The sequence below is a fragment of the Lipophrys pholis genome (assembly GCF_963383615.2).
Source record: "Lipophrys pholis genome assembly, chromosome: 4".
In the NCBI taxonomy this organism is placed as follows: domain Eukaryota; kingdom Metazoa; phylum Chordata; class Actinopteri; order Blenniiformes; family Blenniidae; genus Lipophrys; species Lipophrys pholis.
Window position 1 is genome coordinate 11009402 of NC_137637.1, and position 144179 is coordinate 11153580.

At 42.3% G+C, this 144179-nt stretch overlaps 1 protein-coding gene across 1 annotated transcript; it reads right to left on the reverse strand.

The window, feature by feature from the left end:
- Positions 1–7588: 7588 nt before the first annotated feature.
- Positions 7589–111110, reverse strand: chl1b (cell adhesion molecule L1-like b). The gene is made up of 26 exons (XM_080461682.1): positions 110989–111110; positions 55489–55680; positions 50699–50807; positions 50406–50596; positions 49734–49856; positions 48399–48569; positions 48169–48192; positions 47973–48084; positions 47629–47810; positions 45536–45667; positions 42800–42940; positions 41723–41834; positions 39357–39523; positions 39094–39259; positions 38850–38974; positions 38253–38354; positions 37721–37918; positions 37440–37510; positions 36397–36619; positions 33866–33981; positions 33489–33693; positions 33246–33368; positions 24288–24467; positions 11888–12019; positions 10727–10799; positions 7589–9281 (listed from the first exon to the last, which is right to left on the reverse strand). Exons 2-26 carry the CDS (start codon positions 55580–55582, stop codon positions 9077–9079), a joined length of 3477 nt encoding a protein of 1158 aa, XP_080317808.1. The 5' UTR covers positions 55583–55680; positions 110989–111110; the 3' UTR covers positions 7589–9076.
- Positions 111111–144179: the final 33069 nt, after the last annotated feature.

Genomic DNA, 144179 nt, shown 5'->3' on the forward strand with positions numbered 1-144179 from the left:
TTGTAGATTCAAACTCGGTTAACTTTAACCGGGTGTTATCTTGACATTAAAGTTAATGCACCTGCGGACCGCCGCTAACTTTTTAACTGTGTGGTTAACTCTCACCATGGTGTTCACTGGTAACGCTGCGTTCATGATATAAATTCAGAAAAAGAAGACTAGCTCTCCAGAGTGAAGAAGAAGGAGGTAGGTGCGTCCCTGTCCCTCAGTGTTCTGAGCCTGACTCGGACCAAGGCTCCTTTTGCCCTCTCCTGAAGAAAAGACTTCATTTGTTGCTGCTTAGACAGCAGCAAACCAGTGTCAGAATCAGAAACATTCTGTACTCCACTAATTTCTGCTTCCAACTCTTCAACAGCCCTCCGAATCCTGGCTGTGGAAAATGAGGTGTTCTGCTGGCAGAAACTTCTGGTCTGACCCTTCCCCACCTCCCACCACTGACTGAGAGAAGTAAAACACTCTTTTTTTGATGGTCCAGTATCTCCAGAAACAGTTAAAAAGATCACAAAAATTTAAATCATTTAAAAGCTTAAATGCCAAAAAGAGCCTGGTTTTCTATTGCCGGATAAAAACAGCTCTGCTTAAACTAAGTGGTGATGTGTAAAAGCAACAGGGACAATGTGGCAGTTTACAACACGAGTGATGAAAGAGGCAGACACATAATCTATCCAGCCTGGCTGCGCTGATTTGACCATCCACCACTTTGACCCATGTCAACTGTACATCAGAGGAGGGTTTTTTTCCTCCACACATCCACCAGGTCAGCCTCCATCACCATCTGAGAGAGTAAACATGAGGACTGAGGGTGGGGTTCTGCTCCTGTCCTGTCCACACCATCATCTGGACAACAGTTCCAGGTTCCTCCTGTCGTGGATATTTTGCTGTTGTTGTCGGTGCTGTTTGGAATAAAGTGTTAAAACAAGGTTTTTCTGCCAGGAGAAGTTTATTGGGGTCCCTAAGACACAGGATCATGCAGAATGCATTCAGCTGTCTGCAGGATAGAGTGTGCGTCTCACAAGTTGCGCCTGTGAGTCTAAACCGGTGGGTTGGAAAAGGAGCGGTTTGAAGCAGAACAATTGAACTGTTGAGTTTTAGCAATAGCAGAGCGTTGACCTTGGTTCCCAGGCGGATAAGGCCTTGCTGGAGAAGGGAGTGAGGGAATCTTTGCCAGTTGAAAGCCAGCTGGAAAAGGGAGTGAACCAAGAGTTGCTAGCTTAAAGCCAGGAAGGTAGGAAGCCTGTGATAATCAAATATAATAAGTATAAGGCCAAGATATCATTTTGCCACGGCACTCCCATTACCACAATCTCACCATGACCAATGTTAGTCACTACGGCCTTAATTTTTTCAAAAAGAGACAAACGCTCTGCACCACCATTTGGCACACCATTTTTTCCTCATCCAGCACTTCTGTGCTGACCGATTTTTGAAGAGTGCTCACAGTCCGGATGAACTTTTCTGCATTGGGAAAATAACTCCTCACGTCAAACGGGACACGGAAGAGCACACAAAAAACACCAACAAACTAAGTATTAAACTACACTAACAACAGATAAAAGGAACATACAAAAACACACAGTAGGAAAAAGAAAACACAGTCAAGCAAAGACTTTTATTTTCAATGATAATTGGCTCTCAACTCCGCTCTCTATCAAACACACATCCACACGTGAAAGAAAGAACGAGAGAAAGAAAGAAAAAAGGAAGAAAGAATGAATCGAGGACGACACCGGCCCTCCCCGACGACTAGTGATCTTTCTCTGTTCTGGATGGGGGTGTGGCTTGAATCTGGTATGATGTCATGGGGCATGGCATACACTTTAACAAATTGCTGCAAATTTACGGGGGATTTCCAACAGTATCCTTCTGTATTTTATAATAATTGTAAAATACAGTTAAATATTCATCCCTCACATGTAAATTAACAGTTAAATCAGTCATTTCACAATAACAATAAATAACTGTAATTTAACAGGGCGAAACAGTATTTTCTCTCAACCACCCACTGAGCAGAAAGAGGTCCAAAGCACATCTAGAAAACATCATCTCGATACATCCAGAAGACGTCCTCAGAGGGGTCTGAATGAAAGTTTTTTAGATGTCTTTCTTGGACGTTGTCTGTATGTCTTGTCTGAACGTCATATGGATGTCAATGAAAATACGTTTCAAAAGAAAAAGGACAGGTCATCAGTCTTACACAGGACAAACACAGACAGGCAATTTAGCATTGCCATTTCTTTTTGGGCTGTGGGAGGAAACCAGAGAACCCATGTACACACAATTAAATTCCACTAACACCACCAAATGGGTTTGAACCTACGATCTTCTGTCTGTAAAGCAAGAGCGCCGACCAGATTGCCATTGAAACAACAGCCAATGGAAATTCACAGTGCCAATAAAACATTGACTCATGTACATAGTTGTCGTCACAAGATGAAAGGTTCTCAAAGTGGTGAGTTTCTCTTTGGAGGCTTAAAAAAGGTCAATGCCTTGCGACCAAAACAATAAATGGTCATAATGCAGGCACTGTGCATTAAACTTCACATGTTGACTCCTTGCCTGTCATGTTTTGTCTGCATGATTATTGAACTGTTGACATTTCAGATGTTTCATGAGGACTGTTTCAGTAGTTCAGGTTGCTAACTAGGGATAAGTGAATCAAGCTATGTTGCCAGCTTGAGCTCAATTAGTCTCAGGTGTTGCTAACCTTCATAAGGTTTTTTTAATTGGAAAATGTATGTGTCATTATCTCATCATGTATTAATGAAGAGTATTTCCAATTTCTGTTACATGAGTCAGAGAACAAACAGTAAGGCAAACAGTAGTTCAAAAGCAGTATTTTGTTTACGTCATGCTTAATGCTAAACAAACTCAGAACAACAATTAAAGCTGCAAGCAGCCTTGGTCGGGACCACGCACCCTGGACTCTGGCCCGTTGGGGTCGGCCCAATCATGGTCTCTGGCTCAATCATGGCCTCTGGCTCCTTTGAATATTGATCAAATATAAACTTTGAAGGTTTTAACAAAAAGGGACTTTTATTTTGAAACATGTGGGGGGCTTTTATTTTGAAAGCAAACTAAACTCTAATGTAGCTCGTGGCAAATAGGCCACCACCTAACCCCAACCCTAACCTTAATTTTTCTGGTTTTTAGAGATAAGGATCTACTATAGTGGGCATGAATGGTGGGGGTGCTGTTTCGATAAAGCAAAGCAAGCCACGTTCAGCTAGGGTTGATCCTGTAACCCTAGGCTTAGGGTGGGGTCAAAAGTGAGTGGGACCCAGATAATTAGCTAGTGCCCGTAACCCTGGCCCCCACTTTAGGCCACCCCCCAAATATCAGCTCAATCGAACAAACTTTGTTAGCATGCTAACTAGCATGCTTGGCTAGTACCTGTTATCTACCTGAAAATCACACAGGTTACTCCCCAGGTGTCCCTGACCTGGAGTCTGGTCTTATCTCACATGCTAATATGCTGAGCTAACTAGCCAAGCATTAGCATTAAAAAGCATTGAAAGCTAATCATTAAACTAACCCACTAACCTCTAATCTAGCTAATCCCTCAATACCCATTTTTTTAGGGTTGTGTTTTACTAGCCCACAAATCACACATTAGCATGTTAGCTTGTTAATGTCAGAGTGCACATTAACATGTTAGCTAGTCCTCAAACCGCACATTAGCATTTTAGCTAGTCCTCAAACTACATATCAGCATGTTAGCTAGTCCAGAAACCACATATTAGCATATTAGCGTCTCTGTGTAGCACAATATAGCATGTTAGCTAGTTATGTCGATCAGAGTCACAGTTTAGCCACAGTCCGAACTTTGCTATATGTGACTGTAGGGCTTTGCTGGTGGTAAGCCCTGACAACCAGGATGGAGCGAGCAGGACTGAATAGTTAAAGCATGGAGGGAAAATGAAGAAGGTTTCCAGAGGTCAGTGCAACAGAGCATGACTGTGGTTTGCAGATTCTTTCATATTCATTAGAATGACAAATGCAAAGCAGACTGTAAACTATGTTCTGCCGAAAGATTAAGAGGAGGCGAAAGTTAATCACCAGAGACATTTGGACCAGCAGAGTTCGCTGGAGTTTCAGGGCTGTGAGCCCTGAAACTCCAGCAAAGCTACATGCTAAACATGATTGAAGTATGACTGGCTACACTCATTAACAGCGAGCTGGAACGTGTGGCGGCACATGGCAGTGTGTAGATAGATGCTTCACACTGCCCTGTGTGTGATGTAGGCTGTAAAGCCTGTTTTATGCTTGACGTGTTCACGAGCTCCGCATGGTTCCATGTGGCCCAATTACATCATCTCAGCCGCCACGCCCCCCCCACCGGCCTTGTTCACACGGACGTCACCGCTCTGTGCGCCTCCAATCTTTTCTGACTACATAGATGGAGACGCCCGGAAAAAAAGGCGGAGCTGAAGAGGAGGAGGACTGAAGACTTGATTCTAAAGACACTAAAAGCATAAAGCTGCACATCCACACTGAAAAAACACAAGATATGATTCAGTGTCACACTTCAACAGAGCTAAAATTTAATTTGAAAGAATAGTTGCATGCTCCGGTCTGCTCTCCACTTGCAGGATCACCTGCTGGTGTCGAAGAGAAGAAGTCTACTTCTTCTGCTCTAATTTAATACTGCGGTGCAAGTGCAGTTGCGATGCACTGCCCCCTGCAGTTTGGGAGCGGGAGCCGGGTGTAGTATTAATGGTACACACGTTCTCTCATGCTGATTCTGCACGTCTAAGTTCTGCACGTCACGCCTGTGCGTCAAGCATAAAACAGCCTTAAAACGGTTGGAGGTGTGCGTAGCATCGACGCAGAGGCTGTGTGGAAGTAGTCCGCGGCAACCTATAGCCTTCGCATAGTTTTTTTTACGTATGGAGTATGAAGAAGCTTTTATGGCATTTAGTAAGTAGTTGTATCGGTACTCGATGTTGGCAAGTAGCTAAAGGTGAGTACATGTAATTGTATTACTCCCCTAAAAACGTGGTAATGGTGCATCTCTAATGAAAACTAACTATCCAAGGCTGGGCAGTGATGGCCTGGAGAGGGCCGGACCAGTTAAATAGTCCTATAATAACCATGAAATTTAAATTCAGATTTTTTTTTTCTTTGTTGTGGTGCACAATATACATGGAGGAAATGTCTATATTTGGTGCAAAATACAGTGAAAGGTCAAAAAAAGAAGCTACTCTCATGGCTGCTTCATTCTGTATGTTTTCCCAAAGTCACCCTGACAGCATGGGTTTGAGGCTAATGCTAGTTTGCTAGCATTCATGGCAGCGTCACTGATATCTCAGCTCAGGTTTCAGTGTTGTGTTGTGTCGGCAAATAAATTTGCAAAAATAAAGGCCATGGGCCCTATGTGTGACACACCTGCACTAGAAGTTAGAAAAACATACTTTCAGAAGTCATCAGAAGTTTGCAGGTTTGAATCCCACTTCTGACAGAGCCATGGCAGCCCACTCCTCTTAGCATGTATAGTTAAGGTCCAAGGGGTTTGATAACGTATGTTGACTTTCCTTCATTCTGTAGTCTTTTATTAACTTCGTCTGAATACAGAATAATGTGGAAAACAAAGAGTTGGCTGCGGCTGTGAACCGAACAAAAGCACAATGACACCAAGAAAGTGCTCTTTCAGTGTAGGTGTACATATGTGTGTTCTATAAGCCAGATATGTGTGTCGGTTCTCAGATGTTTGTGTCTGCTGTATGTTTTTGGAGCATTTTGTCTAAGAGGCTTTAGCCCTCCCAACTGTTTTTCTCTCTGGCTGTGATGTAATTCAGTTTCTCTCCAGAGAGCAGTAATTGTCATGTCGCACAATTAAGCTCTGTAAGTAGCTTCCCCGGGCCTGATTGCATGTGCTGAGACGCGTCCAGCTGTTCACATTGTTGCCAGGAGAGCCGAGGACCTTCAGCGCTGCTACCAGAGGGTCCATTATGGGCACCTGAAGGTCGTACGAGGGGGCGCCAGAGCCTCTCAGCGCCGCCAGCGGAGGCCAAACCTGGCAAGAAGTGATGAGAGAGCAATGGAGGCAGATGTGACCCGCACAGTGAGAACCCTCACGCTGACACTCTCCACTCCCTACTATCAACCATCAGACATGATTACAGCTCTCGCGCCTTGATCCAGGGCCTGCCTGAGCCCACCACTTTGATTTCTCGCTGTTCTCTCCAGCAGCTAAAGTAATCAAACACGGCGCCGGGCTCAGACAGAGCCTGAGACTTGACTCTGCTGCGACATTTCTAGAAGTCATACAGTAAATGGGGACAATCCGTCAAACATCTTTGAGAATGAGGACATTTCACCAGACACTGCTTTCTCCCAGCTTGTTGTCAAAACACTTTCGACACATCACTGTTGAGCCAGTAGGACCATGACCACGAGGTAGGAAAGTAAAGCAATTTAATGACATCGAAAAAACACCAATTAACATTCGTAACATGCAATGGCTGAAGTCTTACAAAACATTGCAGTGTTTCTGATCGTGACCCTACAATGTTATATTATAATGATGGCCGTGATTCAAATGGCAACGTAAGGCTTGTTAAGACCAATGCAAGGCTTCACTGTAGCATACTGAATCAGCAGGACGGGTGAAGAGGTGACCAGATTGAGCAATGTGTTTCCAGAAAGAAAAGATGCGTAATCCATTACAGGTGCTCCACTCCAAGATCAAATCTTAGAAAGTAAACTCACTTTGAGGTCATCACAACCTGGAACGAGAGACTACTTTAAGAAATAAGTTTTTTTAGTTTTTTTTTTTTGAGAGATCTCATATTTTTCTGTCAGTTGACGTTATCAGGTTGGATTGTGGTTTGAAATCTCGTAGAAAAGTTGTATAAGTCTTTCAACATTTTGAAAGTTTCGTGATTTAACCTGAGAGTGAATCCCTTTATTATTGTTTTCATTATATATGTGTCTCTCTGTTATCTACCGTAGACTTACTTGATCCAAAGTTCTGTGCATGTTATAAGAGGGTCCAAATATCACTTTCATGTTCAATAACATGATTTTCTCATGGAAATATTGGGCAAATTCAAGAAAGACGATGGCACATTATGGAGTGTTTGCTAGCCGCTGGCAAACTTATCTTCAAAATGGAGGGAAACATCCGGCCTAACTGTTTGGCACAAGGAAAACCCATTACCAATCTCATTTTTCAAAAGTACTTTTGTCTCTTTTCTTTTTGACAATTCCGAGTGATCTATCTACAAATTTCCCATTACCTCATTTTCTTTGTTCATGAAACACCACAAACTAATTAGCGCCAAAATATTTCACAGGATTGACTGAAATTTACCTACAATACTCAACTATCAGTCTGATTAGCTGATACTTGATGCCTGATTTTTAGATTATGGTTAAATCTACAGAGGAAGAGAAACAACTTGCGGGCAGAGTTGAGGGTATCTACAAAATACCCACATTGTTTTGATCAAACGAACTATGGATGACATAGCAAAATGATAAGCTAAAACCCCGCTTTATATTTAGGAAACGTGATAAAGTCACAAAGTAATTGTTAAAGTTGGAGCGTTCTATTAAAAACCATTTCTGCCTCTTTTTTCTTTTTTCTCCTGGGAATGAATGAGAACCTACGGGTGGCCACAAAACACACTCGATCACATCCTGACGAACAGGGTCCAAAAGCTGATATTTTCTTTAAGTAACTTTACATGAAAAGGGTTGAATTTCCATTTTGATGACACATCCCTCTCAACGGGGTGTCAAACACATTCAGGCCAATTTAATGGGAAAATAGAAGAATTATGACCTTTAAATTTAAAGTCATACGTGATGAAAATTTTTAGATTTTCACAAAACCAAATAATTGCTACAGAAACTTACTGCTATCTCAACATAAAGCCAATTTTAAGGAAACCTTCTGGCGCAAAGATACAGTGAAATGTCTCAAAAACTTCAACTCCTATAACCGTTGCATTACGCATGTTTTTTACAAACTCGCCCTCACGGCATGACTCTGAGGTTCACGCTCGTTTCCCAGCTTTAATGGCAGCATCACTGATATCCTGGCTCGGGTCTCAGTTTTGTGTTTTTCAGCTCTTAAGAAATGTGTTTCTTTGAAGTGTGTACAGTTTGCTTGGTGGTTTGGCCGGATGAGAGCCACTTGAGGGCCGGTTTTGGCCCACGGGCCTCGTTTGACACCATGGAAATCTTAAACAGGATCTTTAAAGACAACTTTAGCTAAACCTAAAAGTGTAGGTTATAACCACTGTATATAACACCAGATATTAGCCACTACTGTGTGTAAAAGCCTGTAATGGATTATATTTCTGCTCCCATCTTTGATGCGGTAAATATTTTTTCTTTTGGGACTGTTACATTAAATACACAACGGCGCTTGCGGTTTCAACTCCCCATCAGACCTAAATGCTCATAAAACAAGATGAAAACTCTAAATAACATTTTCTTCTAAACAATCACAGGGACATTGGCGACTCTGGTGATATGTGACAATCTGTGAATATCCTTGTTACTTTGTCAGGTAGAAAACCACTGGAAAAAGAAAATAAGTTAATAGGCAAAAAAAACAAAAACAACCTTTATACACATCTTACATCATATTTCATGAATCCATCTCAAATATAAAAGGTCAGTAATATTTTTTTCCAATTGAAAAATAGCAACTCAAACCGCCCCCGACCGGCAAAGCTGCTTATGGGGGTACGTGATGGAGGGGGGTACAAATAGGACTGCAGCTGAAGTAAAAAAAAAGAATAAACAAGCCCTCTAAATTTTTATAGAATAATAATTATTAAAAAACAAAAAGACACTCCGCACGTACAATATACACTATATATACACAGTATTTAGTCATGGTCATTCTGTTGCATCTCAACAGAGCTTTATAAATTGAAGGAATGGCAGTGTGCAGTTGGCAATGATGCATTACATTTCTTGTTTGTTGGTTTTTACATTTGACACAAAAACCTGCACTCAAAATGGCGAATGTCTGTTTCTCTTTCATTTCTTCCTCCCGACAGGTTTAATGAAAACGGTGTCCGGTGGGGCAGGGAGGTTGTTAGGTGGGTACCGGCGGTCCTCACGCCGGGGTCTGAATGGTGGCTTTGACCTCGGCGGACGCCCTCTTCTCCTTCCGCCCGGCGTACTCGCCGATGAAGGAGCCGTCCTCGTTGAACTGAGCGTCCTCGTCGCCGTAGTCCACCAGGCTGTCCCCGCTGTCCCCCGCTTTGATCTCCCTGCTCAGCGAGCGCTGGCTGCCCTTCAGTGGCTTCTCGTCGTTGTCACTGCGAGAGAGGGGCACGGCGGATTTACAATCACCTCATTTCACTCATGGCTTCACTCCGTGGCTTACTGGAGAGAAGGAGGAAGATGAGGAAGAGGAGGAGGGTGCTGCTATCACTGCCTCTACAGCCAGCGACTGTGACTGGCATTGGCTTTTTACCTTTGGCTGACCAATGGAAATATAGAACGCGGATACACACACACGTTGGAGGCTAAATTCGGAGCCGGGAGAATACGTGCACCAATGCATTTGACAAAGTGACAACTGGAAGACGAATGATACATTAAGCTGGTGCTGATGCTCGGGCTGCACATGCCGTGGTGTTGCAGCTGTGGGACTATTACATAGGATGTACTATGTAACATCCCGGTGACAGCTAACATGAGGAGCCAGTCATTCAGGAGCCGGCTGCTCAAGCCGGCCAGTTAAAACAAGTCGTTCGCACAAGTTTAAAAGCACTGCATGTTTGTTTTTCTGATAAAAGACTCAAGTAAAAATGCATTTTGTATTTTCGTTTCAGAGACATGTGTTTACATGGCGTTATGAAAACACTGAAAGACACACTGAGAACTATCTATTATTCTTGTTGTCCCACGAATGTCGGTTGTTTTTGTAATCAAACCACACACACACACACGTGTGTAAATGGACATTGTTTTCAGAACGTTGTTGTGTAAATGCTCACTTTTTTCTGAAACGAAAATGCAGTGTTGTATAAACGGGGTCTCAGGTCATTATTTGGAAATGCCACACACAATCGAATCTCTAGTTTGCTTGCAGTTTCCAGAAAACTTGTGGGGTTGTAGTGGAAAAAGCGGGCGGCTCCTGAATTGAAGGAGTACGTCACAACAAGCTGCTTGCTGGCTTCACCACATCAGCGTCTGTTGTGCTGCGCTGATCCCACTGATTGGAGAATTACACTGGGACTCGTACTGCGGTGGGCTGTTATGAATAGGACCACTGAAGGATTAATGAAACGTGTTCAGATATTACTGCCCTGGAGATGAGCTGCTTTCAATTTACTCTGATTGGAATGAGCCTCTAGTCGTGAGAAGTTTGTCTCCCTTTATGAAGCAGCGTCATTCACAGCGCAGCAACATGACATGAAACCACAGTGGCCTATAACGGTGTGTGTGGGGGAGGGGGTGGTGGTGGTGGTGGGGGGGGGGATGCTACTACTGCTCCAGGTAGGAGGGTGGGAGTGGGAGGGGTGGGATGCCAACGCTGGTCGTCACATACTTCCCAGTTCCCCGCTCCATCACATGTCCTCAGCAGAAGGGGAGCGAGGCTCGGCGTGAACCTCGCGCGTGCTGAGTTGGCTTTTTCCAGCGAGAGAGGAGATGCAAAGAGAGTTAAGTTCACAAAAGAGAGGCGGCGGAGTTGGCGGCAGCGGTGGTGGGTGGGTGGGAAGGGGGGTTTTGGTGGCACTCGGAGGGTGATTCTTACCTGTATTCGCAAAATGTGTCATCATTCATGCCCTGGGACTCCACGTCTGGGTGAAGGTCTTCTTTTTCTTTCACTGCTCCGCAAGACAGAGAGAAGATATCAGCGATTTCCTTAAGAGGGGAGATCAGTGTGTCTCCTGACTGCCAACGCTGGGGGGTGGGGGGGGGGGGGGGGACTATCCCTTATTCCCTGTTCTTACTCAATGTATGAACAATCAATGCAAGTGTGGAAGGAGATTGCGAAAGAGTGGAAAGAAATGAAACATTTTTTTTGCACATAAATCTAATTTTAGGTGAGAATAAAACATTTTTTCTTGTCGCCTTATACATACTGAGTACATTTAAACATATGGTCCTATATGTAGTGGAAGGGGGGATAAAAAAAAAAAAAAAAAAAAACCAGCAGGGCAAATGAAAGAAAGGCTTGTCAGAACTGCAGGCGATAATGAGAACTTAATGAGGAAACAAAGGACAGAGCTGCGTGGCGCTCCCCCTTTTTTTTTTTTTTTTTTTCTGCTGACGAGCGAAGCGATCACCGCCCAGACGACAACCTGATGGCCATTAGCCGTGAATAATAAAGCCGATAAGAGCTCCCGCGTTCCCGATAGGAGGAATAACATTGAGATACAAGAGGAGCTTGTGTCATCAGTCCCGTGCGCAGCCGCCTCATGTGCAGCATTTGCATTTTGTCGGGCTTTGTTTAGAGAGAGAGAGAGGGAAGACAAGGAAAGCCACCTCTCACAGTAATGCAACATTCAAATGTACAGTATGAATGCTAATTTGTGTATCAGTGCAGCAGCCCGTCTCATGTAGACATTTGCATTAAAGTGGTTTTGAGGCCTGGAACTGAAAAAATAAGAAAAGAAAAAAAAAAAACATATATCACCTGAGGTATCAGAGTAATGGCTTCTGGGATGATTGATCATTTCTTTCATCCCAACAAACAGCGAAATGGAAACATAATGAAGCTCAGAGCAGCAATTAGCATTCAAGGAAGTGTGTGGAGGGGTGTGACATTTCGCATGTGTGTGCAGGTCTGTGGACGTATGTGTGTTTTTATGAGTTTGTGTGTGTGTGTGTGTGTGTGTGTGTGTGTGTGTGTGTGTGTGTGTGTGTGTGTGTGTGTGTGTGTGTGTGTGTGTGTGTGTGTGTGAGCACCAACCTGAATATTTTCCACCCTTGTTCCTGTTAACGAAGCATGCGATGAGCACGATGAGCGTGAGCAGGGCGATGGCGCACATGAGGCCGATGAACCAGCCCTGTGTGGAGATTCCTCCGTGGACGCTGGCCAGACCTGCACACAACAAAACCCCGATGACTTTCACCCGCCTCCGCCCTTCCCCACCACCCCCCCACCCCCGTCAGCACGCCTGACTGAGCGTTCACATTGACGACAGGGGCTGATCAGAGGCGCGGGGTGGCGGCAGGGGCGCCACTCGCCGATGGAGACGGTCCGGTATTAATATTAAACAGCTAATCCTCCTTGTCTAATTAATCAAGTAAGCAACGCTGTACAAATGTAATTTTCTCTTAGGGAGCCAAATTAAATCCCGGCGAAGGCGACGAGGACCACACGCCGTGGCTCCAGTCAGCGCTCAAGGACGCGGCAGGTGCACCGGGGCTGATTTTCAACAGGAGGTCAATTAGTTCTACAACCCCAATCCCAGAAAGTTGGGACATTGTGCAAAATAACTAATAAAGAAGAATAAAAACCACCAGGCAATGGTGCGCGGATCATTTACATCTTATTTCAGCTGAAAGTAGGACAAAGGCTACAGATCACCGGCTGGAGATTTTTACAAACTTTTTAAAGCATGAGTGCATTCCGAGTTTTTAGGCCAGCAATACATTTTAATTAAGAGGGTACAGCAGCAAGACGAATGGTCAAATCTTCATGATGCTCAAAAGAAAAAGAAAAAATGAACATTGGTGTTGCAGTACTTTAGAGTGCTCTTAGTCTTGAGACCAGATTTGAGATATTTTCAATGTCTTCTTGATTTGGTCTTGGCCCCTTAATGTCTTGGTCTTGACTTAGTCTCTGACCCTTAAAGTTTTCGTCTTGTCTTGGTCTTGGGATGTTCTGGTCTTGGTCTTGACCTTCTCTTGGCCCCCTTCATGCCTTGATCTTGTCTTGGCTTTGGTATACACTGGTCTTGGTCATGACTAGGTCCTATTCCCTTAAATTCTTTTTCTCGTCTTGGTCGTGGCTCAGTTTCAGCCAACTTAAAGTCTTTATGATCTCTGCTGACCTCTCACATTTTTTAATGTGTTGATATGGATAGTAAATCATCCCCCCAACAGTAAGTAAGCTGCAAGACTGAACTGGACAGATCGTGCATTTAAAGTCATTGCATGGGCGAAGGAATGCTTCTGAAAACAACCTGATGTCGAGATATTTACAAATATTCAATCACTACGGTTCTGTCGTCAAAGCTGTTTCATGTTGTTGGATGTAGTTGCATTTTCTTGCATTGTTATGCTCTCATTTTACCGTTACAGCCCCTTTGAGGTCAAATTAGACGGTGTGTTGTCCAAACCTGTCACTCTGTAGACATCTGGTCATTTGAAACCTAAAAGAGTTCCTCAAAAGTGCAAAATCTGCCATTTTCTGTTCCCAAGTTTTGTTATATTTAAAAAAGAGTGGAAGCATGAGCCAGTGTCCCAAGTTTAAAAAAAAATGGCCTGAATTGAAGGGTTCGCTCACCATTAAAACTCTCCTCTGTTTACTTTTGACACAATATCTTGGCATCTCAGGCTTTATGTTTGCATTCTTTTGGTTCCCGCCTCACCTGTGGATTCGGTCTTGATAACGTCTTCGTATATGCTAGAATTATCGAGCCAGCTGTTAGGGATAAGGCGCACAGTGTACTCAGTCTCAGGATCGAGCCCGTCAATGAGGTGGAAAGTCTGAGAGGTGTTTATGGCATGTGATATCGTCCAGTGACCCTCACCTGTGCAGAGGGGCGAATGATCAGGTAATGAGCCAGAACTCATGACAACTAGGGCTGCACAATAGACTGTGGATTTATCGTGATATACGACACTCATGATGTACATATTGCATGATACATATTGAATGTTAATACATTATTCCCATGTTTTGATGCCCTGCATCAAACCATGGGAAAACCATAAGGTGGAAGTGTGAGGTCACAAAGGGTGTCCGACCCCACCCCCACCAATCATATTAGTAGAGTAAGAGAAAGAGCACTGCCTAAAGACCCAAGGAACAACAATAAAATCTGTACAATAGTTTGTTTACGTTCATTAAGCCTTTTGTTTGTTCAGAAGTACTCTTGCTTTCTTCTTTTCAGGCAAGTTGGTTTTTGAAATGTTAATTTGACATGTTTTCGATGGTGTTCTTCCGTCTTCATCAAGTACGTCATTGAAGGATAACATTTTTAATGAAGACGGATGAACATCGTCAAAACTTGTTAAAGCCATGTTTCAACAACCAACTTGCCTGAATAGAAGAAAGGCAAATACTTGGTAGTAATTGTATCTTTTGCATATCAGAATTATAGCGAAATTTGACAGGATTACCGCATGTTTGCCTGATATTGTGCAGCCCTAACGAAAACACATGGCTACGTCATGCTAATGTGGGAAACGACTGAGGATTCACGACACACAGGGTTCCTGATGCTATGCTAACATATAGCTTATAAAGGGCAAAGAAGGTTTATTAAAGCTTACGGTTGTTCATATATGCAATATAGAATTCTGCATGCTCGCCTCCGGACACCCAGCTGATATTTGCAAAGCTGTCGCTAACAGACGAGCTAACAGCTAACAGGCCCGGTGCTGAAGACATGAGAGGGAGAAAGAGAGGGAAAGAGATGGTAAGAAGAAGAGTTAGCAAAGGACAAAAGCAGAGTCTTTAGGAGTGTTGTCATGGCGTGATGAAGGATGCCCGCCTGTCAGTCGGCGTCGAGGAGGCGAGGGCGCGCTTCCCCAACTCTATTGTGAGGAGGCATCAATTACGTGGGACAGAAGGGGACGCTGGGTCGTGCTCGCGACAGCACGAGTGACAAGAGTAATGTGGATATGGAAATGGAACCGCAGGTGGAGTCTGTGAAGCTAAATGAATATCTACTAAGACCTTAAGGGACATTTAACTCCAAAGACCTCTGGATAATAGACATTTCACACCACAACACTTGGTTAGAAGTTGAAACACAGCCCAAATACAATTTTGGACAAGCCAAAACATCTGCAAAGCTTGATTTTCGATTAATCAATCCTTTCAATATGGAAGTAATTATCTCTCAATGGGATGATCTGAATGTCATCGCCACATCAAGTGGCACCATGAAAGTAATATTTTCAGTGAGAAACAGCAGCATTCGCGGCCCCTAGTCAATTTTTCATTTCTTTCCTGCTAGTTTTAAGCTATAAAAAAGCACTAAAAGCAACAAATCTTCACATTTGAGAAGCTGAAGACGAATAATGAGCCTCATGCAGCAACATATTTTCAATTTTTTTTTTGTTTTTTTATTCTCTCTCTCTGTTGAAAGCAAACATAAGTGAAGTCAACTCCAGATGCACAAAAGGTGCTTTTACCCCGCTGTGCTGGATGATGAATCCCACGTGAGGGAAAATTGGAGCCACGTTAGGTAACGCTCGGAAGTTTGATAATTTTAGCTATTTCAGCTATTTTGGGTGATTCGACTGTTATAGCCTGTATAGAGCAATTCTAGCATTTCTTTTATCCACATAGTTAATTTAGCAGCTTGAAGCATTTGTATGTTATTCCCACTGCAGCTATTTGGATTGTACTTATTCTCCTACAAAGTACTACAGAAATAAAGAAATAAAGATATACCAATCAATATATATATATATATATATATATATATATATGCTAAAACAATATTAATACTTTGATCATTCCAAATATATGAACAACCTGGACTAAGATTAGCATTAGCAAATAAAATGTGTTTTGTTGCTTCCTCTTTAGAAGAAGTTATGCATAAATATCATGTGATGCATCTTTTGAAATTCAAAGCATTGGAGGCGACAGGAGCTCCTCCTGTGGTGACTGATGTGCATCATTAGCATGGGGAACGTGCGACTTTGACGGCAGCTGCCACCGTCGGTCAACAAAGCCAGCAGCCACTTCATCTCGCCGCGGCAAACATGCAAATCTTCTGCTGGCTCTCCAGCTCAGGTGCATTGTTTGCTCAGGTGATGATTTCGGCGCAAGGACGCCCTGCGTGCACGCCGTCCATCCCGGCCTGCTGCTGGTGACACTCGCCGGCTAATGTTGATGGATTAGTCCACAACTACGGTCATTGTAGTAATGTGGACTTCCACATTACGTAGGCTTCCTGGCTTAAAACAACAACAACAAACTGGCTATTTTCTGTGTGTGTGTGTGTGTGTGTGTGTGTGTGTGTGTGTGTGTGTGTGTGTGTGTGTGTGTGTGTGTGTGTGTGTGTGTGTGTGTGTGTGTGTGTGTGTGTGTGTGTGTGCGTATTTTGCTTATTATTTTTCTCCCAGCCCCCCTCAGTTTGCTATTAAATGCTGCAGAAAACAGCTGCTCACCCAGCAGGGAGGTGAAGCCCTGGAAGATGCCCCTTCAAAGTCAGGAGGCTTTTTTTTTTCTCGGTTTTCATAAAGAGAGGCGAGAACATATTCTGATAAAGGAGCTTTCGACAGCTTCCACTTATCCACTTATCTCACTGTACTGCAAATATCACGCTCCCGGCGTGAGCCCACACCTCCGAGGCGATGCGAGGACGTTTCTCCTTGCAGATTTTTCTCCTGGTTCAGACGCCCGAGGACGAGCTTTCTCAGCCGTGCTACTGTTTACCCGACTGAAGATTACATGGAAATGTCAGGTGGCGGTTGGGTCGATAATCTGCCGTGTGAACAGGGGAGAGGAGGGGCCCAACAGATCAATCACTCCCAATTAGACATATTTGTCCCCTTCAAGTGACTGCAGTCCACAGCCACACCGTCGGATCGAGGGTATGGATCTGGGTAATCTAGATTTCCCAGCGGCGCGGCAGGGAAATGAAACCTGGCTAACGTTAGCACGCAGCCGTTCCTTCACATTATAGGCCTCTTGGCTTTGATTTGACCCTCCGTGTGTGTGTGTGTGTGTGTGTGTGTGTGTGTGTGTGTGTGTGTGTGTGTGTGTCTTTGTGTGTGTGGTGAGAGAACGTGCTGCAGCTCTACCTATGGTGGAACGAGTGGGTTTGGTCACTGGGGACTTTGGAGTGCTTGGAGGTGAGGGGGAAGCTGACTTGCCTGAAAAGAAAAGACAGACCTTGTGGTTATCGTCTGAGGGGGAGAGCGTGAAGAGGAGGGGGGGGAGGGATATGCTACGTATTACTGTTAGCATACATGCTACCGTCAGTTAAGCTCCCTGTTTACACGACAATGTTTCAAGTAAAAAAAACGCACTTTGTTTCAGAAAGGTTTCACGTTTACCCGGCAACATATTGAGAACGATGCACATTTACGCGGAAATGCCAGAACGACTGTTGGTTGTTTTTGTAATGAAGATAGTGAGTACGCGGACATTCGTATGGCCAGACAGCAAATTTGGATCGCTTTTCCGGCTGTCAACTATAAAACTACAATGTCCCAGGAGGCGACGGACTGGGATAGGGCTGGGTGATATGGCCTCAAATCAGTATCACGATATATTGAGCAGCTCACCTCGATAACGATCAATGGACGATAACTACTCCACTGCGCCCCCTGCACAAAAAAGAAATGTTTGGCCACTAGATGTGGCACTTATATTGATAGTATCACTCTCCCGGACCTATTCATTGCCACTTTAAAGGACTGTAAAACTACACTGTCTGAAAATAAATGAAGAAAATACAAATTAAGTACTTTTGATCTATTAAGATCTATTGAAGAGCTGATAAGCACAGATTACTTGAATTGAGAAAGACTGAATACATTTAAAAGTATATAAAATAACTTAAATTTCCTAGTAACACAAAGTATTAGAAATACAATCTCTTATGAAGAAATTCTAAATATGGATATTACAAAGCTTACTCGAAAAATGGCCATATATTCAATTTGTCAAGAGACCGGCGCATGAAGTATTTAGCAGCGGAGGCACAGGTATGTACTGCACCTGAAAACACGGCATTTCACCACAGTTATATGAAAATAGGCCTATCGAACCCAATTCTTGTGAAAAGATTTACATATTTTGAGTGTGAAATTTGTTTTCACATCGAGTTCCGGCGGACAGTGGGTTGCTATGCGTCGCTTGTGACTCTGCCCGCTGATTACAAGTATGGATAATTTGTACGACGAAAGAGGAGTTGCTTCGATCGCTTCTAAAGCCGTTATCTGCTTCATAATATTTATCATCTGAAATACTCAGTCCGTGAATAAAACATTATTTCCTGATATGCCCTGTCATTTTCTTTTTTTGGATTGGCTGGTTGTGGGCGCCATGTGATTCAGCAAGGGAGGGGGGGAGCATAGAGCTACATTGAAGATATAGATCTACGCATTTAGAATGCATAGAAACTGTGGTTGATCATAAATCGTGCACAAATAGAAAAAAACGTTTTTTAACGGCTCCAACCGCTCACCGAGTGCGGCCGACAACATCACGTTTAGTTTTTCATCATAAATCTGGTTTTGCTCGGCCTATGAACACGATTTAACGACTGGTATGAAGCTAACGTGCTCTGACCAGATCTGGTGAAAGTGAGTCTCAGCGCACAAGCACCGTCCCGCTACGTCATCGTAAACGAGGCATGTGAAACATTTGCTGCACAGCGTATGTGCTGCCACAGGGGTTTTTTAAACACTGAATATACCGAAATGGGCAAAAAGACGTTGGTAATTTTTGTAAATTTCGGTATCGGTAAATTTTCGGTTTATCGCCCAGGCCTGGGAGTCATGACACTCAGGAGGCAAACACTGATCTTATTGTTCATCTGCTCACGCTTGCATTTCTGCTGTCTACGCGGAGCCCTCGCATTGTCAAAAATATTTGCGTGTTCAGTTGCTCGGAGCAACATTTGAACATGTAAACGGTCACCTGGAATGCAACAAAAGTTTTGCGTTTTCACTTGAAACCAGTGTTGTTCAAACGGGGTCTAAAAGTTAGTGTCTACAGTGAAAAACTACTGGACGTATCTGTTGAAGACCAAAAAGAAATCAGTTTAAACATGTCAACGTGTAAACATATTTTAAAAATCAACTTGCCTGAAAAGAAGAAAGCTAAATTCATGTGAAAATCAACCCTTTCAAGGTTTGGTTAAAGTCAAGGTGAAATGTGATTTTGGAATCAAAAAAACTAATCTATGTTCTTTGTGAATCATTGGTGGGAGAGTTAAAAAAAAGAAGAAAAAAAAAAAGCTGGTCGCACGGCGTCTGATGCTCCACCCTCTGTTTGGCTGTAAAGCATCATTTATCATCCCGGCTTGAGTTAGACACGTCTTCTGTTGCTACGATAAAAGTCAATATTCGTTTACAGTCGCTAATGAGCCCAGATTAATATGAATTTATAATTAGGCTACTCATTATCATCGCTATCAGAGAGGAAGCCACAAACTTTATCCGAGCAGAAGTTGACATTTTCCTAATGAGCGGAGGCGTCAGCCAGAGCAAACTGCCACGGGGGTCAATCATGTGCAGAGGAGCCGCAAAATTCACAAAATCAGGTGACTATTTACTTATTGAGGCCTCAACACCTGTCCAAGTTTCTAAGCTCAGCTCTAATGCATGCAGCCACTAACTACCATGGTAACGCTTCCTTTTACAGTCCATTCATTATCAAGTATTTCTTATACACTTATTCGATAATGTATCAAGCAGGTACCAACTGACCAAACAAGTACAATACAAAGGTGATCTGCCATTTTTGGATTTGACCTGATATCAATGTCAAAATCAGTTTAGATGAGATAAAATGATCGCTCCCCTGGGATGAAAACTAATGCTCCTAATTATAAAAACAAGTCGTACATCAGCTATATTTAACAATGTTTTCTGATAAATACCACCGTCAGTGTAAGTCAGGGGTGTCATACACATTTTGGTTCATGGGCTTTATACGGCACAATTTCATCCTGAGTGGGACGGACCAGTAAAGTAGTGCTATAATAGTCTTGAAATCTTTATATTTGTTATATAATTATGAATCAATCTGACTCTTGCAGGCCAGTTTTGGCCCATGGGCCTTATGTTTGACACCCCTGGTTTAAGCGTTTCTACAGAGAAGTTGATGTTGTGACTGTTTTTATGTAATTTCTTGACGATGTTAATGAGAGGAAGCAGGGTGCACATTACTCGGGTGTTTCCAGGCATTATAGTAATGGAAATGCACAAATTGATACGTTTTACTTTAATTTTGCACTTTTTTTTTCTGAAAACGAATGTAAAATTGGTTCAAACAGAAGGGCAACTATAGCTATATCTTGGATTTCTTTTGGAATATGGTCGCATGTATTCTCTATAATGATAAAGAATCTGTATTTTATTTTACATTGGAAACAAACTTATTTCATTTATTGATTCATCCCCTCATGGTTCAAGGTATTGTAATGTTTTTATTGTCTTGTCCATAATTTAACAGGATGTTGGTCCTCAGTTTGTTCTTTTAGGAGTTTAAACATTTGGTTTTACATGTTTCTCAATAATAATAATAATAATAATAATTGTTTTTAGACTATTGATTTACCCAACATTCATTCATAATCATATGGGATTAGCTCCAAGACAAAGTGGTATCGATTGAGAGATAATACACAGTGCTGCTTGACCTCAATGTTAACAATTGATTTTTTAAGTATCAGCATTTCTTAAACTTTAATCATATACCTATATGTTACATTTTTTTTTTTTGTATCTTTTGCAGTCCTTGCAGTAGTCCTTAATACCTACATTTATTTTTTTTCCCTATATAAAGCTACTTGTTTTAAGTATAGAAATACAGCCAATTCACTGAGAAAAAAAGTGTAACTAATATAATGAGATGTGATTAGTTTAGTTCAATTCACACGCACTTGATCATAAATCTGTTGAAGTTGTGTAAGGTTCATGTCAGTACTATCTAGTTCGTGCTTCGAGTTTCTAAGAGTTAAATTATACTTAGATTCACACAACTTCTTCAGGGAACATTTTTCTTGTGTTCAATAGAGATTAATAAATCCAATCAGTGAGTCTGGTGTGTTTCTATGGCATTACAGGGGTTTTTAATGCCATCTTTTGAAACAAATTCGGTCTTTCCTGTACATTAAACCCCACGCTGTGCCTCAAATTGAACACTCCTACACCTCCACTTGGAACTCGGGAGTGTGTAAGTGGCGTCACGCTGTCCGGCGAGCTGATTACCAGCATGAGGTCTGAGAGATGAGCGTGACGTGACGGGCAATCCCTTAACTCGACGGTTGCCGTTTCAGCTCTGGAAAATGTGCTGGCAGAAATACAACTTCATGTAAATGTTAATTAGAAGTAATTGTAAGGTAATGCCAGAGTCCAACACTCATGACATTGCATCTGATGCATCTGATGCATCCTATGTATTGTTAAAAAAATCCTAATTTTAAATCTAAATGTGTAGACTTTTGGAGGGTATTAAGATAGTTTTTTTTTGACATTTGGACCATCAAATATTTGATTCTCTCCTAACGACATACATTATAAAGATTTGTCTATTTTTGTTAGATAGCAAAGGTGTTTTTCCATCATGTCTTTCTGGCAATTTTGTGAATCATTAAAATGTATCAATCTAATGGGTTTCCTTTACTTTTTCCTTTACTTTCCATCAGAAGTTTTAATTTGCTGTCGTTTTCCGTTCTTATCACGTCTTAGGCAATCAGAGCTTCAAGTTTTTTCAGAAAAATGCTTGAATACACCAGAGTTTACTTCACACTTAAAGTGCTCTCCTCCTTTTCTAAATCTTTCACGCTGTAAACATAATTAACAAGAGAAATAAATGGTAACGAAGTTAAAGAAGTTCTATCTATTTTTGTAGAAAGTTAGGATGTAAACTGAAACTTCACCATTAAAATCATTATAGTTTAGTGATTTCGGAGAAATTTGCTTAACGTAAATATCGTTTGGACAATGGTTGAGTTTTACAAAACAATATACATTTTTCAATTGAAAGTTTGAAATTTTTAGTTCCTGTTCTATTGACTTGTTATAAAAAAAAGTGGCGAACACTGCCCCCTATACAATACTGTTGGGTGTTGGAGTGAGACGTTGAATTATAAAAGAGAAACCCACTGTATCACCCTGCTTACAGTATCGCGCTGAATAAAATTGCAACATCCATAATGTGATAATCATCTGCAGATTCTTCACAGGTACCGAAAGTAACGCAGATCTGAAATACACAGAACTTCATTTAGTCGGTAATAGATGGCATTTTTACACACTGCTCTGTATCCATTTATTTAGCGTTCAGTAATCAGTGGACTGTAAATGCAGAGGCTACTTAAAGTAATTCTCATGTATCAGTGTGAGTGTGTTGCTACGACATGCAGACACACACTCTCTGCAGAAACAGATGCTACATACTGAGACCAACAGTAGAACCCAATATGGAAGCTGTGGGGAGGGGGGGGGGGGGGGGGGGGGGTAGAAAGAAAGAAAGAAAGAAAGGAAGAGGCAGAGGGGACAAACAATGCATGGCTAAGCGGATGTAAGCAGTTGCACATTCATAAACACATACCATATGATAAGACGCGAGCCTTGAGTGCGAGGCGAGGACCACTAAGAGTACCAACAACGACACGGCGATAGCGGAGTTACCACAAATAGCTTTCCGGCTCGCATCTCCACTTTCCAATTCAACACATACGGAATGAGTCATTCTCCCTGTAATCATTTACTACCACTTTCTCCAGAATGCAAATAAACAACCTCTAAGAGTCAATTAAGTTTCCTTCTGTGGTGGTGAGGCCGCCTGCAGTAAACACTGAGTAATCGCCCACATATTCAGCACCTGCAGTAGGTTCCAGCGTTAACATTAAAGCCAGTTTGACATTATGATTCAACATCTTACATATATGTTATATAGAAGTGCGTGCCAGTTAAAAAAGCACCTCACGGGTCAATTATCAGCTGCTTTTTTCTACAAACACAGGCAAACCACATCCATTACACACTCACACTCAGGGACATTGAACTGCCTATTTCCTGATACTGTGCATCCAGAGAAACAAATATAATGCTGTCATGTTAATGCTGGGAAACTTTTCAAAGAAGTAGACATTTGGAGGACAAAAGAAGCCAACAAATTTGAATTAATGTCATGAATTTTGAACCCAGAATTTGAACTTGAATAAACAAGTGACATTTGTAGTAGATTTTTTTTTCTTGTGAGGACTCTTGTTTTTTTTTGTTTTTATGACTTACTTTACACAGGTAAGATGTCAAATGTCATAAACAAAATTGCGATCCGCCTATGTAAATAATTTTAGATAAAGCAAAAGTTGAAAATAGCTTATCGATATGTAAAGAAATAAAGTTAATTTACAAAGAAATTTAACTCCCAAAATTAGTTATTTCTTTGCATAAACTTGGAGAAACCTCAAAAAAACCTAAATCTCAATTTCAAGAAATAGTTTTATTATCTGGTATATAAATAAAAATGCAAATTGAATTGACTTATTTTCTGTAGTTGGGACGTGTTCTCGTCTAAGCAAATGATGTGAAGCTATTTTAAAGCAAAAGTAAACAGGTCGCCTGCAGCAATATCATTTAAAAAACAAAACACTTTATTATGCAGATGATCGTGCATCGTCACTAGTTTTTTGAAAACTTCTCAATTTCCCACGTGGATTTACAACATTTTTCCCACTCCAAGTTCCCAGTGACTCAAGAAAGCCCAATTACCAGACTTTAATATCACTACTCATCGAATGCCTCGTCAAAATAACTTCTTTCAAACCAAGCTGCTAAATAAAGTATAACAACTATTTACTGTGTTGAGACAAACACATGTTGACCTATAATTACAATGAAAAGTCTGAATAGCAATCTTATACTCCAATAACGAGCCCATTTGGAAGTATCGATAATCCCGTATTGGCCCAGACGTCAGTCACTTGCACAGCCGGCCCAAATCAGGGACACTTGACTCGAGTTTGAGGCCGGCTGAAGTCGGACGCGGCGTGCAGTCCACGGCAAATGATATGTAATCAAAAAGAAGAGATTACACGCTCGGAGCTGGCTCATTGATGACTTACCTAGCCCCGGTCTCTTTCATGATTACACAATACAGTCTGAAAAGCTTCACTTTCCCCTCCTGCTCAAAGCAATTTTCTTTCTTAGCTGATTGTTTCATAGCCAGCACTCTCCATCCAATCAATAAGAGCTTGCTCTCTCATGACAGTGACAAATGAAAACCTCCACTGCGGCCATATGAAATTGTTTATCCACAGAAATTACTTACATGGAGATATGAAAACCTTGTTCGGGCATACGCTGTGTTTTGCCAGTTTAATGCGATTCTGAAAGACTTTCTTTTTTTTTTTTTGGGTCACCCGCTCGACCTCGGCTCGGAGGTTATTCATCGCCGAGTCCAAACATGGGAATGGGGATGTGCTGGTACTCACTAGTTTCGAGGGTCGTGGTGCATTCCTCGCTGACCACGGGCCCGCAGCCCACCGCGGTGCAGGAGCGCAGGTACAGCTTGTATTTGCTCACAGGCTCCAGCTCCCGCAGGATCCACTTGGTGGTGTCGGGCTTGCTGATGTCCACAGTCTGCAACGGGCCCACTTCCTCTGTGTCGTTGACTAGAAGGTTTTTGAAAAAAAAGAAGAATATTCGTTGGAAGGCGGCAAGAAATAAAGTGAGATTTTGTGTGGGATGTTCTTGTGTCGGTGTAGAAGCTTTCTGGATCACACACAGATCAGAAAACAGGAGGTCCCCACTGCATCACTCTATGTATATACACTCCCAAACTGCATTAACTAAATGGAGATATTACATTAACAGGTCTTAGGTTCCCACCTCCGACCCCCCCAACCAACCCTTTCTGGGGCAATAGAGATCACAGATCAAAGAAAACAAAAAAAAAAATACCCGTTTAGATGAGGTTTCAAATGAAAACACATTTGTTTCGTGAAAGTTTCACATTTACGCTGCAACATTTTGAAAACGACGTCTGTTTCCATGGAAATAGCAGAAATGCAGAACATAATGTTGTTTAGCTTAGAAGCACACACATGTGCACAGAGAACAATATGCTATAAACATTAACAACGGTAGGTATGTGGTAAAGGAGTCAAAGTTTGAGAACCCCTGTAGGATATGTTGATTCATATAGACTGTACCCGGCAACTACAAAGCTTTTATGACACAAACACATTAAAGCAGGGATAGGATGCCTACATGTGACAACGTCTTTTCAATATAAAAATATTATATAGACATCTTATTCTCACGTGGTTGAACTTGTTCATGCTGTTTTCCTCTACAGATAATGCAGCATCACGTCATAGTTTGAGATTGTCTTCCTAAACTAACCCGTCCTTACTGCGTAGCGTCCTCACCGGTGAGGAGAGGTGAATCGTGAGGCCGTGACCCCCCCTCAGATTAAACATCAGTCCCTGAAGTGGAAGAGTAACCACTCTCCAACGGAAGTTGGGAGGGCAAACCAGAGCATGTTCATCGATTTCCCCCCGTCATTCACGGGGTTGTGCACCCTGGATTTGTCCCTGAAGGCGAGCTGTACGAGAAGGTCCTGAGAGCGTCTTGAGGCAGAATGATTAAACTCTCATGTCGTGGCACGTGGGCACTCCATCAAAACAATACACAACATACAAGCCGTTCCCTCCTGGCCAACACTCCTGCGCCTTCACCCTGTCCCTCGGCTGTAGTTCAGGCCGATGTGTCACTGTCCTACACGAGGGAGGGGAGATCCAGCACGCGCTGCAGATGGTGCTGGACTTGATAGAAGATGGGGACTGACAATGGTCACATGGCTGCACAAGGTAATTGCTTTATGGAAGCCAACCAAATTCAAATCCCGCCGTGTCTTTGCTTCCGATTGGCACAGTCACGCAAAGTGTGGGCTTTCAAATCAAAAGCTATTATATTGAAAAGCTTTCTCACATTTTTCTCATTTTCTTTTCGATGCTATTGTACCTTCAGCTAAGTACAGCCACTGTGTAATCACAGTCGAGAAGAAGTGAACGAGTCTTCCACTTAATTTTCAGCTCCCATCATTTGTACCTTGACTGTTTCCTTTTGTTCGATGCTGATGGGAAAATGTACAGAAAGTACATGTTGTGACTGAATTATTGTTTCTGATGCAACGATTTAAATATTAAAAGGTGTGATTGGACATAAAAAAAAGAAAATCAATCTAAATAATTAAAGAATGTGTAATAATCAATTGCAGTTATTTACATTTCAATCTGTTCTCAATATTTGACACAAAAGGTATATCTTTTTAAGTAAATCTCCTTTTGGAAGATGACTGAATCAAATAATCTTACATGTGTTTATATATGAAATATATATTTTTTAGCGTTTACTATTGTTAGATTAGGTCATACAAAAGCACAGAACTCTTATCAGCACTTCCAATATTTTTCCAACAGTTTTTTGAATAGTGAAACTGCATTTTACACAAGCGGGTTTGAGCCGGTGTGTCTGGTACATTGGTATTATAGCATCTACCAGCAAAATGTTGCTTTACTTGAGTAGACAAACTGTTACTGACAGCAATAACCAGGGCGAAACAAAACAAGGCTGCCTAGATGCTGACTCTCAATGCGTTTTGGGAACTGAAAGGAACTTTCCAGGGTGCACTGACAAAAGTGTTAAAAACACATATTTTGCTGTAATGAGCTAACCAAAATGAATGCACTAAAGTCCCACCTGTAATTACAACTCATTTCGGACACACATGTAACAGTTGTGCTCAACTTAATGCCGACGACTCTATCAAGCAAACCTAATCTTGCTCAAATTCAAATTTCTCTTCAACGTGCTCTCAATGTTTGTCAAAAATGGCTGTTACAGACTAAACTACTACTTAAAAAAATCTAAATCCTACATAATGATACTCGGTTGCAAGACTCAAATACAATTCAGTCCTTTTCAGAAAAGCATGCAGGAATGAGACTTCAAGGTAAGTTTGGTAATTCTATTGAGACTCTACCTAAAATATATTATACCAATTACAATCTTTACCCAAATTTGACCTGAAGAACCTGGGCACCGAAATGTTATCACCATGTTTTATGTAATTGAAACTTGCCTTGTTTTACTTTACACTGCATGTAGGACTTGCTCTTTCATCCTTCCTCATTCTTTTCTGCATAATGTCTAATGAACTTAAATTGACAATCTAGACCTTATTGGAACTTTAAAGTGAAGGACTTTGCTCAGCTAGAGTAAATGTAGTCACTCATATGACATACATTTCCCTTTGTAGTAAAATCAAACATGCTCTGTGCCCTTACTGAGAGATTAATCACTCTTGTTACCAACTTGGCTGTCAGTATTAATAGACATTATTCATTAATTTTGCTATTTAAGTCGTTCCCTCTTCTATTCATTTGTCCTTTTTTCTTTTAGAATAAGACTCAATGGGGTTATTCTGATAATGCAATTTTAAACGCACACTGGCTTTTCCAGGTATGGAGGCATTGCCAATAATAGTTATTCAATCCATATTCCCACATTCTCCATCAAACTTTTATTCTTGTGTAACCCACATGAAATATATGGTGACAACCCAATACACCTGTGACTGTAATTCCTTGGCCGACCAGAAGGGGCAAACTCATCCTGTATGGCTGAAATGCGGGGTTCTTCTATCACTTCCTCTTCTGGGTGAAGATGTTAACACACAGAACGAGTGAGAAGCCACCCGGAACTGAACGTTGGGTTTTATACCGTGATTGAGGAGCCGCTTTTATCTTACGAGCCATACATTTCAAACTCTGACATGCGTGGAGAGATTTAAATATGAAGGGTAGGATCAGTGGTGAGTCAGCTCAAGAGACGATGACGACTGAAACATCTCGGAACCATGGTGTGGCTCGCTGTGGATCTGACCCAAAGGATAAACACTTCATTCCCCTCAACAAATTCCAAAAAGCATAAGATCAGCAAAGAATGTACACCGGTAGTGTTAGATCTCCTTTGAAAGACACACACCCACCACAGTACAAAGCGAAGAAGAACATTTCTACTTTCATTAATGCACTTTGAAGGAACAGGAATAGGAAATGACTTTGCCCCTTTCATCTCAAAAAAGGATTCCTCAAAAAAAAAAAAAAAAAGTTTTATTTAGCATCTTTTGGGTATCCAATAACGACCCTAACTTTGTGCCTACTGACTTTCACCGTTGAGTTATACAACTGAGGCTCTACACCTGCTTTACCCAAACTATGTTCGTAGAGAGCTCCAACTAAAGCGAGTTGGTTTGAAGGGCAGAACACACCACTGACAGGTTGCCAATCTCTTACAATGGTTAACACATTGGCACATGGGTCTTTACACGACATTGTTTCAAGTCAAAACGCATCATCTTCGTGTTTCAGAAAAGTTTTGTGTTTACATGGCAATGCCCATCCATTTTCTCCCGCTTATCCGTTTCCGGGGGTGACAGTCTGAGCACTGTCACCCAGATCACATTGCACCAATTAAGAACCTCTCCTGCGGGTGGTGAGCCCACGGGAAGGTGGCGCCCGGCGTGGGATATGAACCCTCTACCTTGAGATTATGAGTCTCAAGCTCTACCAACTGAGCTAGCCGGGGGCTTACATGGCAATGTTTTAAAAAATGATGTCCGTTTTCACAGGAACAGCAGAAATTCTGAAAAGGTGCAGTTTTCATGTGAGCCGCTTGTGGGTGCTGTTTGTTTTTTGTAATGAAACCACACACACACGCGTGCAGAGAACAAAGTGCTATAAACATTAACAATGGGAGTACAAAGACCATCGTATGGACAGACAAGAAAGTTGGATTGCTATTACAGTAATTCTCAAATCTAAAACTACCAAGCCCCAGGAGAATACGGACTGGGAGTCATGACACTCTGGAGGAAACATTGTTGTTACTATCCATCTGCTTGTGCACGTGCTGAAGAACTATTTACTACGGGCGTGGGGAGCATACGCAGTAGCAACATTTCCACCATCTACACGGAGACAGAACTCAGCGTTTCCACAAAGTTGCGTTTTGCCCTGGTTACAGGACGACAGGGTTGCAGTGTTTTTAAAAAGCTCCACTTTGGAAGCCGTTTTCAAAAAGTTGCATTTTCAGCGGCTCAGAGCAGTGTTGTCATGTACACAGACACCCAGAACGCACTGAAAGTTTTGGACTTTCACATAAAACTTTAAAATGTGGTCACAATCACCCAAATACACATTGACACCAATGGACGTGATAAACCCTGAAAAGCCAGCACAACAAACGAAAAACCGCAACTACCCTGTCCAGAAGATCAAACGCTAAAAACTAACTCCCTGTGCTGGCATATTGTCACTGGTACACTTTTACTCTATGAAATAGTTTGATTGTTACCCGTGGCTGTCTGGGCCGACATGCTGGGATCTCTGTCTTATTTTGGAGGAAGACAAACTCTCCAGTCGCTGGCCTTTCCAAATACTTCCGGCTGACAATCACAAGACATTTCAACGATGCCAAAGAAAGCAAATGTCACTTGTCAATTTGGCTTCCCTTTTTTGAGCTTTATACAGAAAAAAAAAGAAAAGAAAAGAAAAGAAAAAACAACTTGTCACTGCCTGTTTAAAATATTATTTCCATTTAACAAGGGAGAAGATTATGTCCTGCTAATTTACATGCGGAATTTATTTGTGTTCCCGGTGTCTGCAATCTGTCTGCACCGTGACGGGATCTCATTTCTCACTACGTAAAGTAGCGCAGTAGGTAGCGAGGTGGCATTTATGTTGTTTGTAACAAAAACAAACACAGCAGGTGGCGAGGTGACCTTTGCTGTGAAAGAGGTCCTACGTCTCTCTGGTAGGAGGCAGCAGAAACAATGACAAGAAAGTATCGGTCTGCTTCTCTTGTGGCCCCGACACCACCCGCTGATATCACACATCCATTTTTTTTATAATTTTTTTTTTTTCCTTGAGTTTTGTTTTGTTTTGGACACTTGAGTTTCGGGTAAGTTTTGCCGGTACAGAGAAGAGACCAGGAGCCGTCATCCTCCCGCCTGTAGGAGGCATTACTTTCTCGCTCCTCTGAAAGCGTCAGAGAGTGACAGCTGGTGTGCATGATCTTATAGGATGAACTGGCTCAGAGGCTGCAGATTTTGGCGCTTCCCCTCGCGACTGACAATAATATTTCCAAATGTCCAACAGCCTGGTGGGCCAAATTTAGCTGGCCTCGTGCAGCGTGAGACGGCACAGAGACACTCCAGAGCTGGAGTCTGAGTGTGACCCAAGAGGGAAGTGGAAGCCAAGGTCATTTTCACTTGCGTACTCGAGTCGCTATTTCAATTCAGGGCGGCACAAACTTCCCTTGAACAGCTTTTAAAAGTTGAAAAACGTGCCTCATACAATCTGTTTGTCTTCATTGTTTCTCCTAAAATGTGATTTGGAGGCGCTGCGATTATAAAGGACAACACATTGACCCATTTTGACTTTCAACAGCAGTTAAATTGTCATGAATAAAAGTTTTTTTACCCTGATCTTGGATAACTTTACATAAACCAGCTTTAAAATATCTACATTGTTCCATAGTTTTGTAAAAATGTAAAGTAATTTGGTTAAAATGGATCTTAGGCCCCATTTAAACAGAAACACTTTCCAGTGGTTACGGAAAACCTTTGTTGCGTTTTGCGTATCCAGTTCCATGACAATGGTGCTTGAAACCTTTTGAAAGTGGCTGCTAAGGTGGAACTTTTTGAAAATAATGCACTGAGACCCAGTTCACACGACATTTCAAGTGAAAATGCATAATTTTTTGTATTTTCATTGGAAAAAAATTGTTCACGTTTTACACGGCAACAGAATGCTGAAACACTGAGAACGATGTTGTTCGTGTTTTCCTCCGTCGACACAGAGACAGAATCAGAGTGTATTCTAAAAAGTTCCACCTTGAGAGTCTTTGCGTTTCCAGTGGCTCCAAACAACGTTGTCGTGTAAACGGACACTTGGAACGCAACAGGAGTTTTCCACTTTCCCTTGAAAACATTGTTGTGTAAACGGGGTCTTCGATTCAAGGAAACCTGTTAAAACTGCTCCAGCAGTGCACAGATTTGACAATCGACATTCAGGTTTCTCATCTTTCACACCACAACATGATATTGTTTATAACAGATGTTTGCATCAAAAATAAGTGCAGTAAAATCAATAAAGTGGCTTGGATCTACTTGAAAACATTTAGAGGATAAGCCACCTCATATTGTGAAGGCATGAAAAATGAAGTGCATGTCAGGGTTAACTGCGGTTAACAGCAAACTGCTCTGAATACACAAAGAAAGAATAGATTTAAAATGACGGGGTGCTCTCATTCTCACTTTTTGTGACGCACTTGTGTTTGACTTTTTCGGGCTCCTGGAGAGGCGGCCTGCCGAGCTGTTTCGTCGGTGCTGGCACGCTGCGCTCGGGGCTTATTAGAGGGTTAACAGCTCTCGGAGGCGGCGTGACTGTGCCACCCACTCCACGGCGAGGGCAACTTTAGGATGCATTTAGTTAAGAATACTGACTTGTATTGTGCACACTTGACTTCGGTGTAGAGTGAACCATGATCATTACCACTACAAAGTGCAGTGCAGGGAGAGAGAGCCGATAACTGCATCTAGTGTAGAGATGTGTCGAGAACACAATTTACTGAAGAAGAAAATGCAGTTGTTCCAATTGCCCAAGCTGATATAGCATACTACACACTGAGTACTGTAACCACAAGCTACTGTGAACTGCAAGTGTCTTTTCCTGCTGAAATACATTGGTATAAACACAAACTTATACATTCACTGTGGAATAGCAGCTAAACTTCCTTTGTTATTTCATTTATTGGTCTATAATAGAAAAAAACGCAGCTATGTTGAGGACCAACGTTTCCAAGTGAAAACGGAAAACTTGTGTCTACATGACTATGCTGCTCGGAGCCACTGAAAACACAGCTTTCTGAAAACTGTCATCTAACCATGCTACCAACCAAGGATTGATGATTGATGTGTATTCAAAAAGTTGTCATATCTTACAAGAATTTAGATTTTAAAGTGAGGTATTACAGTAAATCTATTTCAACAGATCATTACCTTCTCATTTAGCTGCGAGGCACAATAAAAAAAAGTGATTCTCTGCTACTGTTCTGTCAATAAACAAAATGTGTACTTTTGGCTCTTTAACTGTTTTTACCTCCGCAGACGTGATGCTATTTTAGGAGCTAAAGAAAATGAAGAAAATGGTCTGTGATTACTGTAATTTGGGATTGCGTGTCGGCACTAATAAAGCCTTTTATTGCCTCAGAAAGCAAGGTTTTATCCAGAAATTGAGTCATATTAAAGCAGGTTACAGGCACGATTTAAACCCAGTGGTAATCCCACATGTTCAGTGTGTTAAACAACAAAATAAACCCTGCGAGACGGGAGGCTATTGGAGGCTGCTGTGAAGATAGGCGTCGCCCTCAAACAGCTGCACTGGAGCTTGAGATTCCACTTGTGTCGCTGATGATACGCTGACAGCTGGCTGCATTATCCTCAACACTTCACACATGACTTCCATCAAGGGGATAAAAAAAAAAAAAAAAAAAAAAAAAAGTCACACATCAAAGAATCTATCAACTTTATTGCCGTGGCACAATGAAAACGTCCTCTGCTGAGATATAACGCGTGACACTCGGCCCTCTCGTGCGGCTGCGAAATCAAAGTCAATTACCCGGGAAATGCGGTACTAAGACGCTGTTTGGACTTAGTCATTAGCTCCGTTATGACTTTTAGTTTAAGGACAACGACATATGTGCACGATGTGTTTGGAGACAACGTCCCCGGGAGAAACCGTGACGCCGAGGTTCCGTCCCCCTGGAGGACAGGATGGGGTCAGTAGAAACCCAGCCTTAATAGGCTGTGACACGGCGCACTTGGTCAGCACTGTCTGGGTCTCGATGCTGACGTACGGGCCAACAGACATCACCCTGACATCTTTCCTCTACATACACTCTCTGACCCCGGCCTTATTAGAGCGGCACTGAGTTTTCTTTTTTCTTTTCTTTGGATCATGGGTTAGAGAATCACCAGCAGGGCTAAAGATACACCTCTCTTCTTTTGTTTCTTTCATTCTTTCCCAGGACACTCTTGAAATAGTGCACATCCTTGTCTGCATCGGGGTGGAATAAAGAATAGAGATGGAGTATTGTGCATTTTCAAACAGCCCAGCTATTCGGGGCACTGCTTCTAAAGTGAAATATATCGTCCATGTGTTTTTTTTGTATATACTAGATTTCTTTAGAGGGTGCAAAACATAAAAAAAGTGGGATGTAAACACTATTAAACACAAGGACAAAAAAACAAACATTATCTGCTTCAGGCAATGCAGGGCTTCGCTATTAAATGTGACTTGATTAAGTGTAAGGATACGTACTGAGCTGATACTCCAGGAGGTATCCGGTCAGAATCCCATTCGGCTCCAGCGGAGGTGCCCAGACCAGCGAGACAGTGTGCCTCTGTACATCTGTGACCCTGAAAACAGGATTTTTCTCCGGGACTGTGGGTGCAACCAAGGTAAAGCACAGTAAGAAGTCGAATTCTGCAACCCAGTTTCCTCGGCTATTATTAGATTTTCTCTGAATCGATACACTCCATGCCGCTTCTTCCACAATCCTACCTCCCTCTGGGGTCTTGAAGTGGACGGGATGGCTTCCCGGGCCGCTGCCCCGTCCGTTGAAGGTCATGACGATGAGGCTGTATTCAGAGAAGGGCGTCAGTCCTGGTACCGTGGCGTGGCTCCGATCCCCCGGGTAGGTCAGCGTTTGCTTTTTGCCGTGGCTCTTCTTTGAGTCCACCAGGCTGCGCAGACGCCACCAGTTCACCTGCACCGGGGAGAAGACAACATGCCAGGGCGGCCTTCAGAAGCTTTGCACCTCAGTCATATATGTGTGTGAGAGGACGTCAAGTAGAAGGAGACAAAGTGGGGTGAGAGAAGCAAATGTTTGGAGCAAGGTCAGGGCCATTCCTTTTAAAAACATGCTTTTGAGGTATTACCCTGTAGCCTCCCAGATGTCCGTGTAACTTGTCCTTGTGTACTCGTGTCCAGCTAACCTTGACCACGGAGCTGTTCATCACCTCTACTGCTACATCATCGGGGGCAGCAGAGGGAACTGCGTAGGGAAAGAAAAGCACATAAGAGTCAACAGTGCACTGCAAAAAGTTACAAATTATTATGGAAAGATATGTAATGTGAAGCTATGTGGAGACTTCTTCGGGCTAATAGGTCAGGAAGACAAACTATTGAACTGACTTGTCGTCACCTATTCACTGGAACGAAATCTTAGACCCCGCTTACCCGACAACGTTTCAAGTGAAAACAAATAGTTTTTGTGTTTTTGTTTCAGCAAAGTTTTGCATTTACACGGGAAATGAGCGAAAAACGAAGTTGGATTGCTATTGCCGGTGACTCAGTTTAGAGTCACTTCCAAACTTCCAAGTCTCAGGACACTAGCGGCATTATGTTAAAAAGTTGTGTATTCTGTTTCCAGGAGATGGAGCATTTCTGAAAAGTTCCACCTTGGAAGCCGCTTTCAAAAAGTTGCGTTTTTAGAGGCACATAAGAAAACACCCAAAATGCAATGAAAGTTTAGCGTTTTTACTTGAAAGCTTTGTCGTGTCAACGGGGCCTAAAATTCACAAAAACTGTATATTTCTAAATCCACGTCTGGGGACACAACAATGGAGAAGTGTTAGGACCTGATGTGACCTCCTGGGGACAAATCCAGAAGAAAGCTAAACAGAGAAAATACGATCACCTTCCACACATTTGCTACAGTGAGAAACTCAATCATGTATAAAACATAACATTTGAATAAATGCCTGCACAGGTCCACTTTAATATGGAGCTGGAAAAAACTGAATCGATTTAGAAAACCTTGGCAGGTGGAAAGTTTGGGCCTCTAATGTCCAAAGGAAAGTTGCTACGGGTCCCTGAATGGAATAATAGCCTATATTTCTGTGCTGGGCTCTGGATGGATTCATTGCAAGGGCATAGCCAAAGATTTGAAGGGGATACCAAGAGTAAAACTCAAAGAAACTGATGTCTCCCCTAAACCACTGAAATCCCTCAAAGAAATGAACAAAACTCCAAACTTGGGCGATGCTTTTTTGAGGGTTTGCTTCACAAACATATTACACACAATCGCAAATACAGAAATATACAATAATAGAAGTTCAAATTAGTGATGCACCAATGCCGATACCATTGAATCCGATACTGCACATTGTACTCATACTCGTAAAAGATTCCTGATACAAACTGGGGAGTATTATATAAAGTCTTCTTCCATCAGCAGAAGGTAGACTAGAGGATGAGCGGTTTAGAAAATGTTTAATGTTAATAAGAATGACAAACATGAAGCAGACTGTTAATTACCATATTTTCCGGACTATTGAGTGCACCTGAATCTAAGTTGCACCCATCAAATTTAAAAAGAAAAAAGAAAACAAAAGAAAGTTCGGAGTTACGGGATGCACCTGAACGCATCACCCATGTATCAGTGGCATGAAGCTCGTTAACCCATCAAAATCCAGAAATTAGTTGCGTTATTGTTTATAATGTTATCGCCGCCCCCCCTGGTGGGAGCACGAGGAATGTATTATTTATTTATTATAAAATATATGGATAAACTGTAATACTATCAAAATTAGTTCATGCCAACAAACTAACAATGGGCCCTGAACTGTTTCCGCTTCATTTGCTTTAGATAATCTTCAATAAAAGAGGATTTCTTGATTTCTCTCTCTCTAGTGTGTGTGTATGTGTGTGTGAGCAGCCTGGGGTGATGAGGAAAGCCGCCCTGAGGAGGCGGGGCTTAGTAGCGATCTCACCAGTTACTGATCAACACCAGAGCGACTGACAGAAAATTAAACAAATCAGCGTCATTTCATGTCCGTGACTCAGAGCGCTTTTTAAATGGCCCCTGGCCAGACCTGTTCAGTGATTGGCTTAAAGTCCGTTCTGGTTTGTTCTCGCGTGTTTCTACAAGATGTTGAGATGAAGACAACAAGCAGTGAGTCTCTGATTATTAACTCTGTTACATCTCTTCTAATTTAATAGTTTGAAGAAGAAATGTGGCTGGAAAAGCTGCAGAACAGGTTCAACTTTCTCCAGTATAATTATTTTTTTAAAGTTTTTTTCAAGAGAGAGGAATTGATGTATTGTTTGAAAGTATACCTGATATACCTTTTGTTTTCCCTAAACTCTTTTCCAGTAAACCAGCTCCAAAACACATTCATTTTCTAAAAGGGATTAATGAAGCATCTGCTTGTATTTGTTTACTTAAATGATTCATGGGGGGAGGGGGGGGGGGGGGGGGGGGGGGGTAATAACGAAGAGCCCCACCTAAGAAATTTATCACCAGCCGCCACTGGCCTTAACGTATTGTTCGCGTATGAATTAGACTTTGATTTAATAAGTACTCAAATCACTACTGGGTATCGGGCGAGTGGCTAAAGTACTTGTGCGTGTATAATAGTGGTATTGGTGCATCCCATAGTTAAAATGAGGAGAAGTCACGACTCACAGTCCTCTCCTGAGTATCCGGTCACTATCTTGGGCTCGGGGCCCCAGCCCTGATGGTTCCTGGCTTGAATCTTGATCTCATAGGGTACGAAGGTGGGCGTGTTCTTCACCACAAACGAGTGTCTCTTCCCCGTGTGCTCCGCCCAGTTCTCCTCCAAGTCCTGCCGCCGGAAACTCACCTTGTACTCCAGGCCGGGGCCGTTGTGCTCAATGGGTAACAGCGGCTGAATGATGGGGGGAGGGGGGGGGGGGGGGGGGGGGGGGGGGGGGGGGGGTAAAGAAAGCCAACGGTGATGTGACGGTTTTCAGAGACACTTCCACAGTTGTATAAGGTGCTTCTTGTGTTCCACCGCTCAATGTCACTGTCTCTGTGGGATTAAAATGAGGAGCGAGCCCAGTGAACTGTGCCTGGAACAATGTCAGTGTTTTAACCCGCTATCTAATAAAACAATGGAACAATTGAACTGGTCTGGCAACGGGGCTTTTCTTTTGATATGAGGCTTGTTAAGACATCGGAGATGAAAAGATTTGTGTCCTCAAAGAAGCCAGCCTGTGAGAAATGGAAGGAGATACCATTATCCACAAAAGCAAATCATTAACAGTGGGAAAGCTCATGAATCCGGGACTCAGGAGCAACGTTACCATGACAGGGCGACCGGATAATAAGTGAAGGAGAGATTCATCTTCCTACAATAAAAGACGAATATATTACTACAAGTGTTCAAAGAAAATTTCCCCTTTCATAGGCCTCTTTTCTTTTTCTAATCAAAAGGAAAAGAAGAAGCTTTCAGTGGAAACTCATTCACGGTGATGCCAGAAAATGGCTTTTCTGAAGATTTGTCCTGCAGACCGAAATATCAGAAGTGGGCCATTCTTGTTTCTTAAATTCCTATTAGTACTTGTCTATGAAACGTTGATAAAAGTTTTCTCCGAGAGAAATTCTTTGACTGCCAAAAAAAAAAAAAAAACCATAGCAGGAGTGAATTATTCACTCTGTAAAGGTGCTGAAAGAGGATAATAAAAGACCAAACTGCTATTTCTTACCTCCCAGTTGATATCCATTTCATGTGGCAAATGACCTTCGATTTTGATATTTTCAGGGTTCCTGTCAGGGGCTGTGGAGAAGAGGGAATATAGATTTTGTCGGCATTGTTAGTGGTAGAACTCTCCAGCGAAAAAAAGGCTGAGGCGCAAGAAAGCAGATTTTCAACCAGAGAGGAATCAATTATGTAGCAGATCTGAGTGTTTTAAAGTTCACAGAGGAGCCTTGTTGGGAGTTCAAGTGGCCCGAAGCCAATAGTGAGAGTGCAGAGGAGGCCTCCAACCTCGGGCTGAGGTCTTGTATCTCTCCGTGGGCTCGCTGGGCGGGCCCGTCCCGATGCCGTTAACGCCGGAAACTCGAAATCTGTAGTCGACGTTGCCGTGGAGCTTGAGCGTGGCCGAGTTGTGGTTCCCGGGAACCCGGAGCAGCTCCTTCCAGTTCCCCGGCTCCCACTGACTCTCCTCGAACTCGATGATGAACTCTGTAGACAAGCATGGAGACGATCACTGCCGAGCAGCTCCTCCCCGTGGCTTGCTTATCGAACCGCCGACGGCGTGAGGAAAAGAAAAAAAAAACCTCCCGAAAACCCTGCACCAGGGGCTTGCACGTTCCTCGGGGAGACTAATCATAATTCGCGCTCAGATAAATCAATAATGGATTCACGGCGTGCTCGATGGTATCAAACAAATCTATTTACATGCAGGGCGAGGCCGCCGAGAATGCGGATGTCACATTAATGGCATTCGCTGCACGGCACCACCCATTCACGGCGTAGCATCTGCGCTGACACCTGCACACATGGATGCTTCTCTTACCTGTGGTTGAGCTGTTGTGCTCGTCCCCGGGGAGCCATTTCAGCTTCACACTTTTGCTCCTGTGTTCAGACAGAAGCAAGTTCTCCGGTGCGTCGGGGACGTCTGAAAATCATCAAAACAGCACGGTTGTGAACAGAAAAATAAAAGCAAAAATCACAGACACATCAATCTCCACAGCGAGACACACACACACACACACACACACACACACACACACACACACACACACACACACACACACACCGAGGGTAGAAAATGTTCAATCGAGTCATCCGGAGAGCCAGAGGATGTGGAACCAGCCGCGTTGTTATGTATTGTTTCTTTACCGTTTGGACGTCAACACTGTCCGGAAAATGAACAATTGACAAAACGGCTGCAGCGCTAATAAAGCCACGCTCTGCGTTTTCATGCTTTGCTTTGATTCCCTGACATTTTGATCCCTTTCGAAACGTCAGCGATACACTGAGGGTGGGCAGTGTGTGTGTGTGTGTGTGTGTGTGTGTGTGTGTGTGTGTGTGTGTGTGTGTGTGTGTGTGTGTGTGTGTGTGTGTGTGTCTGTGTGTGTGTGTGTGAGCAGGAATCGTGTGTTGTCCTCACCTAAGACCATGAGGCGAGCCGACGCTGTGTCTCGGTCCACCGGCGTTCTCGCCACACACGTGTACACGCCCTGGTCTCCGTGGCTCACGTTGATGATGTGAAGAATACCCTCCTCCACCAAGTATCTGTGGACAGAACCACCGAGGCGCAGTATTGATTGACAAAAAAGAAAAAACCCAGTTTCTCCAGCTGGGATTAGTCCACCGCTGCTTGAACAGAAAATAGCAAGAAATCGGTTCCCTACCTTGAATCCTCGGTGTAGTTGAGGCCTATCTCCATATCATCTTTTTCCCACAGGAGCTCAAAGTCATTGCTGAAGGACTTGTCGTACTCTGCCAGGCATGAGAGTTGGGCCGTGGTACCTATTAGGATCCGCTGGTCCTCCGGGGGGCCGCTTATTCTAGTGGGATCTTCCGCAGGGAGGAGCGCAGTAGTTACATTTCAAGGACTGTGAGCCACTGCAAACAAACTTTTTCTTTGGAAAAAAAGAAGAGTCAAGCTGTTTACCTTTTACATACAGAAGGGCGTTGATGGCAGACAATCCCTCCGTGTTTTTAGCCACGCATGTGTACTGGCCTGTGTCGCCTTTCTCGACTCGGTCGATCTCCAGGGACCCGTTGTCGTGAATGGTAAATCTGGGTCCCACCACAGATTCAGAGGAGTCTTCTCTGCTCCTGGAAAATATTTAGAATTTGAAGAAGCCATTAAGCTTTTGAGTAACCTTTCTTTAATGCATTGGATGGTAGAGCAAAGGCTTTATACTTGAAGTTAGAAGTTATACAGAGTTTTATCTTCTGTTACCATTTCCTCATTTTATTGAGCAAGAATGGAAGCCGTTTTTTGTGTATCTGTAAATCCGTGCGATTTCATGTTGTTTTCATACAACACAAGTACGTATCAGTACAGACAACAAGATAACCTGTTATTGCATTAGGTATTTGATTTCTTTTTTTTTTTCCACCAAAGCATGAACAGGCTCATCATAAAGTTTCAGTTTAGCTGCTGTATGGTTGAGATCACAAGTTGAAATTCAGAAAGAATCTGATCAAGTCTGAAGATACCTTATGGCAATTATGTTATAGATGTTATTACATGACAGCTGAATGCATCCAAGCAAACTATTGTGACACTACCTCTCTCTGTTGCAATGACTATTGGGTTAATTAATGATTGTCTTTGAGTTTAAGGTCTGAAGGGGTCTTCAGCCTTTCATCCAGGTCTCTCAGTATGTTTAATGGTGTCCATTACCAATAATCACTGAATGACTGTGGAAGAGGGGGTGACCTTGAACTCTGATTAGTGGCCATCAAAATGGAATCAACGCATGTTAATTCTGGAGAAAGTCCACTCAGACACTTTGGATTTATGACGCTAGAAGACCATAAGGATGAATTAGTGTGGGGCATAATGCTTCATCAGTGTTGGCATAAATAGCCAATATGTCACCACTTTGATACAATCGATACTCAGGCTAAGAGCCACTACGATGCGTTATGTGTGTCATTGTTGTCTTCTTTGTGTGTCCTCTCGCAATTGTGTTAACAAAAACTTAGCCAAACTGCATGTATAAGCACAATCCCTACGGTGTGGGTGTGTGTGAGCTGCAGGCTGATGTCAGGGCTGGCACTCTTGCCGTTGCGTTTTGCCCGTTTACATGACAACGGTGCTCGGAGCCAGTGAAAATGCAATTTTTAAAAAACAGCTCCCAAGGTGGAAGTTATTGAAAACATGAAAGTTTCCATGGAAACCGCGGGAAGTACAACTTTCCGAAAACGCTCCCTCTCTCGTGGAAACGAGGGGGGGAAAAAAAAAACTTTTCGAAAATGATTTGTCTCCATCTCCATGGAAACGGGGGAAAAATGCAACTAGTAAATAGAAGAGTATAGGTAGAAAACGGTTGTAGTAAATAGTTAAACAATAGCGGCCTCCGGGGTGGCACGTGTGTTTCACTACAAAAACACCCAACAGCACTAGTGACCCTGCATGAAAGCAACATTGTTTTCAGCATTTCTGCCATTTCCCTGTAAACAGCGAGACCCTCGGGCCCCCAGATCCCGACAAGTGCTGCTCTGTGTGGCTGCTACCGATGGGTTAAGTCGGGAAAGAATTTCCCCCTCTAAGGGATTAATGCAGTACTATCAAAAAACATTGTGGTGTAAACGGGGCCTAATTGCAGGTGTGAGCATGTGTGATTGTATGTTTCTGTGTTTGCTGTGTGATGGACTGGTGGCGTGTCCACGATGTATCCTGCCTTCACTCATAGTGATCAGCTACAGCTCCTCAGACCCGAAGCTCAATAAAAGCCAGATTAGAAGATGATGGATGGCTGTGTCCAGCAATGTGTCTCCACCCTGATGTGAAGGCTATTATGGAATGTGACACAAAATATTGCAGTAGAAAAAAAAAAAAAAAAGGCAACAATTGACATTCGTCCTCTGGCAAACAAAATCTAATCAATCAATCTAAGAGACTGAAGTTTTGAGACTAATTTTTAAGAAAGAAGTTCTTGGAGTAATGCGATATTTAGAATCGGGCGGATCGAAAAACTAAAGGAGAGGCATAAAGTTTTACAGGTTTTAGCTTTAAAGCTTCAAATACTTCCAATTAGATATTGGTAACTGTCTTAATGGATAATGTGGCAGCTGAGAAGAAATAGGTACACACTTCAATACAGAATCAGATTTTACTGACACTGTGACTTCTTTGAAACAGCATCAGGTTCGAAGCAGCAGCAGGTCAGGGATAACAGAACACGGCTGCAGTGAGGAAAAAAAAAAGTAAAAAAAAAAAAAAGAAGGACTGCACACATCCAGCAGCTGAGATCTACTGCTCTCTGCTGGTGCATCGGAGTCAGGAGGACGGCGCTCGCTCACCAAGTGATTGTGGAAGGAGGCGAGCTGAAGACCTCGCAGTGCATCGTCACTGCCTTCCCCTCCACGGCAGAGTAATTCTCCTCACCCCGGGTCAAAATCATGGGGCGCAGATCTGTGAAGACAAGCGGAAGAATCTAATCATCAATCAGAGGTCGGCAGAAGAGCACAGAAGCTGGAGGAAAGTGGGAGTGCGCTCGTGGCAGCCAGTCAAAAACAACAGAGACAGACAGAGACAGACAGGGAGAGCGAGAGAGAGAGCGAGAGAGAGAGAGAGATATTAGGTCTGCACTTTTAGACCCTGATAAAGGAGGGATGGGAGGAAGCAGATAACCGCGAGTTAAACAAGGTGACAGCGCTGTTGCCTTGCCTGTACGTTAACTGTAGGCTCCCCTCTGTACAGAAAGGAATTCGGCTGTCAGCTTGTCAGAAAAAGTTGCGAACGTGTAAATGGAATCAAAGCGGAAAACAATGGAATAATGAGTTCGCCGAGCGCGTGCGCGTTATCGGTTGGAGCCAAAGCCTCCCATTAAAATGGTCTGTCTCCTCTAATTGTTTACAAAGGCAACCGCCGGGACTCTGCATTCACAGACTGTCCTGCTTTATTAACTCCTGTGTCACCCAGAACAAACTCGCTTTGCGCCGACTGATGGAAAGCAACATTCTGTCTTCTGCTTCTATTTTTTTTATTTTTTTATCTCCACTTGTAAAGCAGCACATGTTTGTCTTATGGCACTGGAATAGAGGGAGGGGAGGAAACTTGTTAGCATATAAATGGCAGGGAACTGGGCTTGTTGCTCCACGGGGAGAAACGGCGAGCCTGGATGAAGGAGTACAGCTTGTAGACAGCACTCCTTCCCTGGGCTCCTCGCTGCTTTATGGGCATATGTCGGAGTCAGCGCCAGGCTCTCCGGCTCCACGCATCAGTCAGCCGCCTCCCGGTGACTCACCACAAAAAGTCTGACACTTCCTGGCTCAAGCACTGCCAGACAAATGCTTTGCATAGATTGTGTTTCCGTGTACATGATGGCGAGTGTGATGGGCGCCGCGGCTCGGGGTAATGAAAGCTGTCGCACTCACTCATGATCATGATGTTGGCGTTTGACAGGAGCGTTCCGTGTCTGTTGGACGCTTCGCACTGGTACACGGCGCTGTCAGAGGCCTTGGCGTTATGGAGAACCACGGTGTCGTCGAATGCCCTCTTGTGAGCTGCTGGGGACTCTGCACCGGACCAAAAGAGAAAACATGAAATAAATCACAATCATTAAAAGAGAAAAGGCTTAAATCTTCTGTTGTGTCATCCTGGCTCGTACAGGATAGAAACATCTAGAATCTCGATCATTTGGTGTTGAGCAGATTTTAGTTCAGGGGCCAATTTCAGCCCAATGTCATCTTGAGTGGGCCGGACCGGGAAAATAGTACCTTAGTAGCCTTTAAGTTTAAACATTAATGTTTTTCTTTGTCGTAGTGCAGAGTATTCGATGAATAGGATTTTCACAAAACCAAATAATTACTACCAAATGTGACTACAATCTCAACATAAAGCCATTTTTAATTAAACTCTCAGGCGCACTATCAGGTGAAATGTCCCCGAAAACGTCTCCCATTACTGTTGCATTATGCAAGTTTTTATAAACTCCCCCTGACAGCATGGCTTTGAGGCTGATGCTGATTTGCTATCTTTCATGGCAGCATCTCCGATATCTCAGCTCAGGTATCAGTGTTGTGTTTTGTCCACGACTCTCAAAATTCCCCACAAAAAATAAAAAAATGAATGGTTTCTTTGAAATGTGTTCTGGCGTCCCGGCTGGGAGCCTCTTGTGGGCCGATGGATTCCCATGAATGAGGCTGGGTAAAACTGAATTCTCCTTGGTACTAATTGATGGATAAATCTTTCTTGTGCATTCGTAAAACTATTTCATACTGCTGCAGTGCGCATGCGAAGTCGCAGTGTCGTGTCCTCCTTTTTCCATGAAGACTAAAGTCAAAGCATTTTGAAAACATAAAGTATTTCTACCTTTTGTCCTTTTAAGGAAACCCTCATAGGTAAAGGTCCACCTTTTTTGATTGACCGGGAAACTTCAAATATTGCTGTTCCTGCAGGTATGCAGGAATGTTGGCTGGTAATTTGACAACAGAGTTGTTGTTTTGCCAATTTCTGACCGTCTAAAAATAAATGTGTAATAAGACGATATCAGCTCGTACAAATCCAAGATTCACTTAAGGTTGCTGGAATATTCTACAATAAATAAGGACACTCAAAATTGCAACCCACTAGTATTTGACTGGCGTATGTGACAATAATGAAACTAATATCTCCCCTTTTGTCATTTCTGAATCATGTGTCTGCTAAGTATCTGAAGTTGACACACGACTGTCAGACTGGTGACGGACAGCTTAAAATAAAACCATCAAACTAAATGGAGCTTTTCATTCGGGGCGTTCCTCTATATCGCCAAAACTTGCCGGCGACATCACTGACAGCGCAATTTCAGCGCCGATAGTTCAACGGGAGGATTGAGCGGAACACTTGACACCGGCTGTGACAACCTCTTGCCGCCAGCTCTTCCTGATTTTCTTCATTCATCAAACGCTTCATCCTCAGCCGACACCCGTTCAGGTGACGCCGCTTCATCCGTCACTCTCGGCTCCCTTCAGAGCCAGCAAAGGCTTCATCCAACCTTTTTTTTTTCTCCATACGCGGGAGGGGTAGTCCCAGCACACGCTGGATAAAGTGGTGCTAAAAATAAGTTTCTTCTTCATCATTTTACATCAAAGAAACACTGTGAGGAGATTTAATTGGTCATCGGGGGGGGGGGGGGGGGTCTCCCTACTGGACCTCTGGCAGAATAGCCTGGATTCAACAAGCAGAGACCGTCTGCTGGCCTTTTCAAAACCATTCCCTCCAATTTAAAGAGCACCTCATACCCTTTTTTAAATGATCTGTTACTTATAAAACAAACCAGTGTTGAGTTTCTGTTGAGGAGATAAGTTCAAGCTGTTGGTCCAACTTGATGCAAAGTCATTGCTTTTCTCTTGAAGTGGTAATCTGCTGCATGCAGAAGAGCGGATAAAACGACTGAGGAGGCTTGTGTCAAATTACTTTTTTCTTAAGAGGAAGAAGCTTGAAAAAATGAAAGCGACAAATGCACGTGCAGTAAGAATAAGTTCCACAATACAAAAATGCACATTTGCCTGGAAACGGCAGAAACAATGAAAACGATGATGAAAGCTTTGGTCGAGTAGTTTAACTTCCTGCCTCACTCACTTCTTCTCTGCTCACTAGTGAGCAAAGTGGGAAGCTCTGTTTTATATCCATGAGGAGTTCTGCTGCTGATATTTCTTTGAAATAAACAAATGTGGTGTTGTTTTGATGTTTGGCAAGGCAGATCTTATATAGGGATATTTGGCGGATCTGAAAGTAGAATGTGAGGCAGAGCTTTCCACCGTCTCTTATACTACTTTATGTGGAATTGTTTGGTTCGCTCTGTAAAAGTGCCTTGATATGACTGTGTTGTATTCGGAACAATAGATATACAAAATATGGAAGGTTTAATTCATATTAATTGTAATTATTGTCCTGTGTCATAAATGTTACCAGATTGATTGGTATGTAACGCTGCCTTTAGTGGCTTTACCAGTGTCTAAATCGATGAGAAATAGTTTGAGGAGTCATTGTTCATTATCCACTAAATACTTTTCGAGCCATTTTTTTGGGGCATTTTAAAGACCATCAACACATATCTCTGTATCTTCCCGCTTCGTCCCCGGGAAGCTGTCAGCGGAGTGGAAAGGTGAGCGCGCTGAGCGACTGACCCTGCAGAGGTACGCCGTTCACCCTCCACGTGGTCACCGGCTGAGGGATCCCTCCAGCGGAGCACTTGATGTGCACGTCTGAGCCGATCATGCTGAGCTGACTCTCCGGTTCGAACTCCCACTCCGGAGGCTCTGGGAACACACAGTCAGCACGATGTTATCACACTTGGCGAGCGTCGGCGCCGGGAAGACGCTCGGCACCGACGGGGTGGGGGACGGCGGCACCTCGGGAACGCTTACGTAAACACACACATTGGGTACGGATACGAGCCGTGCGGGTGACCCATGACTTGCAGACATGGATTCCCCACAGACGCCGCGGCCGTCTGCACTTTCATCACAATCACTGCATGCACAAAACAGCCATTATGTGTCATTTTCCTTCGTGCAACACCTGGAAATGATTCTGTCCTCCACCTCCACAGCTGACATAATGCCGAGCACAGTGTGACGCTGAGACATGAAACAATCCGGAGCAGGGGAGGCGAGTGTTATTTAAACAATATTTGATGGAAGAATAACACCTACACGTGACGGTACATGAGGAGGCTGCGTCAGAGGATTTGGAAAAGCTCTGCAACTGCACCGATGTATAATTATGCTCTTCTCTTCCAACGTGCACAATGAACCTCGCACGCAGCTGAAGTGTATTGCCCTCAGTAAGCAGTGCGGGTAAAGTGGAGCTCTTAACTCAAGAACCGCACTGGAGAACCAGGGCTTTATTTGAATGTTCCCATTTTTATGCCACATTATGCATCTGCTCCCCTACAAACCACATTTATTCCCACCTGACAGCTGTGATTACAGTGATTCTCTATATGGAACTCAGGAAGTTTATAAACTGTTTAAGTGAGCTGTGTCGTTCTGCTAAAAGGTTCGCTAAGGGCAAACAAGGTGATTCCCTGAAGGGGAGACTGGAGGGGGGTGGGGGGGTGGGATGCACTTTACTGCAACCTGCAAGCATCAGTCTAATGGTTGCATTTACCTCACAGCCAGAATATTCCCAGTTCGAGTCCAGTGTAAATGACAGTTGGTCCATTTCAAAAATACAGCAAATGCAGCTAACATGTAATGTTCAGGCTGGACGGTGGCGTCGTGGTTAAACACTGTCACCTCACAAGAAGAAGGTTCAAAGTTCTAACTATGCATGTATGACCTTCCTCTATGTACACCAGTTTCCCTCCCACAGTCCACAAATATTTGTTATCTAATATGTTATAATTGTTGACTCAAACCAAATAGAGTGAATGTGTGTGTGTCGTGTTGGACTGGTGACCATGTGGACAGTGCTCTTGCCTCATGGTGAGGTCTCTTGTTGTCCAGGTATTACGGTTTTTGCTCCCCTAGATCAAAAACAGAGGTTTTTATGATGATTTTGTGTTGAAAATGCCCCTTTGCGTTTGCACCGTGATTGACTGGTGACCTGTCCAGGGTTTATACCGCCTCCATTGAGATTAGCTCAGTACCTGCAATCCAATGGATGGATAGATGGACTGTCATGGAGCACTTGTCTCTGTTGGCACATGATGTTGAGGTAAGGGGAAAGGTAAACATTCCACTCAGCATCAAATCAATTTTGATATTTGAGGTTTTCAAGTTTGTTGCATTGTATATATTCTTTTTTTTTTTTTTTTTCCCATGAACATAAAATGCAGTCAGGTTTATTTTGGGTGAAAAAAGAAAGTATGTTGCTGGAATGTTTTGATTGTTTGTGTTGTTTAACAGTTGAGTCTTCCTTCGCTTCATTGGAAGCGAGATTGAAAATCACCTGTGAGCTGATCTCAGTGTAACCTTGATGGAAATAAATCAATAGTTTTTGTCACTATAACTGAAGAATCCAGGACCAGGTCATTTTGCTCTTATTCACTCATACTGCATACTGTTGGAAGTGTAACAGGGATGGACGGCTTGACCCCTGCGACAGTACAAAAGGCGGCCTTAAACCTTCTCAAGTCACTGCGATCATAGATGAAAAACACATCAAGGATTTTAGTGAATCCTCCACATTTGAACAGATCAATACACATTATGAGGACCTTACGAGTGAAGCTGAGTCGGTTCCATGTCATAAACCGTGCTTCCCTCTCTCTTACCTTCCACTGTCACTGTGAAGTAATGGACAGCTTCTCCCAGCCTGTTCGTCGCCTTGCACATGTACTTCCCGCTGTCTTCCTGCTCCACTCTCGGCACAATCAGCAGCTTCCCGTGATTCTCCAGCTTGGCTTTTGTCGGAAGCTGATGCCCTATCTTCGTCCACTCCACCTGTGGAGTTGGACTGAGAGAGCAGATAAACGCAGCTTGTTTACAACTTAGAAAGGATCTGTTGCTGTTATTTTTGAAATAATACACTCCAATTAGTAAAAAAAAAGAGGCTTCAATACTATTCTGAAACCGTCAAACACTTTTTAGAGGTTTTAGTTGAGTTTGTGTAACTCACAGTCCCTCAGCGATGCACTCCAGCTTCAAGTCTTCTTCTTTAACCAGCAGTACCTCCGATCGTACACCAGAGGGCGTCAGAAGAGAGGGTCTTCTCTCTGGTATGGCATTAGCTGTGAAAGCATGTCAGAAAATCAATGGCCTTCATCTATATTCACAATGCCGGGCTCCGTGCACACCGAAAACTGGAAACTTACCACTTCCAGCACTGTCACTTGATTCTGAAATGCAGGTGGAAGACACCAACGGGAGGGAAAATCAAAACATCAAAGAAAAAAGTGAAAATGAGGACAAAAGGCATGCATAATGGGAGATATCACAAAAGTGCTACATAAAAGCAAATAATATGCACATGAACAAAGGGAAAGTGACGCTGGGATGGCTTTTGATCAACGTGATTGCATCAGGAAGACGAAGGGGAACCTACTCGTCTTGACGACGACAGACATGGCGGTCTTCTGAACGATGGTTCTTATCCTGGGGAAGGCGGCGAAGCAGCAGTAGTCTCTTCTGCTGTCCTTGTCCACGGCGTGGGAGAAGTAGAGGTCTCCGTTCAGACCCGTGGAAACTCTCTCATCCTGCTCGATGTGCTGCAGACCTGAAGACAGCGAGGCCACATGAGTACAAACACAATCTGTTGATTTCTACTCAATCGACATGAAAAAACACTTCTTTTTTTTCATGTTAAGCAGCGGTGAAACACATTTATTCAACCTATAATAAGAAGAAATGAATGAAAAAGTGTTGTAAAAATCAAAGAAAAGTTTTATTTTTCCTTACTGAAGAATTCTACGGTGTAATGACTCAAAAAAAGCCAAAAATAGACAAAGGTTTGGATAAATATGCAAATTTGTGTTGATTTGGTTTTCAAAAAATCTTCTTTCAAACATTGAATATGAACTGACCTTAACCTTTCAACATAGTACAAAGTAAAGAACAATCATTTCTCTTACAGCCCCACCAGAGACACAGCTAAACTTACTGGCACTTATGCTTTTTCACGATTGCTGCACGAGGAATATTCAACACTAAAACACTGCCAGTTGATTAGATTTTGCCTTTCATGCTTAATGGATGTGCAAAAAAATGATATCTTCAAGGTCTTTAAAATTAAAACGTGAGAGTAAAGCAAACACTTTAACCATCTAACTATTATGTGAATGATGAGGCAGGATAAACATCCACCTTTGAGAACTAAATAAAGTCCTATTAAGCATAATAAAATGTACTGTAATTACATTTTTGGTTCCTGTGCCATCATAAAAGGGGCCCACCTGGAAATTGAAGACCACTATTATATACTTAAGTATGAAGCGTTCGTATGCAGCTTGTAATTGTTAACAGAGTGCAGAAACCTTCTGATCAGGGCTCGTCCAGTCTTGTAATACTGTTTTTAACCACCAGATAGTGTATTGAGTAAAGACATTGAGTCTGTCCACAGTGAGGAGAAGCTGTAGATAAACAGTTCATATCAGTAATGATCTGAGTCTCTAAGCATCTGTTAACAATTAACTGCTGAAACACTGAACCTGAGGACAGATTGGACTCTATAGCGACTGAGCGTCACTAACCAACACCTAAAAGTGAACATGCTTAATTCTTATGAAGGAGCAGATAGTCAGTGAAATATCTCACATGATGCGACTCCATGACGACATTTACTGTGCAAACATTTCAAGTTGTTGCATAACACACATGTAAATAAAACCTTTCACAGAACAACACTGAGAGTTTCTCATGTTCACAGTCACACAATACTTACTGATGGTCATCCAGTAGATTTGCAGAGGTGGAATACCTTTAGGTGGATCACATTTTAAGACAAAGGGCTGGCCTTCCTCCACCACAACAGGGTCAAGAGTCTCTTTTGGGAATTTTGGGACATCTAGGAAGAAAAAAAAAAAAGAGTAAGCAATGAAGGGAAAAATAATTGAACTTAAAAAAAAAAAGGTATTGCAGTTCTTCTTTCCCCCAGAAGATGGTAGTAACATCCTGCTATGTACAGTATGAGTTTTCTGAGCTCTGTGGCTTTTTCTTTCTCAACTACTTGACCTGCAGGAAGAAAAGCAGACATCACGACTACTTTTGCGCTCTGTCATTGCTGCAGAGCCCAATGTACGTCTTTTTTTTTTTAATAGAAAGAATAGATCTGCTGGACTTGGGAAAAAAATATATTAAAAAAAAGGAAAAAGAAATTGATGGAGGGGCCAGATCACAGTCAATGCACCTTCCAGTGTGGAGCAATGGCTCAATGACTTTCTGCCACATCCAATGGAATGAAAGACTCACAATAGAGAGGTGCAGTCATTACAGAGGGGCTGCCAGCTCTGAATCACTCTGAAAGCGCTGTAACAGAGCACCCCACACACACACACACACACACACACACACACACACACACACACACACACACACACAAATGTAAGTTACTCACTGGGAACAATGAACTCAATCTCCTTCGATATGGCCGTCCCCAGCCTGTTTGAGGCGAAACAGCGATAGGTTCCCTGGTACTCGGTAAGGTTCCCATTATTGGGTATCACAAAGGTCCCAGAATCCTCTTCTTTCATCAGGCGGGGGTCGAGGAAGGGGTCGAATTCCTGGCCATTCTTCGTCCATCTGAATCTGCACAAAGAAAGTCAGTATGGAAATGTGGCTAAGACCGCCGCATTGCTCGTTTTCCAAGAGCTCCAGACTGGAGTGTCCAAATCTGTGGATGGTACTCACTCTGGCTCGGGATTCCCCTTGGCTTCACACGTCAGGGGGAAGCTCTCATCGAAGGGGAAGGCGATGAGCGAACTGGGCGACTGAGCTGTGATGGTGGGCAGCTGCTCGACTGAGAGACGGACAAACAAGCAAGAGTGAACATGACGGGCACAACATTCGACGGTACGATGTGGTTCCCAACCCTTCTGGCCTGTGACCGACCTTCGTCACAGGTTTTGAAACTTCAGGATGGATTCTTTGGATTACGGAAGGAAGGAACTACACTGAAAACTATGCAATTCTGATGAACCTGGTGGAGTTTTAAGAAGCTTCAAACTTGGGTACAAGTATGAGTACTAACCTTGAGCTGATTAGTGATGAAGAGTACCGATACAAGTGCTTCTATCGGTCGACTGCAGTACTTATTAAATGCCACAAGTATTTATTAAATGCTATAAAGCCTAATCTATACTCAAAGAATATGCAAAGGCTATGTGTTGCTGGAAACCACCTCCAGATAGCTTTTACATTGGTGCCACACACACGTCCAACAGCCTCGGAGGCTCCAGTGTACGGCTGCATGTGGTTAAAGTTCAAGGTCACCAAACCCTTCATTCAGTCTTCTAAGACTTCACGAAGAGAAAGTCTTTCAAAGGTTTCACATACACCTTTAGACCTGGAACAACATGTACCCAACTGTCTCTTACGCTCTGCTCTTCAATACTGTCGTAACAACATTCAGCCTTGAAAACTCTATTGTAATCTATCAATGAACTGCGTTGTCACTCTTCAAGCTTACTGTCTCTACTCTGCTGGTTTTGAATCAAGTAATCACCCACAACCTGCAGCTCCAACACTCGCGGTGGCAATTAAGAGGTTTAAACCCACCAGATGAGCCGTGCGCCGATAAAACTCTCTTTTATTTGACAGAAAACTAAACGCTTTTATGCTCCTACCAAGGAGGCACGTTGCACTTTATAGAACCTCATTAGGACGAGTGAGAACATTTGTTTCTTATCAATCATACATGTTGGTCTTTACAACTGGATTAGACGCGATTTCACCATTTACTTTTATCTTTGCAGATCTCAATGCATTTGACTACACTTATAGTGGTAGTCACATCTCATGACGAAGGTGGAGTTTATTACTGCACCTGATGGAAATTTACTGCAGTTCACAGAAGTTAGTGGAGGCATACAAACCCAAAATGTCAAGTAGGACCATCTAGGCTGGGAACCGCTGGATGAATATGATGAAGTATTAATGTATGTGGCTACGTCAGGAAGTGCTGGAGATCCACGGCCATGCATGTGTCTAATGTCTCTCCTCTCCAACACATCAAGAATCTCTTCAGAAAGCTTTACGGTTGAACCACTACCGAGGCTTTACAATCAAGTTTGAGAGAGTGTGGACATGTATTGAACCTGCAGGACTGTGGACCACCAAGACCAGGACTGGACACCACTAATCTAGATCCTAAGCTCTCACAAAAAGTGGGCCATATTCCAGATATCAACAACGGAATGAGAGGTGATTAATTGACAATGAATGAGTCATTCTGTTAAGTTGGTGTGTTTCAGGCATATCTAGCTTCATATGGCGATTAATGATTTCAGGCGTATAGTGAGGATGGAAAGCACACTGCTGACAAATGAAAGGCGGAACCACGAGTGAAATGGAGGCATGACTGATGACACAGGCGATCGCGATCCAACACATATGGCTGCCGCTGAGCTCAACAGCCGTGTCGGGAAATGAGGAAGAAAAACAACAAAAAAAAGAAAAAGAGCGGAGGATGTCACTAATAAGAGCTACAGGATGGCAGAGCGAACTTACTGTTTATGTGACCTAAAACTATTTAATCCAAGGCAGCAGGGGGAAAACAAACAACATAAGAAAACAGCAGTCAGCAGTTTGGGAATAATCCCTTCTTGTCTCTATTCTCTATACACCAGCCCTTTTCAATACACATGGGTAATGCAAAACACGTGAAAAAAAAACCACAACAATCTGACAGGGAGCTAAAATATGTGTTTGGCTTTTTAGTGAAAACCTGTTTGAACAGTTCTTTATCAGGCCCTTAAGAGATGTTTCTGAATAATTTAGAGGGAGAGGTTTGATATGCGTTTCCAAGGAAACTGGGATACCCACAGATCTTGATACACACAAAAAAATAAGCGATTCAAACGAGATAATGGCTGTAAATATATTCAAAAGCACACAATGCTTGACGATTGCAACACTTCTCAATGGTGTGCTTTAGTTCCCTCTAAATTATTCACCACCTTAGATAAAAGCGCTTCAAGGACAAACTCTCTGAGACAATGAACAAGCCGTTTACACTTTTAAACTTTCATGAATGATTCTGCAGGAGTATTTCTTTGTGTTGATTAAGTGTTAAGTCCGTATGCTGAACAGTGAATCAAGAGGCAATGCACTATGTAGACGAATTGCTTCTTATAGTCTGAACAGACATGTGATGGGAGGAATTGTTTATTAGTATTCTAGATAATTAGCATTAGCTCACTTTTAGACAACTTCAAGGCAGCAGCACCAGAAACTAAACGCAACTATAGTATTTTATTACTGGCTAACTATGAACAATATTAGGACCTGTTTACAAGACATTTTCAAGTGAAAAAGCAAGTTTTGGGGGTCCGTTTACATGACAATGGTGCTCAGAGCATGTGAAAACAGAACTTTTTGGAAACCTTCTGACTTTGTCTGTGTGTAAATGGAGGAAAACACAACTTTTGTGAAGCACTGCTGCTGCGCATGCGCACCACGGCCCTAGTAAACAGTCCTTCTGCTCGTGCTCAGTGGATGGACAATAACAACAATGTTTTCCTCCGGAGTGTCATGACTCCCAGTCCATATTCTCATGGGACTTGGTAGTTTTATTGAGGTTTTCATGTGACGTCAGAGGTCTTGGGGGTAAAACTGGGCCGGCCATTTTAGATGTCCTCTGACTGTAAAAAACACGCACCTTAGGCATTAGTTGATTAGATATCAGAGGAGACGGACATCTTCTATGTAGCTGTAGGCTGCAGTAACAGGCAGGAAGCCTGTCCATACCTCTTATTTGATTGTTTTCGTGCTGACCCTGAGAGAAGGCTGAGATGGATTAAAGCTGTGAGGAGGGAAGGCTGGGAGACAACTGAGTACTTCAGACTATGCAGTGGTCATTTCATATCAGGTCGGTAGTTTGTTTCTGTGGACAGTTTGTATGGTTCAATTACAGAAGTTCGGCTCTCCTGTTCCGGTCTCCACACCGTGGTCGGGAAACACTGAGGAGACTAACTTCTGCTCTGGGACGAACCTCTGCGGGAAGCGGGACTCGGTTTCGTGCTCAGCACCTGCAGCGTCTATTTTCCATTAACTCAATACATGTACAGATCTTTGTACCACACACACACGCACGCACACACACACACACGCACGCACGCACACACACACACACACACACACACACACTCTGATAACACCACGTACCTGCACACACCACCGACTGTCCATGCATACCACTGAATGACTGGCATAGCTGGCGATACTCAAAGAAGGGGACAGTAGCCAGATCACACTTCACAACATCAGTTAACAAACCAGGAGGAACAGATGTGGCTCATCTGTCCCCACGTGTGTCAGTTTGTCCACATATCTCTGCTTCCTTTCTCCGTCCAGACGACTCACAGCTGTGGGCAGCGTCACTGTGTGGCTTGGTGACATACTCAACACACTTAAAACTCTATTTATCACTCCTGCTCACTGCCGTTTTATGATCGTGTTTTTAGCTCGACCGCAGATGTCCCAAATGGCGGCACAGCGATTTATGACGTCACTTAGTGACGTGCGTGAAAAAACCTCAATAGTGGAGAGTCGGCTGGAATTGCAATCCAACTTTGCCCTCTGTTCATACAAATGTCCCAGAACTCACCATTGTTAATGTTTATAGCGTTTTCTGCATGCGTGTGTGTGTGGGGTTCCATTACAAAAGTCTAGTGGACAGGTGTGCTTGCTACTTCATTTTCAGCGTTTCTGCAGGTTACAGGTATTTTAACCTTCATTTATAACAAAAGAAGCATAATAAACAGCATTTAGTTGTAATTATAGGAGTACCGTACATGGTAGTACTCTGTCCCAAGAGATCTCCAACAAAGTCACCAGAGTTCGTTTCTGTATTTTTTACCTCATCAGTGCTTCGTTATTGAACTGATACTAAATCTGTCTTGAGCGATCTAAGGATTCTCCAATAGATTACAACAAATTGAATTTTAACGAGAGATCTGAAACTTCAGTGTGAATAGTGCGAGTTGTCAATCGGGAAATCATTCGGGTAGATTATCCGGCAGACCTGACGATATTAAAGAGTTAATATCAGACTTACAAAGAAAGACACAATCCATATTTAGACTAACAGTTAGATTTGCCCCCCCCCCCCAGCAAGTTATAGTCCATACATTACAGTACGTTTTAACTTCCTCAGATGACTCTGGACAAATTATTCAAGTTGTACTTAGACCCACTGTGCAAGACTTTAATGATTTTTACACCGATAGCCGACTTCAAACATTAGCGAATAAGCCCTGGGGGAGATCTCACTGTGAGCAGACTTTTTAAAGCCGCCGTCTGATATAATATCCCTGTGATGGTGGGATCAAAGCGCGGAGATTCAAACATAATGGAGGTGAATAGAGGAGAGTTGTTTATCTAGATGATACATGAACCACCGTTTTAACGGAAATGAATCACGCCGATGAGAGGCAGTGTCTTTAATCCTTTGTGGAGATGTGCAGAGAATCAGTGCTCACCTTCCAGCGGGATGTCGATGGCTGCAGCCGCATGAAAGGCACAAATGCAGCAGACCAGCACGGCGGCCGGTCCGGGGCTCCTCTGCGACCTCATGGCTTCTCTGTAAGATCTCGGATGTTGGCGGGGATAAACGAAGTCTCTCCTCTGCGTCCTCTCAGTTCATCTCTCGGCTGCTCTGAAGATGCCAGTACCTGCGGAGGCGGCACAGACGGAGAAGGCCCCATGAATCCACCCACGAGCTGGCAGACAGACAGGCGAACCCCAAACACAACCAAAACCATCCCCCCATGACCGGGAAGTCTCCACTCAGCCAGGCGTGGCCAGGCACATTTCTATCGGTTCTCTGGAGTTTTCAATTCTGAAGTATTATTCACAATAAAGTCTGCTATCATCCTCCTCCCCTGGGACTTTTCCCCTCTGTGGAAGTGTGCAGGAGAATCTCTCTCTCTTCCGTGCAACAATGGATATAAATAAATAAGTAAACTAATGTCTGCGGATGTATTAATGCATGGCAGATGTTCAACATTATCCAAAGAAAAGAGGCATTTATTGGAGCCAGGACTGAAATCAACATCAGAAATTACCATCAAAGTGAGGCCGATTTAAACGCTGTGCCTGTTTTGATCTGCGCCTGCATGTTTCTGATAACAATGACTCAAAGAGATTACCAATGCAGCTCCAAAATAAAGAAATATTGCAGCCTGAGGGGTGTGAGACATAAGAAAAAAAAAATAAAAAAAGTAGTTAACAGTCAGACAGAGTAAGCTGTCTGCACTCACACACTGACAGGCTGCAGAGTTCAGAGCGCGGCATCATTTTCCAGCTAACAGACCGGAGTCTGGACCTGTAATGAGCGCATGATGGGTCCGGAGTGCAGAACCACAGGAGGAGGAGGAGGAGGAGGACGAGGAGGAAGGAGGAGGAAGGAGGAGAGCGATGTATGGGAATTCTAATGTGTGGCAGCCTCTGGAGTGCCAGTTCATTAGTCTTCCTCGTGTTGGCCGTGGCCCAGCTTAGAGGGTCACGCTGGAGTAATTAGCTCAACGTAGTCCGTAATAACAAAATAGAGTAATAAGAGCAAAACATTGGCGCTTTAGGAGTTGGTGGAGTCAGTTTTGTTGGTCTACTGGGAGTCTTGATGGTGTTCATGTAGAGTAGAGATGATTTAATATGCGAGGAGCACCTCGAGCACCGGTCCAGTGATTATGAGCTCTGAGTCACAGACAATTCAGGGAACGAGACTATGAGCTTTACACTGAACAACTTTTCATGCGATTTTACTGTTGCACATGAAATTTCAACAGTGCATTCAATAATTAATGGGTGCCACTTTTCATTTTTCATTTATTTACCAGGCACCGTGCTCAGTAATCAAGAAGGAGCTGTAAAACAACAGGGGCTTGTCAAAACGCTTTCCCTAAACTAGACATACTGTCTCTATCAATACATACCAAAGAGACAGGCACAACAAGTAAAAAAACAACCATAGTCAAAAATCTACCTATGTCTATATCTATGAGACGCAAAAAACGGAAGCCTGAAAATACCAACCAAGACAAATTTAACAGAAGTATTCAACAAAGATGAAAATGACAGAAAAAGCCTGTGGAAACAACACTGTCAGTGTTCACATATTCACAGTTCACTGTTTTGTAGCCAGGTCCAATAGTTTGAAGGTTTGATGTGAACTTTAAGTTAATTGAAGGTTTAATTCAAACTTTTTTTAGGCCATTTGGGACCGTGTCACGAACAAGGTGTATAACAAGTCTCATAATTTAAAGGTTTGTTGGTTTGATCAGGTTCAGCCTCTCTGTGTCAGGTCTCGCCACGTTAACACGTACCTTTGTTTAAAAAAAAACAATATTTCCCACTCCACGGTTAAAAAAAAAAAAATTCATCTACACGGACCGCATATACATCTGGTTCAGAGCTGCTATGAGCGAGCCAAACCTGTAGGGGGCAGTGGAGTGAGAAGCATGAAGCCATGATTGCCAATCAGAATCCTGGAAAAAAACACCATGTCACGAATTCTGATGTAAATATCCGCCTACCCGCCTTTAGATGCAAACAGAGATGCAGATTTTATCCAGATCTCCACTGCGGTCAGAGTTTTCAGGAATCATCGTTTGTGGTGAGTCGTAGCTGCATTTATGTGTAAATGCGAGGCCCAAACACAGAGAAATATCACAGTTTTTCAAATACCCAGGTACATGTAAACGTGGCCTGTTTACACGTACGTCGTGGTTTTTTCCATGATTCTGATTGGCTATCATGGCTTCATGCTACACTGCCCCCTACAGGTTTGGCATGCTCATAGCAGCTCTCAACCAGCTGTATATGTGGGTATGTGTAAATTAAGATTTTTTTTTAAAAGGTAGAGGGGGAAATGTTAGTTTCTGTAAAAACCCAGGGACGTGTAAGTCTGCCCTTGTGTATCTCACCTCACATTTCCTGTTAACCAATGATCTTCTCCCTCTGTGTGCTCCCATCGTTATGAGTTCCACCTGTGTCCACCCTTTCCCTGTGTATTTAAACTCCTCTCACTTTGTTGTCTTTGTCGGTTTGTCTTGTCAAAATGTCGCGCCTCTTGTTGCTTGTCATCTTGTCACCCGTTGTTGCTGATTTCCTGTGGTTTTTTGTGTTTCCTGGACATCCTCTACAATAAACTTTGGTTTTTATGGAACTCTGAGTCTGTGCTTGAGTCCATCTGCACACCACCTGACACTCTGTCACAGCTCTATGAAGCTTTTAAAAAAGAATTCATTTTACTTTGCAAATCACACAAATTTTCAAAAATAGTCTAATCTTCAGGATTAAAACAGTTTATGAACGTAAAACAGCAAAAACTGCCTGAAATTGCTAGCTTGAATTGCTAATAATTGATAAATTAACTCAAACTACTCAAGAAAAATATTACAGAATAAATGGTCCAACAAATAATGATTAAAATAGGTAATACAGCCTTTTTTGTCAAGAAAACATTGAAAAGGAAGGAAAAGAGAAATAGAAAAAAAAGGAAAAAGTGGAAGAAAGATGAAAAAGGAGAAAAATGAATAATCAAGGAAAAGAAAAAAGAAAAAAGGATTCTAGTATATCTAAAACTTCTCTTACCATTAGGAAACTCAGAGTGGCTCTAAACAGATAATTAACTAAAGCGGCTAAAATAGCCAAGATGTATAAAAAGGCTAAAGTAGGAAAATCCATGAAAAATAAAAGAAAATCCCTCAAAAAAATGGCAACAAAAGTTAAAATGTAATAAGTTATATTCAAATTGTAGCAGACCCCTGGGCTAAAGCTGGTTAGGATTAAGTTGATGTGGTGGGAATGGATCTTCACCATGCATTCAGTTTGACTTGTTGTGTGTTCACGTTTGTGTGAATGGAGGCCGCCATTATGTTGTCATTGTCCATCTACTTTCCCATATGCAGAAGAACAATTTACCATGGCAATAGTGTGTATGTGCAGTAAAAAGTTTCATTTTCCCCCTTTTACACGGAGTTGGAGTGTTTTCAAAAAGTGGCATTTTTCCATGACTCTAGCAAACAGACACACAAAAACACTGAAGTTTTGCATTTTAACTTGAAAACACCATCCGGTGAATGGGGACTCAGATTATTACCAAAAACAAGAACATATTAGTTAAATCTTTTAACAGAGTTTATGGGTCGTAGTCTTCTCATGAATGTAAGAAGGAGACATTGGTTTTAAATCAAGGTGGCTTGGGTAAGACCAGATCTAATGGTGGGAAAATCCAGGTTATAAACACCTGAGATGGAGCACAAATCTGGGTATTTCACTCTAATGAGAATAGTGTAGTCACGATACCAACATGGTGGTATCGATACCGATACCACCATGTACTTCGATATTCCAAATAAAAAGAGAACACAGTTGTGACCTTGACCATGTAGCAGCAGCCATTGTTTCCCTTCTCTCTCTCTCTCTCTCTCTCATTCCTCTCTTTCGCCAGAATCTCTCTCTTTGCTGCTCCGTTAGTGATGCACTCTATTTCTTTTTAAGGAAAAAACGGGTCGTTGAAGTCAGTTACACATGCGCACTCTCACATGGACACAAACGCCAAGACCTTTACGCATGCGCATCCGGCATTCTTTTCAAAGTACAAGCTCGGTTAGGAGAAGATTGTTTTGAAAATCCGTTGTTTTGACTTTTATTTTGAAGTTGTGTCCAGGAATGTTGTTGTTAAATAAGGTCAAATTTGAAGCGCTTATTCAGTTGCGGATCTCGGGTCGGAGCGCGGGAGCGCACGCGCATCCTGTCTCGTCTGATTTTTTTCACACCTCTCGGAAACCAGAGCTCAAAAAAAGAAATTAAAAAAAAGACACCGGAGCGCTGTTTTCCGCACTTTCGATACCGGTACCAGCCGGGCCCAGTATAGTATTGTTTTAAAGGCGTCAGTACCGCAATACCAATACAGTACCGGTATACCGGACAACCCTATATAAGAACAAATTCAAAGATTATGGTCAATAACTTCTGTCTGTGGTTATTTTTTCCATCGTATGAATGACAGTGAACCCACAAGATGGAGATCTGAGCTATGCAGTAACTTGTTCACGCTAAACCACCTGTGAGACATCTTTAGAAGAGCTTGCTCTCCAGTGACTCCTGCTCCCTTCGCTCCATCCTCCTGCTGCCTTCCACCAACTCAATAGGCGGCACTGGGGTCAAACTCCTGTTCAAGAGATGTAATTGAATAATTGACCACAGAACAAAGGAGTCAATTTCATTCACTCCACGCGAGCCTGTTTTCAGATGAGCGTGCACTCTGAACCTTCCGACCGTGCCACACAGTAATGTCATTAACTCCGTCTGCGACTCAATACCGGCCTCACTCCGCCGGCTCCTGACCTCTGCCCCGCCCGGCTGCAGCCTCACCGGCGAGGCTCTCGAAAGTCAAACGCCCAGTATGAAATATACATGTACACGCCGCTCAGTCACAATTCACGCCTATTGACTTTATCTCTGACGGACGTCAAAGTTCTAACTCATCTGGAGAAGTGCCTCGGGCTTCTCTTTTGTTTCGCTCGTTCCCAGACAGAGAGATTTATGTTGCTAAACACAGATTAAATTCAAAAGGTAGGGGCTTTGCCTTAATTGGCTTGTGCTTTGTTGGCGAGATTGGCCTGGTTAAGAGGAGAGGGTGGGAGGGTTCCAATCTCCACAAGGGAATGTGTTCTCATTGTCTTTTTTGTGCTTGCTGAAATCCTTTACAAACCCAACACAACCTCAGATGGATTACACTTTGCTCAAACTGCGCTTGATCACTTGGCTTCTGCTTTAATTTGTGCCCCCATCGTTAAGCATTTATTGAGAAGCCATGCAGCCATCTGGCCGAGGGGAGGTCCGCCGGAGCTTAACTGCGGCGAGTGGTGATGTCTACATTGAACTCGCAGGATGAGGTGCCTATTGGGTCTATACGACGCACAGGAGAGGGAGAGAGGGGCCCCCCTCCTTAAGCTCGCCTGATTTACAGACCACAGGGCTGTACTTAATCCCCGCCCCTTTCAGGGACCATCACAGCAGCTTGAGATTGATGAAACTCGCAGGAGGTTGAAATGTTCTCGCTGTGGGAAGGTTAGTGTGAAACCGAAGAGCTTTAGGGGGCGCAGGCTCTGCAGTGAAGTGGCGGTGGTGGTGGTGGGGGCACAGCGAGGGAAATCAAACAATAAGAGCCGAGTGAAATCTGCCTCAGTGCCTTCAAGCTCTAGAAAGTGACAGATGTAGAGCACTTTTTGACAAACATCCCTCTTGTCAACAACACTAAATCAGCACAAGTGGACCAATTTCATGCAGAGACATTCTAACCTCATTTCCCTCATCATCATTAATGCTGTCGGCACAATAAAAAACTCCCCAGTTGGCTTTTGAATTAACGGAAGTTTCCCGGTATCGTCACAAAATGCATGTCGAGTTGAAATGTTCAATGTAATGAAGCAGTGTGATACTTTCTTTTATGACCATTTTCTATTATTCATTGGAGGACTGAATCATTTTAAATAAAGTTTACCTTTTGTTTGGTTACTTCATTATACAGAACATCAGTAACAGATACATAAATATCTTTCACTCGGACATAGATACAGACACGGCTAACTTTTTTTTTTTTTTTTTTAAACTACTAATAAAGAAATTCAATAACTTTCCAGAAACTTCTCACTTTGTCTGAAACTGGACTTTTTGTCATCTTTTTCTGAAGTTGCATTTGTTTTTGAGTTTGTGAGTTTTCTCACATGCTTTATTGCCGTTTTGTCTCTTTTCCAGTAGTTGATAAATGTGACTTTCTGCTGACATTTGGATGACGGAGCATTTTCCTTCAAACTATCTGATGTAGCATCAGCATTATTGTCCCTGCAAGAGTGCCCTGAACAGACTTTGTTGTGTTTGGCGCTATATGAATAAAGTTGAATTGAATTGAATGGAATTAATTGTGATGAATGACCATTTAAAAAATAAAATAAAATCCATGCAACCAGGCAAAAACACTGCATTGGTGACAAAGACTCTAAGTATATAAACATTGAAAATGATTTCAAGTGAATAATTGTGTTACATTTTGGGTGTCCGTTTACGTAACAATGACGCTCGATGCCACCGAAAACACGTTTTTGAAAACTCTCCCAATCCGTCTCAATGGAAAACACATGCACACGTACACCACTGCTGTCTGAAATAGTTCTTCTGCACACGCATGAATAGATGAACAATAACAACAATGTTCTCCTCCAGAGTGTCATGACTCCCAGTCCATGTTCTCCTGGGACTTGGTGGCTTCAGAGTTTAAAATCCAGCGGAGTAGCAATCGAAATTCGTCAGTCCATATGAATGTCCGTGTACTCGCCATTGCCAATGTTTCTAACGTATTCTTCTCTGTGTACGTGCGGTTTCATAGCGAAAACAATCAACAGCATCAACTCATGGCCAGACACACTAACTCCCTCCTGTTCAGCGTTTCTGCTGCTTCTTTGTAAACACTTTCAAAACGATGCCATGAAAAGCAAAACTTTTATGCTACAAAAATGCATGAACGATGTGTTTTCACTTGAAATATCATGTAAGCGAGGCCTGCTTGCGACATTGTCCTGTTCCCTAATAGCGACCTAGTTCCACGCATGTCTAATTATAAAAATCCCTCTGGAGACTGGGCAACAAGCAGCAACCCTCCAAACATGTGGCAATTCACAGTTCACTACTTTTCCATATTAGCTGGCAGTGCTCATCTTTCCATTATCAGACTCCTCCTGCCAAATACATGCACTCCTGTGATACTTAATTTTCTTTCTGAGAAAGCCCCTCCATGGCTTCTCTTCACGCCACAGTAGCTTCTGATTCCCTGGGCAACTTTCTGACTTTTACCTAAAGAAACAAATCTGGCGCACCTCCGCGGCGAAGCTGCCAAGCTCCGCTCGTCTGACTCCTATAGTTCAGCCATCTGGTCCAGCTTTAACACCTGAACTTTTAAACTCGCAAACAAACACAGCGATCAGAGAGGAGGAGAGGACGTATAAGCACCTCGAGGAAAAAGAATGCTTCCTGCGGCATTCCCCGCACTGGTGGATGTGTTGTTTAGTAACGGGGTGGGGTCCCAGCCCGGCCATTCACAGTTCACTACAGTACGACTGAGGAGTTTTGGCACCATCTGCTCCATTTCTCACACAAAGACAACAGCCGGAGAAGTGTGGGCCTTACTGTAGTTTAAAGTACAAGCCTGTAATAGGATTAAGCAGATCCCCGTCTTGTCAGGCCGGATTTAAATATTCTCCGCGCTAAAGACCGGCGACGTGAAGACGGCGGCCCGGCGCTCCCCTCTCACGCGCCTGATAAAGCCTCCACTCTGATTCACCCATTTGATCGTTCAAGAACAATTAAAACAAGGGCCGAGCTGATTAACACTAAGCGGCAATTGACTCGCGTTGCTTGTGATGTGTGTAATGAGTTCACAGTATTTCTTTCTTTGTGCTTCTATTCCGCCCATCAGCTCCTCATTTGGTTTGCAAATCTCACAGAGTCGAAATCTCAATGAGCTCAGCTACTCATGAATGGATCAAAAAAAAACAAATACGTATTTCTGTAGGAATTTAGGGTTTTCCATTGGAAATGACTGATTTGTGACCTTTGATGAGGCTTTCCTACACAGCTCATCTATTATTAAAACAACGGTAGGGGGAGAAGAAGGACAAAAGACAAAAGAAACAAGGGACCTAATGAGATTAGCAATATAAGATAATATGCTTGTCTAATTGAGATTTGGCTCGATTTTTACGGCCTTTCCAAAAGCCTGGCAGTTCAATTATCACAGCATTAATATTTCAGTGAGCTTACTCAGAGAGAGCAGACTGGTTGTGTCAACACCCCCAGCAAAAAGAAAATAATCATGAATACTACTGTGTGCCGCTCCTGTCGGAGAGAAATACACCGTTTACACAACAGTGTTTTCAAAGTGAAAACGTAAAACTTCTGTTGCGTTTTGGGTGTTTGTTTAGAAAACAACAACACCCGTTATTGGCCTGGCATGCTCATCGCATGGTTTTCAAATCGTCGTTGAGTAAAAACAAAACTTTTCCTAAACAAAAACACAAAAATGCAGAAATTGTTATTTTAATAACTTGAGATTCACTGTTGACTCTTATTTCCTCACTTGAACACCAACTCGGTGTTGTAGTTGATGTTTGATGTATTTTGCATGCATCTTCTTCTTACTGTTCACTTTGTTGCTCCGTTAAGGAGACAACCTTCAATACGTATCAGGTGAAGGTGAATTCATGTTGTTGACTTGTGATAAATGATCTTTTTTAAATTTTTGCTTTAGGATATGTTATTGCAAATAACGTTGCTCTTTCTCTTGCGCCTAAATTAAAGTATAGCTGCGACTTAGCATTTTAAAGTTGGAGAAGTTAGTTGACTTTGTTATTTTTGTGCTTCTTCCTTCTGCATCATGGTCAACAGATATGAAATATTATTTTTATTGAATTAATCAAGATTATTCCCCATTTCATGGTGCAGATCTAGTTTACATTGTTTCATTTCGCCTTTTACATCAATCAACTCAATCACATATTTACACTTTCCCATCGTCTTACTTTGAAATGCATCAACTTTGCTTCCTAATATATCGTACCAACAGGCGACGCGTGGCGCAGATAATCAATGCCACTCTCTTCGCTAGTCTTAATGTTATGGCTGACTGATGTATTTACTTTTAAAGGCTTAAGAATCTTAAATATTCTCTCTCTTTCTCTAATACATAATTTCCTTTATGTCTGCCAATACATTATGATCACCTAATGAAACGTATATGGACTGTTAAGACTGTTAAGGCGTTAAGACTGAGATGTATTTAATTGTCACAGATAAAGTGCATTTTCAAATATTTAAACTTTCCCATCATCCTGTTTCAAATGCATCAATCTCAGGTCAAATATATCCCACCAACAGGTGCCATGTGAAGTAGATGGTCAGTGTCATCCATGTCAGTGGTCCTAAAGTTATGGCAGACTTGTGTATTTACATTTCAAGATCTAAGAATCCAAACTATGTTGGGGTTTTTTTTCGAAAGCAAAATGAATGTTGCATGGAAAAAGGAGGGGTCTCCCCTCCCGTCAGATTTGAAATGATTAGGAGGACCCCCGCTGTGATCGGCGCATGGCTGTGGTCAATAAGTGGAAGTCTGAAAGCTGGCGTGCACCAAGCGTGCACCAAGCGTGCAGACGGAGTGTGTTTGAAAAGCAGGTTTTGGTCAACTTTCAAACAAACTGCTGCTGTTTGATGAAAACACTAAAGAGCTTTACGCAGACCAAAGAAAAGAGGTGAGAGCAAAAAAAAAAAACAGATCCTTGTAGAAGTTCGCAATTGATCTGAAGAATAGAGGAAATCCTGTTTTTGATGTTTGCGGGTATTGAGTTCTTAGCAGGTAAAAATCCCACAGGGATTTAGTTCAGCAAGCAGCATTAATGATGGTGTAAATACATCAAAACCAGTCCAGTCTGGAAATCCATCCAGTAGGCGAGTCAAACTGGAGTGCTAACCCGTTTAAAGACAAACTACCAACACAACGGTGATCGTCGCTTTAAGACAAACAACTTCCTCACATGGTAATGCACCAACTGGTGGCCGGAAGCAAAGATTCTCACTCTTCTTCAATTCCAAATCTGGCATCAACAACGTTGAAGTCAACACTTGGGGTGGTTTTTCGAATATTGCGAATATCCACCTTGTTTGAATATAATTGACAGTAAAGTGAAAGGCATGTGTTAGCAGAGCAGGAGCATGCGACAAAGAACCCCGTTTACATGACAATGTTTCACCTGAAAACAGATTGTTTTTGTGTTTTCGTTTCAAAAGTTTCGCATTTTCCCGGCAATGTTTTGAAAACGATGTCTGCGTACAGTTTGCATGTTGGGCCACTAGTGGATGCTGTTGTTAATTTTTGTAATGAATCCACACACACACACGCAGAGAGCGATACGCTATAAACATGTCACGGGTGACTCAACTCTAAAACTACCAAGTCCCAGGAGAATATAGACTGGGAGTCATGATCCTCTGGAGGCAAACATTGTTCTTATTGTTCATCTTGCGATTTAAGAAAAGCTGCATTTTCCCTGTGTTCACAGGCTTTTTGAAAAGTTCCACCTTGGTAACCATTTTCAAAAAGTTGCATTTTCAGTGTCTCTGAGCACCGTTGTGGTGTAAACAAACCCCCAAAATGTTTTTACTGTCGTGTAAACGGGTCCAAAGATCTCGATGTGATCACAAGTTAATACTCAACACCTCTTGCTTTAAGAAAGGAACATCAGTCAGCGTCACAAAACAATCTGAATTACGAAGAAAATATGAACTTTACGATGGCTATGAGTCAGTAGTTTGTTTTAAATTCATGTTTGATTAATTTACTTTACTTTCTGATATAAGAAGTCAAATATGAATCATCTACTGCCATTATAAGCTTTTTCTGATTTCAGTAAATCCTAGAATTGAGACAAACGAAAGGGAAATTTGAGAAAAGTAAAATATGACGATTAGGCTTTTATTTTGCGTATTATATATTTATAATGCATAAACTTGCTAAAACAAACTTGTTCTGGAAATGCAGCTTGTATTATTGGCCTGTTTCTGTGGTCTGCAGCTCTGATTCTGCACGCCTCTCGAGTGGTTAAAGCTTTTACAAACTGACATTAAAAACATTTGGCATTTGTATTACTTTTCTTTGCTGCTAAGCAGAACATTTGACAAACAAAAACGTTGATCTTGTGGTTTGAGGTGACAAATACAACAATGGATCAATAGTTTGTCAGTTAAAATATGTACGTCATCCCAGCATTTCTCCTGCGATGTGACAATTTACTGCAGGTGATGAATGTGCAGGTTTACCTACATGTGTGATTCATGGGGATAAATAAGTAAAACAACAACAGGTCATTTTTATAATGCTAATAAAGCAAAATGGCTCCAACAATTTCAGAACTACAAAACAAATGTTAACCATTCTTGATAGTCATTAGATTTAATCATAGCAGCATAAACCTGAAATTAGCACATCTTCAGCTGTTTTTATTTTAAAGTATTTTTTTCCTATTTTCCACAAAAAAAAAGAAGAAAAAAATGCCTTTAGGTCAAAAGTCTTGCAAGTCCTTATTCCACATGAGGACAGGCTGACAGAAGACGGACGGGATGAGAGAGGAAGGTGTGCAGGAATGAGTCTGGGCTGGAGACAGATATAAAGTGGATGCACCGATGATGAACTGAGGGCGGCGACCTTTGTGTTCTCCATGAACTAATGAAGAATGACCTCCATGACCTGGCGTGAACTCTCACCGCCAGCGGGACAGGAAGGGCCACCGACACACACACACACACACACACACAAACACACACACACACACACACACACACACACACACACACAGTACAGTGTGCTGCACACACAGGCTCCCATGTCACCAGCTGGCGGCAGGCATGGCGGCAGTGATCTAATCTGAAAGCGAGCGAGGTTTGCATCTTATTTTAGAATTTCCTTCAAAGGGCTTTCCCCTGCCTCCCATTTGCTGCTACTTTGTGAGTTTAAAAGCTGTTTGCCTCTTCTAAAGAAAAAAATTGGATTCTGCTGATAACTCGCCAAAATAACAGGACTGAAAACCGGAGGCGACAGACATACTTAAATTATTCACTTAAGCAGAGGTGGAAGTAAAAAACAATCTAGGTTTGAAGTAGAAAATATAAAGCAATAAAACAGAATTTTTCACTATAATGATACACAATACCTATAAGAAGGCACAGTGACCCATTTTTTATGAGGGCGTCATCTGTGTATATGCGAGCATGTTTATACACACACACACACACACACACACACACACACACACACACACACACACACACACAGAAATATGTTGAACTATTCTCAGTCACAAAGGGATTTATTTTCTCAATAAAATGTAATAACCCAACTGCACTGTCCATAAACCCTTAAAAACTGAAAAAGGCCTTTTATATGGCTTTGACTTTGATTCAGATTAATTATTTACAGAAAAAAACAACAACCTATCAACGCATGTAATCGTGTTTTATTGTTACCGTCAAAACACTGTTTTTCAGTGCACCTGAGAAAATTCCTTTCAGTTCCCGGCATACCGGGCATGGCGACGCAGTGCGGCAGACTAACGGATGTAATTCATGAAACCGATCATGGTTAAGTGAAACTTTATTCAATTAACCATTTAATCGAGTATTTAATCGTGTTCAGGGTCGCGCTGGAAAAAATCCCAACGAACTATGTGCAAGGGCAGGATACACCTGAAATATTAAGCTGTGAAATGGATTACAAAGCAATACATTATACAACTTATCGAATGAGGACATATGAAGCTTTAAAACAGACATTGAAGGAAGCATGAAATTTAACAGGTAAGATCAATTTTGGGATTTGAAACAGAAGCAGTGTGAGAAAGTTGCCTTGAAGGACACCATAAACCAAATATCTGATATCATCAATCACAAGACTTCTCTGTACACGTTTCTTGTCTGGCTTATTACAGCCATTACGTTAAGTCGTCACACGGCGAGCTTGAAACAAGAGACAATCCCTAAGAAATCAAGGAGTAAAAATCACAGGTACTTGAGGTCAATGTAGGGAGTGGAAGTAGAAAAGTGTCAGGGAAACGCAGTAAATACTCAAGTAAAAGACAGATACCTGAAAATCTAAAAAGTGCGCAAGACAAAACCTTGACTAGTTCATGCTCAGTGCAAGCTAACCTTTAGTTCTGCGATGGATTACGACTTTTAATTAAAGCCTGTTGCATAATTCATATGTTTAATGAAAACACTTAAACTGATTACCAGAGCATGTTACCTGATGTGGTAATAAATCATGCAGAAAACAAGCCAGCAGACGCCGTCAGAGTCCTCAATCTGGACTTCTTAATGCTAAAAGCAAAAGAAAAAGGTTTGCAAAGTGCACTGCACCTGTCTGCATCACAGCTAACACCCCCCCCCCCCCACCCCCCCACCCCCCCCCCCCCCCCCCCACCCCCGCGCTCCTTTTCCCCTCTGATCTGCTCCCTTTGAAGTCCCCACAGGAGCGCCCCCTTGCCCGGGACAATAATCACATTAACGTATGATCCTTGCTGAGTAGCCGGCAGTGAGATGAATTCGCCGGTTGGACCGCGGGGACGGCCAATATTATTCTGTGTGCGCTAACGCAGCGTGCTCCTCTCCACATTCATTCACTCCGTCTGACTGATGCTGGCAATTTCCCCAGACGAAAAACTGTGCCACGGCCAGACATGATCGATGGCTCTTATATCCCAAATCCTAACCTCCATCAGGCCCCCCCAAGCAATTTATTTCTGCCAACAACCGAGAATTTCTGATGTCCCTACAGCACCGAGGAAAGAGCAGAAGAAGGAAAGTGCTTCTTACAGGAATACCTTTGCCCCTTCATCCAGTTATTTTTAATCCCTGCAGGTCTCTCATATACATACAGTCAAGGTGATGATTTCTGCCTGTGAAATGAGAGCGGCTCTGCTCAAACCGAATTGTGGATTTATATTTCCTGTCAGGGCTGAAGCATCTGGACAGTGTTACCGCTGGTGAGTTGTTTGACACACAGCTGTCGGATCTGCGGGCCTGACTGATGCGCCGCTCAGTCGCTTCACGGGGTCGAGTCGAGGTTGTGTTGAGACAAATAGAACGGAATGGACTAAAGACCGGACGCTTCAGACAGAAAGTTATTAGAGATGACAGAACAGGATCTCAGTATCCAGATCGCATCAGCAGTTATTAATGCAACCGGGGTGGGCGACTTGGCTCCAACATGATATTCATGGACATTTCTGTGATAATGGTCGTTCTGATGATTCATCAAAATGCCAAAAAGGAAAATCCGATGACATGGGTTTTTTGGGTTTTCCAAAGCCACGTTTTTAAATCATAATTTCTTTCAAATCTTCATTTTATCCACATCTTTTTTTATCAGTTTATGTTTTCTTTTTGATTTTCTTTCTATAGCGCCAAATTTAACACAGTCATTTCACATCAACAGAGAAAAATACGACAATTCCTCATGAGCCAGCAGAGGAGAAGGTGGAAAGGAAAAACCCTCATTTAACAGGAAGAAACCTGCCGAACCAGGCTCCGAGGTGGAGACTTTCTGTTGTTCCGTTTGGGGTTGGGGTTTATAAAGAGAGGGCAGAAGAGGCGAGACAGACAGATTGTTGGGAGGGATTCAAACCCTGATTCAGGTAGGGGATATGGATTCTCTATCCAATCACATTCCAGATCAATAAGATTTCAGTATTTCCAATACGATCATGTCGAAAAGTTCAGTCATGTCAAAGAAACACCTCGAATATGCTTCAATCAAAGAAGTCATTCGGATGTCGCTAGGCTCCCCATTTTGCTGACCATATTTAATTCTTTAACTTCTTGAATGAATCTGAACACACTTCTCAGCAGTCAACAATGTGTAGGATTAAAAAAAGAGCAAACCACATGTAATAACGGAACCAATGTGAAAAATGAACAAAAAATGGGGACGTCTCAACAATTGTTGAGTCATAAAACAACAATAACTATTCGTGACAGTTGCTTGGAGAACTGCATATATAATGTATACAAGTCCTATTAGGAAGAAACAATGGGTATTTTCTTGACTTTGAGAAAACTTTGTGCTTCTCTGTTCCTCTCAAGTAAAACTAGTGAAGCGCTTTCTGCGCGCTCAACACAACACGTCTTTGACTCAGCTCTCCAAAGGATTCAAAAGTTCTTTGCTTCTTCGATTCTTCAAAGAACAATCCCTGGTCTGAATGGGTCGGCTTTGTAAATTAGACTAAAAGATTAGATTAGAAGCGGAGGTGTAAACTGCTGGTGTAAAAGTCATTTCTGTAATTGAGTGTCGGTTTGGTGTAAATTTGCTTTGGCAGGAAGTAAAAGGATGGGATGAACTGGAGTCCATGTGGATTCAGTCTGTGTTTGCCCAGTGTGAGCTCTGCAACTCTTCCTGACACTGAGTATTGTGTCCTCGCTCTGCTCTGTTTCTGCTTTCACCCCGTGGAGTTCGCCCCTCAAAGTGAACCGATAGGCCCGAAATATATCACTTGATTGCAGAGAGCCTGTTCATTACAGTAAAGGGGTTGCATGTTTTCACCCTGGCGATCTCTACATGGTCTCTTTCAACAGTGATGAGGCTCTCGCTGGCCGTTAGGAGCACGACGGGGTTCAGCTCTTGCCCAAGGACACTTTGTCACCTCGGGGGTGGGACTGAACCTTTGACCTCCAATCAAAAATCGACCTGCTCTATCACCTGCGCCACGGCTGTCCGAATCCATCATGATCATCCTGATTGATCCAGCGAGACAATACAGATCTTTGACCAGCTATTTTTGATTACATTATTCTACTATTCTTATGTACGCAGCTCATAAACAGCTGCAGCCCAGAAGGGCACAGCAAAAATAAGCCGCAGCGCGAATGCGAAAATCCATAACTGAAGTGAGGGAGCTGGCGAGTGAGTTTCATTGAATTAAGACACAGAAACTATTCTGGTTGTGGATTTTTGCTTGATATTTGTAACATTTCTACCAGACATAGCCAGGTTTTTTAACTCTGCTCTCGCCACATCTGGCCAGATGGGTGCAAGTATACTTCCTATTCAACATGTACCAACACCCTCATGTTCATGTGAGAGCACTAGATGGGAAAAAAAAATAAAGAACTCAAAACAAATCAATGTGCTAGGAGTTTGAAAGAAGGGCTTTTTTTAGGTCGATAGTCATATAATCAAAAAAAAGAGTCAAAAACTGAGAAGATTTTGTGGGAAATAATTGGATTAAGAGATTTAAGGTGTTTGACAAGAACAAACTTTACACAATTTGTGATAGACACATGTCAGCACATCCTCTAGTTATTTGTTGACAAAACTAGTACTAACAAGTGTTTGGGTTTTTGCATCGTGGTAAAATATAGAAACCATCCAAATGAAATAATTACTTTGAAAACAGCCTGAAATATTGTTATATTATTATATATATTCATGTTGCTCTTCAATAAAAAAAAAAAAAGTTCACTTTTTCTGTTGTAACACATTGACAAAAAAGAAGTCAACCACCTCTCAAAGCTGCATCAAACTCAAGTCTATGACCATTTGAAAATCTCTAGAGAAACCAGAATCATTAGCCGTAAACCAGTCATCAACCAAAACACCAACCCGATGTGCTGCAGCAGCTTTCTGCCGATCCTCAAATACCGGCGGGTACTTACAGCATCACTTTACTTCATTCTCAGCTCCTGCTCCCCAGGAGAGGCGTAACAATTCCTTTTCAGGTAATAACATCCACGATGAAAGGAAAACCAACAGTGAGCAAAGGAAAACTGCTATTTCTGGGAAAACGAAAGAAAAAAAAGGTAGCGTGCTGAGTCCGTCCGGTGTTGTGTCACACAAGCTGGGGACTGAGATGAACACAAGCGTTGCAGTCACATATGTTGCCAAAGCCTCTGGCTTGGCAAAGATGCTCATTAAGCCACTGACAATCATCCCCACAAATCCTGATCTAAAGGCCATTCAACACGTATGTACAAAGGAGAGTGGAGGAATGCAAGTTCCAAACCCGCCCCCCTCCATCGTCTCCTCCCTCCAGTGCTGTGAAAGACGTCTGCTGCACCTGAAGCCTCCCTGAAAACGGTGTATTTGCTATCATCAGCTGAGGGACAAATCTGAAGTTTGGCGGGGGGGGGGGGGGGTTGCCACAGATCACCTGCTGTGTGAAAATCTGTTGAGGTCTGCCCGTGCTCCAATCTTCCTCTGTCAGCCGCCGACAATCTACTTAATTGCTCATGCTGCTGAGGATTGTCTCCAAGCATTAGCCCGACATTCTACGATCTTTTGAGGGAAGCTTCCCTGTTTTTTTTATCGGCCCGAACAGTGGAAAGGTATCAGTGGAAAACTAGCCCACGGCCCTGAATTTATATTTCTTATTTGGTGTCTGGATTGGAGAGGTTCTTGATTGTTCCACGCCGGTGAACATGAACAATGTCTTCCCTGGTCATGCGGACGGACTCGAGTGGCGGCTGGGTGACATGAGGAGGAAGCTCAGTGAGCAGGGAGTGCTGAGAGTGTCGATAAGAGCCTTCCTCCAGCCCGACAAATAATTATTTTTTATTTTTTTTAAAAAGCAGCCTCTCTCCCACGACACACAGAGGAGGGGGAAGGGAGGAAGCCACCCCCAGTCTGGATGATGTATGGTGTGGACCCTAGTCAGAGACTTGGGGTTTTAACAGGGGGAGAAAGGCAGAAAATGAAAGGGGGGAGGAGGGTCATGGTTGAATTATGCTGATGCGGGTCATAACCGCAGTGAAAAACCTACCGGCTGCTATGTGGCAACTCGCTACCGCCAATGACAAGGTTGTTATCACTTGGGCCTCCTGACTGCTGACAGTTAGAAAAAGCTGAGATTGTGTATCTTTATGGGGCTGACAGATAGGCCCTACATTGTAAATCAGCAGCTGAGGAAGGGATATTTAAATGATGTAGTTGCTGGATCTCAATATGCAAAGTTCAAGCGATGTCACTTCTGTGCAGTGGGTGGCAGCAGTGAGTAGCTGCAGTGTCCAGTCTGCCCACAAAGTTATCCGATATCGGCTATGGTTAGATTCAGCTCAGAGATGCGGTTGTGTTTACAGAGTTTAAAAAAAGTGTTGCCACCTTCAACCTCATCCATTCTTCTACGTACACAAATGAAGTGACTCCTTCCACCACCTTGTGGTTGAACGTGGTATTGCAAGACTGAGCTATTGGTTAGCATGCTATTTCAGTATCTTTGTCGACTCTTCATGGACTGAAGGCACAACTGTTTGGAAGACACTCAAGAAACTTTTTTGTGACACTTCATGCTTCTTGTTTCTTCACATTGTTGCTGTGATGACACATTGTCTATTCAAATGTGAAAGTTTGGCTTTATTTTCATGAAATTAATTAGAGGTCCACACGAGTCATTTGTAAATGGCCTGAACAAACTTTATACTAATGAAAAAAATTAAAAAGATTGTTTCCCCAATTGTTTTGACAAAATATCTCTTAATCTTGTGTGCACCAGACCGATCCAGTCAACACTTAAAAAAACTAAAAACCTTTTCCTTCTGGCAGGCCACATTAATGGATACCCATTAGGGTAAAAGCCAGGACCACCCAACAGATTCTCACAAAATCCACTGAGAAACAAAATACAGACTTTCCATTTTATCTCAATCAAGCTTCAACATAGTGAGTTTAAAGACTGCAAGACAAGTTGAAAGAAATGCTGAGGCTGAGAGTCAGTGCTGTCCTGGGGGTAAGGGGTAGGTGGGATTGGAGAGATGGGGGTGAATGGGGGACACTGGTCTTTTCATAATGAGTTCAGTCAGCCAAAGTCAGTAACTGAGAACACTCACACGCCTTTGCAACGCCAGCGCCAGGCCCTCAGAGCCTATAAGCGCTCTTTGAGCTACAACAGGATGGAGCTTCTATTATGAGTGTGCACAAACAGAGGGAAGCCTTATGAACTTTGCACAAATGCTTAGTGCTCCGGGGCCGGACAGCTCTGGAAGCCGGGGCGAGATGGGAAGGTACCGGGGCTATCTGCCAGTTCCAAAAAGCTTAGTGTTCGCGCACTCGGCCCCAGACAAACCTGACATTGTCCCGAGAGATGGCCCCCAGGGGGGGAAAAGCCTCTTCCTCTTTTTCCCTCCACCCTGCTCCGGCTTTTTCACACTTCCAGTTCTCCAGTTGATTCACCGATTTGGAAATGACTTACGGAGGCAGGAAGGCAAACATTTATTCACACTTTGAACCAACTGTTAAAACGCCATAAAGAGGAAGCTTGGGCGGAAAGTCGGTGGGATGAGCGACCCGCTAAAACTCCCATAAATTTCCACACGACTCCTTCTCAGCTGCCACCATGCTTCACGGGCACCTGATAGGCCATTCGTAATGCGCCCCGACTTCACAAGGGTCATTTGAGAAATTCAATTTAAAATGAGATTATCCGTTGTGCTCTCGAAGGAAAATGTTTACAACAGCTTTAATTTACGACACACCTCTTATCTCCCTCAAGCAGCAATCGCTAAACGTTATCTGACCGCAACAAGGCGAGGGTCTGCAACCGTGTCGTGTGGGTGGAATTTTAAATGAAACTCTCTTGACCCGGTGCCCCTGCAGGGCAGGTTGAGGCAGAATGAAAGGGGAGCAAAAACAACACGGAAGCCTGTTGGAAAGTGGAGCCACATCAGCCCCCCCCCCCCCCCCCCCCCCACCGCCCCCGCTGGCTGCTTGGAGAGCTAAAAGACAACAAAATGCGGGCGCATGATTCCACCTGCAGTTCACAGCTCCACTAAAACCTCTAAACTCTACCTGATGCTTCCAAATGGACGAACTCTTGTGACACCGTAAAAGAAAATCTCCATCAACCTGTCAGGGTGAGAGAAGAGTTTGAGCACTGAAAGGAGTTTGAAAATAAGTCGGAGCAGACCAGACGACGGCCAGATTGCTGAGGAAGCACCAATATATGTTTCTTCACCATTTGGTGGATGTGCCCGTTGCACACAGAGTGAGGCTTTTAATTGAACTCTGGGCACACGGCCCATCACCCCGAAAACTCGTCTGTTAGTCAGTCTGTCAAAAAAAAAAAACAGTCAATAAGCTCCTCGTCTGGCAGTCACTGATAGAAGTAGGCTGGTCTGTCTTTGACTGATACCAATGTGTTGCATTTTTCACACTCAATCAATACAACTTCTGCATTTCGGTGTATGCTTTTCTCATAGGTTGCCAAGGTAACGCAAGCGCCTATCTTCATACTGATCACTTTGGCATTGAGAGTGTTCACGGGTTGATGCATTGCGGTGCTGTAAGCGTCTCTGCAGCAGGCTTTTTATGTGTACACTGATCAGCCAGAACATTATGACCACCGACACGCGGAGCAAAAATACAAACTATGTCTTCATCATATCAAAAAAATATGTTTGCAAGGAATTAGAAGTGGTAAACTGGCAAGAGTCATGGATCACTGTTCTGAACCAACAGGCAAGCTACTGTCACTCAAGCCGCTGCAGAAATTGATGCTGGTTTTGATAGAAAAGACTCAGAATACGCCGAGTGTCAAAGTTCGTGGTGTGAGGCGTTGCAAAGCCACAAACCAGTCGGGGTTCCCACACAGACTCTTGTCAACCACCAACAAGGCACCATCAATGGGCATGGAAGCAAAACTGGACCACAGAAGAAGGGAAAAAGAGGCCTGTTCTAATGCACCGGGGGAAGAAGGCGAGCCAACAGAGGCTGGACAACTAAGTGTCCGGTGATCTGTGTATGACTTACCTAAGTATTGTTGCAGACCAGACACTGAGTGTCACTCTGTCAGCATAATAATGTGCCCTGGCCTTTAAAGTCTCCAGAACATGTTCAATTGAACCAGACTCCTACTGACAACTTACACAATGTAAAGGATCTGTTATGACATCTTGGTGGGAAGTACCACAGCAAACCTTCAGAGGACTAATAGATCCAGTGTACCTGCGCATTTTTGGCTAAGTGGCCATAATGATATGACTAATCAGTGTACGGTGAGGGCTTGCAGTTTGAGGAATTGCCATCACAAAGCAGCTTATGACTTTGTCTGAACTCGGTGAGACCCAGCTCATTATTGCCAAAGCTGTTGACTGGTAACGTTTACAACCTGCGACTGCAAAATGAAAAACAGACGAAAAATCCAGCCATGAAAATTACCCACGTTTATGTGCAATTCTCCATTATCTGTGACACTTTAATAGCCCTCTCAATTATTTCCAGATCCCCCTTTTTGACGGTTGATTTACACAGCACAAAGCACTACAGAAACACTGATCAAACAACAGATATTGAAAAGCAGATGAATTCGAAAAACAAATTCACGGGAGGGTGAGTGAGTGTGTGTGTTTATGGGGTGGGGGGGTGACTGGACTGTGCTAAGTGTTTAATAGAGGTAATGGGAAATCTCTGCAAGCAAACGTTTAAGTGCTTCCTGGTCTTTGGAAGTTAAGTCAAACAACTGCACTCATTGGAGGTTGTGAATGCAAAGCTGACAGCAGCCCAGTGAAGACAGGAGAGAGAGAGAGAGAGAGAGAGAGAGAGAGAGAGAGAGAGAGAGAGAGAGAGAGAGAGAGAGAGAGAGAGAGAGAGAGAGAGAGACTGTTCCAGCTCTCTCGGCCAGGCTGCCGGCCATCAGAGCATCACAGATGGTGCGCCTGGCGATCATGGCAGTGATCGGGTAGGGGGGGGGGATCTCTGCTCCCGATTAGCACACCTACTGAACACAGTGTGCACAACAACGTCTGTTCCGTCTCTGGCTACAGCCAAGCAAGGAAAGACAACAGTGTATCAACAGTGAAAGCCTTCTCAGACAGAAACAGTAGCAAACATTAAGGATAATAGCTTTGGCTTAATTGCAACTTAATACTATTGCAGAGGTTTTGCATGACAGGACAATACTTCCACTCAAGGAACGGACTGAAACTTGTTACAAGACTGATTGGTTTGCAAAAAAAAAAAAAAAAAAAAAACGGGTATCTGCATGTTTAATAACTTCGACAGGGTAATTTCTGGAGCAGCTGAAGCGAGACTGCTGCTTAAAACAGTGCGACAGACGTGTCAGTCAAACAACACAGAGAGCGGAGGAGCTGCTCATTATCTAAAAGACCATCACCTGTATGAAGCCGGATCATTAACGTCACAGTGCTGATCAGGCCATCGCAACACTCCGTAAGTGATGGTGCATTCATCAGCTACTGCAGGGCTGGAAACTTTTGACTGCAGCCATTACCATAACCAATTACAGTTAAGTGAGTAGTAGAGGAATACTCATTTATCATTCAAAAACACTTCTTGCTAAATCCACTGATGAGGAAACATTCATTTGAGATTTTAGATCAGGGTGTCAAACATAAGTCTATTGGGCCAAAAACAGACTCCAATCAAAATGCATCATTATTTTTTTGTTTGTTTGTTTGTTTTTTACATTTCACTGAATTTTGCACCGAAAAGTTTAATCAAAATTGGCTTTATGGTGAGATTATAGTCATTTTCTGTACTGACAGTAAATCATTTTGCAAAAACACACTTTTTCAAGGCCTTCACAACAAAGGAAATTTAAAGGTTATTATGGCACTATTTCACAAGTTCGAACCACTTCAGATTATATTGATTAGACTGTATATTTGACATCCCTGTGCTAAATAGTTACCTTATAAAAAACAGAGATTTGATCATGTGAAAAAAAGATCAACTGAATGGAAAGGGGAAATAGCCTGGTATTTTCCCAGCATATCATCTTATTGATAATTTTCAAGAAGAAATCTTGGAAAATAAGTCTGATGTGCAAATGAGAACTTATGGGCATTGCATTTAAACCTAAAAGCGGCGACAACACCCCACAGACGATGATTCCTGAAAACTCCGGCCACAGTGGAGATCTGGATAAACTCTGTGTCTCCGGGTGCATCGAAAGGGGGGGGTAGGTGGATATTTATGTCATAATTCGTCACGTCATGTTTTGTTTCCAGGATTTTGATTGGCTTATCGTGGCTTCATGCTTCTCACTACACTGCCCTCTACAGGTTTGGCATATTTATAGCAGCTCTGAAACGGGTGTATATGCGGTCCGTGTAAATTAAGAAAAACTTTTTTTTTTAAACGTACAGAAGGGAATATCCAGGGTTTTTATTTTATAAACCCGGGTACGTGTAAATGTGGCCTCAGTTTATTGAAGTACATTTTTGTGAATTAAGACAGATTAATCACACTTTTTTTTCGCAATATTTAAAATGGTCTCATTTTGAATTTGCAGAGCATGAATGCATGGAAATATAAGTTATTGCACACATTCATGATGAATTTGCAATTTCAAAAGCAGGCTTAGTAGATCTAATATTCATTTTCAACTAAATATAATTTTGTTTTACAGTGTTTTGGGTGAAAATAATATACATGCACTAGATAAAGCAAGAGCTACAAACCAGGCTATGATAAATAAACTAACCATGAGTTTAATAAGTAGTTGTAGGGAATAAATACGGAATGATCATGATTTACAGTTGAAAAGCTTCCCAATAGAACCTTTTTAACTGTCAAATGTCTTGATTAAAGATTCCCTCATGTAGTTGTAAAATATTTTCATATTAAACAGAAAAGTCAGCATTCACGTAATAAATCTAGTGTGAGAAAAAGGTATTTGTGGCATTAGAATCTCATGCTCAATCACCACTTTCATAATTTAACAATATGAAAGTGGGAAGTGGCACTCAAGATGATAATATTAGTGTATCTACAGAATGGAATCCAGATTAGAGTAAGACTTCAAACCTATATTCATTCATTTCCTTCCGCTTATCCATTTCCGGGTCGCGGGGGTGACAGTCTGAGCACTGTCACCCAGATCACATCGCACCATTTAAGAGCCCACAGGAAGGTGGTGGCCGGCGTGGGACACGAACCCACTACCCTGAGATTTTGAGTCTCATGCTCTACCAACTGAGCTAGCCGGGGGACTCTTCAAACCTATATCCTGTGTGTATAGTTGAATTATCTACATAGTAATTTGTTTTGATGGCAAATATTTCTACTTATATAAGCTAAACTTGCACCAGATTGATGAATGGAAACATAATGAAATATAAGGAGCTGCACAAAATTTCAGAATTTGAATTTAGATTTATCATAAACACTATGTTCATGTTTCCACAAGAATAAGCTCATTATTTTTTGTGTCGGAAGAGCATTCCTTAGGCAAATAGTGAAATATGAGTAGAACAGAAAGCTGGTTTGGAGAGTAGTTGGAGTTAATATGAATACATCAACCTATTTCTGAAATAAAAACAAAAAAGTAAGGGGAGAAATCATTCGGTGAGGAAAGAGCAGAATCTTTTCTGCTCAAAAGCAGAATGACTCGTACTTTCTTACATTCTCTCCTGTAGACAAGTTCAGATGAAGTGTCCACTTAGAACTCAATTTAATAATGTTTTTCCCCAAGAATCAATAAGCCATTTCCCCCAGGTCAGTCCCCTGCAATGGGAAAGGCCTCCAGTCCACAACTATTTAGAGTGTGTGCACAGCTGACAAAGAATACAGAGGCAAACATGAGCTGGAAAATGAATTCATTAAGATAAACGCGGTGTCTCGCGGTGAAAACGCGTCGGCATGGTAACCAGGCTTGGCTCTGCTTTTGAGATACACCCTGGACACACACATACACACAGCCTTCCAAAAGGCTGGTGGGATCAGCACATTGGCACACACACACACACACACACACACACACACACACACACACACACACACACACACACACACACACACACACACACACACACACACACACACACACACACACACACACACACACACACACACACACACACACACACACACACACACACACAGAAGACGTGTATACGCTCATACATGCAGAGCCAGTGCGACCCCGGATTCAAATCTCCTTCTCTTGAGAGGCCGGCTCAGATGTAATTTAACAGAGAAGATGATCATCTTCATCATCATCCGCAGCAGCAGGAGCCTACCTGGCTGAAAAAGAAGCTTCCTGGGGAAACACAGACACACACACAGACACCCTGCTCTCCTTCAGTATTATTATGCCAACAAGTGGGATTAATTATTTCCAGAAAACAGGCTTTTTTTCCACCTATAGTGCCGTGACAATCAGAAGCTGGTTGGATAATATGGTCACACGCCCACTCATAATAAGCAGCGAGGACCTAATAGCCTTTTAAGGAGCGTCCTGCTGGCCACCTCGTCACGCACACACACACACACACACACACACACACACACACACACACACACACACACACACACACACACACACCTCGGGTTCAGGCCTTTGGGGAGCGCTGAGGCAGAGCAACCCGTCGCGCTACACGACTAATCCCGCGGTGGAAAATGTCGGCGGGCTCCGTCTCACATGGACGCCCAGCAAGAGATGAGGAGGCAGGACCAATATCTGAGACGAATTAAAGATGTGTGAGTGGGTGTGTGTGTGTGTGTCTGTGTGGGTGTGTTTTTTTTTTGAAGGGTGAGGCCATGACTGTGTGTGTTTTTGCGCTCGTCAATAGGACGGCTGCACAACTTTTCAAGCGCCGTCCATTGACAGAGCGCATAAGAAAGGACACCACTTCAGTGTGTGTGTGGGCTGGAAACATTGTCTGGATGTTCCTTCAGCTTAGCAACAGCAGGGAAATCCTTGGATACGTCGGTATTTACCTTAAAATGTATCAGACCACCACATAGCTGTCTTTACTTTTGACCACAGGAAGAATGCAGTGGTGGGAAATCAGCCACAAAAACCAAGAAATGACATGGAAATCTACATATTTTCTGGTACTAACTTTCTTTATTCAAATCTTAGGTTGTAGGAGGTATGAATGGCGGGAAATCAGTATAGCCATTATTACTAAAACCTTACTCAATGGTGAATTGGCTGACAAAGACTGGATCATAGTATTTAAATATTTATTTTTTTAATTTTAATGCAATTCTGTTTTGGGAAACATTACTCTATAAATATAAACAATGCTGAGTCAGATATATTTTGGGTGATTTTCAAATATAAAACTACCAAGTCCCAGGAGAATCTGGACTGGGAGTCATGACACTCTGGAGGCAAACATTGTTGTCCATCTATTCACACATGTGAAGAAGAACTATTTACAACAGCCGTGGTGCGCATGCATAGTAGCAATGTTTTAGAAAAATTGTGATTTCCCTAATTTCCCTGGAGACAGAGTCGAAGAGTTTCCAAAAAAGTCAACCCTGGGAGCCATATTCCAAAAAGTTTTGTTTTCAGTGGCTCTGAACACCGTTGTCGTGTAAACAGACACCCAAACTGCAGAAAAAAAATTGATTCTATTGTATTTGCCTTTAATTGGAATGTTGAAGAGCAACTTAATGTACAAAACTGCACCTATCAACTGTTTGAAGTTTAAAGGAAGCCAGCAGTCCTTTTTCCTCAATGTTTGTGGTTTTAATAGACAATATCTGGTTTCATTCGTGAAATATAACCAAATATCAACAAGCTGCCATCATTGTTGACCACAGGAAGCATGGAAAGCCAGTAGCTGTTAGCTTTATTTACTTTTGACCACAAAAAGCATGCGCTGGTAAACCTCTCGTGCCCACTTTATTCTCTGGCAAAAAACAAGCATTGGCAGAAAATCCTCTCCAGTTTCTGGTATCTTCCTTTAAATGTATTGCATTTGGCATCGAGCTGCATCAAGTTGTCTTTACTAGCAAGGACCTACTACATTTTAGTGGTGAAGGCAACTTAAACCAGATACCTGCACCAATTATCTATTAACTGCTTACATTTTGACCAAGAAAGCAGGCGGTGGTTTAACTTTTTGGTATAAGTCTTTGCTCTGGTTAGACAATACTCTTGAAAACTTATGAAAATCTTTGGTAGTACAACACTTTCAGGCTTCCTACCCCAGACAACTGCCATTACTGTTGACAGCAGAAAGCATGGAAATCCAGCAGCTGTTAGCTTTGTTTACTTTTGACCACAAAAAGCATGCGCTGGTAAACCTCCAGTGTCCACTTTACTCTCCGGCAAAAAACAAGCAGGAGCAGAAAATTCTCCATCTTCTCTCGTATCTGCCTTGAAATTTCTTGCGTTTGGCGACGTTCCCCGCGCCGCTGCGCCTAGTAGCTGTGAGCTGTCTTTACTTTTGACCGGAGGAAGCATGCAGTGGTGGGAAACCGATATCCACTTTATTCTCAGAGCCTCTCTTGATAACCAATTAACAGGCATCAGGTGTAGTAGCCCACAGGCACAATTCTACAAAGTACACCGGGACCATGCAAATGTCCCTCCCAGCCTGAGTTGATGGATTGCACTTATCGCCTGTCTTGTTATATTTTTCATGCAACACATGTCTCGAGAAAATGAGGCACGGCACAGGATACTCTGGGACTCGGTTGTGACTTATAAAACTTCAAATCGACATAAATTATTCAGTGGGTCTGGGGGGTGGGGGGGGGGTGGGGGGGGGGCTGTTGAGGGAGTGCAGGAACCTGACATTTGCCTACGACCCTGTGAATGACACGGGATTACAGGATACCTGAGGAATTTATAGATGTGTGTAAAGCAGCACCTGGTGACTTGGAGGTGAAAGAGGCAGCGCCATCACTCAGCATGTAAAAACTGCACCACGCACGCAGTATTTATGTGCAATATTGCTGCGGAACAATCTTTACAACGGGAAATGAAGCCGCGGGATCGAGTATCAGCCGGACATCAAACCGCGAGGACAGAATCAGAGTGTCTCTCCAAATCAGGAGCTTGAAGGTCTCGATGTCTCCAAGAGCCCACTGCCACTCGAGAGGACGCAAAATGAAACAGACGCCGGCTTCAAACTTGCAACACAAGGCACACCCGGAAAGTTATCTTTTCAGGACTTGAAAGGACAAATGGGGCGATAAATAGAGAGGAGAAATGCAGTGAAAGGGGCTTTTTGGAGTGAGTGCCTTTGTCAGGGTAACATCAAAAGCCGAGCCTGAAGACAGAATATGGCTTTGTGTTTGCAGCGTGTGGGCGGAGGTCTGCTGTTTGTTGTACTAAAAGTCACACAGAGGAGAACTCGCTCGTGTATTTCTCCATCCTAACGGGTATTTATGTTTCTGCTCATCAGCAACTTTAGCTTGACAACCAGCTATCAAGATTCGAGCAGTCGTCTGAAGAGATTTCCATGCTCATTTGAAGTCTCCACCTATTTTCAAGCCGTTTCCTGAAATCAAAGTGTATTTGTGCTACAGTACACTTTGATTCCAGGAACCTGCTTGGAGACATTTACTTCAAAGTTTTCGGAAAACTTGAACATGAACTCAAATTATAATATATATAAAAAAAAAAAAAGAAGAAGAAGGGTAAAACATGGCCAGAGGCTTATTCACCATCATTTAAAAAAAAACTCTATCTTTCTATTAACACATCAAGTTTTCCAGACAACTTTACTCAGCATGTCATCACTGACCAATTAGAAAACAATGGAGCCTGACGCACACACCCACCTTCCTCCAGAGGCATGAATGATCTTTGTGGTCATTTGGGCCTCTTTCTGACTCACTCTGTATGCAGATTTGCTATTTTTGCCTCAATTCATGGTAATTTTACACATCTTAGCACGTCTTTATGATACTTTTGTGGCGCATTGTGGCTGTTTTGCACTTATTTGTAATAGTTTTTTTTTTTATCTCTTTATGGTACATCATTTTGGTGTTCCTGCATCTCAGTGAGGTATATTTGTGTCCATGTTTTCCTTTTAACATCTACTTGAGGTAGTTCTCTTTCTTTGTGGTCGGTATACTTTAGTTTAAGATGTCCCTGTTACAGTTTTCCATCCATTTGGAGTCTTTTTTTTTTCTTGTAGTTGTAGTACTTCTATATTCAAGCTAAATATTTGAAGTAGTTCTGTATGTAGTTATGGATGTTTTGTGTCTCTTTGCATTGGTCCGTAATAGATTTACTACTATTTGAGTAATTTTTGCATTAATTTGGGAATGTTTGGTCAATTGTTGGTAGTTCTGAACCTTGTTGTGGTCGGTCTCTGTATATTCTCACTTGTCCAAGTAGGAGGCGTTATCATATCATCACATGACCAAGTCCAGTTGATCCGATTCATTTGCTTTGAGATATACTGTTTTGATAGAATTGCTTCTTCTTATTATTTTTACGGTTTTGGATCATTTTGCACAGGTTTAGCATCTGTTTTGTGGTTTTGCATGTAGTTTTAGCACACTTTCAATTGTTCTTTTGCATTAATTTTAGATCTAGCTGCACACCTGAGATTCATCTTCATCAACCTCCAGTATAAAAACCCTGACTCTTCCTCTACTTGTCGCAGGATCATTCATTGATGTCACCTAACATTTTGTGTCTCGGGCTCGAGGACGTTTTGCTCTTACTTTGACTAGAGATGCTTATCATCTGCTCATCCCCCCTCGATCATCAAACTGTCAAGCCCCTCATATACCTACTTTGTCTCTGTGTCGGCTTTTAGGTCCAACCTGCAGTAGCCCCAAGTCACATTTGTGTCAGTTTATTGTTTTTTTGTATCTTTTTGAAGAGGTTTTTCTTCACATTGCATCGTATTGTTGCATAATTATGAGGCAGTTTTGCAAGATTTGGGTATTTTTGCACCTCTTTTCAAAAACGTTGATATTTCTACCTTCATGCAGAGTCACCTGTGGACGCTTGGAACCTGTATGGCCCTGTTCCTTACCCTGGTCGATCCTTTCCATGCAGGCATGTCATGACTCTAAACTAAAGCATATGATGGGGAGAATTCTAGCCCTCTCTGTAGGCCAATCAATAGTATTTCTGTGTCCCACCCTTGACTATTCCTGTCATGTGTCCACTTACATAAATTTTGTAAGGTTCCTTATATTTGCAGGTCATGCCGACTTCAGGAAAAAATTCAAGCTGTGCAGTCCTACTAAAGCCATATAGGACGTGTCTTTAGGTTTTACAGCTACATACAGCATCAAGGTCAAAGCTCTGGGAGGCAGTAAAAAGCTCTACATTTCAAATGAGCAAAGAGGGAGTTCATTCAGGTCTCGAGAGGCGCTGAGTAGTTGGAGCAGAAAGGGGACCGGCTTCCTCAGGTTGTGAGTGTACACTGAAGTGCTGATGAAGCAGCGTCATTTAGCCGCCTTCACCGCGGTCAGCTCTGAGTGGGATCAAATCCAATTTACTCGATCATAAAATCGAACCCACAACAGGACGGGCCAGTGGAAGGAAATGGAGATGAAAATCATTAATGTTGGCACGCCATCTGTATCTATGGACTGTCTCGTAGAACTGGGCGGTGTTTTGTTGTTAGAGACGCACCGATACCACCGGTACAAATACGAGTACTAAAGTTTAGCGACTTGACAATACCGAGTACTTATCAAAGGGCATAAAGGCTCATTCGTACTCAATACGCAAACGATAAGCAAAGGTTATGTGTTGCCTCAAGCCAGCTCTGAACCGGTTGATCAGTGTGAGGACGAGCATCTGACCCCACTGGAGCTCCATGTGGTGGATAAATAATCAGGTTTTGTTGAATTGTGCAAACCACAACAGGCCATACAAAGGCAAAAAAAAGAAAAAGGTTTTCTATCGGCTGAAAGATGGCAGCAACCCTGTTTAAATATTTCTTTTGATGCTTTTGATGCTGTCAACAAGCCCACTGATGTGGTGGTGAAATTGTTGTGTACACTCGAGCTACAAGAGAAAGCCTCTGTGGAACAATGACAACAAAGGTGGATCATCAAAAAGGATGCGACATCCACCAAAAAGTGATTTTCTTTTTGTCACAATAGTAGTTAAGTTGATCGGCTGAATGTCTGTTTGTGCCGGAGCGGCGCAACACAGAGGCCAGATGCAGCTGTGGAGTTTTTTATATTTTCACCAGATGAACTGAATTTGAAATTCTAGTGTGAAACAATGAAGAAATCGTGACTGAATGGGGTGATCAAGTTGCTTGATAGCAATAAACTGAAACTAAGGAAATCTCCTTTCCTCTCATCCAAAAATAGATACTTTTAAACACATGCAATCCTTTAGTTTTATCACAGATATAAATCACATGTTTTTTTTCTCTTTTGCATTTTTTAACTCAAGTCGGAGAACATTCCAGGCCCATCTGCTCTCCAGTTGAACATACAGTGGAAACTTTACTTATTAACTGTTTGCTTTGCTTTACTTTGCAATGGTATAGGAAATATCAAGGTGCTGCAAATTGACACTGGGCTGCTTTGAGTGTAGATTTCTAGTGAGAGTGCAACAAATACGGTGATGGAATTGTTCACAGCTGTTCAAGAGTAGATAGTAAGTATGTAACTGTTGTCCACTCAAAGTTTAATTCTCAAGCACTTTTCAGAGTCAGTAGTTATGTTGAAGTAGATCTGTAAAATATACTCTGCAGCTCAGGGGTGTCAAACATAAGGCCCATGGGCCAAAACAGGCCAGCAAGAGGTTCCAATCCAGCCGAATCACCAAACAAATGACAAGTATTTCAAAGAAAACATTAATTTAAAAAATAAAAATAAAAACTCTTGAGAGCAACGACCACACAACAGAGACCCAAGCAACGATATTCCTGATGCTGCCGTGAAAACTAGCAACCTCGTTGCTATCAAACTAGCCGCAAAGCCACCCTGTCAGGATGAGTTTGTAAAAACACCCATAATGCAGCAGCTATAAGGGAAGTTTTTTTTGGACATTTCACTATATTTTGCACCGGAAGATTTCATTAAAATTGGCTTTATTTTGAGATTCTAATTATTTCAGTAATAATTGTTTAGTTTTGTGAAAATCGAGATGTTTTCATCATACACACTCTGCACCAGAGCAAAGGAAAACTTTAAAGTTTAAATTTTAAAGTTATTAAGGCACTATTTTACTGGTCCGTCTCACTTGAATATGAAATTGGGCTGTTTGTGGCAACGGAATTAAAATGTTTTGAGACCGTTGTCATTGATAGATGGACATACTGAAAGTACATGGTGTGAATGTGGACAGTAGACAGTAGAGACAGTTAAGTCCAATATATCACAAAGAGAAGAGTTATTGTAGATTTTAATGGTTTGATGAAGGACTAAATGGAGTCCTGTCCTGTTGCTTTGTGGTTGGAGAATGAGCTCTCTTGTCCCTGTAATATGTTGTGGAGAGGATGTGAAGTGTCTAGGATGGACAGCAGTTTGCTCACTGCTGAAATATCATTTGGTTATTATTAAAACATTGACTGCAACGGAATAATTTACAGCTGCGGTTCAGGTTGTGGAATTCAATACCGCTTTTTCTTCTCTTCATGTGATGCAGGTTTGTTGGGCACAACACAGAGTGTGTGCTGCATGAGACAATGCCTCTGAGCATGTAAAGTACAGCGACCAGTACCTTCTAAAACTAACGTCAATTTACCCAAACTGTATGTAAATGTTTCAGTTGGTGTACTGCAGCTTTCAAATACACTCTTCTGTGCTTCAAAATGTAGAAAAATCCCAATTGAATTGAATTACTCCTGATCACCAACATAAAGAGGGTGGAGCACATTATACCTGAGCTTCAATCTCTGCGTGTCAAAGGATCGAACTGATCTGACTTCATGTGTATGAAGTTTTGAAAGGCCTCTGGCCTGAATACATCTCACCTTTACTTGTCGAAAATGAAACATGCAGACCCCTGAGGTGTGCCCAGAGTCTGAAGAAACAAGGTGAAGCAGCTTTTAGTTCCGATGCTCCTCGTCTGTGGAACACACTTCCTGCTGAGACACTCATTTCTTTTAAATCAGGACTTAAAAACACTATTATTTGCTCAGGATTTCCAATAAACAATAGATTTCACCTATTTCACGAGCTTCATCTTAACAGTTTTTACTTTATTTATCCACCTTGTTTTAATGTATTTCCTTTGTACAGTGTCTGAATGGTGCCACAGAAACCCATTTCCCTTACCTAATAGGACGTTGTGAAAGTCTTTAAACGCACTCGCCAGTCCTGTTAAAAGTGACATGAATGACACTTTGTCAATCTGCCCCTGGACACCTGTGTTTATCATGTAGTCTCTCTACACAAACATCAATAGCACTACTGGGAGCGCAGTCTTTGTAGCCCCTTGGTCTGCTCGATAACGTCAATTCAATGTTTTCCTTGTCGGCAGGTCTGTGTTGAAGTCGCTGCATTATTTTCTGACATATTGAAAATGGAATTAAGATTCGAGAGAGACGATCGACGCACTCTGTCATCTTATCATTCCACATGGTCAGTACGAGCATCGGAACCTGTTCCACAGTTCGCTTTGCAGTGTCACTCCAGAAATAGCTTCGGAGCAGTTGACATAATATCAATCCCAAAAAAAAAAAGGAGTGGAAGTGGGAGGTGGGATGTCTGCAGCCTGCCTCCCAGCAGCACCCATACAGATAAGGAGTAATTACCTTCCCCAGAAATCACTAGAGCCCTGCCTGCCCTTCATTTATTTGCCTCCAAGAAAGTTCCTCCAATAAATAAACTTGTGCCGCCATCACTTACGAGCGAAAGCGCACAGTTAGCAGAATTCGATGGGGTTCAATGACAACACCTGGGCCATCGCTCACTTTACCGCCTCCTTTCAACCAGTCCAAGCTAATAGCTTCACTGCCGTGTGATGTCACAGCCACCGGCCGCACAAGGCTAGTTACTTTTTATAGATATTTAAAATGTCAGAGTGCGCCTTTCACCAGTCAACAGGGGGGGGGGTCTCAGTGAGTGGGAAGGAAACCTCGGCGTGACATAACATGCTTGGGCACATTTTCCACCAGGGGAATAGCTAATCCCGACGCCTTGTTCTCCCGGGAAACCGGCCTCTCTTGTTGTCATATTTTGTCATGTTTTGTAACGGGGCCGGACTTTTTCATGCTGTCCACATCCCCCCACGGCCACAGCCGCCACCATCAGGGGTGGACTATGCCATGTCGTGACATGGGAACCCTTATAAACGTGTTAAGAGCCGGAGGCATTAGCATTTTGGACGTGGCTGAATAGAGGCATTTGTTCCTCTTCCTGTGCCTCCCTGAAAGACTCTATTAAAGGGAGGTTTAGGAATTGCTCTGTTTTGGACGGAGTGAAGTTGGGACAGCAGTGAGAGAGAACTTTTGACAGCAGATTTTCCTCAAAAACATATCTTTTCTTAGTCTATGTTTACGCACAATATTTGCTATTTTTATGGAGAGATTATTTTTCAAGGATTGAATGTTGAATATTTGGTATAAAGGTTTTTTTCTTTAAAGATTGAGAGCTTGAACCACATTTGCCCAATATTTTGTTTTTCACACTGCAAAAATGTTCAATATTTGGTTGGATGCCCAAATTCCGAAAGTTTTTTCCGATTGTAGGACATGTTTAATGCTGCTTTGAATTCCTAAGCAAATAACTACATTAACTGTAATTTGTTACTATTGTAACTGTAGATTTTTTGCTCTAAATCAGAGACGTCAAACTCATTTTACTTCAGGGGCCACATACAGTGCAAAGTGATCTGAAGAGGGCCGGACCAGTAAATAATCCCATTATAATCTATAAATAACTACAACTCTCACACTATGTCTTTGTTTTAGTGAAATGAAGTCCTAATATTTCACTAAGAAATTCACATTTATGGAACTAACATTTTACAACACATGATAAACCTGATATCTGAATAAAATAACTGCAAACTCAACAATACCATGCCTCAGTTCACCACATTGCTTTACAACTTACACATCACAGTGGAGTTTTTTTTCACTATTTAAATCTTCAAAGGCCTAAAACATTTGGACATGTTTAGCTGGAACTCAAAAATATAGTCAGTTCATATTATGATCAGAAAAGCTTGTCAAATTCTACATCTGTGTAGTAGTCATCCTGATGACCTGAACTGATTCAGCACATAATACAGACAAAGGTGCACGCCTGGTGGTCAAATAAATATATTGCAGATAATGTCAGAATTTCTCACAGCTGGAAAGAGTTCATCTGAACTCTCTCGTGGGCCACATCTGGCCCAAGAGCCGTTTGTTTGCTCCTTTGCTCTGAAGCTTATTTTATTTCATCTTCATTCTAAAAAGTTTTAGTTTTAGGGCCCGTTTATACCGCAACGACGTCAAGTGAAAATGCAAAAGTTGAATTCCGCTTTGCATGTCTGTTTATACAACGGTGCTCAGAGCCACTGAAAATTCAACTTTTTGAAAAATGGCTTTCAATGTGGAACTTTTTGAAATCCCCCCAAGCTCCATCGCTGTTTAAACGGGTGAAAACAAGACTTTCCGAGAAATGCTTGGACTTAGTCCTCAGTAGACGGCAGAAGCGGTCCTACCATGCATGCGCATGACAGTGTAGTAACCTTGTGCACATGCGTGAGTAGATGAACAATAACAACAGTGTTTGCCTCCAGAGTGTCATGACTCCCAGTCCATACTCTCCTGGGACTTGGTAGTTTTATAGTTGACAGTCATCAGTTATAGGAATCCAACTTCATCTTATGTCCATGCAAATGTCTCTTTTTTTTTTAGTACTCACTAAATGTTTATAACGTATTCTTCTCTGCATGCATGTGTGTGTGGCTTCATTACAAAAACAATCAACCACACCCACTGGTGGCTCCGCATGAAAACTACATTGTTGTCAGCTTTTATGTCGTTACTGTGGACATAATTTTCAGAACGTTGCAAACGCGAAAACAATGTCTTTCCACTTGAAACGTTCACTAATGTTTTTATTTTGTGATTTTGTGTCGTGATTTTAAGTAAAACTAAATCAGAATGGGAAAAGGCCTCCCCCTGACCCCTTGAAATGAACTGCCTGGAGAACATGGTGTTTTGTACAAGTTGGTTAGTGTGTGAATCCGATAGAAGCAGTCAATGTGAGCAGACTGCACGTCGTTCATGACCTTTCCTGCTTGCATGTATGGAGCAAAACCAGCCAATTTGCTTTAACTCCTTTTGTATAAAGTTCATATTTACACTTCAAATGGCACGCTGTCTTCTCCTCACATAACTACACATCCTGTCAACAGCTTAAAAGATTCCACTGTCATTCCTATAAGAAAGCTGGTAACCCCCCCCCCCCAGAAACTCTGCCGCGGGCTCCATTAACGAAGCCTCTGATTGATCTCTGCTTCACGCCACGCTGCGGTCACAGCGGGGTCCGCGGTCGGCACGAGGCCGACCCTCGTCGCAGTCTGTCATACCGTCCTTCATCAGTGAACCTTCAAGAGTTTGTGCATTACAGGAGGGAACCTCATTCATAATGCATGGCCCCTCAGCTGGGCCCGGTGATGAACAATAGTTAGTATTCTGCTTCTTGGTCGTGTGTGTACACACCTCTCGGACACACGGTTTTGATTCTCCATCAGCGTTGGGCCGAGAGCTCAGCTGCTAATCTAAAAAAGAGGTTATTGAAAAACAGCATTGATCAAAACACGAGTGAACTAGATACTGTGGACTTCCCTCTGAGTTGACAACTACCGAACCACATCGATACAGTAGGAACAGTTGTGTTCGACCGTGATGGGATTTATACAAGTTTTCCAATAAGAAGATTAAATCCTGACACTGATAAATAATACAGTCAGCCACTTCACAGCGGGGGGTCAAAGAGGGAGTTTATGTATCACGGAGAGATAAAAAGGCTGCTGTTTATCAACTTCTTTTATCTTTTTCCAAACTCAAGGTTGTTTAAAGGTTTATACAAATTCCAGCCGTCTCACTTGTTTATTAGCTGCGACACTCTGTGACTCGGCTGTTCATAAAGATAAGTAAGTTTGACTGCACAGTGTTGCCTTTCAGTGGCGACACTAGAATGTACTTCAACATTATCCTGTCGGTCATCTTCATCCACCGCTTTAGGATACAAATAATGCTAATGGAGCATTGACAACTTGTATTTCTGTTCATTTGGTGTCTTCCTGTACTACTTTTTTTGTCCATTACCACTGTTTTTGTGTTGTTCAATGTGTCCCCTACTGATGTTTTGGTGTCTTTCTTTGTGGACATTTTCCATCTCTTCGCAGTCACTTTGGGGTCCTCAGACCTTGCGGGCCTCTGGACCCGTGCCCAGTCGTTTTGTTCAGTAATCCCTCCATGTTTGTATAATTAAACTCCCTTGGACAATTATCTGTAGGCTCCTGCCATCAAGCCAAATCCTATGTTTTTTGCATTTTCATTTCCACTGTGGATATGACTAAAGAGATTACACTTATTGGTCAGGAATCAAATGAATATGATTAAAACCCAAAAATCAGCGCCAGGCCGATCGTGGCGACAGATATTGGCTTAACAAAGACAGATTGGTATCAGAGAGCATGTGAGAAAGCAGCGCAGCGTATCACAGATAAAAACACTGAGAATATGTCGACTGTTCAGCTGTGAAACGGTCCGTTTTGGATCTTTTCTGCTTGGTTACGAAAAAAAGAAAAAGAGAAAAAAAAACTGTCTGATTTACTATCCTTAAAATATTTTTCTCCTGGAAATTATTAGGACAATTGGCTTCAGACTTCCTGCTTTGGGCAGCGTCCAACATGAGGGAGGTGTTCCCCAGTCCGTGGCCCAAATGGGGAATTGATTTCACACAATATGAGTATTGATCGTCATTGGGTAGAGACACTGCTCGGCCACCGAGCTAATCAGAATGTGGCCCAGTTCCCTTGCTGGATTTAGAAGTCACAGTTTTAAATAGCAAACTATTTGATGTAAAAATCCTGATAAATCCTGCATTACCAGCGTGCTTCTCATTTAGCTCAGGCCATAAACATTCAATACTACAGGACCAAAAAAATTTATAAAAACTCCCAAGGCCCTTTCTGTGGCAGAGACAACAGGGAAAAGTACTGATTCAATTCCTCCAATGATATAGTGAATTTGCTCTCTCTGGGGTGCACACAGCTGAATTACTGTGAAAGCTTATTGATCTGTAAAGTGTACATTTGGAGGAAGGGACAATTGTGTTTAAACCCACAGACCGGGCCTTGTGTAGGGACTGCGGGCTCTAAAGAGCTCATTTGGACGTCTGAAAATCCATACCGCCACCGCAAGACTCGGGGGAGGGGGGGTCCCCTTTGCATGTAATTGGAAAAATATGGCGGCATAAAGCTCCTCGCCGTGACCGAAACCATAAACAAACTTGACAAATGTGCCTTGTCACGACCCTGTATCGATTCTCAAATATTGCATTTAACACTTTGTCGGGAAACGCGTATAATATATCTTCGTTCTGCCGGAATATGCATGGAGGCTTATACATGGACACTTCCACACGCTCATTTAGGCCATTTGAAATCTTCAAACACAATTAGGAGTCTTGGGGACAGCGCATCTCGACAACATCCATTCTAGCAACCCCATCCCCCAGCTTAACACTACCACCACTGTGTTGTCCATCCCCCCCCGTTTCACTTCTCAATATTGAAACAAGTAAACAACAGCATCTTTTCCAGCCTTTTAAATGAAGATAAATGAGGACAATTAGCCTCCTTTGATGATTTGAAAGTGGCTGGAACAGACAGCCAGTGTACTCATGGTGGTTGTTGCCTTTCAAGGTTTCTCGGTCTTGTGGCTCGTTTTAAAGCAGGCTCTGAATTAATTCATGTGTTCACACCATCGGGTCTCGGATGAGCCCTCGAGAAGTGCCGAGGCAGCAGAACAGGGATGGCCATTAGTGTCCACAGCGGCACGGCTCTAATGATGATGGCTGTGGACTTGCTGCGCTCTGCATTCCGGCGCTTCAGAGCTTCGTTCCAACGATTCTCCTCCTGCATTCTCGTTGTGTAGGTAAGGGGCTGTGGTGCATATACCGGGTCAAGACAAGGGCAGAATTGCTTGGAAAAGCCCCTCCCTTTGATGTGCCCATACCTTTTACATCATCTCTCCTTTTTTTTTTTTTGCTTTCTGTTGCCCAGTCTAATTTGATCAAATGTAAAATGCAAAACTCCATTGAGGAAAATCAAAGCATTTCCTGGACAACCCCCACATCAGCCTTCGACCAAGGTGCTGTTTTACTGACAGTGACGGAGAACTGAGGCAATGCCATCAGTTTAACTGCCCCCCCCCCCTTTACCATAGCTGCAGGAAACTGGAGACATGCGGTCTTATAAATCAGCCGCTGTGGGAGGAGGGTGGGAAAAAAAGAATTTTTGCAGCCATTTTCCCCACTTATTGAGCAAAACAAATCCCCCCTGGTTTCCTTTGAAACCCTTTGTGGGGTCTGAGTGTCGTAATGGAATCCCCCACCAAGAGCCTTGCTCACGGTTGGCTTGATCAGTTTTGGGCGCCACCATTTCACATTTGAGAACACACTTACACACTCACGCACACACACACATCAAAATGAAGAGACAGACGTGACTCCACTGGCGATACACACACTGGCAATAACAGTATGCTCCTCCAGCTCCTTCCATGATGATTCACCGCACAGCCAGTCTTCACACAGATGATGAATACCCATTACTCACAGCGCACATCCTGTGTTTTTCCATCTCGCTCGGATAGCAAGGATGCGGTCACAGAACGACTGGGTAGAGTTCAGGCCTGCTAAATTAGTTTAGCCTTATTTTCGGACTAATTTTTGTTCAGTCACAGCTGTTGTGCCATCTGTGGTACAGTACCACGTGGAGAATTAGATTACAGCCATGATTAGTGTGTGCGCTTTTACAGACAAATATTGTGAAACGAGTCATTAACCGAGCTGAAATTAGAGGAGAGCCATTATTGCATTTCTATATTTTGCTTCTGTTACATATGTAGAGATGGGTGTTGATGCTGAACGTGAGACAATCAAATGCTGAGATTTTATTGCATTCTCTCTAGTATGGTCGTCTGCTTTAGGCAACAAATTCTTGAATTCAACATTGATAATATTACAATATCTCTTTGATGGGTTTACTGTGGTATTTCTACTGTCCAGTTACTCACCCCAACTCTTTTTTAAATCTCATTCAAATTTCACACCTTGAATGGATAAATAATTTGGCTTCTCTTTAATATCAAGCTTTAAAAAGTTCCCTGTGAATGAAGTTAATATCATTATCATCCATATCATCACCACCGTAGTGCTGGAAAGATGAGGCAGGTGTCAAATTACAATCAATGCTCTCAATGGTCAGATTCAGGTCTCAGAAATGTTCAACAAAAGCCTCTGTGAAATCTGACCACTCAAAGGGAAGCGGGTTTTCAGGGAGTGCCAACTGTAAAAGAGGGAGAATAGAACCATTTGTTTCAATCAGAGGACGAACTGATGGAGCCGGGCAGTTTCGGGACAAGATAAGTAAGGATTATCTTAAACTGCGAAATGTGAAAAACTTCTCTTTGAGTTTCAGAACCCTGAAAATGAGCATATTAGTTTCCCTTTAAGAGGAAGATGTTGAGCAATTGAGAACCACAACAAGTCTGAGTGGCACCAGATATTTGAATCGTGGATCTTAACAGTAAGATATTAATGTTGTCAGCGTCCCTCAACTTCTTTACATCCCTGTGATGCAGCAGATCAAAGAATGAGCCGACTGTGATTGTCAGTGAGTCCTCCTCTCTCCACTGAGACGTTAACGCGTCGCTGTCGACTTACCAGCCGAGCACCAGCCTCTCTTTGTGAAGCTGAGACACGCTCCCACACACACTGGAGAAGACTCATTGTTTTCACCCCACTCTGTTTGAATAGTTCCTTACACTCTGGTTGTGTAGTGAGTGAGTGAGCGGAGGGACGGTGTTTGCTTCATGACTGAGATAGTCGCACCAATCCCAGGGTGGAGCAGCTTTGGTCCAAACAAGGGATGAGAAATGAGGTTTTGGGTAAACGGGGGAGAAAAAGACCATCCAGTGCTGCAGAAATCTGCATGAAGCGTCTTTGAGAGCCAGCAAGCTATGTTGGTGCTCACGGGAGGAGGAATGCGGTCTGCTCTCTCTGAAAAGGGAGAAGAGGCTGCCAGTGGACTGCCCTTCATGCAAAAGGCACAATACACAGGGTTAATAGCAGCACTTCTGGCACACTTTCGACCTCGGCTGAAGCCCCCGCCATCTCACTGCAGGTGGTGAAGGGGAAAAAAAGAGCTCAAGTTTTAAAGAGGCCTCGTCGAGTAAGTAATGACACGGAACAACAGAAGAAGAAGAAGACCTGTCCGTAACCTTCAAACTCTCCGCGCCTCTTCCACTGGCGAACCACAGGAAGGGGCTCGGCCATCTGTAACTCGGGTTTGGCTGCGAATGGGAGAACTGGGGCGGCGCGTTGCTCAGGGATGTGATCCAAATGCTTTAACAGCAGGTGAGTTTCATGGTACAGCCAAGCCGAGGGGGCCCAACGCAGCAGCGGATCAACAATAAGGCAGGAATACACACCCTGGGGGAATCAGACCTGTCGGCTGACTTACATGAAGGCGCGTTGGTCCGTGATTCACACTCCGCACGTGGGGGGCGCAAACTGTGGCACAGCTGGGGCAAGTAGCCCTGAAGAGGAGGGATTACTGAGGTGTAAAATGGCTTGAAGGAAGCAGGAGGTGTGTAGTTGCTGTCCGTAGGGGAGACACACGTGAATTCATCAGCTGTCAGAAACCCGACAGACCTCAAGGCTAATATTGTCAATTATACTCGCTTTCTGCGGAGACGTCGAAGAACATAACGTGTCAAACTGTCACCCCGGCGCCCTGAATTATCATGACCCCCCGCAGTGCTGGCAGCCTCGAGTTCCCACTATTTTTATTTGGTGCATGAGATTAGTAAACATATTTTAGTCTGAAGCAGAAACGAAACAGGTGTTCAGAGACTGTCGGGCAAAAAACTAAAACCTGACGTAGCACAGAAAGTCATAGTTCAATAGTTTCAAAAAACTAAGTCAAACATTTTTTTTAAAGAAAAAATCATTTTTGTTTCTTTTTTGAATCTGGAAAATGAAGAAAAAACTTTTTCCCCGCGACTACAATTAATCCTTGAGAAAAGCTGCCACGCATGACTGACTTTGAGTTTTATCTACTGTTTTAACGACGACATTTTCTGAAACACGAGTGGTCGGCGGCTGGTGAGCGGCACAGCGCACTTCGAAAGAAAGTTAAGGCCCGCGATTTCACTGAATAATAATCCCACCCCGGTTATCGTACTTTAGGCAGATGCGAGAGAATTGGAGCCGTCCACCAAACTCTGCCGCTCTCTCCAGAAAATAAATCACGACGGCATGAAGTCAATTTAAATGCAAATGTCAGTGTTTAAGACAAGACCACTAACTGGCTGCAGCGCCGGGTCCCCGAGCGCCGAAGGTGAATGGTACCACTGAGGATCACCAGGATCTTCATAACTTAAAAGATGACATGCCTCCTACGGTTTGAGATACTGCTAGGGTCAGGAAAAAGCCACATCAATATCCACATAGGTGAAAAACTAAAAAAGGAAAAAGAAAAAAAGTCGTTATGAAGACTATTGGGAGCATTTCCAGGACAAATCCCAGGATATCAAGGTTGGATTTCTCCAGGATCACCTTCATTGATCTGTTTTTGTTTTTCAAAGCCACTGCTTCAGCCTTTAAGCCATTTGCAATTGGCAGGACACTCTGACTAAGATGGTGCATTTGTTTGCTCTTACACAGATCTAACTTATCTCATTAGAACAAAAAACTACAAAATTAAACGTTGCAACAGACTGATGTTTTAACCTAAACTGAACTAATTATACTTTAGTAATCCACTCGAGGAAAATCCTTTTTTCTCATTTGCTCATCTTATTTGGAGGATGCGGTGGGCAGTTACATTTAAGTGCTCCGGGTAGCTGATGGGAGTCAAGAGTCTTGCCCAGGGAGCCACAGTGGTGACCTGTCATGTCCACAGTAGGATTCAAACATGCCATGTTCCAATCCCATGCCTGCATCTCCAGCCTTCAGGCCACAACTACCCCCCCCCCCCCCCCCCCCCCCCCCCCCAACCTGCGCTGATAGTGACCCAAATCACATTCAATTGTTGGCCTTATGTGTTGGTAGAAATTCACTTATATAACACATTTATACAGCCATTGATATAATCATTCACAGACCAATGGTGAGAGCTGATAGAAAAACATTAAGAGCAACTTGGGCTACAGTGTCTTTTCTCAAAGACTCTTTAAGACTTGGTTCGTGCAAGATGGGGGATGGAACCAACAACCTTGTGATTGGATGGATGGATGGATGGATGGATGGATGGATGGATGGATGGATGGATGGATGGATGGATGGATGGATGGATGGATGGATGGATGGTTCTGAGAAACAGGTGTGTAATATCTTCAAGCTCCTTTTTAAATTGATGGTGTGAGTTCTTCCTGCACCATATATGACACGTATGTTATGAGATCAAATTTCTCTACACATTTGAAATTTGATGAATGTCGACTTATTGATATATTATCATCTTTACATTATAGTGGTAGTAGCACCGAGGGCCTCTCGTCTGCCCCCGGTCTAGTTTTGGCTGTATTGGCTATAATTTTCAAAAACACAAGAAAATTTGACTCTTTTTTTTGCTTTTTTTAAATAAAATATGGTATTTCTTTCTGTTATCATATTTCACCCAATAATTTCCAAATCCTAACTTGTTTATCAAATTATAACATCAGAAAGCTTCACAGTAAAATCGGACATCCAATTCCACATTTCATGGTATATTGTGATGCTGTGAAGTTATAAATGTTTCTTGATATATAATCATGTAATAGAAACTTAAAATGTGGTACCAATTCACCATTTTTATGACGTTTCTGTTGTGCCCATGTAATGCTTCTCTCTTTTTATCATTCTGGGCAAAAAACAAACAAAAGGAAAGACAAAAATATCCTAACAAAATGTTCTACAGAAATGTAAGTCAAATAGACGCACAACAATATGCTATTGTGGTTCTAGAGTTGTGTTTGTACATGTTGAGATCGACTTGTTTCTCGACAAGATGCCAGATGCGGACAGGTTGCGAATAGTTCCTACATACTTCGATCGCAATTTATGGACTATTTCGAATGGATCAAACATAATATATTACAAACTGCACTATAAAATTCCCCTAAAAGCGATTTGTCATGCAGAACAACACAAGTCCAAGCTGATAAAAGTCTTCAACACAGACGATTGTAGCCAAACAAGCCAAAAGATCTAATTAGTGAGCTGCGGGGCACTATTTTTATCTACGGAGCATTTGTTCCCGTGAATATCAACAAGATTAATCGGAAACAAACATCTGTTTCTTTCCAGAAGTATCTGCAATACTGCCTCATGATAAATTAGCATGTGGCTGTGAATCATTTGTTGCCTCCTGTGACAGAACAATGTCATCATAATTCCTATCTTGGTTTGTGCGTTTTCTGAAGTTTGCGAGGTATTCGGCACTTTTCTTACTCCCTCTCTTTGCTGGAAAAAAAAAAATACCCACAGTTCACACAACACTCGGTGCATAAAAATACAGTGTTTTCTCCCTCCTGGGATCAGGGCTGATAGAAAAGACCCTCCAGCTGTATTCCTGCAAAGGAACAAAGCAAAGATGCTATTTCAAGAAAAGCCTTGAAAGCATTGTGTGAAGAGTTACAGTTGTGGAAATTGCAATCTATTTGCTTATATTTGCAAGTTTAGTTGAAAAAGGTTGGTTCAATCAGTCACGAAACCTACTCGATTACATTTGGAAATCAAACAGTTGTCGATCCAAGCTGGTACGACACAGTGCCTCTGTCCTGTTTTCAAAAAGGAAAATAATTCAAATGCTAGTGGATGCTCATCTGCCTGGCATTTCTTAATGAGCACTACACTCTCACAGTTATGTCGAGGAGAATCTGCACAAACTGAATAGCTCATGCAATTTAACAAGTATTTATCCCAACCACTGCCCTCCAAAATGAGTCCATTTGTGACTAAAATGTTTAGTCATTTGGCACTGAGCCATTTTCTTTAAGCCTCGCCATCCTAATAGCTGCACCTACCCAGAACGAGACCTCGTGTCTGGTCTCATTTTGCCGGCACAAGCCATCCCCGGGTACTCATTACAAGTCTGCTGTAAACCTCCGAAAAATGTTACAAGGTGAGATTGTTTGCAACCAAATAAGTGTGGTTGTAAAATAAGTATTGGTTTTGACCCAAAAATGTCTGGAGCTGTAAAAATAATGAGGTCAAGGAGGTGTGCAGTTCATAGCTGGTGGTCGGTGGGTCACGCTTCTAAGAAATGAAGATCAGAGTTCCCCCGAGCTGATGAATTAATTTGGATTCCTACCAGCTTGGCAAGCTTCTTTCACTCAACATTTGCTCAGTCTGTGGGCGAGTACACGAAGAAATAGACATGCTGCGAGCAGGATTTTTGTAAAAGACCCTAAAGCACAACCCAGAAGACTCTGTTAAACAAACACAAGTTTAGAAAGCTGGTGAAAATTTTTGTTATGAAGTAGGCACTTAAATGGATTTCACCTGCACTGCGATTTTCTACTGCGTGAGTGGTCCCCAAAGCACGTTACACTGTTGATCACGTTCACCCATTCAACACACCTTGCTATCATGCAAGGTGTTCAATCCATCCATTAGAGGCAATTTTGGGGTTCGGTGCCTTGCTCCAGGATACTTTGACATGGGGACAGGGGGAGATTGAGAATCAAACTTGCAAACTTCCGATGACGAGAGAAACCACTCGAGCAACTATCAAATAACTGCAAAAAGCAGAACATTGCTTGGAGATCATCATATTGTTGAATGTCATGATGCTATTAGGAGGAAACGATCCGATCGGTCTCGACGACAGAGCAAGCCTTAATGACCGTGTGGGACAAATGGATCCATTCAAACACTACAACAGGAAGCAAACCGGAATTAAACTTTTTGCTGGCCCGCTTAGCAAATTGACCACTCATTCCAACCCCTTAGTCTTCACCATTCTAATCATACTTGATCTGCCCTCTAATCTTCTGTTTGGATGGTAGCGCTGTGCTTGACTCCAAGCCTCAATGGGGGGGGGGCAGTAAACAGGCTCTTAACATGTGGAGCAGACACCGGGCTCGCATGTTCGCACCAAATCAACATAGCATGGAGCTGCAACCGGCTCGAGGGAGGGGGACTCCCAACAGTCCACTTACAGTACCCAGTGGAGCCCGACACCATGTAATGAGGTCCCACGGGAAGTCTCCGGACCTGGAGCGCGGCTGCCCTGTACGACAGCCTCTGTCATATAGACACCTGCCCAAACAGACTCCTACGCCATTTAGGGGCGAAATTATCTCCTACAAATGATCAAGTGCAGTTTTTTGACAGTGATTTGCATGCAAATGCATTCCCAGTGAGAAAAAAAAAACAGAGGCTCTATTACCCAGCGACTCTCTAATTGTCCCGAGGTTTTACAAGAGTGAACGGTCTGACCTTAATTTGCCTTTTTCGTGTAAATACCAACACAATGCTGTTTTAGAATTCCTCACAGGTTTTCCCCATATGAGCAGCTTAGCTCAATGAATGACAGATGTTTGCCTGTCAGTTCAATACTTTCGGCCAGGATTAATGACTCCCAACACAACAGGATGAAATGTCCATGGAATTTTACAAGGCATTCATGCAGAGAACTGAATTGGACTGTCGTAATGCATATATTCAGATCTACCTTTAAAGGCTTTCAGCAGGACTTATCCAACAATTCAATAGAAACATCAATTATAGGTGCCAATTGAATTCTGTTAGATTCAATGAAACTCAATGCTTTAAATAAAGAAAGATTGTGAAGGTATATGAATTGCTGACCTTGATATGACATCAAGATTTGCTGCGGTGTGCAACAAGGCAGCTGTTTCAGCCCCCTTCTCTTACCATATGTTTTCACCACAAACATGCAATGGAGGGCTCCAGAGAGCCTTTCCCAATAGTGTGTTCCAACATGGCTTTGTGTACATAGACAGCAATGATCTGTCCAATAAATGGACACAAATCTTCATTATATGCTATTTGTGAAGCCACACAAAGTGTATATCAAGTGAAAATGATGAAAATCGGTTGCTGATTTCCATAAAAATAGCCTGCTTAGTCTCTATTTTTCACTTATAGTGCCTTATTTGTTCTACTGTGCTGAGCGTTGGGTAAATGTGTAAATATAGAATCAATAATCAAATTATAGAAAAGAGCTATTAGATTAATGAATGATGCCAGTTCATTTGATTCTACAAATCCTTTATTCGTACGGTCTTGCACTTGAAAGGTTTCAGACATTTAAAACATGTGAAATGTAAAGTAAGGTTCAGAATAAAAGCCTTCCTGTGAAGAGAAGGGGGAAATAATTGAAGAGGTTTGTTTAGTTCTCACTTTACACCAAATTAATGTACAATACAGAAGTGTTTTTCTTCTGGGAGTTAAACTCTCAGTGAGGAACTTAAAAGCTCATTGTTAACTTAAGAAAAAGCTCTAAAATACAAAATAATTCAAGATTACCGTTCAGACTGACGGTGAGAGAGGGGCAATATCTTTATCATGTTATTCTTATGTTAGTTTTTTTTTAAAACATTTCTTTTTTTTTCTTCCTTGTGTTGTTTTTGGTTGTTGTACATAGATAATCCACTGGCTTCAGCCTATTTAAGTTATTTGTTAGTGGTTGTATTTACTCTGCTCAACTATGACCAGAAATAAATCATTCATTCATTCATTCATTCATTCATTCATTCATTCATTCATTCATTCATTCATTCATTCATTCATTCATTCATTCACTCATCCATTCATTCAGTCATTGAGATGGCTCACAGTCTCCATCTGTGAGGATACAAACTAAATCGAGCCTGTTGTTCCAAATGATAAACGTAATGATATCTTGGGACCACGATCTCAAAAGGACAATATCAAGAAGGAAATGAGGAGAGATGTAAAAGTTGATAGGAAATGTTCCTTTTAGCCAATTTGACCAATTTCAGTTCCCTTCAGACGCCCAAATGACTCTTTTTGTGTGCATCAGAAAATCAATGTCGACATCTATTACATCGTCTTGTAATCAGTTCCTTATGTAGCTCAAGATGAAGATTCCTCATTTGAACACTGACGTCTATAAACAACAATTTCGCAACAGAGCAAACGCCCTTTAATATTTAAAGTACCCGCCATTGCCTCTCTTATATGACACGTAAATGTATACAGGAGCTTTTCCACATATAATAAATAACTGATGTGGTGCTTCCTTCATGGTTGTTGGATGAGCTGCTTTTATTGCTGGATTGGGTCTTTGTTGAGCCATTTCCTCTGTTTGCCTCAACATCTTTAGTGCTAATTAGCAAATGTTAACATGCTAATGCAATAAAGTGGGACATAAGAGGTGGTAAACCAGCATGGTGGCATTGTCACTATTGAACTCAAAGACCGGTGGTGACTTAATGCACCCTCAGAGAACTGCGAGCTCTGTTAACACTGGCGGTATTGTCTATATCGAAAGAAGCCGTTCTTTCTCCAGTCTCAGAAAGCCCCGAAGAGTTACACCGCAATCAAACATTAGGCAAGATAATGAGATATTTTAGTTTATTGGATAGCATTTCCTTTTTGACTGCTCTGTCATTTTTGGCAGGGAGCAGCAAATCATTTCTCCATTTCAGTATTCACTTGATCAAACTCTGTTTGGAGGAAACCATAAGATTTCATGCTGAAATAATGAGAATTAGGATAATTTCTAAAGCCTAAATGCCAAACAGTTGCTGCTTCACGTCTTTGAATACAATGATCTGCTGCTGTGTTTCCAATGACTGTGAACTGAGGCTTTTTTTTGTTTTTTTTGTGGTAATTTGGCGCGTGGGAGATTGCGATGAGCAATTCCAACAAATTGACTGGCAATACCGAGTGAGCAGATCGCGGCACTGTAGTCTAGGGGCGCGCTTGATTTCCGTCCTGGCACGTCCTCTCCGTGTCCTCTGCCTGTCAAACGTGTCCTCCCTCATCCTCGGTGCCCTTCACTTTCCTGTCCCAAGGGTCCCCTTGCAACCTTAACCAGGCGGCCCCACACAATACCCTTCATGGGACACAAAGCCAGTGATACCAAGGCTTCTCCTCTCCATTCTCTCCATTTGTCACTTTTATTCCGACGCTCTTTGTTCGTATTACCTCTGTATGCATGAGTTATCCCAAATTGAGTCAGCAATTCAAATGGAAATCGTTCCCGTGTCCCGGCGACTTGAGGGTAATAAGTTCTTACTCTTTGAGGCATATCCGTCATCTTTGTTGTTCCTCGGAGGATCTTACGGCTGCGCTGGCCTTTTCACCTGGGTTTTTAACATAAACATCGAATTTGGAGGATATTCGCTCCCATGATTCAGCAGCCGTGGTAGAAAATCGGAGCGGGGAAAATGCGATTGGAATATGAGTTCTGTGCAGACAGTGGGATTAGAATCCCTCTCATAAAACACTCTCTTATTGGCTCTCGTTATTGGCTATGGTTTTCATGTGCGTCGAATCTGCGTTGATTAATTAAACGTAGAACATTACAATTCTGAAGCTGGATGAGGCGGAAAAATGCCAGACTTCATTGTCTTTGTGGGTGAATGCGGGAGCAGGAAGAACAATTCCCGTGGAAAATGTGTTGTTAAACGGCCTGGAGGTAAAGGATAATGGCACGAGTGGAAGACACACGCTTGGACATAACAATAACAAGACGCTCTTTATTTTTCTTCAATGATGACACCAGGGAAGATACATAATGGTAACCAGTTTCAGGATGTGTGGCTCAAACGTTGCTGAAACAGCCTCAGATGACGGATGACGGCACGCTGGGCTGCGGGGCGAGCACGTTGCTGGTTTCAGCCACCGACCTCCTCTTCCCCCCTGCTGGGAGAGGCAGGACTGAGCACACGAGATAACACCGACCCCACTGCGGGTTTGTCCTCCAGTATTAGTTTTACTGATTAATTGTACGTGCTTCTCGACAAGCCATTGATCACTCTGAGGTCCCTGATGATGCAGTGTTACATTTAATAAGAAATACGCCTTGATGCTGAAGATCAGCTTCTATATCCTTCATCAGAGGTCACATGGGAGCAACCATTCCAAACGCTCTCATAAGAAGAAATGGAAAAAAAAAAAAAATTGGGTAAATAAATATGCTCAATGCAAGAAAGCAGGCAGGGAAATGAATATTTCATGTAACGTAACATATTTTCCACACAGTAGTGGCTGGAAAGGCGCCTTTCCGGCTGTCACCGGTGACAAACATGAAATGAAAGAGGAGGTGCTCGGGGTCCGCTGCGACGCTGCAGCACTCTCAGCTCTGCCTGCAGCGCAGGGAGCATGAGGCGTCACTGTAATTGCTTGTAGTGCCGGAGCCTGAGCTGAACCTCAATTAGGCTGCTGGGGCGTGCTCGCACGTTCCACACCTTCTTCTCCCTGCCCGCCAGCCAGCCAGCCAGCCACTCGGCTCGCCACTCACTCGGGGAGTCCTTCTCCCCACATCTCAAAACAACCGCCAGGTAGGGATCACACTGTAGATCCAGCCGATTGCAACTCCTCACCCACACTCCTCTCACTCTCTTTTTTTTTTTTTTACATCACCACTAATGGCACATTCTAGATGGAGTGATAACAGGCTCACCTAAATGGACAATTAGCCTGGTACAGCTATTCCCTCTTTCCCAGAAGCCTCTGTGTCTAATCTCCAATCACCATCTGATACTCCTGATTCCATCGGACAGGCTGCATTATAACCTGAAATTACATTCCTGATGGCGATAAGAGATGCACTCGCTATAGACCGTGCACAGATAAGATGCCGGAAAACAGTTCAGAGTGGTTTAAATACACAGCTTAACAGGTAGAGTAGCTCACAGAATGAGTAATATTTGTACAAAACCTTCGTATTACTATTGCTTGAATTGAACACGAGTGTCAAATAAGTTCGGGTGTCACATACAGCCCAATTTCATCTTGAGTGCGCCAGACTGGTAGAATAGTGCCTTTAGTTTTAAACTTTAAAGTTTTTCTTAGTTGTTGCTGAGTTTATATCATCTATATATCTGTCTATATTCTCAAGCCAATTTTAATGAAACATTGGTGCAAAATACAGTGAAATCACATATGGAGACATTTTATTGCTTACAAACAACCGATTCTGAATAGGCCAAAACAATGCAGACAGTTTAAAGGAGCTTCAAACCATACTGTTCCCTGTGCACAGACAGGTGGTTTCATTATACAAAACAGCACCCACTAGTGGCCTAACATGAACACTACATTCTTCTCAGCATTTTTTGCCATTTCCCTGTAAACGGACATCCTTTTCAAAAACGTTTCTGTGTAAATGGGAAACTTTTCTGAATGAAAATCTTAAAACAATTGCCTGTAAACGAGGCTTAAAAGCAGTAACTTTAATCACACCATAGAGATGTGTAGCATCGTTAGCAAATGTTTCACTTATTTCATCCCATAGGCTCATGACGACCACAACTTAATAACCAGCCTTGAAAGACTATGAGAAATCTCAAAATCAGATTCACTATCTCAAACAAGCTCCCTTTTGAGTTCGCCACGCAAAGAACATGGATCAAATAGAGAAACTCCAGTTTCCAGTCTCTCCTGACTCAGTTTCCATATCTGGGGTTCGGTGCCTTCAGCCGCACTGTATCCCGACACGAACACGTTTCATTCCAGCTCTGTAGTAAACGCCAGGTGGATACAGCCTGGCCACAAAGAATAGCCTCTCTGTTTTCTTTCTCTTTCTCCCTCACATCTACCCCCACATCTCTCACACTGAACACGGGACAATACAGCGGGCCAAGCAAGCACGCCAACAAGGCACAAACGTTACTGCTCCGAGGCAAACACACACCTGTATGAACAGGTACAGACATCCAAGCGAGAGAGAGAGAAAGAAAAAAAAATCACAGGCTGCCTTTCTCTTTCACATCTTCAATACACTTCCTGCCTCTTGAAAGCGCCGCCAGTCTGCGGTGCTTGAGTGGAGAGATGAAAACACAACACAGCAAGGTGGAAGCTCTTGTGGGGGTTTTTTTTCTCGCTTTCTTTCTTTTTTAAATCATTCGCACAATCGGCGTGCAGCGAGAGAAATTCTGGTATCTTACTGCGCGAGGCTTGATTGATGCGCAGGCGGGAGGTTTGACGTGCACAGTTGCGAAGTGGTAATATGAGCAGACATGTGTTGTAAACTCTCAGTCAGCTGAGTGCATGAGCCACTGTTAAGAATGAGTCCGTCTGGATCCACAAAGGATGTTCTGTTCGCCGCATTTTGTCATCTAAATGATTAAAAAGGAGGGAAGACGGCCCATGAAATGCGCCAGGTCGGAGCTGCATATTAAGTGGCTGACATGGACCTGCTGGGAGATGGTCGCCACTTTCGCTTGTCCAATTACTGGCTCTCGCTCAAATTGTTTGGTGAGAAGCATTCGACCTACTTCTGGACACAAAGCACTACTGCCCTGAATACAGAGCGGCTGTGGGGACCACGTGTGATGACAAGTGCCATTAGGGGCCCTTGTCTTTGGCCTAGAAAATTAAATCGGCTTCTTACCTGATGTGTGATCATTTTGGCTGCAAAACGCCAGAGAACCTGCAGTGCCGGGTCGGACAAGCAGGAAACATCGTGAATGGGACGTTGCAGCTTGAGATGATTAAACTCGCTAATGGCAGTCTGACCTTCACAAGGGCTTCGTGTTTAACATCAAGCAGGAGCGGCAGCGGGCCCCGAGTCACAAGTGCTGGATTGAGTGCTGCTAACATTAGCATGGCAGTGCCAAACAGTCACTTTTAGTATCAATTAATCTTGTAATTATTTTCCTCATAACTTGATTACCTGAGATGATTGAACTTGCTAATCCAAGCCTGACCTTCACAAGGTCTTTGTGTTTAACGTTATGAGGCCCCAACTGTATGTCTGTCGCTGTTCTCCACGGCTTCCTCGAAGAATTACGTGATTTCTGAAGAGTCAGAAAAGCCTGCGATGCAGCAGAACATCTCAAGGTTTGTCCTTGGGTCGTCAACATCTCTCTTAATAGTCATTTAATCATTTTCATGATTACATTTTCGGATCATTGCTTGTTATTATTAAATCATTTGCATTTGCATAGTCTCTTGTGATAATAAACTGAACAGATTTTTCTTGTAGATGTTTGTCTGGAGGACAGAAGCCAAGTTATAAGATGTTTCAATGGCATACAAGTGATCGGTTTATGTATGAAATATAAAACAATTATAACCTGAATGGACAGCCGACCAAGCTCACCAACTCGCCTCAAAGTGTTATGTCTTGTTATACCACTTTCTACCTCAAGTCGGTGTAGTGATTTCACTCACTAACTCAGCAACAAATCAGTTTTCAGTACAGTGAGAAAGAAGAAAGTGTCAGGTTCAGACAGAGGTCAGTGGGATGGAAAACGTGATGTTGTCTGAAGGTCTTGGCACACATGAACACAAGGGGAAGTATGCAGACGCCGAGAGCTGTGATTGGTACGTTCTACTACATGATGGGTCATGTTAAGAAACATGTGATCCAGATGACCATGTAAGTAAGAGTCATTGAAGAAGTGCTGTTAAATTGTTCAGAGTGAAGCGAACACACTGCCAGGGGCAGGGAAAAGAATTGTGGCGGCACTGCCGTCCCCAAATGGTAAACGGACTTCACTAATATAGCGCCTTTTCGATGAGAGCAGCCCCAAAGCGCTTTACATGATTCATCACATTCACACACCATTGGTGCATAAGGAGCTGTCACTCCAATGGGAGCAGTTTTGGGGTTTCAATGTCTTGCCCAAGGACACTTCGACATGAAGGCAGGCAGAGATGGGAATTGAACCTGCAACCTTCCAATTGTGACACAACCACTCTACCAACCGAGCCATGCCGCCACAATGCTTTGCACGCTTCAGAAAACCTGGACGACACCCTGGAGGAAGCTGGCTTGTAGCTCACTACTCCAGTCTGATGGCTTCCACCCAAAGTGGAAATTTGCAGTGTCACCTTTGTGCCAAATTGCTCATTATGACCTGAAAATAAACACGACCAATTTCATGGCGTTTCCCAACTAATCCTTCTGGCATTATGACGATTAACTACGTTGCGCCTCTTACAACCTTCACACAGAACTTCCAGAGGTGAAGAGACTGCATAGAGGTTACGTGCCGCCCTGTGCAGACTGGAGACGCAGTAGTAATATATAGACACTGAAACCCCAATATGCCAAAAGTCCTGAAACGGTGAAAAGACAAAAGAACTAAATGTGTAATGAAGGACTAAATAAAATAAGATGACTAACTTTTTAACCTTTTATCAGAGTTTTAGCTTTAAAAAGACCTATTTAATCTTCTGTCAATCTAGTAACCAGCACATTAGAAAATAGCAGTATTCCCAAACCTTCTGCACTGACAGAAACGTGCCAGAAAACCTGCACGACAAACAATATCGGCCAAGCTAAGTGTGTTGGAAACCGTACAAGAAAAGCATCAAAAGGAATACAAATACCGAATTATGGGTTAAAAAAAATAAAACATTTCTCTGTTTCCTGGGATTGTCTCAAAGGCATCATCCATAATGAGACAACACAGAGGAAACACAACATTTGAATCCAACAGCAACACTTCCTCACGCAGTGTGTGAACTATTTGCATACCTTGTAAATATTCATGGTGGGGGGGGGGGGGGGGGGGTCGTTGTGTGAACCACGTGAGATATAACTGGTTAATGAATGCAACAAACACGTCGAGTAACAACTGCTCAGTCCATGCCAGATTATTAAAACTCCAGGTAATGATCATCTGAGTGGAGCGTCACTGTAATGTGCTTTTAATCATCACACACATCTAAGTCTCATCAGTCATTCTAATCTGACAGTATGCGCGCTTTGCACTTCAAGCAACGATGGTGTGCCTGTTTTAACCATTTTTATGTCTAAACAAGAAGACTTTATAGACTTTTTCTACCTCTATGCGATACCATCATCTGTGAAAATCGCACATGTATGCCTCTTTCCACTCAAAGCATGCACTCACACCCTTGAACATAAAGCGTGCATTTTATCCAAATTGAATGACTGTATGAGGCTATTCACCACAGTGAAGTGACACAGTATGATTCACTTCTGCAGTTCAGTATTCAGAAGGATGAGCTCAGACTTGATGGGCAGCGTGATGCTACAATGACAGTGGGGATCTTCACACGGTGATCATGAGAGAAAGATAAGTTATCTCCGAGGGGCACTTGTCCACAAGCATCACCTCTACCTAACAATACCGAATCACATGGCTGATGTAAAGGGTCTGCACATCTGTAGCGGGCGACCCTGCTTATATTCAACAATCCTGACTACATTTTCCCAAATCCCACCCTTTCTGTTCGTTTTAAACGATTTTTACGCACCGTGCAGCTGCGTTTTTACGCACCATGCATGCGCGTATAAACTGCGTGCACAGCCACCTAACACCTCTGTAACAAGTGCAGCACTGATTTCCACTGTCTCTTTTAGAATGAAAAAGGAAGGAATTAAAGCCGAACTCACCTCTCAGGTGCAACTCATGTCGTGACGGCTGCTCGCAAACTTGATTTTTTTTTTCCCCCACACCGCTGGAGGAAAGACGCTCACGTACAGCGCCGCTTCGGCTCGCTGTTGGTCTCAATCGGAGCGCCTCCTCCTCCTCCTCCTCCTCCCCTTCCTCCCTGGGATGCTACTTTCCCTCCTCCTCCTCCTCCTCCTCCTCCTCCTGCGCCTCTGTAAGGGAAAAAAAGAAAAGAAAGTAATAGCAGTTTCCTCCGCCTCCTCCACAAAGACGGGCTCAAAGAAAAGAAGGGACCCGATCGCAGTCAATAGGTTTTCGCCCCCATGGCAACGCGGGAAATCCGTGCGCAACTTCCCCGCACGGTGACCGGGTTAAAGCCCCCCGAAACACTGACAGACATTATTCCCAAGCCTCGGAGGGAGCTGGGTTTTAATGGCAGGAGGCGGAGAGGATCGGAGGCAGTGAACTCCGCTGCTCAGATATTACCCAGAGGGAGAAAATAAAGCGCTTGGATCAGGTGTGTTCAAGTTCACTGTGTGGTGAGGCTCTGAGTTCCCAAAGGGTATATTATGTCGCTACAGCAGCACAAAGTGATGTTTTAACTTATTTCTTCAATACACAGTCAGATGTGTTATATATAACTTTCATTTTCACTGTAATAGAGATTGGAATTTTTCAGGAGAGTTGGATCTTTTTGCTCCGGTCACAAAAAGAAAGAAAAAAAAAAGAGTCGGTTCTTTCAGTTCCTAAGTGGCTTCTCAGATTATTGGTTCTTCAAATCAGTGATTCAATACCTTCTTATTGAGGGACCCAAATGTTTACCATTGTGAACCTCCACCACACCCTGTAGTTACCGTTACAAAAAGAAAAGGTTTAAAGTTCCTTCATAAGACACTCTATATAAAATACAGTGTTTTTGTTTTGTTTTGTTTTTGCTTTTATTCAGTGATGGTGGGGGGTGGCTAAAAAAAATAGCTGAAATGGTTAGAATAGCAAAAATGTCCAAAGAAATGTTGAGAACGACGTTAATACCTCCAAAATTGGGTAGAAAAGAACTGAAAGTGCACCATCCTATATTATAATTTAAACTTTTATTACAGTTTATGTTAATATATCAAAACTATATATGAAACTTTAAGAACTGTGTTAACCTGCTTTCAAAAGTTAAATGTGTTTTGCAGCTCCAGTTAAATTTGATTTGGTGGAACATGACAACAACGGCTCTTTTGATTCGGATAGGTGCAGATCCCTGGACGAGATGCACACAACAAAATAGAAACCTGAAACATGTGAAACCTGCAATCCAGGTAACATTAAACATTTGTTGTACAATCCCTCATTGATCGTCTTGTGTTTTACTGGGGTTCTAACCTTTGCTGTGTGACCCCCCCGCTCCTCACCCGCCTGTTGAGCGCGTACTCACAAAAGCCCATCCTATAGTTGACGAGTCACAAGCAGCTCAAAAAATTCAAAAAAAAATACGTAGAGAGAGACAAAAATACAAGACTCAGACAGAATATGCTTCTAAGAGTTATTTAATTCTCAACTTCTCGGTAACCTTTCCTGTGTCACCACTAAAAAGTCGAGTGAAAACAAACCTTTGTCAAGAGATTTACAATATGGTACTAGAGCTTAAGAAAAAGTATTAAAACTTTAAATCATCATAATATTACTATTACATAATACTACATTAGTAGTATTGATAATATTATTAGTAACGGTAGTAGTAAAAGTGGTTGTAGTAATTGCTGGTGATGTCAAGATTCATATAAAAACAAAAAATTACTTCCAATATCACAGATGTCTGCTTTTAGATTGATCCTCATGTTAAAGAAGTCCATATTTACTTTGTACTTAATGTTTTGGGGCAGCACGGCTCCGTGGGTAGAGAGGTCGTCTCCCAATCGGTATGTAGCAGGTCCGATTCTAATCTCTGCCGGTCTACATGCCAAAGTGTCCTTGGGACACTGTGGGAGTGAGTGGTCGGTGGTGGTCGGAGGGGCCGATGGTACAGTTTGGAAGCCTCGCGTCCATCAGTCTGCCCCAAGGCAGCTGTGGCTACATAAGCAGTTTACCACCATCCAGTATGGAGTGAATGAATAATGCAATGTAAAGCGTCTTTGAGTGTCCAGAAAAAGCATAATAGAAAACCTATGCAATAATATTTTGAGGTGAACTTGTTTTTCCTCATCAAAGTTGGAAGGTATGACACTTTATTCTCTGTTTTCTGCTGGAAGGCAGAACTGCTTCTTCTTCCACATGAATGTGATGCTGATACAGTTGTACATGGTAAACGCCTCACACAGTGGAACTGAATGATCCTGTCAGAGGCTGTGTTCCCAAAGATAGTGCACCACAAAACACATTTTGTGCTGTGATGAGGAAAGAGAAACAACAGTACCTTCATAATAACTATGACTTTGACCAAGTGTTGCTCTAGTATCCGTATTGCATTGGTATCGTCTATATCGTTGATGGTTTTACTTAGTATTGGATGGAAAATGAGCAGTAGTGGTGGTGGACATTAACATTTTGGGTGTCTCTTTACAAACCAGCAGTGGTCATTGCCACTAAAAATGCAGCCTTGTGAAAATTACTCCCATGGTGGAACTTTCTCTAACACGCCACCCCGAGTCGACGGAAGGAGCTCAGCTACTGCACATGCACACCACTGCCGTAGTAAATAGTTCTCCTGCTCTTGCATGACTAGATGGACAATAACAAACATGCCGGCCTCCAGAGTGCCATGACTCCCAGTCCATATTCTAGTTTTATAGTCTATATCAGGGGTCTTCAATTAGTTTCCCCCCGAGGGCCAAAATATGACAAGCATGCCAAACCAAGGGCCGGGTTTTTTACACTATGTCAGTAAAAGTTGTTTGAATTGTAGATGTTTTAGCTGATGTTACCATTATTACTATTATTATCATTGTTATTATCATTATTATTATAGTACTAGTAGTCAAGGTGGTTGTAGTAATACTTTAAGCCTGGGATTTTCTAAACTGTTGAGGGTCACACGAAAAAACTCTCTTGAAAAAATGTAAGTGTAAAACCAAATATCTAATCATTTACAGGTACACTGAGCGAGACAGAGACAGAAATACAGGGAGAGATTTACACTTTGTTACTTTTTGAATTGCATAATTGTTGTTTCAGTGCTGCATTTGTTTCTGTTCTCATTTCATCCATTTATTCTCTTTAATTGTGGTCTGTTGTATTCGAACTATAAAACTGCTATATAAATAAACTTATTTGAGCTATGTTTGTTGTAATTTTTGTTATAATACACCAGTTAGATTGCCAAATAAACGAAAATGTATGAATTCACTCACCAATCAGTGAGAAAAGTGATGGGATGTGATGAGGAAATCTCTCTGATGTATCCTATCGTCTCAGTGCTGAGGCCGAGACGTTGGATCAGAAAGTCTGTTCCTGGATTCTGCTTTCTTTAAGTCAGTGATCAGAGTTAAATAACACTTCTCCGTTGAATCCTCCACTCTTATTGTCGCAGGATGATCTGACAGCGAAACCTGCTTAAAGGTGCATTTACACATTGGCACAATGAGTTACAAATATATGATACATGACTGTGCTGCATCCAGAAGTGTACTTCCATATTAAAGCTTTTAACCAATCACATTTTAGCCATCACCTCTTACCAGGGTGAAGAAATCTGCCTGAGGCCTTCACATTCAATTCTTCAGGGGTCTGCAACCTTGAGTAAGTGTCGGTCACGCTGCTGCTTCAACCAATCAGATTTTGATATTGACGACTCAGGGGGTATGTCCGAATTGTCCCTCTTGTCTCCTTATCTATGGACTTTACCTTAACCCCCTGGATGATGTCACGGGGTTAAGGAAAGGTGTTAGGAGGCTTCCTAAAGGAGTCAGTGAAAGGAAATCACGATGGTGTGGCAGTCGGAGCACACTTTCACTTAGTGACGTCATAATTATCCGACGCCGCAACAAGTTCGTGGGATGTTGGAGGGTAGTTGGCATTAAAGATGGCGGCATGCCACAAAGTTGAAGTGCCGCTTTTCATCCACTTTGCTGACAGCTCCGGTCTGCGTGCAGATCAATCACGGGCCGGTAAGATAAAACTGAACTGACGCTTTTCCTGGTAAACTTTTTCACGCTGCAGCTCATTGTTGTTTCTTTGTTTGATTTGGACTTTCTGCTCGATGACAGGTGGTTTCGCGGGTTGTAAAATTTAAATCTGTGGACGTCCGAGTGGAGCAGCATTGACGGAATTACATAAGATGCGCTCAGACTCCGGCTCCGACTACCGGTGTGGTATGAGGTCCGAACAAGGTAGAGCTGCTCATTGTTTGCTGCCTATTGAGGACCCCTGGTCTATATTGATAGTTTTATTGTTAAAATTCTCCCCTAATAGCATCCAATTCATCCTCTGTCCATCCGAATGTTGGATACGTTCATACATACAACTTTTGTTTTTGATAACTTTATTTTTAAGTGCAAACGTTTTATAAAGGAGAACAAAGCATATGAATTGTGTACTAGAAAGAAAAGAAGAGAAGCATGTTTGTCTATGTAGCCATGGGTGAGGGGTGAAAATAATGAGGGGCATAGATAGATAGATAGATAGATAGATAGATAGATAGATAGATAGATAGATAGATAGATAGATAGATAGATAGATAGATAGATAGATAGATAGATAGATAGATAGATAGATTGATTTTCGCGATGTCCAGCAGAAAATAATAATAAAAATTCCCAATTACAACAATAACAACTAATAATTAAAATCAAATAAGAAAGGCATCCCGGGGAGCTAATATTGCTCACAATGATTCCACTGGTTATTATCCTGGCTAATGGCACAAGGAGTAAAGGGTCTGTTGAACCTCTCAGTCCTACAACACAATGAAATAGCTGCAAAACAAGTAGTAGGAGACACAAAATGACCATAAAGGGACAACAGAGGAGCCACAAAGATGTAAAATGACCCAAAGAAGTGCAAAAGGAACAACAGTGAGCAATAAAACTCTCACAGAGAGGAGGGAAAGAGAGCCAATTGTTGGTATCGTGACGCAAAATGGTGCTTAACATGTACGAGATAAAGATGAGTCGGGACTTTTGAGGCGTTATTATCTCTTTCCTTTCATGTATGAAGCGACTCCACTGCATCTGCGCCATGTGACATTATGTTTAATTCCCCTCAGACAGGATGGTGCATACGTTTAGCCACTGGCCACTGAAAAGTGCCCGCTGGCCATTCAACTGTTTCCTGTTTCCAGTTTGATGTTCAGCACCTTGCTCACGGGCACCTGAATAATGCAGTAATTACACTTCTCATTTCTCATTTCCACAGTTTTCCCACCAGCCAGCCCCGATCCTGCCTGTCACGAGAGCCATATATTCTTCTTTGCTTCCTGCTGCTTTTTTACCAGTCAAGTAGAGGAGACGGGGTTACAGCAGAAACGCACAGGCCCGTCTTACAGCGGCGGGCACTTGTACAAGGTTGCATTACTGACAAATTACCAGCAGGCAACCAATGGTTTAAACCGTTTGGTAACTTTATGTTTATTTAGCATATGGGTGAGTGTAAATGATTAATGAAGAATTTTCATTGTTTCTCTTTTCCAAGAGAATATGCACTTAATTGTATTTGTAGTGACATAATATTTACAATCCCACCTGGTGGGCGACTGATACCGTCACAGCTTCACAATCAGAGATAGCAGGTAAAAATCAAGATAAAACTCTATAAATCCATATTTACCATCCATTACATTTTATTCATTGGTTTGTGCAGCAAGATTTTTGAAAAAAAAAAAGAGCTTTTATTTTATTGTTTTATTTAAACTTTCTATACCGATTAAGATGGTTGTTTTTGATAATGATTTTTGTAACATTGATTGTCAAAGTGACACTAATTTATCCATAATACGGCATTTATATATATATATATATATATATATATATATATATATATATATATATATATAGGACTTTGATCAGTTTGAGGGACAAACTTTGGACCTGTTTACATGAAAATGGAAAACTTCTGTAGCATTTCCCAGTGCTCAGGTCTACTGGAAATGCAACTTTCTGAAAATGGCCCCCAAGGTGGAACCTTTTGAAAATGGTCACACTCCATCTCCGTGTAGACGGGTTCGGCTTAGGGTTAAAGTTTCTGAAAATGCTACTACAGTGCACGTGCGTTAAAGCTGTAGTAAATAGCTTCTCTGCATATGTATCAGTAGACGGACAATAACAATAATGGCCGCCTCCAGAGTGTCACGACTCCCAGTCTATATTCTATTACTCTCTCGGTAAGAGCCTACCCTTCATTTGGGCCAACACCATTCATCTTATAGAAGTTACTGAGCCGGATGCAACATGAAAAATCAATAAAAAAGGCTGAAATACAAAAACATCAGGTGCACTGTTGTTTCTTCTCATTAATTAAAACAGAGGCATACTTCACCACATTGAAGAAAATTCATAAAAAGACATTTATTACAATGCCATAATAAGTCAAGTAAAGCAGCAACGCAAAATAATCCCGCTTAGAAATTACCCTGAGGTTAAAAGAACCCCTTTCTGTGGTCTCATTTCATGCTTCACAAATATAGTATTCACCACTTTTATTGAATTTCATTACATGAACAGGTGTTCGCATTGTTGTGTCAACCTGCTGTATATCAAGCGCGCCGGCTCCTTTCATCATAATGCCAGAGCGGGTTTTGTGGACTAATGGCGTCTGGAGGGATCTGTGATATCACCACCTCTGACAGCACAAGATCATTAAGAACTCTTTGCATCAGCGGAGCGAGCAGCAAAGGTCAGCCAGAAATCAATTTATCCAATAACCTTAGACCCACAGAAGGAATTGGAGTGGATTCCTAACCTGAATGACAAAGTGGGAGGGGGGCTTTCTCTCTCTCCGCTGCCAGTAATGTTCAGTTTGGGTTGGTCAATGGAATAAAAAATAAGCAGATTTTTATCAGCTCGAGAATACAAGAGCAAAGACGTGTGTTTTTGTCCATCGATCTCGGGGGAGTTCCTCGTCGCAGCGTCTCATCCATCTTCTCCGTGTCGTATTTATGGCCGACTGTCAGCGTCCCCGTACTCCTGTCACTTGTGCTGTGGTCTGTGATGAGTTTCAGGATGGATCAAACATCTTGGGCCTGTCCAACAACGGGTTTTCTTTTCATTGCATGTGTAGTTGTCATTAGGTGACATGGCTGCGTGTTTCAATGTGTGTCGAGGTGTTTTCAGTTGTTTCTGTTGGCTGCTTTTTAATCGAAAGAGGTAGAGGTAGAAATTAATATTTCAGAAAGCGAGTTGTGTATTGTTTCTTTCAAGTCAGGAAAATTGTGTTTGGTAGGTTGCAGTATTTTCAAAGGCCTCTGAGAATGCCTAAATTGTTCAGTTAGACATCTGTGTTGACGAGTCAACAGCAGAATAATGTGCCTGTGCCTCATAAATGCAGCAGCTTTGAAACGGAAAATAAAAACCCTTCCCAACAGATCTGTTTCCAAAAAGCACTGTGACAATAAAGGTTTTCTTCTAACAAACATGTTTAGACATCTTAAACATCATTAGTTTTTGTATTTTGGTTGACACTCCAAGCTTTGAAACGTTAAGATGCCACGTTGAGTGGAAAAAAAGATGGGGATTTTTACTTTCAAAGAAGAAGAAAAAGAGAGAAACACCCCCACTACTAAAAAGAGACTACTTGGTCAAATGTGTAAAAAAAAAAAAAATGGCAATCCTGCTGGATTTCTTTGGTTATGTAATTGTTTGTAGAGATATTCAGAGAATATGTTTTAATTTACTTATGTACTGGGAATCATGACACTCTGGAGGCCGCCATTATTGTTATTGTCCATCTACTAACACCTGTGCAGTAGAATGTTTTACTTTGACCGTGGTGCGCATGAGCAGCAGTAGCATTTCAAAAAAGTTGCATTTCCCTCCGTTTCCATGGAGATGGAATCAAAGCATTTTCAAAAAGTTCCATTCTGGGAGCCGTATTCAAAAATGTACATCAAAAATTGCAAGGGCATTTTTCAGTTGTAACATGAAAACGTTGTTGTGCCAATGAGGTGTTATAGATGTGAGCCTATGTTTATTGAACATAATAAATCTTGCAAGGCAACAATATATACAGCCAAAGGTTAATGTTAGTCCACCATCTTTCATGCTGCTGCCATATTGAGTCAGTTCCAAGATTAATGATGGTGTGGCTCCTCCAGTGAACCAGTCAAACATTAACTCGCCGTTTCCTGAGTGGCAATCGCCAGCTTCAGCCAATGCTAACGCTAACAGATAAGTGAGCAGGTCACAGCGAGACAGCAATTGCTTACACTTAGAGAGAGAAATGATTAACAAGCAATAAAGCTGGGGTACTTGAACCTTGGTATTAACAAAAGTGCTTGCTATCCAAAATCAGCATCTGGATTACAAAAACAACCCATATATCTTGTGTGTTAGCAGAACATGTGTTTGAGTTATTTGTCAGCTCTGCCACAGGAGACAGGTTTGTCTGAGCAAAAGTTGCTCCAAAAGGCCACACTCCTGTGGAATCCAGCTTCCATAGAAAGAATGGAAACTCAGAAATAATTTGAATATGAACATAATGTGAAGATTTTTCAGGCTACTTCTCTGAGAAGCCATTCAATATGGTAGAATCCGTTTGGAACTCGAGCTATGAGAGATTGAGGTTTGAGGTTGTGGTAGATTTGACTTACTTCCTCACCTCTACATGAACCGTGGGAGAATAGTGGCTCCGGGACTTTCCTGCGGCTAACCGCTTCATATATTCACGACACCTGATCAGGGAGGAGCCACAAAAAGGCCAAATAGGCACTAAATGCATGACTCTCAGCCAGGTTGTCTGTCCTGTCTTGTCCACAGTGGATTCATCTTCATCAGGCTGGCACCAAAAAACAAAGACGGACTCCTTCTCGTTATACTCGGAAGGGAAATGAACAGATTGACTTGAATGCTAATAACGCGATTTAGGGTATCATGATCACGCTGAATGGATTACGCAATGGTTTGACTGGGCAATAAATGTAACACGATAACTTTTGTGAGGTGCTCAGCGTAACAGTGAGTGCTCTCATCAAATCAAATTCAATTTGGGGGCAACATCTGCGTCCTCTCTCCGAGCAGGAACCGCCTCGTCTGAAGGTGTTAAACCTGATACTGAAACCCATGACCAGTTCTCTGGTGAACTTCAGAAGGCATGCGGTTAAAGCTGGAAACGACACATGATGTAACGCATCCTTCATTAAAAACACCAAAACGAATGCACTGATAAGTCATTAATTAAACATCACTATATCAGTGATTGTTCATCTGTTTTCCATTCGGGGCCCCAGATTGCCTCTGAAAAAAAGGCAGCGGACCTTCACACTGATCTCCCGCCAAAACATTACGGGAAAGCCAAAAACGGATGGACACACCCACTCTCATCAACATGATTAGTTAGTTAGTTAGTTAGTTAGTTAGTTAGTTTATTTCAGTTAAATTTATACAAAGCAGCAAACAAGAACATCACTACAAAAAAAAATGAACTGTCCAGCAGCCGAAATGGAAATCGGCTGAAGCCTGTGGCTTCTTTTGCTGATCCTGTACCATCAAAGGAATGTAATGAATCAGGAACCTTAAAAAAATAAAGGCAATGGGTAGCGTTCCACGTTTGCATTAGGCCCCGTTTACACGACAACGTTTTCAAGTGAAAATGGAAAAGTTTTGTTGAGTTGCAGTTGTCCGTTTACATAATAAATGTGGTCAGAGCCACTGAAAACACAACTTCTTCAAAACAGCTCCCAAGGTGAAACTTTTCTATAATACTCAGAATCCATCTCTGTTGAAACAGGAGAAAACCCAATTGTTCTGAAACGCTACTACCGCGCACCGTGGCCAGAGTAAATAATTTGTAAGCCCTGAAGGCTATGGGTTGTTTGTTCCTGTCAGTTACATGTAATCACATCAAACTGACCTATTCAGTGTTTTCTCATTCTTGAATTACATGTTTCTAAACCACATCCTAACGATAGTGGTTAGTCGGCTACACTCTGATCTGATTTCAAAGCACAAACGATCATTTAACACTTTCACACTTCACCATCAAAGTGATCAAGAAGATGTTTGTTTATTCATGTCGGATGAATCTGATCAAATCAAACACGTTAAAATGTGTTTGTATTGAGTTACCTGTCTCTAAAAGACAATGTGATCTGCTATTATCCAATTGTCTAACGCCCACAACATTATTTTAAAAACCTTCAACTGAGATAAAAATCCACAAAGAAACCTTACTGTTGTAAACATCAGTAGAGATCACAGAAAAGACTGGAGGGTCTAAACAGGGTCCTTTAAAAACAGATAATTTCCCAGTCCGACATATCACATGAGACCCCCAGAAAATTCTGGACATGGATCAAGCTTTGTGTCCATGTGACCCAATTCCGGTTTTATGCTTTGCTTCATAGTTGAAGTTTCATGTCCAGAGTTACTTCCTGTCCTGTGTCCTGTAGTAATTGGTATTATCTGTTCTGAGCTCTGCTAATCAACTTTGTGTGTGTAATTGGCTCCGCTAAAGCTGCCAGCAGGTGCCAGATTGTGTTTGAGGGGATCATGTTTAACTAAAACTAACTTGCTGAGCATTTGTTAAGGTGCTCTAATGACAGTGGGACTTTTCTGGGAATTTCGTGGGTTTTTTCATCCACGTTTCCAGTTATTTTGCATCAATTTAAATGCCTTTATGCAAAATGTTCATATAAAACAGCCCTCTGCCCATCTTCTCTCTAAAAAGCATCTGAAAGATAGATTTTACTTCCAGTGCGTGCACGAGAAATCAATATTCAGGCAGAACTTGACCAGAATAAGTAGTCTGTTGGAGCTGTGGCTTATTAACCTTCATGTAAACATTAAGATACTGCTTGTCTGCTGACCTTTTCAGCCATCTTCCTGTCATCTCATCGGTTTGCTCTGTTCTTCATTGATGTCTGAGGCGTAATTTTGAGTTAAACTTCACCTAAGCCTATAAAACAGCAGAAATTTAAGCCCTTTAATAAAGCCCTTCTGCTAAGCTCATAAAAGCCACCAAACAAGCACCACACATGTGGTCAAAATGCTTTTCTATTTGCCAACAAATTTTATTTTTTTTTGTGTATTGCCACCCCAAGTCATGCTTTATCATTACTGCTCTGTCTCTTGCATGAACTCAGTGAACAACTGGCAAGGTGATTGTGCAATAAAGACGAACTTGATCGGCTAAATTCCTTATCTAATAATCATTTAGCTGGGATGTCATTACTAAAGTCAAATTATTGTAATAATGTGTTTACCAACCACTACCAACACAACAGATGGATGTGGACAGTAGACTGTATGTGCATGATTCATATCTCAATACAGAGGCTATGATTCTCTATTTTTGCAATATGTTGTGATACTATGCAAAGTCCGTGGGCTCACCCCCCACAGGAAAGGTTCTTAATCGGTGCAATGTGATCTGGGTGACAGTGCTCAGACTGCCACCCCCGCGACCCGGAAACGGATAAGCGGGAGAAAATGGATGGATGGATACTATGCAAAGTTCTGTTTGGCATTCTCTTTTAGAGAAATCCCTTATACACAGATTATTTTGTAATTACCTCAAACCTTCTACAATAGCTGCAGTAACGTGGATGATAAGCAATGTCATTAAATGACTTTCCTTGACGACTTGCCTTCCCGACTCATTGTGTCTGATTGGTGTTGCCTGCCCTGAAGTGTTTCACCTGTGGCTGAGTGTGTGATTGTCTTCACCTGGTGACTGCAGTATATATTGGCCTCGAGTCCTGTTTCTTTTCCTATGTTCCTGTTTGTTGTTTTTTTTGGGGGATGCGTTCCCTTTTAGTTAATAAAAAGAGCGCTTGTCTCGACACCTGTTCTATCCACACATCCTATTGTGAATTTCACATTAAAACCCTTCAGCCTCTGAACTTAAGGCTGGCTTCATTGTGAAACACTCTCTGGAAACACAACCCATTTGTCAAAGAGGAGTGCAGATAAACAACAATGCCTGCTGTTTTGAAAAAGCTGCTGAGAAGCGTTTACTGTAAACTGTACTGACTGCAGTCAAATCAGGCGTCGGTCTCCTCAAGAAATGTATTAAGACCTGCAAAAAGCTTGGAGCAATCATGTGTCCGATATCCAATAAAAATGTCATGTAAGAATCCTTGAAATGACATCTACTTTTCATCCCTTTTGCAAATTTCAAGGATTTGTTAATATGTAAATACATTCACTTTTCAAGCCTAACAGCTCGGACGCAAGACACCAAATCTTAAGGGCTTAAGTTTTCACATATTTGTGTGAATATTGGATCAAGGCGAGCTTTCTAACTACTGAGGGTGTCATGAAACGCAAATCAGATGCTCAGTGATGTCAAATAATTTTTTCACATCTCGGCTTTCTGGTGTTTAAGCCCTGCCTCACACCATTTACAGTCAAATATTCACCAGGAGGAACCCAAGCAGTGTTTTTGAAAGCTGACCATTTAGTTGAGAGACCACATGCAGCTCAATTTTATCTCGAGTGGGCCAGAGCAGTAAAGTAGTGCCATAATAACGTTTACATGTTAACTTCAAAGATTAAATTTTTTGTTGTGGTGCAGATTGTATGTGATGAAAATGTCTATATTTTCACAAAAACAAACAAATACTACAGAAAATGACTACAATCTCAACATGAAGCCAGTTTTTCTTGTTTAAAAAAAAAACCTATAAAAAAATTTTTTTTTAATGAAACATTCTGGTGCAAAATACAGTGGAATGTCCAAAAACCTTGGGTGTTTTTACAAACTCACTCTGACAGCATGGATTTGAGGCTAGTTTGATAGCAACAAGGTTGCTCGCACTCATGGCAGCATCACCGATATCTTAGCTCATGTCTGAGGCCACATTCACGTACACATGTTTTTACAAATATGGATATTTCCCCCACTACGTTTAAAACAATGTATTCATTGACATGGACCCGCATATACAGCTGGTTGAGAGCTGCTATGAGCATGCCAAACCTGCAGGGGGCAGTGTAACAAGAAGCATGAAGCCATGATAGCCAATGACAATCTTGGAAAAAAACACCCGTCACGAATTGTGATGTAAATCTCCGCCTACCCCCCTTTTAGATACAACCAGAGACACAGAGTTTATCCAGATCTCCACTGTGGCCGGAGTTTTCAGGAATCATCGTTTGCTGTGAGTCTTAGCTGCGTTTATGTGCAAATGCGCGGCCGAAACGCAGATAAATATGAGTTTTTTTCAAATACCCGGGTACGTGTAAACGTGGCCTGTGTCTGTCTGCCCCAGTGTGTCTCACCTCACGTTTTCAAATATCCAATGGTCTTCTCCCTCTGTATGCACCTGTCATTATGAGTTCCACCCGTGTCCTCCATTTCCCTGTGCATTTAAACCCCTCTTCCTCCATTGTCTGTGTCGGCTCGTCTTGTCGCTCGTCGCTACTGATTTCGCCGTGGTTTCCCTTGTATTCCCTGGAGTTTTTCAACAGTAAACCTGATTTTATGGAACTCTGTGAGTCTGCGCATGGGTCCATCCTCACACGCGCTGACAACCGCTACTCTTAAAAAATTTCTTTTTTTTAAATTGTATTTTTCTTTGAAATTTCTGCAGTTTGCTTGGTGGCTGGGCAGACCAGTTTGGAGCCGCTTGCAGGCCAGTTTTGGCTGGGATCTATGTTTGAAACCCTTTAGATTCATTGGCTGAGGAATTGTTTAGAGTGCAATCTTTATCTTACCATTAATATCCGATTAGACATGCTCTGTGAGTTACATTGTTCTCTTTAAAATCTCATTCAGTGGAATTCATACAGCTTTTAGCATGATCAGTTATCACAAAGTGTTGGGTTGTATAACATGTGGCCTGCAGACCAAGACCGGCCCTTCTGATAGTCCTATTCGGCCCATAGGATGTGCTTTCACAGTGGAAAAATACCTATCATTTTCCAGTGGAAGTACTTGCTGTTCCAGTCGAAGTATTTGCTGTTCACTAGGGGGAATCTGATTACAAATATATCAATTGGACATTGTAGCAAGGTGCAGCAGTGAAAAGTAGTGATCCTCTTAAGGTTTTGCAAATAATAAAAAAAAAAGTTTGTTTCACTTAATACAGTTAGATTTGTACATTTTTTAGAGTTCTTAGAGGTTGACTAAGTTTTTTAGTAAATTAGGTGAAATTTATAATTTTATCACCGACATAATTAAACATTTGGAGTTACGGTATTTATACTGATCTAACCAGTATAAAAAAAACCCCACCCAATTTGGACCATTGTTTGTTTGTTTTTTCTTTTTTGGGGAAAAATATTTTGAGTTAAAATCAATTTAAGTAAACTCAAATATTTATTAGCTTACACTTCTGGTCAAATTACTCACAGATCTGACATTTATTTCTTTATTATAAGATAATGATGGGTGGTCATGTTACAATGACAATAACAGTGATTGACATAATTGGACCCGATAACAATTGAGGGTTAACAGGTTGGCAAATCAGATTACAGGGGGGGTTTGCTCCAGCCCACCATGAACTTTCCTGACTACAAGTTGAGGTTTCAACATGGCTGCACACAATGCGATGAGTATAAACAGTGTTGTAATGCATTTTTAGGCTAATTTGGCCATTTCAATCACTTGTATACAGCTGAGCCTTCGTGTTTCCTGTGTGTATGAAGTGAAGAAGGTCCTGTGATTAAATATTCTCATTGATGGCAAATCCACTTTTTCCATAAACAATTAACATTTCCAAGGCAATGAACAAGATATTGCTGGTTTATCATACTTTGGCCCTGTCTCCTAGTAGATGGCGGAAACATTGTGACTGCGCATGTGCACCACAGCCATAGGAGGCAAACACTGTTATTGCCCATCTACTTGAGCATGTACTGAGTGTCATGACTCCCATATTCTCAAGGGACTTGGTAGTGTTATAGTTTAGAACCAATCCAACTTGGTTGTCTGTCCAGACAAATGTCTGTTTACTCGCCATTGTTAATGTTTATAGCGTATTGTTCTCTGCATGCATGTCTATGTGGTTTATTCATCGTTCATACGAAAACATAAAAATGAGGCGTTTTCACTTGAAACGTACACATGCGCTAAGTCTCGTGCTGTCTCCGGTTTCAGGCTCCTTGACGTCCCCTCCCGGTGTCTGATTGCTGTTTCCCTGCCCTGATGTGTTTCATCTGTGCCTAATGGAGGATTGTCTTCACCTGGTGACGTATACTGGTCTTCTTTTGTGTGTCTGGGTGTCTGTTCGTCTGTGTTTTTGCATTCCTTGTGCTCCAGGCATTCCCTGTGTTTGAGCGTTGGCTGTGTGTGTTTTTTCCCCCGTGATCTCCACTTTCCTTGAGTTCCAGGTGTGTGTTTTTTGGCTTCTTGGGGGTTTTTTTTGCTTGTTTTTTGGTGAAAATGGAATAAGCTCCTATCCCACAAAGGGCAGTGTCTGGCCTGTTTATTCTTCGATTCAATGACCCATGACACAAATATGTATTTTAATTGCAATTGATTCACAAAAATTTACCAATAAAATGATAAAAAAAAAATTAATTCTTTAAATAATTCATGTCTGAGAGAAGCTAGAAGCACAATAGTCAATGAAAAATGGATAAGTTTAAGAAAAAAAAACAGAGTCAACAAACCTCTGAAATGCGATAAAAAATGTAGACATTAACATTAAATACTCAAATGTTAATAGTTTTCCCAAATCATTTAATTATTGCAAAACTCAAACATTATAGCACATGTTCACCTGATATTATGTAGCAATGTAACGGGTCGCAGCAACAATAACAAACTAAAATGAAATCTAAAAGTAAAAAAATCAATAGTACACTTTTATTAACTAGTCACACTTGAAAGATGATGTCATCCTGGATGTTATAAACAGCAAGCAAAGACCATCTTTCTCTCAGATGTATTAGAAACTCAGCATTTCCAGACGGCACCATTTCTCAGGTGGCATATTGTTGGCAAAGCAGGTCGTGATTACTGCAGGGGAGGTGAGACTGAGATATGAACCCGTGGCACCTCCCAGCCAAACGAGACGGGGCCGGGCCTCATTATGTGAAATTTCCAACGGAGACTGAGCGAGGGGCGAAGAATGAGCCGGTTGCCGTCAACGCAGGGTCTGGAAACAGAGGGTACCTCTGTCAAAGGTGTCAAAGTTCACGGGCAGAGCACCAATGAATGCGCCCCCCCACCCCCCACCCCAACGTCCCACCACTTCCGCCTAGTTTTTGCATGATGTGTAACCCCACCTCCCCTCCCTCCATCTCTCTCTCTTACTCTCTGTATCATGGCATATCGCTGTGGGGCAGAAATCCCCTCATTGACGTCTGCAGGGCTGCATAATGAGAATAAATGAGCTGGAAGTAAATATGCAGGCCGCGCTCTGCTTTGCCGCTCTGTACCAGACAGCCATAGGCTTTCATCAAAAATTAAGATGGATTGTGTTGCCAGAAAGCCCGTAACAATGCTGCGCAGTGTTTTATTTATCCAAAACGTGGAATTCAAAGGCCGTTTCAGGGGACTTCAACATATTCATTCATTCCAATTTGGACGCGTTTGTTTATATGCCTTCTCTTGTTGCTGATGTTTATTTTCACTGAATGAGATGGTGATGATCCAATAAGCAGAATTGCATTTGCACTGTCAGTTCGCAGTCTTATCAACAAACAGCTAACATGTGTTTTTTTTAAATTCAGCTTGGTGGGGAGGGGGGTGGGGGTGTTGTTTCTTGGACTTTGTTTTGCTGCTGCCGGTCCTCCCCCACAGCCTCTTCTACATTACATGAACCCGGGGCCACACAGGCACTTCTTAAGTCATCATTTAGTCCGGCGGGAGACGGAAATGAAAAGAGTACACAGCAAAATGAAAGTGGAGAGGCTCGGAGTAAACATGAGTCAAGATGTACTCGAGCCATGATTGCAAACTTTATTTTCTCCCATGAAAATGAAAACCACACAGAAAAGGTTCAAAACTCACCCCACATGTAAACAAACAATATACTGTTGGGAGAAAGGATTAAAGTGTCAGCGCAGAGGAAAATCTCCCGCTGAAAGACTCGCTTATCAAGCGTGCGTTCCGGGTTTTTCTCTCTCTGCTGCGGGCCCCGAAAATAACTACAAATCGTCGACGGGAGAGGGCAGCAATTGTTTAATTGCTCAGTTGTTTCAATCCCATAAGCACAAACAAACACTAGAAAAGGGGTTTTCAAGAGGTTAATTACATTATGTCATTGAGCACAGCGATTAGAGTTTTGTGCTTTTCGCTCGGCCTGAGTGAAGACTACTTATCACTGGGAAAGAAATAAAGGCTGTTTTTCTTTATATTCATGTGTTATTTCACTATGAAATGACACGATGAAAAACAAACCTGTGTGATTAATAAGCTTTGTAAGTGAATAACCGCAATTAACCACATTTTAATGGAATCTCAATATTTGATGCAAGAAACGTATTTTAATGCAAACTGATTTAGGAGTATGAATGAAACAATAGACTTACACATTTTCCCGACAAAACAAACCGTGTACTTTTTACGTGCTATTGACTAAGGCCCTGTTTACATGGCAATGTTACAAGTGTTGTTTTTGCGATTTGATTTCAGAAAAAATCCATGTTTAGACAGCAACATGCTAAAAACGATGTTGAAGATATACGTATTGGGCCACTCATTGGGGCTGCTGCTTCTTTTTGTAATCAAATCACACACACATGCACCCAGACAACAATACAGCACATTAACAATGGTGAGTACACAGACATTAGAATGGACAGACGACCGACTGTGTTTGCTATTCCAGGTGACTCTCGTCTATAAAACTGCCAAGTCCCAGGAGAATATGGACTGGGTGTCATGACACTCTGGAGGAAACATTGTTGTTGGTCCACATGCACAGTGTCCGTGTTTCAGAAAAGTTCAGTTTTGCTTCAGTTTCCATATTGCAAAAACTGATATTTCAATGTGTTTGGGCTTTCTTTAAAAATTACTATATCTAAAAACTCTGGCCAACATGAAAATTTAGAAAAACGTCCTCACGTTTGCATTTAGACACATGTAGAGGGAGACGGAGTTTAACGTCACAGTATGAGACAGAAGTGTCATCGGCATTGTGTGCGCGACCTGTGTTTAAGGTTTTCCTACATGGCTTGTTTTTATGTTGGTGCAATCACTTTTGGCTTGTTTGCATTTACAATGAGCAGAGGTTTGATGCTTCTCATTTCACTGCCGCCTAGAGGTTTGGCATGCTCTTAACCAGGTTTTTAAGCAAGTTTGTTTAAATCCATTTTTCTGGGAAAAATTATTTGGTGAGAAAATGTTATTTTTGAAAATGTCCAGGGAGAAATAACTCCTTTTTTTAACTACCCGACTATGTCTATACATGGCCTCAGAGCAATTTCTAGAATTTCCACCTTTGGAGCCGTTTTCAAAAGTTGCATTTTCAGTGGCTCTGAGCACCGTCGTCATGTACAGCTCCCAAAACGCCATGAAGGTTTTCCATTTTCATTTCAAAGCATTGTATAAATGGGACTCAAAACCTGAAAGAGTTAGCTTAGCTCAGCTACTAAAAGACTAAAAAAGAAGGGAAGAAGAAGCTTAATTTGACATATTGTTTTGCTTTATATGTCACAAACGGGTGTAATAAAACATGTGAGTAAGTGTTGATAGACTTTGAGTAACAGAGTACCTCATGTACATTTAGCCTTTATGCTAAGCTTGGCTAAATACACGCCGACTGGCGTGTGGGGTTCAGCCCTTTTAAGCCTCTAATGTCAGTTTTTCATTTCACTGAGAGCACATGTGGAGTTTCACAATGCACATTCCACAGCTTTGGCACATTATTTTGTAAGAGCAGTGTTTTATTATTGATGCATCATCTTTAACCTTGGATGCGTTTGGCTTTGTGATGCAACGGTATTATTGCACATATAAAGATCGCCCTGCAAGAACCAAGTGAAATTCTTTATTCACTCCATGCTGTAGGCGATATTACAGGAATACATCATGGGAATCGACGCAGAGCACTCTCAAGCTGTATCTTCATCGGGGGCAGCTGTGATTTATTGCATGAAGGCTTTGTAGCTCTTGCTGACCCCACCTGCAAGCAAAGAGACCAGAGGAAAAAAAACAAAAGCCTTTCCCATTTTGTACTATAAGAATGTGTGAACAACATCTGGAGCTTCCCCTTGGCTCCCGGTTGCCCCTCCCAGCCTCGCATCATGAAGTGCCGGAGGCATCGCGATTCGTAATTAATATCAGCAGCAGGTTGAGTGAGGGCGTTTTCCAGTGGCAGATTGCGCCGCGCATAGGCGCTCTCCCCAGAGACAGACACATTGCCCCGCTACCGGGGCTTTATCATGTGCCTTCGTGGAATCATTTGCTCTTTGAGAGCGAAAAGGAGCATCCTCACACCCAATAAAAGCTGGGAGATGCCGCCGTGTCAAGATGAGGACGGGGAGGGGGAGGAGGAGGTGGGAGTTCCTTGTGGTATAAAAGCTGTTTCCATAGCAATCCAAATATTGCTGCTATGAAATTTGAGCTAAGATGGGAGACTGGTGCCAAACAACTGTCAATCATCTAACAAAGGAGGAAATAGGGAGTAAGCTTCTCCTCTCCTCCTGCAGTAATATAACGACAGGATGCTCCTGATAAAGACAGTGTATTATCATTAGATGCTAACATGCGCTATTTATTCTCAGCATTTAAGTGACTACAGAAAAACATGAAATTCAACTGTGGAGACGTGGATCCACACTCAAGCAAATATGATTTGCGGTAAACGCAAAAGCTCAGAATTAAAATCTGCTCAGTTGGACCTTTTCCTGAGTCGTCCGCATTTTTTCCCTGTGCCGACATTAAAGTTACTCTCCCAGAAACATATCTTTAAAATATACTTCCTATGAAAAGTCTCACTTCTGCACTGAGAAAAAACCGATACACCAAAAACAAGACAATTACCACTGAAACTGGTATAATATTCCTGTTGGGCCACTAGTGGGTGCTGCTGGTTGTTTTTGCAATGAAACCACACACGCCTGCGTGCAGAGAACAATACGTTATAAGGTTTAACAATGGGAGTACAGAGACGACCAACTTGGTTTGCTATTCCGGGTGACTCATCTATAAAAATACCACATGCCAGGAGAAAATGGACTGGGACTCATGACACTGAAGGTAAACATTGTTGTTGTTGTCCACCTGCTTGCACATGTGCAGAAGAACTATTGACTACAACCATGTTGGCATGTGCAGTAGCAGCGATTCAGAAAAGTTGGGTTTTATCCGCGTTTCCACGGAGATGGAGCGTTTTCAAAAAGTTTCAATTTCAGCTGTCTACACAGATCTGAGCATTCTCAAAAATGTAATGTTCTATAGAGTTTCCATGGAGACGGCGTTGGATTTTGAGCTGGAGTGTTTTTAAAAAGTTCCACCTTTGGAGCTGTTTTCAAAACGTTGCATTTTCAGTGGCTCCGAACAAAGCCGCTGAAAATACAAAGCCATGCTTGTTGGCTTAACCGTTGAAACTGCCTGTTGGTGATTGTCTCTTTGTGTCAGCCATGTAATCGACTGGTGACCTGTAACCCAATGTCAACTGGGAGGCTACAGTTCCATCTTGACCCTAACTTAAATAAAGCAGGTGTAGAAGATGGATGGACCCCAATTCAAATTCCCGGCTTCAGATTTTGCGCTTATCAGATTGCCTGCATATACAAAGTGCAACCAACTGTGCTGTGCAGCCAAACAACCACCGCAGCAAGAAAAGATGGGGCCTGTCACCACTCTTCTCCAGCGAAGGAATTTGCCATTAGATAATTAAATGTCTTTGTGCTTGGATGCAACACAATGACGGTGTGATCATGCAAATAATTGCCTTTCCGCTCGCGGTCGGGCAGGCAGGTCGACGGGCTGGGCCTGTATCGTCTGTATCTCCGGGAACGCATTCGGTAGTTCACATTTACACACAGCCATGTTTGTATATTAATTCATTATGGCGCTGATGGATGCTGTGGATAAACATCAGCGGGGATATGATAAGAGAGATGTCATACACGTCTCCCACCCGGCCCTGAAGGGCAGCCCCGTCTCTCCGGGATGAGATTTGAAGGAGAGACGATGCTCCGTTTGTTACACTACGTTGTGGCGGCACACCTGTCTCAGGGGAGGCGCATAGGAAGCTAATAGAATCGGGCCCACGGGATAACAGGGGCTGTTATTATGTCTGTTTCAATTAAGTGTCTCAGGGAGCCTTCCGAGGTAGCGACTAACATGTTTGGTAGCAGGGGGCAAATGTTGCCCACAGGGGAGCAGGATGGGGGTCGGTAATAACCAACGAAGTGGCTTTAAAGGACCAACAGATCAATAGGTCCAGATCTAGAATCCCATCCAATCAAGCCACACAGCCTGGGGCTAATTATAAAGAAAAAACTGGGAATCAATACACATAATCTCTCACATTTGTTTCGATATCTTCACACTTTACTTTTAATTCCTCAAGCATTAGTCAAAATGAAATTTCACACGGTGTTATGGTTTTGCCGTTTATGTTTCTCTGATATGATTTATACATTTCAGTTTTTTTTTTATGGTTGCTTGTTTTTTTTTTTTGTGTTTTTTTTAATAGAATTCATACGTCTGGGATTTGAGCAGCCCCACCTCTCCCCGCTCTCGCTTTGTTGTCTTTTTATCTGATGTTTTCCTGTTTCACCTCGTTTCCTGCCTGCCACACCCATATCACCTCAATCTGAACCTATAGCCACTCGACTTCCTCCTCATACAGAACCCAATTCCAAAATTGTAGATGAAGTAGGAGACAAAGATTTGCAGATCTCTTCAGACCATATTTTAGTTTTGAAAGACAAATTTGAAATAAGGATAAACCGAGCTTTACCCAGGTACAAGAAGCAAAGATTTGTGTAACTGCAGCCCAAAGAAACTGGCACTTTGTGTTAATGATAATGTACATGCAATGATTTCTGACATTTTATTCCCAGTAGAAGAAAACCAACTTACTAGATGTTCAGAAGATGATGAAAGCAACTCGTCTCTAAAATGTGTTCACCAAATACTGGAAATGTAAAAGATATCTATCTATCTATCTATCTATCTATCTATCTATCTATCTATCTATCTATCTATCTCTCTCTCTCTCTCTCTCTCTCTCTCTCTCTCTCTCTCTCTCTCTCTCTCTCTCTCTCTCTCTCTCTCTCTCTCTCTCTATCTATCTATCTATCTATCTATCTATCTATCTATCTATCTATCTATCTATCTATCTATCTATCTATCTGTCTATCTGTCTATCTGTCTATCTGTCTTGCACAAAGCAAGGGATACATTTAAATCAGAGCAGATCCATGACGCTCACAGCTTTAAGCAACATATCAAGTAGTCACATCATCAGACTGAGGTTCACTTCCAGAGAAAGGCTGAGAAAGGTCCACTGGTCGGCTCTCTTCGGCTTCCTTCAAGTTTCTGTGAACAAAACACGGACAAAGTTGCTCGTTCTGTGTAAACACCCATTGACTCATGTGCTGTACGAGAGCAAGATGCCCCATCCAATATAGGGACCACGCTGCATCACTCTCCAGCATGGACCGAGGCGCCTATCCTTTAAAATGTCTATGATCATGACTTGCAGTCCAGAATCTCCTGGGTCTTGGCAGTTTGATAGTTGAGAGTCACCTATAATAGCAATTCAACTTTGTCGTCTGTCCATAGGAATGTCCGCGTGCTCCCATTGTTAATGTTTATAGTATATTGTTCTCTCTGTGTAGTTTCCTTCCAAAAGCAGACCACAGTGCCCACTAGCAGCCTGTCATGCTAACTACAGCCAACAACACACTTTTCAGTGTTTCTGCCGTTTTCGTGTAAACAGACATTGTTTTCAAAATGTTGCCATGTAAACTTAAAACCTTTCTGAAATGAAAACGCAAAAATTATGAGTGACAGTTTGTGTCAATGTGCTGGAAATTGGTTGTGCAACATGTGCCCAATGTTTTAAAGTCCTTGAAGAGTGAGTTCCTGTGTCTGGTTCTGGTTTAGATTTTTTTCTTGTGAAGGAAGTTTCTGTTTCAGTCTCCGCTCATGTTCTTTGTTCTGTGTCCTTCACTGAAAGCTCCCTCACTCTTTGCCTGTACGCCGGCTTTTTTCCTTGTAAAGTTTTTTGGTCCCTTGAAGTTTAAGTCTGCCGGGCTTTAAGCATTCAAGTCGTCTCTGGCACACAGTCTGCACAGATAGTAGGCGAAAAAACAAACAACCCGGGCACATAATTCTGCACTTCAGGAGTGTTTTCTCTTTCATCAACTGTAACCAGGAGCAGCTGTTTGTATGGCACATTAGGCCAAGAACGTTCCCATCAGATACTGCACATAACATGACACGATGATTACTGTGTTGTCGTGACACTTCAAAGTGTTATGAGTGACAGTTTCATCATGGTGAAATTTAATTTAGCGGTTAGATGGCAAAGCATCAACATTTCTCTGCCTCCTTTCAACTGAGAGCCAAGTAGATGTAGAACATTGTTCAAAATAGATATTGTGGGGTGTCTGTTTTCTATGTTGACATGCTAAGACATCCCTGGAAGTAATCAATGGTCAATTAAACAACAGACATTTGTCTTTTCATGTTTTTCAACACGAGTTTCACAATAGGTGTCAGTGGTTTGCAGCAACTTGTTTTAGTGACTCTATTAGGCTTTGAACTTTCATCTGCTCCAAAGCACATTTCATTAAAAGTCAAACGGATTGATGATGCACATGTCAAATTATCAGGATTGAACGCTTGATGAGAGGAAGCACAGTGCAGTTTAAAAAGGGAGGGACACATTAAAGCGACAGAAGCGAAGGCTCCATATAGATGACAACATTTTCTAGTGAAACCACAAAATGTACGGACATCGTTTTCAGTGTTTCTGCAATTTCAATGTAAACAGGCATCGTTTTCAAAACGTTGCTGCGTAAACACAAAACTGTTCTTAAAACGATGCATTTTTTACTTGGAACATTTTCATGGAAACGGAGCTCAGACGGTCAAAAAACTAAACTGAGGGTGTCCTGTTGGCAGATCAGCTTCCACACATGTTTGCAATATGAAGTTCAAACACATTTTTTAACATGAAAACCTGCAGCAGAAAAGGCCCATAATGTATAAATACTATATAAATGAAATGTTGGCATAGAGAGCTTAGATTTAATTGTGTATCTTGAAAAGCCAATTCTAGGATCCCGAAGGAAATTTAACACTTACAGTTGCTCTTGATTGCTTTATCCAACAGAAATTGTGATTTGCTTCCTCCACTGTGCACATTCGAGTGTGTGGGATATTTTCTATGAGCACAATTAACATGGTTACAAGATTAATTATTCACAAATAGCACATTTAATGCTAAATCAAGTTGACTGGTTTTAACTTGAGCTCACAGCTGAATATGATGCACCTGTGGCCACAATCTGCGAGGAACTTCAGACGTGGGGTTCTAAACCTTTAACCCTTGGTGCCCCCCAGATGTTTACCCCTGAGAAACGCCCCCCCCCCCCCCCCCCCCCCCCCCCCCCCCCCCGCCTCCTATTTCACAAAACACGACAGCAAAGCCAAAACATGAACCAAACACACTGACTTTTCCCAACATATCAAACGGGACTGAGAGTTTCCAGATCTGCTTTAAATTCCAGAGGGTGTCTTATTATGCTTATTTTAAAAGCAGTAAAAGTCTCAAGGACTCAGGAACTCTGCTTTACTGTCCATGACGGCCAGGCTGCACCCAGTTGCACCATATTAAAGCAAGACACATACATCTTCTTCATCTTCAACCATTTTGAAATTGCCTCTGGTCTTTGGTTGATGATTTAATCCTTTTAATTTCTCAGAGTAGTTGTTGTGAGTCCACTTTTACATTTTTGTCCTTTCCTCTCAATATCTTATAGCATCCGCTAATTAAAGATTTTTGGGGCTGTGTTGTGCTGCAGTTTAACAACTGTACAAACTCCAACCGTTCTGTTTATGGAATGAGCTTTAAAAAGACTTTCAAAGTTTTTCTTTAGATTTTATACAAGTATGGATGGACACATATACCGTTAAACTGGGATGGGGCGTATTGTTGTTTCTAGTTAAAGCAGGTATGTAAAATACATTTTATTTAACCTTTAAAGTTTTTCTTTGTTGTGGTGCAGAGTGAATATACGTGATGAAAATGTCTATCTTTTCACAAAAACTGAACAATCACTACTGAAAATGCCTACAATCTGAACATAAATCCATTTTAATGAAACCTTCTGGTGCAAACACAGTGATATGTCCAGAAAAACATCTCCTGGGGTTGTTGTATGTTTTAACAAACTCACACTGGCAGCATGGATTTGAGGCTAATTTCACAGCAACGTAGTTTTTGTCTTTCATGGCAGCGTCAACAATATCTCAGCTCAGGTCTCAGTGTTGTCTTGTGACCGCTACTCTTAAAAAAACTGTTAAAAAATAAATAAATCAATGATTTCTTTTCAATTTTTTGCATATTGCTTGGTGGTTTGGCCAGGTCGAAGCCTCTTGCGACCCTCTTTTGGCTCACGGGCCATATTTTTGACTCCCCTGAGTCAGAGGCCTTTGGTTTGTTTTGGAATGCAGCCTGCAAAATGTATAGTATGATATCATTAAATATATTCCTGTTTGTGATAATGTATGTTTTAATCAATGTTTATACCTTTAAGGCACGTTTATGCACGTTATCCTGTCAACTACTGTACTGAAATATTCCAACAATAATAGAAAAAAACCAGTCCAAGGTGCATGACATCATCAATAACTAATGACGCGGCACTGAAGGGAAAATAAAAGTGAGCATGGGTACCATCTGGCTCACATTATCGGCTGAAAATCCGGTTATCTTGACCTCTGCTGCCTCGTTGAATCTGTTTCAACAGCTCTAAATTCCTGGTGGGCCCTCCTTAATATGAAAACTATAAATACACGAGTCTTTGGATATTTCCCAGAAGCCTAGTTGCTTATTTGTTGACCCTAAACGAGGGCCTGGACCAAAACCAGGCTGAGGAAACTCTCTGCGCCGAATGCAATTTCAGAAAAAAATAAAAATCTAACGCCGACGTCCGGAAACGAGGTGCGTGTCGTAAGCCGCCCGGCTTTGCGCGAGCACGACCGAATTGAGGGTTTGTTTGGAGCAGCCGGTGTCTGCTGCGTGCTTGATGCCAAGCCCATTTCCTGTGCCGCTCTGACAGGATGCGGCGTCCTGGACCTCGTTACATGATCTGATCTGTGGACGAGTGGAGGGAGAGGGAGTCGGGATTCACGGCACTGAAGAGGCCAGAAGCAGCAGCAGCAGAGGTTTTTACGCTGGTTTCTGTCACTCTGACAGAGAACAGAGGGGGCCCTGTCGGTGTCAGTGGGGAGCCAGACACTCGACAAGCCCTCCTCCTCCTCCTCCTCCTCCTCTTCCTCCTCCTCCCCCTCACGTCTCCTTTAATGGCCTCACCTCAGAGCGCCTCTCCTTCTCAAGCCTCGCTTTACACATCTGAGTCATTAATACCCCTCGCAGATATAATCTGCGTAATCATGTCTCATTATTCCTCTAATAACATTAGCAGTGAGCAGTTTGAGGGGGGGAAAGAACTTGAAACGTAATCACCAGTGTGTTGTTATTTAGAATAGAAAAGAGAAGGAGAGTGATTGAGGGGCGCGCTTTAAAAAAATGAAAAAAAAAACTTTTTCCTGAAGAGTATGAAAAGAGACGACTGGTTTAGTTGCCATGGAGACGTGGGCTACGTGGAATTTCAGGAAGTCAATTAGCAATCTGGCTGCATCTCATTAAATGTTGTCTGGCAGCGGTGAGTGGCTGAGGTTTGACTTCCTTTGGGGGGAGATTTACTTCTACGAGCATTCGGCCCGGTGTCTTCGGTTAACAACCCGGGCATCTGCGGCCCGTCACCGTCCCGCGGTTATCAAGCCTCTATTTAAACGCTCTAATGCTGCTATTGTAGATCTCCAGTGAGGTTTAATCTGGATGGACCACTTGTGTTCAGTCTGGGCTCCCTTTTGCAAGAGCCTGAGGTGTTTTGGGGACGGTCACAAAAGGCCCCGCTGATAAATCTGTCGGCGCAACAAAGTCCTCGCACGGCGAACGGTTAGCATGCAATGATTTGCATGCGCCTCTAAAAATACTCAAAAGAAGTTGCTTGCTTTTCTGTCTCGAAGCTGTATTGTGTCTCGGAGGATCACAGGGTGGAGCGTGAGCAGCGAGCACCACCAAACAAAACCCCCAGATGATATCGCTGTGAATTCCAAGCAGCAGCCAGCTCATGAAAAGCAACATGAATTAATCAAAGCCCGGACGCAGCTCAGCACCAACGCAGGTGAGAATATCAGGTCACAAGTACCCGGGAAAAAAAAAATGCTAATGCCCGTCTCAGTCAAATATAATGGCCGGAGGTTCATTGTGAGAGCTGATGTAGCCACCATCCATTCATTCATTCATCCATTCACTCATTTCCACGCGCCTCTCGCCAGCGGCTGGATTTCCTGTCACCGCGTCTGACAGGCAGATGACATCAGCGCGCCCTCCAGCAGCACCGGCGATGTGGCATCTTTTCCTCATCAAGCAAAATAAAGGAGGACTTTGATGGTATCATCTCGGAGTCGCAGCCCCCATCCTCCCCCCTCCCTCCCCCCCTCCCTCCCTCGGTACTGTCACAGTCACACGACACAGACTTCCATTTCCCAGTAATCGAGTTTCTGTCTCGCCTCTTTGTGTCGAGATGAAGCTCTGATGAAGTCAACCCTCCACAATACCTCTTCCCCCTATAGCACGCCGCCCCTCGAACCCTGTTTGTGTCTTCTTATTTCTCTCTTGAGTACACATGATGAATATTTATTACTACACTAAAACAGGTTGCCTGTTTTTTTTTTTTTTCTTCCTGTAGCTGCACGTTTTTTTTTTTTTGTAATTAATTATTCATGGGATTTGGTTCTTTGCATGTTCTTATTTCAATTTTCAATGTGTGTGAATGGTGTGTATGAGTCAATCCATCCGCTGAGCCCTCAGTCATTTCTTCAGATATTTTCACAAGATTTGATTTATTTTCCATGATAGTTTTTTTTTCTTTCTGAAACTCTTGATTTGGTCCTTATTGGTGAATAATGTCCCTTCTTTAATTTCTTGGGCTTTTAATAAACACTAAAGTAAAATAAAAAACAAAGACCCGTTTTCTACAATAACATTTCAAGTGAAAGCGCATTGTTTTTGTGTTAATTTCTGAAAACTTTCACGTTTTCCATGGCAACATTCTGAAAATGATTTCCAGTAATACGGAAAGGGCAGATACATTGAGCATTACTGGAAAGTGGTGTTTTCTTACGTTTCCATAAAGACGGAGCTGGAGGGTTATAAAAAATGTCTTCCTTGGGAGCTTTTTTTAAAAAGTTGCACTTTCAGTGGCTCTGAGCAAAACACAACATCTTGCTGTGTAATACTTTTTACTTTGTTAAATTTTCCTTAATTATCTTATTGATAGCTCTTTGAAAATGTTTACATTTTTTTAACACTTGTAACTTTTTAAACACATAAAAAACCTTTATATTCTATGACACAAGATATTTAATTATTGAAATATGAGTTTTGAGGCGGGTTCACTTATTTCACTCTCAATGGCTTCTCCAGTCCTTTCAATGGGGCGTATTTAACCTCAACACAATGCTGAGAGCCGAGCTGAGATATCGATGCTGCTGCCATGAAAGCGAGCAAACTAACATGAGTATCAAAGCCATGCTGTCAGGGTTAGTTTGTAAAAATACTCATAATGCAACAGCTATAGGAGAGGTTTTTTTTTGGGATATTTCACTGTATTTTGCACCAGAAGGTTTCATTAAAATTGTTTTTATGTGACTTGAGATTGTAGTAATTCTTAGAAGGAATTGTTTGGTTTTGCAGAAATATAGGAATGTTCACCACGTATACTCTACATCACAAGGAAAAAACTTTAAGTTTAAATTTAAAGGTTATTATGGCACTATTTTTTCGGTCCAACCCACTCGAGATGACATTGGGCTGAATGTGGCTCCTGAATTGAAATGTGTTAGACACCCCTGTCTTGACCCTTTCCTTTGACATCACCTGTTGAAGGCTTGATCGGCTCCTCGAGCTTTGATAAGAACATTTGCATTTGCCCCCTGGTAATGTGGCACAATGTGACCTTGCAGTGTCAGTATTTTTTTGTTTTGTTCATCCTCATCTTTGAGGGATGAGGAGGATTTGAGAGATAGTTGAAATAACCTCAGGTGGCTTGTTGTGTGGCTTCATGCAACAAACCCACAGGAAACATCGATGGGTATAATCCTGCTTCCTGGGGTACCTCCATAAAAATGATCCTCTGCCTCTCTCTATTGGTGGCACCAAGAATCACAGCATCTTTTATTTATGTCGTCTCTGTCGTCCTCTGCTGGCCTAATTTGTCCCTGCATATTTTAAAACTTGAAAATCCAGCATCTTCAAGACCTTTCCTCTTAAATCGGAACTGATTTGCTGTTGCAAAAAAGTGTATTAAAAAAAATAAAGTTCTTTGAAATATTGAGATCTCCTGCTGTAAAATGATCTCTCCTCATGTCTGAGCACCTGATAACAGTCAAGCATTAGAATTTTACGCTGAGGCTATGAAGGGACTCTCACCATCAAAGAAAAAAAAGAAAAAATAGCGTGTTTAAATTCAATATTCTTTTCAAGCTCCTCTTGACTTTGGGCTCCCCTTGCCACAGGGGTATCCCATTATTTCCCCCATCGTTTTTTTTTTTTTTTTTTTTTTCTCTCTCCACTGAATATATAATTAAAGCCCTTTTTCCGACAGTGTCAGCAGGGGGTATTACATGAGGTCAATAGCCGAGTGATTTAACACCGGGGAGATGAATCCGGAGAGCCACTCGTGTTTATGCCCTTGAGCAAGGTGCTTGTCCTTAATTGCACCAGTAAAAATACAGTTGTTCCAATGTGCTCTTCCGTGTTTAAAACACATCATATTTCTTCAAGAGTTATGGGCTGGGGTTGTTATTAATGAACTCCAGCAGCAGTATCATCCTATTTTATGATAGCAATAACATAAAGAAGTCTATTTTTCCCTGCGCAGCCGTATGCAAAGTAGGCCTGGTCAGTGATTACTTGGTAATTCATCCAGTTATATATAAACTTCTGGCACCAGTTCAGTCCAGAGGGAGAAGCAGAGCATATAAAGCATACAGTACTCTCTGCTGACTGTTTGGATTATTTTAAAAGAAAAGAGGGGGAAAAAATATTTTACGTTTAAGATTCTTCCCCTGGAGCTGAGAGAGAGAGAGAGAGAGCGAGAGAGAGAGAGAGAGAGAGCGAGAGAGAGAGAGAGAGGCTGTCTGAAGCCGAGCCGGCGTTCCAGACATGCATGTAAATCCACTCCTCCTCAATGCCTCTGCCAATTCCCATGGAGGGAATCTCTGAACTCCACTTTCACCCACAGCAGCTTCACGCCATCGATGCCTCCCACCATGTGTCAACGCCGGGTCTAATCTTCACACCACAAACCATCTGCCAACAGAACCCCACCCTCCCTCCAAAACCACACCCAATTTGGCATCCACGGGCAGCGAGGGCGAACATGCAATTCACACCTCCGCACACATCGGCCAGTTTAAAGATGCTGGTACATTTCCAAAGTGAAAATGCAAAACTGTGCTCGGATCAACTAAAAATGCAATTTTTTTGGAAACAGCTCTCAAGGTGGGACTTTTCAAAAATGCTCAGACTCCATCACCGTGTAGACAGCAAAACGCTGCTACTGCACATGGCCTCCACGGCCATAGTAAATAGTTATTCTACACATGTGCGAGGAAATGGACAATAAACATAATGGCAGCCTCTCTCGAAAAAATTAAAAAAAGAATTAAGTTTTCAGTTGAAATGCTGTTGTGTGTGTCGAACTCCGGCTCCAGCACACCTGATTGCAATAAGAGGTTCATTATTGGGCTTTTCTACAAGCTTAATGATAGTGTCAACATTAGATTTAGGTACTTTGAAGCAGACACACATCAGGACTTAGAGAATGCCGTCCCTCAAAGACTGGAGTTTGTCGCCCCTGCTCTAGGTCCTCTAGACCCTGTAGACCAGGGGTGTCAAACTCAGGTCCCACAATCAGCCCCGCATGATTCCATGTCTCCCTGCCTCCCTGCCTTAACACAGCTGATTGTAAGCGAGCGGCTGGTTATCTTTCTGTTGAATGTGGTTGGGGCACCAGCATGACATTCAGGTGTGTTAAAGAAGGGAGACATGAGAAACATGCAGGGACCTGAGGCCACGTTTACATGCACCTCCAGTTGAGCCATGCATTTACATATAAACGCAGCTTCGAGTCACCACCCACAATGATTCCTGAAAACCCCGGCTTTGAAAAAAAACCTCTGTCTCCATTTACATCTAAAGGGGGGTAGGCGGAGATTTATGTCACAGCTTGTATGTCACAAGTAGTTTTTTCCAGGATTCTGATTGACTATCATGGCTTCATGCTTCTCGTTACACTGCCGCCTACAGGTTTGGCATGCTCATAGTAGCTCTGAACCTGGTGTATATGCGGTCCGCGTCAATGAAGAAAAGTAAACGTAGAGGGGGGAAAATATATTTTCTTGTAAAAACATGGGGAAGTGTAAACATGGCCTGATTTTGACAACCCTCGAAGACATGGACATCTTAGAACAAAAACAAATGGATATTCTTCTATCTATGGTCCAGAGAAGTTTAATTAAATTCATATTAGCAATGGCAGGAGTGTCAGAGCCAATCAACGTTTACCCTGAAGAGATGACAAGCTTTCTCTGAGCTTTTATTATTATTATTTTTTTTTTATCTATATATGAATTAAGTGTCATCAAATGTTTTTTGTGACTCAATGTTGGATTGTAGCTGCATTGTCTTTTCTTTCCCCTTCCAACAGCAGCTCCTGCAGAATTTGTTGGGTTTATCGCCATGTTGTTGTGCTTCCTCTACATTGAAGCAACAAAAGCTCCAGCAGCAGCTGCAAAGACTCTTTGTTCATGGAACTTCCAAATTGCAGTTAGATTGTTTGTCCTTGTCGCCCATTTCAGAAAAGCATCTGCAAGATTTCTTGGGTTTTAGTCTCATTATTTGAAGTTGTGCCACCTCAAAATGAATCCAAAAAAGCTCTAGTAAGAGCTGCAAAGACTATTTGTTCCTGAACCTTTCAGTACTTATTGATAAACATCAAAATTTCCACTTTGGACAGATTTCCATCAGAGGCACTGCAACCCTCTACTCAAACCCAGAGGAAAGAATCTATCCTGGAGGTGGTACTACAATAAGGGTGTCTGCTGAGTATTTTGCTCTTTTCTGTCACTATTTTTGTAGTTAGCACTCTAACAATGAACAAACAAATGCTCCAGTAGCAGCTGCAGAGACTCTTTGTTCATGAAACTTCTAAATTGAGATTGTTTGTCCTTTTCGCCCATTTCAGAAATACTTCTGTGGGATTTTGTGGGATTTATTATCACTATTTGAAGTTGTGCCTCCTCAAAATGACTAAACAATTGCTCTAGTATGAGCTCCAAAAACTGTTTACTCAGGAACCTTAAAGAAGTTATCGAGAAGCCACTGATAAGTGTCAGAACTTCCACTTTTGACAGTTTTGCTATCGTATAAAGAGACATTGGAACCCTCTACCTGTTAATACCAGTTAACATTTGTTAGCAGTGGGTAAACTGATGAAAACCTGTGAGGACAGACTATGTGTAACAACCACCCAAACTGTTTTAAAATATGATGTAATAAAACCCGAAAAGTCATAAATGGTTCATAATGTAACGAACGTGCTGATGGAATAGAACCCAAAATGGAACAACTGGTCAATAATGAAGATAAAAAATAAAAGACCCTCATTCCAAAACTTACAAACTTTTAATATTACATTATGAGGCAGGCAAAGTATTTTTCCTCTAATATTGTAATAATTTTATTACAGCATAAAGTGAGTCAATGATTTATGGTTTGGACCTGAACTTGAACTGCTTCACTTTAAATAACATTGGAAGATTGAGTTCTAAACATTTGGACTATTTGATTGTACGTATATCTATATACAGTTGGTGGTATTCAGTATGATCGCTTTTGCCC

Bases quoted from the DNA above. Each gene is read 5' to 3' on its own strand.
- chl1b (XM_080461682.1), bottom strand. From the start codon at position 55,582: ATGAGGTCGCAGAGGAGCCCCGGACCGGCCGCCGTGCTGGTCTGCTGC. The intron at 39,524-41,722 runs GTGAGCGAGCGC...AATATTTTCCAG, and splicing joins CCTCCTTCCACAATCACTTG to GAGCAGAGAAGACTCCTCTG. The intron at 39,260-39,356 runs GTAAACAGCTTG...TCCCTGCGGAAG, and splicing joins CGCCCTTCTGTATGTAAAAG to ATCCCACTAGAATAAGCGGC.